At 41.8% G+C, this 144,179-nt stretch overlaps 2 long non-coding RNA genes across 2 annotated transcripts; one reads left to right on the top strand and one right to left on the bottom strand.

Moving 5' to 3' along the window:
* Positions 1–54,929: 54,929 nt before the first annotated feature.
* LOC117368657 lies at positions 54,930–70,446 on the bottom strand. The gene is made up of 4 exons (XR_004540973.1): positions 70,360–70,446; positions 58,320–58,402; positions 56,080–56,164; positions 54,930–55,225 (listed from the first exon to the last, which is right to left on the bottom strand). It is a non-coding gene; the product is annotated as an uncharacterized LOC117368657 (long non-coding RNA).
* Positions 70,447–70,551: 105 nt separating this feature from the next.
* Positions 70,552–114,228, top strand: LOC117355181. Its single transcript, XR_004538321.1, has 4 exons — positions 70,552–70,677; positions 99,764–99,916; positions 105,148–105,207; positions 112,641–114,228. It is a non-coding gene; the product is annotated as an uncharacterized LOC117355181 (long non-coding RNA).
* Positions 114,229–144,179: the final 29,951 nt, after the last annotated feature.

Raw genomic sequence — 144,179 nt, 5'->3', positions numbered from 1 at the left:
GTAATTGTTTCAGATCATTACCCCATAATACTGCTTGATAAGAGAAAAGATGTTGGTGATGTCTTTTAAATTTACATCCTCTAAGTGGAGGAGAAACAAAATTCATATTTGAGCTTCTCTTATATCTATTGGTTGAAAAAGAGAAAAGGTCGGTTATGTATTTGGGGGCTAGGCCGATTAGTACCTTAAAGCAAAAGCATCCAAACGTAAACTTCACATGTGCTTCCATCGGCAACTGTAGCCATCTTGATAGCTATACCCCTAAATCTACTATCTATTGATTTTCAGTCATATATAGATATTTGGATAATGTAAGTGCAAAGATAGGGCATCAAAAGGGTAGAAATCATAAATTACCTATTTAATGGCAATAGTTAGGCATTATATCAGGGGCATCTAACCTTGGTTTTCGCCAGGTTGGGTTTTCAGGATTTTCCAAATGAATATGCATGAGATCTATTTGCATACAATGTGGGTGCAATGCAAATAGATCTCATGCAAATTCACTAGGGAAATCCTGACAACCCAACTAGATTGTGGTCCTCAAGAACCAACAATGAACAACCCTGCACTATATGAATAGTTTACATGTTTATTTGAGGGCCACAGAAAACTACACTAAAACTCATAGGCTATCTGTATAGTGGTAGCACATTGCTGTGCTACCTCTAATTCTGTTCCCTCTAATTTTGATTTTGTAAGCTGAAGTAGCTGAAAACATTTCCCTGTTTTAGATTTTGTTTTGTAATCAGTTTTCAAGTTGTTCACTGCTTTCTTGCAGGCCGTGGCAATCGTCATTAACAGCAAGGATGAAGAGGATCCATTTATGTTCAGCTCTGAGAGAAATTATCAGCATCCAGACCAGGCCTTCCACAGGAGGTGGGTGGGAGGCAAAATATGATACAGGTGTATACAAGTGGAACTACAAACCCAGGCCTAGCAATTAAGGCCATCTTACTATTAAAGAGGAAACATCTGGTACTTCATCCAAGTACATTGCACAGAGCTAAGAGGTACAAAGGCAATGTTGTCCTTGCCTAGTGTTTATAAGCTACATCCTTATAACTTATCCACGGCTGCCATATGGGAGGCATTTATTTAATCTCCCCATCCACAAAACCCTCCCCCCACTTACCTACAACATAGAAGTCCCTTCTCCAAAATGTAGGATGTGAAAGCAATCAGGTCATATGGTGCTTTAATGATTAGGAAGCTGCAGGAGAGGCCTTTAGCAAACCAGCAAATGGCTCCTCAACTTCCTTCTCAGAATTAATTTGCATCAGAGCACATCTGATTAATTCTTGCTGGATTCCAACCCGATTGTCCTGGCTAATATTTAAAAAAAACAAAATTTCAATTAATGAAATAAAAGTAACGCACCATTTATGTACTATATTTATGCATCCATATTTTGGCACACTACGGTTAGAAATTGCAAAAAGAAAAAAGAAAAGGTATTTACCATATACAAATGAGTATTGTATATCAAGCTGTCATCTGCCTTTCACAGATGCTCTAAAAATCCTGGATACATGTGACACCATAGATATGTACATTGGTTTTGAATTATGTGCAAAGACTAGATCAGCTCCTTGCACCATTAGTAACCTTTATCAAAGATAAAGCAGTGTGTGCTTCCATAAAATATAGCATGCTGCAGCATTTATTCTGATTAATTTGGCACGGTGGCACTTTCTGATGGCTGGGGAATGGTGAACTATATCCTCAGCCGTGAAAAAATAAGAATAGCCACACTGGGTCATCTAGCTCAGTATCCTGCTTCCATCAGTGGCCAACCCAGGTCATAGGTAGCTGGCAGAATCCCAAATTGTAGCAAGATTCCATGCTATTAATCCTAGGACAAGCCGTTGTTTCCCCATGTCTATCTCACTATTTCTCAACTCCACTAACAACATGTGGTTGTTATGGGGGAAAAACTACCAGTATAAAAGGAGATGACTGTCCTGGAAGTGTGCTTAGATAGATATTTGACAATGGAAAACCAAATATTAAAAGTAATCAGAGTAGGATACATGCAACTTCAAATGCTTTATAGATTGAAACCAATATTAGCAGCATTTGATTTCCATACTGTGGTTCAGACACTGATCCTGAGTAGGGTTATGTCCCTCGAGGCAACTAGTCTTTCACCAGAGGAGTGGGAAACGCCGGCGTAACCACTCCCCCAGTCGATGTCTTTTGGCTGGAAAGCATTTTGCAGAGTACCCCAGGGTTCTCCCCTATCCCCAATATTGTTCAACCTATTCACGAGCTCTCTCGGTAATATTGCATTTGTCAACAATGAATGTCTGCTATCCTATGTGGACGACATCCTCCTCCTCATTCTCATTATTTATTTTATTTATTTTTAAAATTTCTATACTGGTTTTATCCAAAACGGTTTACAAGAAGTTATATACATAAAAAGTTAAGAATCAATACAAAATCAATTGCCCAGAAAATTGCATCAATACCATCAAAACAGACGTATTTAGTCTAACATAAAGTCAGTTGCTCAGAAAAATGCTTCAAAGAATAGTTAAGTCTTCAATATTTTCCTAAAGGAATTCCTTTCTCCACATTGTCTAATCTGGCCAACAAGGCCATTCCATAACTTGACTCCTTCTTACATAAAAGTCATGGCACGTGTATCTACATGTTTAGGATTGGCCTTTGTTTTCAACAATGCTGCACCTACAGAACGTAAGGATCTTTGTGGCTGATAACGAGACATCATGTTCTTAAAAATTTCAGACATCGTACCATATAGAAATTGATGACATAACATGATTGCTTTGTACTAAATTCGAAACACAACTGGCAGCTAATGCAGTTGTCAAAGATAAGGAATAACATGCTCATATCTTGATGTTCCAGTTATCAATCTGGCCGTGACATTCTGGACCACCTGCAATGCCCTACACCTAGCCTTAGTTATTCCCAGGTACAGGAGATTACAGATGACTAACTAGATGCACCAAAAAGAATTGCCAATAACATTGACAAGATACAATAATAGGCCAAACTGAATGCAACCAAAACCAAAATTCTCTGGTTCCACCTCCCTACCCCCAAACAGCTCCCAATAGCATTGTCTTGCCATCCGGAGTTAAATAATAATAATAATAACTTTATTCCTTTATATTGCCATAACCAAAAGTTCTAGGCGATTTACACTAAAAAGAGCTAGACAGTACTTTTTTGATGGCTGATCCGGATACTAGGGTCTCTATCTCCTCTTTCCATCGTCAGATTATGACTCTTCGCCCACCTAGGGTTTTTCCTGATATTTTGGAGGCCTGGCAGCGGGACTTGGGCAGGGACTTGGGGGATCACTTTTTGTTGAAAATCCTGAAACGTACTTCGGGTTTAGTGCATAGTGCTGAATTACGTGAATGTCACTTTCGCACTGTCCTGCGGGCCTATGCTTCCCAAAGCCAGGCTTACCATATGGGATGTATTGGTACTCAATTGTGTACCCGCTGTTCGGTGGAGGTTAATTCTTACTTTCATGGAATTTGGAGCTGCCAGGGGATTCAGGCCTTTTGGAAGGCATTGGCCTCCTTTTTACAGGGCTTGTTACAAACCTCTGTGCCAGTCTTGGTGCTACCTATGTTGTTTGCTCAATTTTCCTTCCTTTCTATGTATACTTCTTTTGAAAAATTATTCCTTAGTAAATGTTTTATTATGGGGAAGAAATGTATTTTATGTTGCTGGCTTTCTCCTGAGCCCCCCTCCTTTTGGCTGTGGAGGAATCGACTACACGAACTTATGGGCTGGGAGGCCCGCTTAGCTTGTTTTTCCCGTCGCCAGAGCAGAGACTTTGTTCACACATGGACTCCGTATTTGAACATTTTAACCCCTGAAAGTCGCAGCCGCATATTGAATAGACTCCATCTATGAGTCAGTGCCTTTCTTTCTCAATGCTGTTCCCTGCCTGAGAGTTGTATGTTCATTGGGGGTGGGTGGGTGGGGTGGGGGGGGCGTTCTCTCTGTGGGGTGGGGGTGGGGTTCGATCGTGGGGGACATCAGAGTCCAGTCCTCCGCGGATATGGTTGGGTGACATTATATAACATGTTTTTTTCCTGCTGTTGTACTTCCTGTTGTTATTGCATAATAAAACAGATTTGAACATAATAATACAGTAAAAAATACAAATATTTGTAAAATAGAATTTCAATAATAAAACTCACTAAGTAACAAACTTATCGAACAAAGTGGTCTTAATTAATTTCTGAAAACTGCAATAGGATAACATAGTTTGCTGAATACATTTACCTAACCAACATTGTTGCCTACCATCTTGAAATTCTAGGGTCCTATCTAAGAAGGTCTTATATTTACACCCATTAATTTTTGGATAAGCAAATAAGTAGAAGTTTCTAGTTTCTCTTGATGGTCTATGCAACACAAAATGAGGAAAAGGGTAAGCTGGAGACAATCCCGATATCAGCTTAAAGCAGATAAAGAAAAATTTGAATAATACTCTTGCCTCCAAAGGCAGCCAATGAAGTAAACGATAATATGGACTAATATGGTCGTTCTTTTTTAAACCAAAAATCAGTCGAACATCTGGGTGTTATACTGGACTCTACACTATCTCTCAAACCACAGATCTCTAACTTCTGGAAAAAAAAACCCTGCTTCTCCATGAGACAGTTGAGATACATAAAACCCTACTTCCATGAACATCACTTTGCCATAATAGTACAGATGTTAATTTTGTCACAGCTTGATTACTGCAATGCCCTCTACACAGGCATCAATACAACATTGATCCGTAAATTGCAACTAATCCAAAACACAGCAATAAGATTCATTTTCAAGTTAAAAAAATACAAACCAATCTCCACATATCTCAAACAGTTACATTGGCTACTGTCACTACTCAAATAAACTTCAAAAACCTACATAATCTTCCACAACTATCCCACAACAAAAGGCCTCAAATACAAATGTATTTTCAATATTATGTTTACGTACATTGGAACAAAGACATGGAACAACCTTCCAGCAGCTATTGTTTCTTTACTTTTCAACATTGTAGTTCTCACCTATACCCTAATGTTTAAGTTTGATTTTTTGGGATGTTTTTTTGTCTTGTCTAGTGTCCTTAAATGTAATGGTTATTGTAAACTTACCCTAATTTTTAGATGTAAACCGCCTAGAAACCATGTACAGGCGTTTTAAAAATTTTAAATAAACTTGAATATTTCTACTCCCAAATATGCATTTCAGAGCAGGACTATCCCCCTCTTTTACAAAGGCGTGTTAGCCATTTTAGCGTGCGCTAAATATTAGTATGTGCTAAATGCTAACACGTCCATAGACATAGAATGGGCGTGTTAGCGTTTAGCACATGCGTATATTTAGCGCGTGCTAAAACGCATAGCACACCTTAGTAAAAGGAGCCCTAAGTCATTCTAACCTACCATTTGCCAATGTAGCTCCTATTACTGTATATTGTAATGGAGAAAACTGCATTTTTAAATTTTCTCTTCCTTGCATGGACAACCACAACAGCTGGCTTGTGCCACACGGTCCTTTTAATCTGTCCAAATCTATTGAAAGAGAGTTAAAACAAGACTCAGGGAAAAATAAACAATGCAAGATCCATTTTCAGTCAGTTCTCAACATTTCTAAAGAGGCAGCAACCTGATGTTCACTGAATGTTGCATACTATTAGTCTGAAAGGACCAGCTGGAGAAAAGAGTGTGGGTACTTGGCACAAGTGAGATACATCTCATGCTTGAGTCTTACAATTAACAAAAGCCTGCATAAATGGGATACAGACTGGGTGATGTTTTTTTATTTCTGCTTGATCAAAGACAGACAAGTATTTGAGATACACATGGGGCCTTAAGACAGGGGTCCTCAACCCAGTCTTCCGGACACACCAAGCTAGTCAGATTTCCAAATACCCACAATAAATATATACTGTATACATGAGATAGATTTGTAGGGAATGAAGATAGCACATGCAAATTTATCTCATGCATATTTATTGTGGTGATTTTGAAAACCTGACTGGCTAGATATGTCCCAAGGACTGGGTTGAGAGCTCCTGGTTAGGGTTACCAGATTTCTACATAAAAAAGAGGATGCTTGGCCACACCCTGGTCCACCCATAGCCCCTCCCCATTCCACCCACAGCCCCACCCTGTTCTCCTCCCCAACCCCAGCCCTGCACAAACCTTTTCTCTTCAGGGCTGCGTCTGGATGGCATCTGCACATCCATGGATGCGACAAAATGATGACCCGCGCATGCGTGCGATGCCGCCATTTTGCACATGCGCAGATGCCCTCCAGACACGGCTCCAAGCTCCCATCGGTTTTCAAACTCCAAAGTGCTGAGCTTTGAAAACCCATCTATAAAGAGGACATGTCTGGAAAAATCGGGACATCTGGTAACCCTACCCCTGGTCCATGAGTACCTCTGTTCTACTCTGCATATTGCCGGAGAAACTGAGTTTTCCATGGCAGAATATTTTGTCCTAGAGCCGATTTGGAGGAGCTGCCCAAAAATTAGAGTTCTTGAGTGGATTCAGGCTGATCAAAGTTCCAGATATGCCTAGTCACATGCATTTGGCGTATGACACATGCAGTTGGGCCCCTATTCCTGCTCACACATTTAAATGGCCCAAACCTACTCACTGGCTCTCTCCCTACACCATTGGCAATCTGAGTCTTTTCAGTTTTCTTCCCCTAGTACTCCCACAGCTGGCATCTCACTTTCTATGCTCCCTGCCCTCATGGCCTTCCAAACTTGTTTGTGACGGTAGTGCTGCAGAAACAAGGCTTCCAGCCAGCATGGGGCCTTTCTTCTTCTGCATTCCACTTCCTTTGACACTACTGCCAGTTTCTGGGGTGGGGCGCTGCATAGGGAAAACTCCAGGTCTGCTGAAAGCTATTACTGGCCACAAAGTTGCAGGATCATTGGGGCAGGGGCAGTGGAGAAAATAAGAGATGCCAGACTGCAAGAGTAGGGGAGGAAAAGTGTGTATGTCTGTGTGTGGGGGAGGGAGGGGGGCATAAATGCCAAGATGGTGGGGATAGGGAGAAGAAGAGATACTAGAATGGTGGAGAAGGGAGAGGAAAAGTCATCAGTACTTGCAGGGAAAAAAGGATGAAGGAGAGGTACTGGACTTGCAAGGAGTGAGGGAATAGAGAGGAATACTTGCTGGACACCTGGAGGGGAAGGAAGAGAGGGAGAGATACTGACCTGGGAAGGGAAGGGAAGACAGGAAGAGAGAGAGAAGGGAAAGATGCTGGCACATGGGGAGGGAGCATAAGAACACATAAGTGTGATAGACAGAGCAAGAAATGGGACACAGGAATGATGCCGGGTAGGATAAATAAGGATGGAAAGAGAAGATGGATGTTGGACATGGAAAGGGAAAAGTGCCAAATGAGCAAAGAGACTCTGGTAAGACTGTTAAGAGAAGAAAGAGGAAAGCAGAAACCAGAGTCTGGGACCAACACAGAATTAAAATAAAATGACCAAATGTCAAAGGTAGAAAAAAAAAGAATTTTATTTTCTATTTATTGATTAAAACGGGTCAGTTTTTGGAATGTACATCTGCCAGAACTGGTTTTAGACGCAAGAAAAAAACATTTCTTGGCCTTCAATCTCCAGAATTGTGATGGGAATCTCTAGCTTTGGAATGGACCACCCTTGGCATCACATTTTCCAGCTCTTTAATAATTTGCATGGACATACTTATTTATCAGTTTATAACTTGCTTTTATGAATATTATCCAAGCCATATCAAATAACAATAAGCAAACAGTGACATAGAGATATGAGGCAATTTTGTAAAGTAGACACTAACATTTATAGATTGAATACACACATAAATAAATAGAATACTATTAAGTGTTTGTGTGAACATATGTTCATAAATATCATCATTCTACACACTAATCTATAAAATGTGTCTAAATGCAATAACGTATAAAAGGAAGATGGGTGTACGCTTGAGCAGTGTGTGTGGACAAAGCATAGTTGGAGACACATTAGTTTCCATTTACTAAGCTGCAGAAAGAATGAATGCATGCTTACCATAGGTTAAAATTCACCACTGTGTAGTACACTCAGGTGGTATATTTTTCAATGTGTGCACAGTACCCACATGCTAAAAAATAGATTTTTAGTTAGTTAGTTAGCCAATTAGTTAGTGCAGCCACATTGTCACACACTAACCGATTAGCGTGTGGTTAGTGCATGAGGCCTTACTGCCTACAAAATAGGTGTTGGTAAATGTCCATGCAGTAATGGTCACTCGTTAATGCAAAAATTAGTGTATAGCCATTATTGTAGAAATAAAAAAAAAATCAGCCATTTCCTGGCAGCTCTAAATGTGGCTGATGATGTGGCTGAGGACTGAGTGGTCTTATGTGCTGGCGGTTTACTATTGGGGTGTTATCCTTGATAAAGCTATTTACAGCGAAACATGTCAGTATGACAATCCCCTTGCCAGAGACCACATGAAAAAGCTAAGTAACAGCTTTTAAATATTATTTAAGTTTGAACTAAAAATTATAAAAAATGCAAGAGTGAAGAATATGATTGAGTATTAAATAATATAATTGGACCCGATGACGAGTAGACACGTAAAGCTTGGAGCAATGAAATGGTATTGAGCTCCAAGTGGTGCCGTTGAGGATCCTTGAAACTGGTTATAAGTTTCTAGTGCATAAGGGTATTCTAATGGTGGTTAAGTTGTGCTACCATTTGAGTTACAGTATTGATGATAGCTTGGGCCACTTTTTAACACTACTTAGTTAAAGAGCCCCATAGTTATGCACATACATTATACTGTACAATGCTATAATTTATGTATGTATTTTCATAATTTAGACTTAAATTATATACATGTATCTAACCTGTATGATATTATCCTATAAAGGAAAGTAGGTTTCTGTTTCTCTTTACAAAATAGATGCCTTCAAGACATCTAAATAAAGGCTGGCTTCTCCAGATTCTATATAAGTCGCTCAATGTTAGGTGTACGAATTTGGGCACCGATTCCCAAATGAACTATTACGTTAATCAATCATTGGTGTTAATTGGCATTCATTTGGAGTTATGCACAAATCTGCCCTGCACCATATTTTATCACGTGAAGCTAAATTTTATGGTGCACAACTCAGAAGGGGGTGTGGTTGTAGGAGGGGCATGGGCAGGTCAAGAATTCTCCCAGAATTTAAACGTGATGTTATAAAATAGTGTCATTTGCACATCCAGAATTCCCCCCCAAAATGGGCAATAAATATAGAAAAGGCCATGGACCCTCACTATGGTCTATGGATGGTTAGCGTTTAGCGTGCGCTAAAATGGCAAGCGCACCTTAGTGAAAGGACCCCTATATAAGCCAAAATGGGGAGAGTACTGAAAAGTTTAATGACTACAATGAAATAAAACAATAAACAATAAGCAAAGAGAGAGACTTCAGTACTGGGGAACTGCAATAGATCAAATCCCTAGCAGTGTACCCCCGGGCAGACAACTTATATTTAACTTGAAGGCTATAACCTAAATGAGTTTGTCCCGTGCATCATAATGTCTCCTTTATGGTGAAAAAATAGTGCTAAATTAAGTGAAAAATAATAGTGTGAAAAACTTTCTGGTGAGCAAATTTGTGCTCCTGCTATAGATATGAAAAAATGGATGCCGATAGTTTGGGGCACGGCAATTTATTTAAATTGGTTTGGGGCCCGTTGACATCATATATTACTTCAATATAGTAGGTCTTTGTTATGAGTCAGTTTTTGTTTATGTTCATACACATCCAGGGAAGGGGGAGGGGATATTTCTGTCCTAATCTTGGCCTTTGAGTATTTACATTTAGGGGTGGGTGGGAGGATAGTATTAATTGAAATAGGGTAAGGTTATGGGGAAAAAAATATATATATATACAGTATATGTTTCCGTGTTGTATTGAATAATCATTGGGTGGGTGGGTGGGAAAAAATTGTTTGGTTATGAGTATTTGTAAGTTGAATGTGCTTTTGTTGACTAAATGTATGTAATTTATATATATATTGCATTATTGTAGTTTGGAAAATCATTAAAGAAATTAAAAAAAAAATAATAATGTGAAAAACTTTATAATGTACTCTCCTCATCTGGCAAATGCTATCTTCAATTTTCTTTCGCTGCTCTAGTCAATATAAAAAAAAAAGCGAATGCTCCCTTTCCAGGACTGATGGCACTGTTTGCCCTGTACTTGTATAACCTTGTCTTATGATTTTTGTTTTTTGTTATGGCTTTTGCTGCATTATCAATAAAAATTAATTCCAAAAAAAAAAAAGAAAATAAATCTTATCTGAATCCAAAGGAAATTAGTCACTGCCACATTTTCCCCTCTTTATTTATACATACACCCCCCCACACACACACACACAAGATTCTATGTACTGTGCTCAATGTTGTACGCGCAAATCCATGCACATTGCCAATTTGCACATGCAGCTTAATTGTTTAACATACCAATAAGTACTGATAATTGTCAATTATTGGCACTAATTAGAAGTTACACGCATAAGTTTCTAAAGTGGTGTGTGTAAATTCTAGTGCACAGATCTCAAAAGGGGGTATGACCAGGGGAGGAGTATGGGCACACTGTGGGCATTCCTAAAAGTTATAACACACTATTTTAGAATATGCCCAGCCCATATGCAACTTAGGCACAGACATTTAGGTCTGATTATCATTGGAATAAATGCCTGCATCTAAATGTTAGATGTGCAAACGGGTGCTATGTGTGATTCTATAAACCACACCTAGCTATGGAGGTGATTTAGAGAATAGTGCTAAGTGCTGATTTTTTAGACAAAATACTCTATATAGAATTCACTCCACAGACCATAATCTTCAGTGAACAATGCTGACAACTTTCATGAGGAATGTTAAGATATAGAGTTAGTTCATTGCTTGCAATATGTACACTTGATGTTGTGAAGCATAGAAAGGAATAAACGCTTGAGCTGCTATTGTCGAAATGCTGTGCTTTTATTTCCCCCCCTCCCCCCCAATAACTTGCAAACTCATGGTAAATCTCAGATGTCTTGAAATGCAGTGAAATAAAGCCAGCTTGAAAGGTAATGTGAATGTTAATCTCTGGGTGCCAGATTTCATTAGGACATCCCAATCTGCAAGGTTACCTTTTCCCGACAAGAGTGCCCTGGGCCGCAGTACTAATCCACAACATCAACTGTTTCTGGGATCATTGCTTGAGGCAGGTAATGATTGCCAATAATGCAGTGTTTAATTATCCATGTACAGTGCAATATCTGCAAATGCATGAGAAAGTATTAGAATAAGATACAAAGAGAAGTAAGGAGGCTTGACCGATATTCTCTTTCAAATGATGTTCTAGCTGTTCCCTGTAGATTGGGAAGGGGTGAAGTTGCACCCGTAGGGAAATTAGGTCACAAAACCATGAACATTTTTAACAGAAACATTATGGCGCTCAAACACTTATAAATTAAATGCAAATCCTTAAGCAAAAGACAGGTTCCCCGAGGCTGTGTGATCCAGTGATTAGATGTACACTGTTGGTTAGAATATAGACCAATAAGTTGGGAAAACACCAGGGATATGATGCCGACTGAGATTTTATTAGTGAGTCACTTAGGAGCCTGTTTTAATAAAATATGTAAAGGTTTTGCCCTTACTTCACTTGAAAAGCAAATGTTAAAGGGTTGTAAGTACAAAGTCTGTGAAGTAAATGTAGGGGATGTGGCAAGGATTTGCTCTGCATTTACCACACAGAGAAGATATTTACCACATGGATCCACATTACATGACTTTGCTTCTACACTATCTGTAGAGGCATGTAACATGGGCCTTTGTGCAAACAATAATAATACAGGTCACATGGTGGTACAATGTGACCACCTGGACACCATACACACACACACAAACACTCTATGCTCCCCAGTGGAAGGCATCTCAATCCCCAACCTTTCTTTCATCCCTTTGATCCCCCCACCTAGAGCTTACCTGGGGATCTTCCTGATATTATAGTGGATAGCGTAGCTGGTTTTAAGAAAGGTTTGGACAATTTCCTGGAGGAAAAGTCCATAGTCTGTTATTCCATGCTTGCCCTGAATCGGTTGCATGGAATATTACTACTACTTGGGTTTTGGCCAGGTACTAGTGACCTGGATTGGCTACCATGAAAATGGGCTACTGGGCTTGATGGACCATTGGTCTGACCCAGAAAGGCTATTCTTTTGTTCTTAGGGTAGGATTAACCTTTGCCATGCAAGGAGTGATTGCCATTATATGACAAGTTGATCCCTAACAGTAGTACTGCAAGACAACTACTAAGGTGATAGCTACTCTTTTAAACCCCAGCAGTTACAGAGTAGGATCAAAGGTAATTGAGACCTGGGCTGGCCACTGTTAGAAACAGAATACTGGGCTTGATGGACTTTCAGTCTGTCCCAGTATGGCAGTTCTTATGTTTATATGTTCTTAAAGGGAGACCACTATTTTCCTGTTTACTGGACTAACAAGTAGCTCCTTGAGTAAATCCTAGGAGTTGGTGATAGCTGCTGTGGAGAGCTACTACTCAAGACAGACTTTTAGTTGGAGGAGTCCTTGAGGATGGCTTGCTTGTGAGGGGTCTTTTGAGGGGGATACTTGTTAGGGGATGCTATTTGGGAGGTAACAGGGGATGAAGGTGTTCTGGGGATTTACCTGAATTGGCATGAAGTCTAGACAGCTAGCATGAGGTAAATGCCTAGGCAGTAGGGCTGGCCATGCTCCATCTCCTTCCATGCCCAGATTCTGCTCCTACTGATGCTAAACAGCATGGGTTTTTATTCACACTTGCTGGTTTTAGCATGCAGTTGCCCTTAGTATAAATCCTCAGGGCCGGATTAAAGGGTAGGCCCAGGAGGCAGATGCCTAGGGCCCGGAATTGTCAGGGGGCCCCCAGGGCCGGCATTAGGGGGGAGAAAACAGGGCAGCTGCCTTGGGCCCAACAGATCCAGGGGACCCCGTGGTCTGAACTTCTTTGTTAAACTCCTAAATTGTCCTTTTCAGAGGGGCTCCGATATGGCAGCTGTTCTCACAAGCTGCCGGCAGCTGCCCCGAAGCTTTACCTCTGCTGCGATCTGCCCTGTCGGAAACGGGAAGTTGCAGCAGAGGGAAAACTTTGGGGCAGCCGCTGCAACTTGTGAGAACAGCTGCCATTTAGGGGCCCCTCTGAAAAGAACAATTTTGGCTTTGGGGAACAAGCGATCTCTTGCCTTGCCTCCTCCCCCATACTCTTCAGCTTTCCCTCCCCTGCTGGCTGGAACTCCTCATCTTTTACCCTTCTCGGCTGTATTAGCAGGCAGGGCCAACATTTGGGGGTAGCAAGGAGAGTAGCTGCCCAGGGCCCTTGCCTTCTGTTTTGGGCCGCGATGGTTGATTGCTTTCTCCCTGCTTCCCCGACGCGGCGGCCCACAAACCTTCCTCCTCCTCACCCCCCCCATGTCAATTCTGACGTCGGAGAGGAAATTCTAGGCCAGCCCAAGAACTTCCTCTCTGATGTCAGAATTGACGTCAGGCGGGAAGGCTTGTGGGCTTGTCGCATCGGGGAAGCAGGGAGAAATCATGGTGATGGCTTGACAAAATCAGCAGCAGTGGTGGTGGCCATGGGGGGGGGGCGGGGCGGAGAGAGAGAAAGAAAGGGGAGGGGGCAGGAAGAAAGAAAGAAAGGGGGCAGGGAGAGAAAAAAGAAAGAAAGGGAGGGGGCAGGGAGAGAGAAAAAGAAAGGAAAGGGGGCAGGGAGAGAGGAAGAAAAAGTTTAAAGTTGGAGAAGGGGATTGAGTATGTTGGTTGGCAGGGGGCAGGCAGGGAGAGAGGAAGAAAAAGTTGGACTCATGGAGGGGCAAAAAAAGAGATGTTGATTGGGATGAGGTCTGGAGGAGAGGAAGCATGCAGGAGGAAGAAAGAAAGGATGCACAGTCAGAAGGAAGTGCAACCAGAGCCTCATGAAATCACCAGATAACAAAGATAGGAAAAATTATTTTATTTTCAATAGTGATCAAAATGTGTCAGTTTCTTCAAATTTACATCTGCAATATTTATATTTTGCAGCGTATTAGGAGGTTATGTGACATTGTTTCTGTGGTGTTTCACTATATGCAGTTTGGCTTCTAGGCAGTTCAATTTAACATTTATCTACATATTTCTATTTTTAGTTTGTGATTACTTATTCCATACTGGGTGAGGGTGTATCTGTGTTCCATGTGTATGAAAGACATGGTTTTCTGTTAGCGTTGACTAGCCTTGTTTGGCGAAATGCATTAGGTACGGTTCTTGGGAGCACCTTGAATAAACCTGATTTGAATCTCCTTATTGTCTGCCGATCTTTTGTTTCATGTTGGATTCTTTGGTGGACTGCTTGCCTTGTTTCGTTACAAGTTAACATATGTGGAGTGGAACGTACTAGAGGATTTACAGATTTGATTGTTTATACATACATATATGGGTTATAGTTGGTCGACATAGAATGAGGCAGTTGAGAGGCGTTATAAACTTAATTACCGGTATTAATATATTTCAGATAGTATTACTGCTTTACAATATATTTGAACACTTTTATATACGTATGGAAAGGGTTCAGAGTTAAAGTCCTGGGTAGTTGGGAAGGGAAGGAAGGGGAATTTGTTTAGAGATGTTTGGGGGTGGCATAGAAGAAAAACTGTGCACTGGTATGCTAATTTTTGTTTGTTTTGAATTAAAAAAAAAAAAAAGAAATACAAGTGGAAATAAAGAAGTAAATAAGAAAACAGATAAATGGGGCGGGGCAAGGCCAGGGGGGCCAGTGTACTTGTGTGCCTAGGGGCCCTCGAAGAATTAATCATGCCCTGTAGATCCTGGCTAATTACTTACACATGCTAACACTCATGCTAACTGTTTGGCAGAGTTTAATAAATAGGCTAACATATTTCATGAATAATAATATTTGGATTTGCTCAGACCCTTTTTAGCAGTAGCTCAACTTCTCTCAGGCTAATAGATTTTGTAAGTGAGACAATGGAGGGTTTAGTGACATGTTCAAGATCATAAGAAGTTGTGGTGGAATTTGAACCTACCCCTGAATATCATGCCTACTGCTTTAACCATGAAGTGACTCCTCCATTCCACTCTAAAGTACAAAATATTTAGCTCTGCTCTGAGGTGCAATGCATTTTGCACCTCAGAACAGGACAAAACATATGGCACCTTGTAACAGGATAAAACATTTTACATCTTGGAACTGAGTAGAAGATTTGCTCAGCTGGAGGCTATCCTGGAATTTCTGGTTCAAAGCTTCCTCAGAGCAGTACAAGAAATTTAGCAGTGGGCTTTATTTTTTTTTTTTAATTCTTAACCTTTATTTACTCAGCACTGCGCAGAAATGGAACAAGGTGCATACACCATTAACAAACACAATAGAAAGGGCATCAAATCACTAAAAGCAATTTACTTTACCCAGCTTTTATATTTCACCTACACCACATAGTAGGCTCGAGGCAGATTACAATAAGTAAGAAAACAGGACCAGCTCATCCCGAAACATAATAAGCACAGTCAGTTCAGTAAAAAACAGTAATAGTAATAGTGATAGTCGCATTATAAATAATTCATCCTAAAATCTAACAAACTCAATCAATTCAGTCTAAAAATTAACAACCATATAGTAGTCGTATTGTAGGCAAGTTGAATTGGGAACAAGATGTTTTGGGAATAAAATAGTCTTAACTGCTTTTCAAAATTGAATGTAGTTATGTATTTCTATTATTGAAATAGGAAGAAGATTCCATAGTTTGGCAGTACGATAAGAAAAAGACATGGAAAAACTTTCTTTAATCTAATATCCTAAGAAGAGGGGAGTATTAGTGTTTTGGTTTTTTTGTATTGTTTTTTTTTTTTATTAAGAAAAACAGCGTAGACAGAAGCATATAAGATACCAATACAAACAGCCAGTACAGATACTACAAGCAAAAGATGAAAAGTTAGATTGGCAACTCTATAGTTTTAATTGATTACATGTCCCAAATTTAAGTTCCTTTCAAAAAGCTGTGATAGGGACTGCTGCTGTGGTAATCGCTCTGATACCCATAAGGATTTAATGACCTTTGGAGCATTTGCTGTGTGGCAGCCATGACCACGCCTTTGTAAAAGAAGAGATAGAGTGAAAAAAAATCCACAAACCAGAACAGGTAAGTTGGAATCAAACCACGGAGAATTTTAAATATGTATAAAATAAAGTTTAAAATGAATCCTGGCCACCATTGGAAGCTAATGAAGTTGCTCACACCAAGGTATAATTCTCTCAAATTTTTTTAGTGAACAAATCAGTCGAAGACCTGTATTTTGGACAGTTTACAATTTCCTTAATAGATGTTCAGAACAGCATAATGATAATGTTGCAGTAATATCAATGCTTGTACTATCTATCAGCCTGAATCATTCTTGGCTAAGATATTTATGGATTTTTCTAAGATTGCATATTGTCTAAGAACAGCTTTTTATAAGATTAACTGTAGTTCTAAATTATAAGAAATATTATTTATTACTAGCGAACCCTCATAGCTTTGGTCAATAGAGGCATCAACATAAAAAAATTTGTTTCATCTTTGATCGGTTTCAATTGAAATTTTAGCCATCCATGATACCATCAAAGTAACAAACTTTTCAATTTTTGATCTAATAGATAATGTAGGAAAAATAGGAATTAATACTATATCATCTGTGCATATAAACAACTGAAATAATTCCTATTCTAATTCAACATCAAGTAATGACATAAGGACATTGAACAGAACTGGGGAAAGTGGTGATCCCAGTGGGACTCCAGTTAGTGCTGACCATTTAGCTGAAAAGCTACCATTCATCTTGACTGTGCTAGTTCTTTAAAAAAAATATATATATATTTATTTATTATTTTTCAATAACATATCAAGTATCTACTTGTACAGAAAGGTAAAGTTAAGCAGGAAATAAAATACAATTCAAATTATAATCTACTAACCCAATGTATCTTAACTTTAACTCAAGTCCTCAATATGAGTCCAAGATGTAGAATCAGTGAGAATATAACAAAGAGATAAAAATAAAAACTAACAATAATGTTAGCTGAGACAGGAGATCAAACAATCTAAGAGTATTTCATATTCCTCCTCCTATTTTCAGTCGAGCCGCTGACAAGAAGGTTGTCAGTTGGCTAGGATCAAAGAAAATATATTTTTTGCATTTGATACACTATCACATATTTACATGGGTGGCAAAGAAAATAAGTCACCCCAAGAGCAATAACACCTGGCTTTAACAACATAAATTTTCGTCGATGTTTTTGTGTGTCTCATGACAGATCTGGATACATTTGTATTTTATACTCTAGAAATTCTTTCTGTCTATTTTTAAAGAAAAATCTTAATAGCCAGTTCTTATCTGGTGCTAAGGCAACTGTAAGAAGAAGTGTTGCCGGCTTTGCAACTTCCCTGTCTGAAAGTTTCAGCATTGTAGAAATATTAAGCAATGGTTGATCATCTTCCTTTAAGTTTTCTTCCCTTTTAATAGGTAAAAAATACACTTGGGTGAATGGCAGTAACAATTCTTCAGTAATTTCCAACGACTGTGCTGGTTCTTGTAGTAAGAAAACCTTTAAACCAATTTAAGACATTGCCTACTATACCAAACTCATTTAATCTCAACAATAATTTGTGATTAATTATATCAAAAACACTAGAAAGGAAGGATTGCAAAAAAAGAGCTTTCTTGCCCTGACTCAACAACAAATATACTTAGACTTCAAAGAGTACAGAATGTCGCAGTTCCGGAACTTGGAGGCTTAGTGGATGGCTGCCTAGCAGTTGAGCTCCCTCCTATGAACATCAATTATTAGACTTAAAGGTTTCACTAGTGGCCAGATCGGGAGCCCTTTCCAGCAGGGCACCTAACATCATCTACACTCCTCCCCGTTCCAGCAGGGGAGAGAACTACATGAGGAGCAGTGCTGACGGTGCTCGGTACCAACTGCCAGTTTCACTAGTGGTCAGATCGGGAGCCCTTTCCGGCAGGGCACCTAGCATCATCTTCACCCCTCCCCCGTTCCAGCAGGGGAGAGAATTACAAGAGGAGCAGCGCTGACGGTGCTCGGCACCAACTGCCAGTTTCACTAGTGGCCAGATCAGGAGCCCTTTCCAGCAGGGCACCTAGCATCATCTTCACCCCTCCCCCGTTCCAGCAGGGGAGAGAATTACAAGAGGAGCAGCGCTGACGGTGCTCGGCACCAACTGCCAGTTTCACTAGTGGCTAGATTGGGAACCCTTTCCAGCAGGGCACCTAGCATCATCTACACCCATCCCCCGTTCCAGCAGGGGAGAGCCGACAGTTAAGAGCTGCAGTCTGACGCTCAAACCAATGGGGCTCCTTTCTGACTAACTCACCGCCCTCCCCCTCCTTGGCTTATCGAGATCCACTAGGGGCCAAATTTGATTACTGTCTATATTCTTGTTTTAGCTCTATATTTTTTATTATTGTCCATGCTCTTGTTTTACTTGCCTAAGTTTATTACTGTCTGTGCTTTTGTTTAGTGCCAAATTGTATTACTGCCAAAGGTTTCGCCTTTCTTCCCTACTCTTGATTATGCACTCAGCTAGCCTAATTAAGTCCCCTGCCCCTTCCTTAGCTAACACTAATCCCCCCCCCTGCTGCAGACTTTCACACACCAATCATCCGGCCCTAACCCCGCCATGAATCCTTTCTTCTGGTTCCTTCTCCTATTATGCTCACCTCTCTACTCTTCCCTCTGTCTGATACCCCCCTCCCCCAACCTACTCGACCCACCAAACACCAATAATATTTGCCCTGGCCTCAGAATCCCCACGCTGATACGCACCAGAATTCCCCCTTTCAAGAAAAATCTCCGAAAAGTCAACCTAAACTCACTAAAGCCCCTACCCCCAGCCAATCTTCCCAATGCTGTCTCTGACTCTCTCACCCCAGTCCCGACTCTTTATTACAATGCCAGATCAGCATGCAATGAGACCCAAATCTCGAAGGACCTTCTAGATGAGTTCGACCCTGGATTCCTGTGCATCACGGAATCATGGATCGCCAAAGATGATCTTTTTACACAAAACGAACTCCTCCCCCATGGTTATCAAGGTCTCTTCTCCCCCAGATCCAACCGAAAAGGAGGCGGACTGGCACTGCTCTACAAATCTTTCTTTGACGTCCAGCTCCTCGAGAAGGGCACTCACGCCTCTCTAGAATATATGCTTGTCTCTGTCAATGATGAACTCCGCACTCACCCATTGAGCATCTTATTACTATACCGCCCACCCACCCCTTGGAACAACTCCTCCAATCTCATCTTTGAGGCTATAACAAACGCCTTTCTTAAATTTCAAAGACTACTGATTGTTGGTGATATTAATCTCCACCTTGATGACACCAACAACAAGGACACGATCGAATTTAACAACTTCCTTACCTCTCTAGGTTTTCCCTCACCTACCTCTTCTCCAACCCACGAAAAGGACATACACTAGACTTCACCACTTTCCTCGACCTTACTGCCTTCAAAACTTCAACCGATGACACCCGTTGGGAACAAGTCCCTTGGTCTGACCACTTCTTAGGGGCTACTTGCCTCCCCATTTTCATGTCACACCTTGAATCCCCATCCCATTCCTCCCATTCAATAACCTTCCACAAGAAAATTTTGAGTAATCTTTTCTGGTCCAAATTTCTCAACCAACTCTCTTCCAATCCTAAGCCTACAGACTCTGAATCCTGCTGGTGCAATTGGATCTCCCTCTCCGAATCCATCTATCACTCCCTCGCTCCAATATCCACAAAAAACATCTCCTACCCCCGAAAGGCCCCTTGGTATCTACCGCTCCATAGAGAGCTGAAACAGAAATGTCGCACTTTGGAGCGCAAATGGAAAAAATCTAAATCCCCCTCAGATAGACAGACCTGGAGGGTCAATATTAAACTTTACAATTCATTACTAAAAAAAGCAGGAAGAATTTCTTCGGAGATAAAATCTCCAGATCCAACAACCAGATCAGTGCGTTGTTTAACATTTGGCGCTCCTTAACTACAAAAAAGGACCCATCCTTGCTCCCCTCGTCTCTATCAGCAGATGCCCTTGCAAAATTCTTCAATGAAAAGGTTACCACCCTAAGATGCTCCTTCCCGCCTACAGTCTCCTACAACTCCCTAATCTCTACTGACCTCAACCCTTCCCTACCTGTCTCCAGTCCCATTCCAGACGACAGATCCTGGACCATTTTTGAGCTTGTTTCCGAATTGCAAGTCTCCAAACTCTGCCTCAAACTAAAAACTTGCAAATGTACCTTGGATCCTTTCCCCTCCTACCTATTCGAGAATATCTCTACACAGGCCATCGCTTCCCTCACCAAACTTATAAACGATGCTCTAACATCGGGCCTTTTCTCCTCTGAAATGGGACATATTGCACTAACCCCTCTACTGAAAAAGACCGACCTTGACCCCTCTATTCCCTCCAATTACCGTCCAATAGCAAATATCCCTCTCCTAACCAAGATGTTAGAATCCATCATATCCACTCAACTCTCATCCTACCTAGAAAGATTCTCTATTCTCCTACCCCACCAATTCGGCTTCAGACCCAACTTCAGCACCGAATCCCTATTAGCCTCACTAATCTCTAGGGTACAACAACTTCATTCTCGCAACAAATTTGCTGTACTTCTACAATTTGACCTCTCTGCAGCTTTCGACGTCATCCATCATGATATCCTGATCTTCTAACTCTCTCAAATAGGCATAAGTTCCACAGTCCTAGACTGGTCCTCGAAATTCCTACGCTTACACTCCTACACCATTAACATAAACGGTACTTCATCCCCTCCCTGGAAGCCGATATGTGGAGTCCCGCAAGGCTCACCCCTCTCTCGTATCCTTTTCAATATTTACATGTCCTCTTTGAAACTCCTTCATCTATCCCCCCTGGAAACTCTCTACACCTATGCTGATGATATCCTCATCCTCCTTGAGACTGACTTGAACCTCACTAACCTCGCTGAGAACATATCCGCAAGTATAATGAACCTTCAATCCTGGGCACATTCTGTACAAATGAAATTGAACGAGTCCAAAACAAAACTATTTTGGCTCGGACCATTATTAGGTCATTTACCCATCTCCATCCCATTATCTTCCGGCTCCACTCTTCAGCTTGAGTTTTCAAGCAAAGTCCTTGGCATCATCATAGACTCCTCTCTCTCCTTCAATGACCACCTCAACTTCTTGGTAAAAAAATGCTTCTTTAGTCTTCATATGCTGAGGAAAGTGAGATCGTACTTTCATCATTCTCACTTTGTCGTCCTTGTTCAATCCACCATCCTCTCTAGACTGGATTATTGCAACTCCATCTATTTAAGCCTAACTAAAAAAAAAACTCCATAGACTTCAGCTAATCCAGAACGCTGTGGCCAAGCTTATTTTCGCTAAAGGCAAGTTCGACCACGTCTCCCCACTCCTGTCCAAACTTTACTGGCTCCCAGTTCACTCCAGAGTCCTCTTTAAATGTGCCTGTTTAGCTTTCAAGATCCTACATGGCATCCTCCCTCCTGTTATCCCACTCTTCTGGAACTCCTCTAACCCTAATTCCACTAGATCCTCCCAAAAACTGAAACTATCATTCCCCTCTGCAAAAGGTATATCCCGCGTAGGAAAACTAGGAACATCCCTCCCCTTTAGAACCACAGAACTCTGGAACAATCTCACATCCCTGCTCAGAATTTCAAGCTCCCTCCAATCCTTCCGCAAACACCTGAAAACTTGGCTCTTTTCAAAAATCTAACACCTCCCGCTCTTTGGTACCCTGTCCCTCTTTATCTTCCTAGCTCCTTTCCTATAACCCTTCATTGTAGGTCCTTTTCAACCTAACCCTGTAAACCGTGCCGAGCTCTACGCTTGTGGAGATGGTGTGGTATTCAAACCTAAGGTTTAGTTTAGTTTAGTTTAGTCGCAGTGTGTCTGATTTTTGATTTAAAAAAAAAAAAAACAGATCATATTGGCTCAATTGGCTTCCATTTGAAGCCCACGTAAGGTTTAAATTGGGAATACTTTCTTATAAAGTTCTGCATGGTCAAGCGTCCGAGTATCTATTAGAATTATTTTCTTTATTTACATCGAATCGGTCACTACATAAGACTGCTTTATTTGTTTCTCCCCCAGTCTGAGGTTGTATTTATAAAAAGTTCCTGCAACACTTGCTTGCTTTTCAGGCGGCTAGCTAGGACAGGGAGTTACGATCTTTATTCGGAAGGCCTTGTTCTTACACACATTTCAGAAAATTATTGAAATCAACCTTGTTTGTAAAATTTTTAGAGAATTGAGGTGATTGACGATTACTCTGTGGTTTACTGGAAATGTCCAGTTTTTTGTCTTTTGTGAACCGCATCAATCCGTGAGGTTTTGCAGTCTATAAATGTGATGTAATGTAATGTAAAGAGTATGAGAAAAGAAAGGACTAGGGTATATCTTATGCCCTAAAAATTTGGAGTATCTAGAAGGAGGAGATTAGGGCTGCAAAGAAAACTGAAAGTGAAAAGGCATTTACCAAGGAGCAGAAAGGGTTCAAAGCCCCATCCAACAGTGAAAAGGCATAGGATAGGCAAGAGGATAAAGGACAGAGTATGACACAAAGGAAACTATGGGGCCTTTTTGATTTCTAATGAGCTGAAGAGCCATTCAAATATCTTCCCATGTGGGGTCATGACACTGCTGACCAGTGTGTGTCAATGACCTCCATCTCCACCAGTTCACCTTCAAACTCCATTGGGGGTTTCTTCAAAGTTGTGAGCATTTCCAAATGCATTTTCTTTTTTTTTCTATTGAGAAATGCCTTGTCCTTCAAGCATAGATCTTCCCCTATCTACTTTCTCCTTTCTGTTCTGAGCTGGGTAGAAAGGCGGGATAGCAGAAAAAGAAAAGGCAGAAAGACAGCGGGGGCCGCCCCAGAGGTCTCCGAGGGACACCATTGGCCCCCGGGCCTTGCATTGAAGAACACTGCTTTAGGCTGTCACTTTCCTTTGATTTTATGGATGTATATGTCTTATTGTTTTCATAGCTCTACTTTTGTATTATTTTTGTGCAATAAATGGTATTTTTATTCTAATCCTTCTCCTTTGGTTCTACAAGCCTCCTTTGGTTATTTTTCCAGTGTGGGATTTTTGTGTCTGTCCAGAGACAATGCATTGGTTATGCAACCAGCTATAAGCGTTTCTTTATACTTGCTTAGTATGCTTGGGGAAAGGAGCTGGAGACTTTGATTTTATAGCTAAAATGCACACCTGTCCTGGGTCACCCTTAGCCCCAATGCAGGCTCTATAATTTTCCAGCATTCTCAGGTAAGTAATATATTAATGATAGATAATGACTTCTTTATAAAGGGCACCTTCATAGTAGACAAAAACTTTTAGTCCTTTAATTGACACAGCGATAAAACAGAGAGATTTTTTTTTTTAAATAAATAAATCTGATCATTATGAAAATGTTTAGTAACTCAGGAGCTATTCACATTTTTTATACCCACTGGAGTCATAAAATCAGTCTATTTTACAAGCAGAATAGCAGACATTTCTGGAAGATACCAGTGTGTTTTATGGAAACCCATAAAGCAATGGCAGATTTAACAAGAGTGGAGCAGAATAATGATGATACTAATCTGGATTGCAACTCTGTGAAGAGCTTTTACAGGGGTATAAAATATGGAGATTTTTACTGCCAATTTCTGCATAAAATTGAAAGTCGTGAGTCTGTAAGTCGGTCAGATGAAACGAATTGGAAAGTGCACACAGAGGGGTACTTTTCTGAAGCATGTTCTGTGTGTGAAGTGGTTTTACATGTGGAAACTAACTCTTGGAAAATTGTTCAGAGGAGTTCCAGAGATATAGCCAGGTTTTGATGTCACGGGGAGCAGACTTTTGTATAATAGGCTCCAACTTATATTGGCTAGGCAGTGGTGCTGGTATTGTCATTCTGGTGCGATAGTTGCTGCAGGCAGTGATTAATACAGGCTGCCTTTGCTGCATCTTACCTATGAGGAAGCAGGAAGTTTCATGAGGAGGCAGGATGCAGCAGAGGTTCCAGGACTAGCTGGATCAGGCAACCTGTGCTCTTAACTATAAGTAAAAATATTCAAATTGTGACCATCGCCTCAGGAACAGCATACACATTCCTTCCACCTCTAGACACTTTGTTTAAATCGGATGGACTTTTGTTCGAACTGCATGCAAAGGCAGATAGGGAGCCAGTGAAGTGATTTAAGGAGAGGGGTGACATGAGTGTACTGAGGTTGGTAGAAGATGAGTCGTGCAGCAGAATTTTGCACAGATTGCAGGGGGGGAGGCAGCGCTGCAGGAGACCAGTTAGAAGTAGATTGCAGTAATCTAAGCGTGAGGTTCCGAGAGTGCGGACAAGGGTCCAGGTACTGTGCTCAGAGAAGAAGGGGCAAATTTTGGTGATTTAGAGATAGACGCAACAGGCCTTAGCAGTTTGTTTCTGACAGTCGGGCAGGCTCAGCTGACTTGTATGTCCTCCCGCACAGTGCGAGTTGACGTCATCATACTCCCTTTTTAAATCCAAGTTGGCGTTTTAAGCCGTTACACCAAAGAAGAAGCAGAGAGGTTTTGCATTCAACTATTTTCATATATGACAAGTACCTTCTCTTTGTGTTGCTGTCACAATTGTTAGTAATGAAATAAATTTTTGCATCGAGATTGTTTGTAATTTATTGTTTGAACTTTGTGTTTTTATCAACAGAGCAGCATAATATCACTTGACCCAACTTCACTTTTACCAATCTGGCATTTAAGCCGCTTAATTCTTACTTTGGGTTCCTTGAAAAAGAAATTTGAAACATGGTCCATGTCGGGACCTGCAGGAAACCCTAAAAGCTAAGGGGTTCATAATAAAAAAAAAAAACGTCTAAAAAGTGGCCTAAATGGCTACTTGGACGATCAAAAAGCCTGATCGTCCAAGTACCCATAATCAAAGCTGGTTTTAGACGTATCTAAAACCAGCTTAGGCCTTTCCCCTGCCTCTAAACGCACAGAGAGAAAAGAAGCGATTTTAGAGGAGGGGAAAGGGCGGGCGGAGGGCGGGAGGTGGGCCGACCTAGACCTAGGCGTGCAGCAGGTATAACCAAAACTTTAGGCAGGTCGCCTAGTCGTCACTTATACGTTTTGACTTAGACAAAGTCAAAACAGGTCTAAGTGCCGAAAAAGGGGCCGCTGAGCTGATCGTGGTTGCTATGATCAGCTCAGCGGCTCCAGCAACCTGCCTACCCCCTACAGCAATGATTGCGGCAGGAGAGATGCCTCATCTTCCCTACCGCGATGCCATCACTCCTCTACCCAAACTGCCGCGATCTGCGGCAGGAGAGATGCCCTATCTTTCCTGCTGCGGGTTGTGGCAGTTTGGGTAGAGGAGTGATGGCATTGTGGTAGGGGAGATGAGGCATCTCTCCTGCCGCAATACATCACCCCCCCCCCCGACAACATCGGGGCAAGAGGGAGCCCAAGCCCTCCTGCCCCGCGATCCCCAACCCCCCCCAGTCCGATCTGGCCAGGAGAGAGCACAAGCCCTCCTGGCATCTCACCCCCCCTACAAGATCAGGCAGGAGGGAGCCCAATCCCTCCTGCCCAGGTGGACCCCCTACCCCCCATCCCCCATTACAATACAGGCAGGAGGGATCCCAGGCCCTCCTGCCCTCGACACAACCCCCCCCAATGACCTCCCCCCGAACCCCTGATCGCCCCCCCCGACCCAGACCCGACTACCAGGCCTATTCTGGTTGGCTCAGGCACCTTAGGCCCCACCTGTAAGCGGGGTTTAAGCAGCCTGGGCCAATCCGGTCCCATTCCGGAGCCAGCTGGCCTGCCGGACGGGCGGGCTTGGCACCCGTCCGCCGGCAAACATTTAACAGGTATGGGGGGTGGGATTGGGGGTAGGGGGGTCGTGGGGTCGGCGGGGGGGTCTTCATAATAGCTGGATACAATAACCCATATTTGGCTTCCAGCTGTTTGAGTGATGGAAGTAGCAGTAAGAATTGTTTCCTCCATGAAGCAGTAAGTTTAGCAAAGTCAGGTACGATGACAGTTTTATTTATAGAGATGGAGAATGGAGGGAGAGGAATGGCGGGTTTAGGAGGAAAGAAGAGCTTGGACATGTTTAGTTTCAGATGGTGGCTGGACATCAGGGCAGCAATATCAGACAAATAGGCAGAGAGTTTTTCTTGGATTTTTGGTGAAATCTCAGATGTGGAGAGCTAGATCTGGGAATCATCAGCATATAGGTGATACTGGAAGCCATGGGAAGAAATCAGGGCACTAAGGGAAGAGGTGTAGAGAGTGAAGTGAAGAGGTCCTAGGACAGAACCCTGGGATAAACCAACTGCTATCAGGATAGCAGACAAGGATCCACCATCTCATACACTAAAGGTGTGATGGGAGAGATAGGAGGCAAACCAGGAAAGGACAGATGCATGGAATTCAAGCAAAGACTGTGTATCAAGGAGTAGGCATAGATTAACAGTATCAAAAGCAGCAGACAAGTCAAGAATGATGCGGATTGAGTAAAGACCCTTGGATCTGGCCAGGATCAGGTCATTGCAGACTTTGCTAAGTGCAGTCTTTGTAGAGTGTAGGAGTGAAAGCCAAATTGTAGATGATCAAGAGTTGGTAAAGATGAGACCAAAGTCAAGGCAGCAATGGAGAACAGTATGCATGAGTAGCTTGGATAGGAATGGAAGAAGGGATAGAGGGCAATAGTTGGAGGGGCAATGAGGGGTGTCCAAGAAGGGTTTCTTGAGAAGCATCTTAACCATCGCATGTTTGAAGGCTTCGGGAATAGTTGCAATGGAATGGATAGGTTGGGGATATGACAGATAGCAGGGATAACAGTATGTGAAATGGAGTTAAGTAGAGGGGTGGGAATGGGGTCAGAGGAGCATGTAGTGGGCTTGGCTGAGGACAGAAGTTTTCAGTTTCTTCCTCTGTGATTCAGAGAAGGAAGAAAAGTTGGCTGGAGTTGAAGGAAGGTCAAGAGGGTGGGGCCAAGTAAGGGGAGATGGATCCAGAAGGGGAGGATGTGCGGGTTCCTCCTAGGTTGTTTGGGTGAAGGAAGAAGTGATGGAGGGAGCTGGAAGGTCAGGAGATTGGATGGGAGAAAAGGGAGAAAGATGTGACTTTGCAGCAAATTCAAGGGCGATATTGTGAACCTTGTTATGGAAGTATTCAGCCATAGTCTAGGGATAGATGGAAGGAGGGGGCACTTTAAAGAGGGAGTTCAATATGGGAAAGAGATGGTGGGGTTAGAAAAAAGAGAATTAGTTAACTGGGTCTTGCTTAGCCAGTATAAGAGTAGAATTTAAGGAGGTCAGCATAAGTTTAAAGTGTAGGAAGTTGGCATAAGTGCGAGATTTAAGCCAAAGGAGGTAAACAAAATCTACCTCTTGAACCTCTGTATAGGATTACCATATGACTCCAGGAAAAAAGAGGAGAGATTGAGATATCCAGGTTTTATTTCCATTGAAAGCCATGGAAGTAAAACCCATATGTCTCAATCTGCCCTCCTTTCTCTAGAACCATATAATAACCCTACCACTGTAACCTTAGGAATTACAATCACTCAGTTCCCTGCTATAATTCATATTTGCATTGTGCAGTAAACTACTTCAAAGCAGATTACAAAATTTAAGTATAGAAAAACATCAAAATATTAATATAAATACAATAAATGGGTTCCAATTACCCAAGCTTTTAGGCCTGCTGGTGAAACCTAAAGTCCAATCAGATCTGGTGACCATTTTTCCAAAGTACTTGGAATGATAGTTTATATGAAAGGTGCAGCATAAGTACCAGCTCTTTTCTGTTACCAGGAGCTGGTGAGAATAGTTTGTCTCCCAGCCTTAGCAGTGTTTTTATGGCTCCTCACAATAAATTTTCTGATTGGCATTTTTACTCAAAGCGAAATACTCCAGAGAGAATGGCATTGTCCATTTCATGAAGCATTTTGCTTCCAAATAGTTTTGAGGTATTATCAATCATTGTGTACTCATCATTCCATACAAATAAGTCTTCATGATGTTATACAACAGGAATATGCTGCAATGATAAATTACAAACGAATGCACAGAAATTGCAATTATGTGTTTTCTTTCATTCAAAATGACTAGTTGCTAAGTTACTGTTTCTCAGAATAAAGGCTAAAAAATAAGAGAGAGAACATGTCTAGCAACAAACTGGGGAATAAAAGACTGAAATCTGAAATTGCTCTCTTTACGACCAAAAACAATGGGGGGAGTAAGGGGGAGGGGGCATGCCTTTATAAATCCAGTGGTCATCTGCCATGCACTATTATTGCAGAAAAATATCCAGATCATAAGTTCACCCTAATGCCGTCTAAAACATGCCCCCAATAGACCCCCTTGAGATTTAGCTGCACTGTATACAAACAGCATAGAAGACCTAAGACTCATCTACTCATTGAAAAAATATGACCACATCACAGAAGCCTACCACGACTCTCAGTGCCTCCCAATACAAGCAAGAGTACACTTCAAATTCTACTGCCTACTATTCAAAGCTATTAACGGAGAAAGCCCATCCTACTGGAATAACCGACTAACCCAATCCACCTTAACCAGGCACAGGAGAACCCACTCACTATTCACACACCCACCAACCCAAAATGTTAAACGAGGAAAATTATATGACAACCTAATAGCCACCAAAGCAGCTAAACTGGACAGACAAATCACCATTCTGTTGTCATCGACCACAGACTACAAAACCTTCAAGAAAGATACTAAAACCCTACTCTTCAAAAAATACATAAAACCTATCTAACACGACCAGTTCCTACCCAAATCCCACCTACCCACTCTATATCCTTAATATATTCTAATATGCCCCCAACTACCCAACTAATGCTAAATGCCTCTATTTACCCAACACTTACCACCTTAAGATCTCGACAACTCTCTGGTAATTCTTATTACCCAAACATTTATCACCTTAAGATCTCAACAACTCTTTGGTAATTCATATGTAACTCTTACGACATTTCTTATGCTATTCTTTTAAACTTTTATGTAATCCGCCTTGAACCGCAAGGTATTGGCAGAATAGAAATCACTAATGTAATGTAACTATCTAAAAACATGTTTCAAAAATAGTAATTTGGATGTTTTAGCAAACAATCCCCCTCTTCTATGAGTGCATAGCGCGTGCTTTAGCGCCAGCAGCAGCTGTAATTGCTCCGATGCTCATAGGAATTCTACTGCCACAACTGGTGCTAAAACCCTTATGCGTTCATAAAAGAAGAGGAATATGTCCAACTGCTACTTTATAAATGAACCTCATGTCCTCAAACAAGTGGTGAAATTAAAACAAAGAAAACAAGGAGAAAAGACCTCAAATGGTCTGGTATCGATGAACTTGACATTTCAAGTGTGTCTCTAAATATTCTCATCAGTCAGAAAAAACCCACCTCATTTCATTGTCAAACTTTTTTTAAATAAACACAATTGCTCAATAGCAGAACGAAATGTCCAATATCAGCAGCCTGATAAAAATGTGGAAGAAGCACTTAACTTGCTCCCGATGGAGGCCTGACCGTTTCATTCCATAGGCTTCATCATGGGTGTGCTCCAAAATGAATGGAACTTCATGTATCAAGCAATGGATTGGTTTGGTATAGGATCTGGATTTATTCAAATAATTCAAACCTTGTATAGTTCCCCAGATTATAGTATAGTTCAAACCTTGTATAGTTCTGCCAGATTATATATTAATGATACTTTTTCAGAACATTTTAGTCTGGAGAGGGGAGTTAGACAAGGATGTCCATTATCACCTTTGCTTTTTGACATTATTCTGGAACCCTTGTTGTTGGCTATTCAATAGGCAAAGGAGATACAATGTATTCCTTATGCAGGTCAGGAATATAAGGTCTCTGCTTATGCAGATGATATCTTATTTCATTTGAAGAATCCTAAATCTACCATTCCGCATTTATTAGATTTGATTGATCAATTTGGAAAATTTTCTAGATATAAAATAAATTGGAGCAAATCAGAGATTCTTCCGCTAAATGTACATAGTGTAAAAGAACTATTTGATTCATTCCCTTTCCTTTGGAAGGAACAGGGTATAAAATATTTAGGTATTATGATTCAAAACATGCTGGAAGATACAATGAGAGTAAATGAAAAATCTTTATTGCTGAAGGTCAAAGAAATGTGTGAGCACTAGAACCCATTACATCTTTCTTGGTGGGGGAGAGTCCAAACTCAAGATGATGATTTTGCCAGTAGTTTGTTACCAAATGAGTATGTTGCCAATTTATTTTCAAGGGTCCTTTTATAAAAAATTGAATGGGATTCTTACCAATTTTATTTGGCTGGGGAAAACAGCTAGAATAGTCTTAGTATCTTTGCAAAAACTAATTTTGGTGGGGTGGGGTAAATTTTCCAAATTTCTATAGATACCATCAAGCTTTTATACTTCGTCAAAGTATGTATTGGATCCTTCCTGAGCTCATGGAATATCTCCTGGATTGGTTAATATTAGAATGGCAACTCCTGTCCCCATTGCGATTGTGTCATATTTTAAGTATCAAATTACCTAGGATTTATAAGGACAATAGAATTTTATTCTCCACATGGCAAACATTAAAATTTATTAATAACCTAATACCTATTCCGATTCATCAATCCACTTGTCAGTCCTTATAAGAACATAAGAATTGCCACTGCTGGGTCAGACCTGTGGTCCATCATGCCCAGCAGTTCGCTCACACGGCGGCCCCCTGGTTAATGACCAGCGCCCTAACTGAGACTAGCCCTACCTGCGTATGTTCTGGTTAAGCAGGAACTTGTCTAACTTGTATCCCTAAAGAGTGTTTTCGTCAACTTATTTATAATAGTTTCATTCATTCAAAAGCAATGAAGTAAGTCAATTATGATTATTTTGAGTGCAAGAAATGTTTGATTGACTGAGCTGCAAACTTTTCTTGGTCATTTGCATTTTCTTCCCACTAAATGCACAGTTTTATTAAGGTTTGTTCCTTTTGAATTGCATGCATAACCAAAGATAAATGCCCCAATAGTCACAATTGTTGCACAACTTGGTCAGTTCCAAGAGTGTTTGCTTTGCTCAATTTAAAAAATAGAGTGCTTTATTATAGGTAATATGACTGATTGTAGGCAAATAATCTTACATAATAAGGAACTTGGCAAAGTCTACAATATGATATTACAAAAATATTACCTATTTTTATTTAATTACAAGTGCCATTTGCATTATAGCTAGAAGTAATTATAAACAGCAAATGCTGAAAGTTTGATTACTTTAGACATTAGGAAAAAAATCTACTTTAGATTGAATGTATGATTGTAAGTCATCAATGTAAAAAACATTAAAGGCTTCTGTAATTTGCAGAGTTCATTTCTGATAAGATCAATACACTCTAATGACATATCAGAAATCTATCAAAATCCCCATTTTCCTTTGACCTTTTCTTATCTCTTAAAATGTCTGAGGAAATAAAGCCTTTCTTGTTCCTCAGATAAAATCGCATTAACACAAATTCAGTTAAATTACTTCAAGATGAGCTGATCAGCGCTTGAATTGATCCAGTGTTTTCTGTTGTGGCTTGGATAGGGTTGAGTTTTTTCATGAACATTCCTGAAAGGGAAATTGAAGATGTCTTACAGCAGCCTTTCATCACAACTAGCTCTGGATAGAGGGACTTAGAATTGAAATGAAAGTGGAGAGACTCAGAAGTAATCTAATGAAATACTTCTTTAAAGAAAGGATGATGGATGTGTAGAATGCCTTCTTAGTGAAAGTGGTGGAGACAACGGCTATATCTGAATTTTAAAAAACCATGGGACACACAGATCTCTAAAGGACAGGAAAGGATAGTACTGTATATGTAATATATGGGAAGACTGGATATGCAGTGGCATAGTAAGGAAGAGTGGCCACCCCTGGTGCCATCTTTGTGTGGGGTGCTGATGCCGGTACCTCTCTTCTCTGCTCCCCTGCATACCACTTTAAATGTTCATGACACAAGCATCATCTTACACTTGATGCCCTGCATCGAGAGAGGAGCGTGGGAGCCCTGCTCCGCCCCCCTCCCAACACAGGAAAACAAACTTTTTGAAGAAACCTCTTCGGAGGTGCCTGTTTCTCCTCCGGCCCCTGCATCGAGAGAGGAGCGTGGGAGCCCTGCTCCGCCCCCCTCCCGACACAGGAAAACAAACCTTTTGAAAAAACCTCTTCGGAGGTGCCTGTTCTCCGGCCCCTGCATCGAGAGAGGAGCGTGGGAGCCCTGCTCCGCCCCCCTCCCGACACAGGAAAACAAACCTTTTGAAGAAACCTCTTCGGAGGTGCCTGTTCTCCGGCCCCTGCATCGAGAGAGGAGCGTGGGAGCCCTGCTCCGCCCCCCTCCCGACACAGGAAAACAAACTTTTTGAAGAAACCTCTTCGGAGGTGCCTGTTTCTCCTCCAGCCCCTGCATCGAGAGAGGAGCGTGGGAGCCCTGCTCCGCCCCCCTCCCGACACAGGAAAACAAACCTTTTGAAGAAACCTCTTCGGAGGTGCCTGTTCTCCGGCCCCTGCATCGAGAGAGGAGCGTGGGAGCCCTGCTCCGCCCCCCTCCCGACACAGGAAAACAAACTTTTTGAAGAAACCTCTTCGGAGGTGCCTGTTTCTCCTCCAGCCCCTGCATCGAGAGAGGAGCGTGGGAGCCCTGCTCCGCCCCCTCCCGACACAGGAAAACAAACCTTTTGAAGAAACCTCTTCGGAGGTGCCTGTTCTCCGGCCCCTGCATCGAGAGAGGAGCGTGGGAGCCCTGCTCCGCCCTCCTCCCGACACAGGAAAGCAGACTTTTATTGTTTACTTAAATACCACTTGTCATATCTCATGCAAATTGTGTGCTCTCTAACTAACATAACTGCATACTCAACTACAACTTTTATTACTAGCAACAGTAAATTATTCAATCCTCCCCAACTTAACTATTTACTCTCTGGTTCCTTCCTTTTCTGTCTCCTAGCTTCTCCTTCTCTAATCGATCCCAGTTGCCCCAACAACAACAATTCAACTCCAAGCTCCTGACTTAGCTCTATCATAATTGACCACCTTAGACTTCAACTCAACAGTAGGACCAAACCGGGACTTGATAGTGAGTCTCCCCTTAATTCCTCCGGCCCATCGCCTCAAACCCCCTCCCCGCCATGCTTCCAACTCTTCAAGCCACCACCTTCCCCGCCCCCCCCACCCACCACTATACAAACCACCCTTCCGCCCACTCCCACTCCCACCACTTCCCCTACACTCCTTACAACACTATACTTCACCATCCCCATTATTACAAGTCAAGGCAGATACGGCGATCTCTCACCCCAACCTAAAAAAAGCCGTTCCAGAAACCCTGCCAACCTCATCCCCATTCTCCTCTCCCCACAAGCCCCCTCCCACAATACACTCAAACTGGCACTCATCAACGCAAGATCAGTTAACAATAAATCCTTCCTCCTACACGACCTCATCTGTGACAAAACTTGGGACGCCCTCATGATCACTGAAACATGGCTCCAAGACAATGATGGGATTACACTAGGCGAACTATGTCCTTCAGGCTACCAGGCCCTAGCCTGCTCACGTACCTCTGGAAAAGGAGGTGGCGTGGCCACCATTGTCAAGACCTCCGCCACACCAAAACTGATAAACTCCATTAATATTCCCTCCCTAGAAGCAATTGCATTCACCATAGGCCACAAACAAAAAATCGCCCTATTACTCCTCTATAGAACCCCTAACTCCCCAGCAGATACCCTAGAGACCCTCCTCGAATTCATCACCGAACTATCCATTTCACACAAGCACGTGACTATCCTGGGAGACTTCAATTTCCCAGACTACCCCGACACTTCAGGACAAACTGACAATTTCCTCTCCTCCCTCTCTGACCTAGGATTCCACCAAGCGATAACAACCCCCACGCACTCAGCAGGCAACATCTTAGACTTGCTCTTCACCCTCAATGACCCAACTACAGAGCCCCAACAAACTTATACCTCCACACCTGTCCCATGGTCTGACCACCACCTCATTGAATTCGAACTCCCACTCGATACCACCTTAACCCCACATAAAGATCCTACCCCTCCTACCCTACGTCAAATCCCTAATTCAGTCAACCCTCAAGCTATGGCCGCAGGTATTCGCACCCTTAATGAAACCTATACCCAACACCCCCATTCAATTGACCTGGCAGCCTCCACTTGGCACTCCAACATCCAATCCCTCTATAATAACCTTGTCCAGACAAAAACAACCCAAATAATCACCAACAAAGCACCTGCTCCCTGGTACACTAATGACCTCCGTTCCATAAAACGATCACTAAGAAAAGCAGAAAAGATCTGGGTCAAACATCCGTGCACAGAAACCAAAACCCACTGGAACAACATATCCATCACCTACAAAACAGCCATCGTAGAAGCAAAAAAGACCTACTACTCTCGCCTCCTACAACAAGCCCCATCTAGATCTAAACAACTGTTCACCCTCACTAACCAACTCTTCACTAACACCCAAAGAAAAAGTCACAGCAACCGAACAGAACTCGATAGCGAAACCCTCTCGAACTTCTTCCAAGCCAAAATACAAACCATCCGAGATAATCTTGACGCCAACACCAAACCCACTCCTACTCAGCCCCAGCCGATTCAAAATACCCCCTCTTCCGCCGCTCTCTCCCAATTTCATATGGCCACTCATACGGAGGTTCTTGAAACCCTAAGAGAACTCAAACCCTCAAACACCACCCTCGACCCCTGCCCGTCTACCCTCCTACTGTCCACAGAAGACGCCATGGCAGAATCCATCCTCCCCATCATTAACACCTCTCTAACCACGGGGACTGTTCCCCTCAGCTGGAAGTCAGCTATTATCAAACCCACCCTTAAAAAACCCACCCTTGATCCAAACGAACCTGGCAACTATCGCCCAGTCTCCAACCTCCCATTTGTCTCTAAACTCCTTGAACGAATCGTGCTCCACCGACTACACCCTTTCATTGAAGAACAAGCTGCTCTATCCCCAGCCCAGTCCGGCTTCCGAAAAGGCCACAGCACAGAATCAGTACTCCTTGATATCATGGATGACAGCTGGTCAATTCTCGACAAAGGCAGTGATGCCTTACTAGTACTACTTGACCTCAGTGCTGCCTTTGACACAGTCGACCACCACCTCCTCACATCTAGACTCTACGACCTCGGAATCAAAGACACAGCCCTCCAATGGATCACCTCCTTCCTCCATCAAAGAACCCAGACTGTCCTTCTAGGGACACATAAATCTAGCCCCAAGCCTATCAAATATGGTGTTCCTCAAGGAGCCCTTCTATCCCCCCTCCTGTTCAACCTCTACATCAGGCCCGTCATCGATATAGCGCAGAAATATAACATTAAAATCCACTCTTACGCAGATGACATCCAGCTGCTCCTCCCTCTAGGCGAGAACCGGCAATCCCAAATTGCTAACCTCCAACACTGCCTCACTGACATGAAAACTTGGATGTCGAACAACAAACTTCAACTTAACGCCTCTAAAACCGAACTCTTATGGATCAGAAAAAAAAACACCAAATACCCACGTCCTACACTAGCATGGGACTCCACTCTACTAACAGCAACAGATCAGGTTCGCAGCCTAGGAGTAACCCTAGACGGACACCTATCCCTATCTGCCCACATATCCCAAGTAATCTCCACCTCCTTCTACTACCTTCGCCAGCTGAAAAGGATCAAACCCTACATCTCCAAACCTGACCTCACCCAACTCCTCTACGCATATGTCCTCTCCAGAATGGATTATTGTAACTCCCTATTTAATGGACTAACCAAAAATAATCTCAAACGCCTCCAACGGGTCCAAAATGCAGCCATCCGCCTCCTACACAACCTTAACTACCACGATCCCATCTCCCCAGCACTCCGTGCTGAACACTGGCTCCCAATTAGCCAGCGATGTGCTTTCAAGGCCCTGGCAATCGCCCACAAGAGAATTCATTCCATCACCCCCTCCTACATAAAATCCAAGCTTCCCATCTACACCCCCACTCGCACCCTCCGTTCAAAATCGGAGATACGTCTATGCACCCCCCCCGGAAGGTCCCTCCTCACAGAAACAGCCCGCAAACGATCCTACAGTCACTTCATTCCACACCTCTGGAACCAACTCCCTCCCCAACTCAGACAACAGAACTCATTATTAACATTCCGCAAATTGGTAAAGACCCTCCTCTTCAACTAAAGATCCTCTATCTCTCCCCCCCCTTAAGCACCCCCTCTCCTCTCTCCTACCTTCCCCCTAAATTCCTGTACAGTCATCTCTTAGTCTATCCTCTGACAAACTGTACCTAATCTCACTTAACTGTACTTAAACTACACAACTACCTAATCTCACATAACTGTACTTAACTAACTACTTATACTTGAACTCTACTCTTAAATTGCTGTATTGCCTGTACTTAAACTCTCATCACAGTCTTGTAAGTCCAATCATCCAAACCTGTTGCTCTTCTTATATGTCTAATTACCCTCAATTGTGTATGTTCACTTGTAGACCGTTCTGAGCTACTGGGAGGACGGGATAAAAATCTAAATAAATAAATAAATAAATAAATAAATCAACCTTGGCTCTCTTCTGACATCACTTCCTGGTTGCGGGACCAGGACATTACATCAGAAGGGAAATGAGGCCAGTGCGAGGAGTAGGGGGAAGATGCTGCTCACACTGGCGAATGCTTCAAGAGGTACACATGGAGCGGGAAGGGAGAGCGCTCAAGCGGCGGGGAAGGGGGAGCATATGGTGCAGCAATGCTGAGTACCACTGCCCCAGGTGCCAACCTCCCTCGCTAGGCCACTGGCCTTATGGTCTTTATCTTAGTCATAGAAACAGGCTGGCAGATAAAGGCTAACATGTCCTACAGATTAGGACATCCAAGTGCCGATTTATGCTGTTTTTTTTGTATGGCTTAGTGTTTTGAAAATGCCCCTAATAATGCACGAATGTAAGGGAGCCTATATTAGAGAGAGAGCTAACACAGCCGTGTTTCAGCTAAATCCTTTGTCAGAGATTCTCACAGTCTCCTGTCAACAATTTCTTTCTGTCTCCATTCTTGCTTTTCTGATCCTTTCAAAGCTAATTCTTGTACTGTTCCATGTAGATGATTCTGATGCTGAGAATCCATTCATCTGTTGTTTTAGGAGTCTTTTTTTTTTTTTTTGCTGTATCATTTGGAGACATCCATTCTACAGGAAACAATATATGATGACTGATACAGTAATCCCAGTGTCAAACCTAAGGTTATTACATTTATAGAATAAAAAAATGTTTGTCCCTCTAGGCCAGGGGTGTCCAATGTCGGTCCTCGAGGGCCGCAATCCAGTCGGGTTTTCAGGATTTCCCCAATGAATATGCATTGAAAGCAGTGCATGCACATAGATCTCATGCATATTCATTGGGGAAATCCTGAAAACCCGACTGGATTGCGGCCCTCGAGGACCAACATTGGACACCCCTGCTCTAGGCTAACAAATCTGGTGCCATAGAGTGACATTTAAAAAACCGCCAGCAAAGTCCATCTTGGACATTTCCAAAGTTGGAGATACAAAAATGGCCATTTTTGAATGGCAAACTGCAAGATGTCCAAATATAATTTTTTTTTTTTTTTTAATTGTCTACTTAGATGTATTGGTCATTGGGACATATAGGCTGCCAGAACGTCTAACTTTATATTCCATTTTCAATCAGAAAAACATCCAGGTTGAAAACGTCCTAATCCTGACCATTTGGACATGGATGGGGCCAGCATAATAATGTACTGGCCACATAGACATCCCGACAGAGCATGGGGACACCTTAGAGGGCATTGCTGTGAACTTCACATAAAGGGTGCCAGCTGTATATCTCATCATAACCCCCTTATAATTTAGGGTAAGCCCCCCAAAACCTACTATATCCTCCTATGTACCACCCCAATAGCACTTATAGCTGCAGGTGGCACATATATAGTATAGTAAGTCTTGGTTGGACTCACACATTCCACCATAAATGTAGTAGTTAGAGTGGCTTATGGGCCTGGGTCCTCCTCTCTATGATTCATTAGCCCACCCATCAGGCTAGTTAAGACACCTGTATGCAGCTCTACTAGTCTTCCCCATACCAGATGCTGCTGTTTTAGAGACAGGTCTGTACCATTTTGTTCTCATTTTTGTGTGGTGGAAGGGGGTCAGTGAGCAATAGGGGAATGTGTGTGTGTGTGTGGGGGGGTGTCTTACCTTGATGCAGTGGTCATCTGGTCTGTTTGAGCACCTTTGTGACACTTAGACCCTTCTAAAACAAATCTAGTTCCAAACATTTAAGTTCTGTCCAGGATGACTTGCAAAATGTTTATCGTTGCAAGAGGTCCATGTCTAACTCATCTTTGAGACCACCCAAAGCCTGCCCAAAACATGCATCCACTATACCCATCTCATGTTCTGGCTGTAGAGAGGCTAGAACACCTCACTAGCCGTAGAGAAAGAAAGTTTTGAATATTAGAACGTCCAAGTGCCAATTTAGGATGCTTTTTGGAAATCTATGTTTTTTTGTTATGAGCCTGATAATTATCTCCCGCCTTTCCTCCAAAGTATACAGATTGGAAACACACACACCACCTTTAATCTTAATACCTTTAATCTTAGGCAATTAATTTTATCAGTCACAGCCAGGTGAAGTTTGGGAGTTTTATTTGATGTGAAGTTATCAATAAATACATAAGTTTCATCTCTTGCAAAAAAAAAAAAAAAAAAAATTATATATATATATATATATATATATATATTCACAGTATATACACACACTTCTTCTTTAAGTGATGATTCACTGAGTCTTTTTTTATATCAAACTAATGTAGATATTTTAATCAAAGCTTTGATTAAAGACTTTATTTGCAATATGTTTTATCTTGGCTTCCCAAAAAGCAATCAGTAAATTGCAGCTTATTCAAGATCAGCAGTCTACTTAAAGGACCATATTACACTTGTTTTAAAAACAGCAACATTTAGTTACCACTTTGGTTCAGGGTGACCTTGAAAATATTGGTTCTGACCCTTAAATCCTTTTCTAACGTGTCCAGCTTACCTGGAAAAATATTTATTAAGGTATGCTTCCCTGCTTGTGTTACGCCAGCTCAGTTCATGCTTTTCTTGGTTTCTACTGCTAGGCAAGGAAACTGGCCATACCTAGACAGAGGCCATTTTCATGTGCCAGTATTTGGAACACATTGCCAAGAGTTAGGCCTGCTTGCAGATTATTTGGTTGTTTATGCAAATATTATTGAATTATTACTAAAGTGTGGTATTTGTACATACCATGTGTTAGGTGTAAAAGCTAGTACACAAGTAAGACACATAGGGCACCATGCTACATGGCTATATGCCTGCACAGGCCCTCTCCCCATCAATGGCTCAATTTCCCCAATTCAACCATCTAAAAGACTTCCTGCCACCAGATCTGATGTTGGACCCCCCCCCCCCCATCCATATTCAATCCTTTGCTGAAGCCCCAGCCCGTGTGTAAATCCTCATTCCATTCCTCCATTCTCTTTACCTGACCTCCCAATCTCCCCCTAGTATGGAAGGCTGACCCCCTACAGGTAAGGGTCATTGATACCATTTGACACCTGGAACCTGATAGAATGGGAGCACCCCTTTAGATGAGAAGATATTACTCCAGGTAAGTCCCAAGGGTGCTCAAGGGGGAAATATTAGGATGGGCCGAGGCATAGTAGAGGGTCAGATTAGAATAAGAGGAGCGGTGCATGGTACTTTTGAGGTTTAAAGTATTACATTACTTTAGTGATTTCTATTCCGCCATTACCTTGCGGTTCAAGGCAGATTACATTATTATAGTTTACAGTATTACATATTACATATGAGGTAATAGGTCAATTGGAGATACATAAGAAGTAGTCTGGAAATTTACTAAGATGATAAGGATCAGGGAGTATTGCAGGTGGTGCGTATTTGGTTGTATTAGTTTAGTTTAATGTATTTTTTGAATAGTAGGGGTTTTGTTTCTTTTTTTAAGGTTTTGAAGTCTGTGGTCATGATTAGTAGGTTGGAGAGTTGGTGGTCCAGTTTTGCATCTCTAGTAGCTAGGAGGTTGTCATATAGTTTCTTTCGTTTGACGGTTTTTGTCGGTGGGTACGTGAATGGTGTGTGGGTTCTCCTGAGTCTGGTTGAGGAGGATTGATTTAGTAGATTATTCCAGTATTCTGGGATGACTCCGTTTATGGCTTTAAATAGTAGGCAGTAGAATTTGAAGAGCACTCTTGCTTGAACTGGAAGCCAGTGTGTTTCGAGGTAAGCCTATGTTAAGCCTATGTTAAGGCTGAAAGACCTCAAGTATTCACAGCTTTCTAGGTCCAGAAATGATCCTGCCCAGATTGCCCAATGTGAACTATCACTGGCGTTATTTGCCTTTATTTTATTTGAATCACTCTTTTTTTCATTTTTTAATTAATATAATACCATTAATGGTAGAAATCTATCAGCTAACTCTCTGAGCAGTACCGCTAGATGTATTGTGCAGGTTTATTATTGAAACTCATGGTAATTAGCTTATAAGGCGCTGCTGAAAATTTGATGCTGATGATTTTTTTACTTGTATTGGAAAGTGACAGATAGTCTTGTGTTCATGCTCTACGGAGCATCTCCGTTTCACTCAATTAAGAGCTTCATCAGGAGATAGATTGTAACAGATGTCTTTTTATTCTTTCCTTTTAGTAACCAAAGCGGCAGGCAGTTGGCTTCTCATAAAGAGAATTCTCTAAAAAGAGACGCTGCTTCTGGCGAGATTCAAAATGGAGAGACCCGCTTTTTAGTGTTCGTCTCCACATATGCGTGCTAACGCAATAACGCAATAATTTTTAACAGGGCACAGATACAGTATAAAAAGGTCAACAAAAGTAACGTGGAAGGGCATTTTCGAAAGAACAGTCAGGTTAGAATTGGGGATGTCCTGCTCACAATATCCCCAAAGAATAACTGTGCATCTCAGTAGCACTAGCGCTCCATAACAGAGTTGCAACTCTGCTTCTGTACAATACTAGCTTAGTGCCCAGTTTTTGGGGGGGCATCTAACTTTTAGCACCATTGTTAGAATTTATCCCTAACCAAGTTAGGGGCAGAGCCCACCCTTTGGTTAGCTAACAGTTAAGTGAGCGAATAAAATTAGGACAGCTAAAAGACAGTCCTAACTTTATCCACGGTGTTAACTGGGCACCAATCTCAACATTGGCTGGTGCCCAGTTAACTTCTGGGTTGCTGCACTAATCCAGATGCTCAGTGCTTGAGTCTGGACATATCCCAGCATTGACTGCTCAAGATTAACTCAGCTCATGACTGTGATCAACTTACAAGCTGCCCTCAAGTATATAGTTATTGCATCTCCCTAGACACCTGAAACTCACTAGCAGTGTCAAAATACAGAACACTCCCTTATTTTTAGTCAATTTCCATTGCTACCAAGAGGTTTGTTTCTCAGTTGAAACGATAGTACAAGCCAGGTGTAGCAGTGCCCATGCACTTTGCTTCTATATGGCTTATTGAAATTATCTCCATGAGACTTTGTTTAATATATACTTGGATTTACAGTCATAAGCGTGCTTTGTGATGGTAATAGAAGACATAGTAGTTGGGTGATTTCAATAAATAATGGAAACTAAAAAGCAAAGCTGTGAATTGAGATGCTGTTCGCCTGACCTGCATTTAAACAAACAATGTTTTGGAAAATGGATTTTATTCCCCCTCTGTTGTTCAGTAGGTGAATGCAAATGCAAGCATCAGGGGAGCCAACACATGTGCAATTACAATCAATTGAAAAACTTGAGCCTTTTCAATGGTATGTTCAGCACTAGCTGGATGTTGAGGATGCAATGCACTTTTTCCATTCTTTTGTCAGTATGCTGGGTGGCAAGTCAGTATAAAATTTGTCCTACATGACTCAGTTTCCTTTGCTCTTTAAAGTTCATCAAAATTATTTTAGTCAGTGGCTAAGGAATATCTTTTTGCTTGGGAGGGCCAAATAAGCTAAGCTCTGACCCTGCCTCATACTTCCCTGCTGCTAATGCTCTGTGCCCCCACCCTGTTCCTGCCTAGGATCTTAGAGCCAAATTCTATAAATGGTGTCCCAATTGTAGGCGGCGGCAGGCATTCTACCACTGTCTAACCAGCCAATCGGGAAACATGATTTTTTTTTTTTAACACCCCGAGGCAGGCCGCCTATAACGTAAGTGTCTGTTGCCGTTGAAGGCGATGCATAGGGATGCTTAATCTTGCCCAAGGCTAGGAGGGGTGTGGTTTCACCCAGAAGTGGCTTTAGGCGAGCTGAGGCAGCCCTAGGCATCTCCCTAGGTCTGCGATAGGCACCTGAAATGTAGGCCAGCAAAATACTGGTCTACATTTCAAATAGACATGGCTGCTAAGCCAATCGTGGCATGGGAATCTTGTTGCCGCAATCAGTTTAGTGGCCACAGCAGGAAAGCCGTCCCTACCACCAAGTCGGCCGGCAGGAGAGATGCCCACTCCCTCCTGCTGGAATTTCTGATGCCCCCCCTCCCCAACTGTCCACAGCAGGAGGAGTTCCCAATTCCTCCTGCCACAATGGCAAACCCTCCCAACAGTCCAAGGCAGGAGGAATGCCAACTCCCTCCTGCTGCTACCCCCCAAGTCATCCCCCAGCAGGAGAATGCACTGGAAAGGAGGACTAATACTCCGGTTGGCTCAGGTGCCTAAGGCCGCTCCTATAAAAGGGGCCTTAGGCATATGAGCCAATCAGGGCCTTAAGTACCTCCTTGATGCATCCCAGAATGCACCAGGAAGGGAAAGGTCCACACTTTTGCAGTAGCGAGCCTGCCGACAGGAGGGAGTGAGCATTCAGCGCACTGGCCTGCGCTAAAAAATGCTATTGTGGTTTTATAAAAGGGGGGGGTTGATTAGTAAGCCAGTTAATAATGAGTGTGGTTAGCTTTTAGTGTATACTTACATGATTAGCGTGCACAAATGTGTCACAGTAGTGTACTACATAGCAAAATAATATTGTAAACAAGGACAGAAACTCCAATGTAAATAGGAAAGCCATATTCATACCTCATTTAGGGAAACATACATTACACGCTGGATGCCCGGCGACTCATTAGAAGCTCTTTTTGCCACCAGTACAATAGCATACAATACAATAAAGCTTCTTTTGCTATACTCCAGACAACCAAAAAAAGTGTTTTACAAAATTAGAATAAGCCCTCAAATTACAATTATGTTGAGACTCTATCTTACTCCTCAAATACCTATAAATTAAATCAAAGAGAATCCTAATACTGTTAGCAAGAATGTTCTAAGGTAAACCACTGCATTCTATCAAAGTCAAGCAGTATATCAAGTTTTAATAAACAAACATTTGAGCGTTGCCATCCTTTATAAATCATCATCACAAGCAATCATATTTTTAACAGACCGAGGTAGAAGATCCATTTAGTTCAAATTGCCAGTCATTGATCTCAGTGGGTTATCTATTACTTATTGTATAGAGACACTATACTTTTAACATCTCCTGCTATGCTTATATCTGTGGGAGTCCTGTGAGTATATACTTTCTGTGTTGACTGCACACTAAGCAGCACAAACCTACATTATTTGCCAAGATTGGGATAGGTGCTCATCAGTTATATCTGTCCATCGTTTGAAGTATCTCTCTCTTGCTCTTTTTTTTTTTTCTTTTTGTTAAAAATGCAACGCCCATGTTCAAAAGTGTCAAAGGAAGCTTCTAGTGTAACAACAAAAACACAGCACCTGCCATCCTGTAAGAAAGTGCAATATTCTCTGTAGATGTGATTTAGTCATTCTGACTCATGAGAAGTTACATCTAATAATAATAATTTTAATAATTTAATAATAATTTTATTCTTATATACCACCAAAGCCATGAAGTTCGAGGCAGTTTACAAGAAGCGCTAGATAATCAGCGAAGAGGTCACAATTCAGAGTCATCAATACAATCTTACATAATGAAAGAAGTGGAAAGCTATATAGTTCTTAAGGTTACTGGTTGGAATAGCAGAGCTATAAAAATTCTTAGTTTACAAATCGATTGAACAAACTTGTTTTGACCAATTTTCTGAAATTGAAGTAGGTTGAAGAGAGCGTGATAACGTTACTCAGCCAATCGTTCCATTTGCCTGCCTGGAAGGCAAGGGTTCTGGCCAGGAATCTTTTGTAGTGGCAGGTCTTTATTGTCGAATAGGTGAATAGATGTATTCTTCGTGTGGGCCTAATAGAACTTGCCAGATTAAATTGGGAAACTAGATAAATGGGGGCCAGACCAAATATTGATTTATAACACAGACAAAAGAACTTAAGCAGAATTCATGCCTCCAGGGGAAGCCAATGGAGTTTTTGATTATAGGGGCTTTTGTGTTCCAATTTCTTCAGCCCAAAAATCAATCGAACTGCCAAATTTTGAATGACTGAGTCTTAGAATGGTTTTTTTGAAGGATCCCAAGTAAATGATGTTGCAATAATCGAGCAAGCTTAAGATGGAAGATTGAACCAGTAAGCGGAAAGATGCTGCATCAAAGTATTTTCTGATGGTTCTGAGTTTCCATAATAATTTTCATAAGCATTTTTTAACCAATAAATCTGTGTGAGCATTTAGGGTAAGGAGACGGTCCAGAGTTACTCCTAGAATTTTTATGGAGTGGTCAATAGGGAAGACCTGACCATTCAAGGAGATCGATGAGTCTTTGATTTTGTCATTAGGACTTGCCAGGAAAAATTTAGTTTTATCTGTGTTGAGCTTCAGTTTGAATTCGGCCATCCATAGTTCGATTTGCTTTAGAATGGATGATAGATGAATCTTTGTCTCAGAAGTCAGAGTAGTAAGGGAATAACTATGGTGATATCATCAGCATAGATATAAAATTTAAATTTTAAGCTATGTAGTAAATTCCCCAAATGAGGCCAGGTAAATGTTGAACAATGTAGGGGATAGAGGAGAGCCCTGCGGGACTCCGCAAGAGTTTACCAACTACAGGATTTTTTATTGTCACTATAGACTTGATATGACCATTTACTCAAGAAACCCTGAAACCATTCTAACATGTTACCTGAAAGACCAATTGACTCCAAACAGTCAATCAGAATGGCATGGTCAACCAGAACGAAGGCACTGCTTAGGTCTAGTTGCAGAATTAGAGCACTGGTACCCTTACTGAATAAGGTATGAAGGAAATCCAGCAGTGATTCAATGACAGTTTCAGTGCTGACCCCAGAAAGAAAATCTGACTGATTGTCTTGCAGTATGCTAAATTTGTCCAAATACATTACTAGTTTCTGGTTGACCAAGCCTTCCATCAGCTTAACAAGCAAGGGAGTGCTCGCAATTGGTTTGTAATTAGATGTCAATTTGGTAGAGTCTCTAGGATTTTTGACAATCGGGGTGATCAGAATCTGGCCTAAATCCTCAGGAAAAGTACCAGTTAGTAAAAGAGAGGAGATCCAGTTGTATAACTTGGCTTTAAATTAGACTGGAGCAACTTTCATTATATTTGGGGGCAGCAGTCTAATCTACAGTAGGAAGCCCACTCCCTGCTGCCAGGAAAGACCTTCCCCCTACCCTCCACCCTCCTGAAGAAACAGTCAGGAGGGATGCTCACTCCCTTCTGCCATGAAGGCTCCCGCCTGCCCATTCCTTCCTCCCCCCCTGAATAAAACGGCAGGAAGGATGTCCTCTCCCTCCTGCCATTAAGGCTCCCACCCACCTGATCCCCCATAAAAAGTAACAGGAGAGATGCCCACTCCCTCCTGCCACCGCAGTGCCCCTCCCCCTCCCGGTCCACCTCCCGGCCCCAGTGCCTGTACCTCAAAATTGGGAGCAGGAGGTACTGAAACACTTCCTGCTCTTTCTCTGGTTGCTACACCACTGGGCCTCAGACCCTTCCTCAGTGCATCATATGATGCATGGGATGGGGCCTAAGGTCTAAGGCATCTGAGCCAATCAGAGACTTCCTTAGAAAGGAACCTAAGGAAATCCCTGATTGAGGCCTGATTGGACACTTAGAGACTTCCTTAGGCTCCTTCCTAAGGAAGTCCCTGATTGATTCAGATGCCTCAGGCCCCTCCCAAGGGGGGGTCACGGTTCACCAGGGCAGGGGGGCTTGGCCTCCCTCCTGCCCTGATCGTGTTGGGAGGGGTGGGGAGTTGCTGGGCAGGAGGGCATGGGCTCCCTCATGCCTGATCCGATCAGGGTGGGGGGTTGGTGGATCATGGCAGGAAAGATTGGCTATCTCTCCTGCTGCGATAGTGATCCCAAGTGCCGCAGTTGGTAGCACACAGGATCGTTATCGCGGCAGGGGAGTGAGCCATCTCTCCTGCCGCAATGGTTGTGGTGGAGGGTGGGCAGGTTGCTGGGGCTGCTGAGCTCATCAGGGCATCCGCGATCAGCTCAGCGGCCCCTTTTTCAGCACTTATACCTGTTTTGAATTGGTCTAAATCAAAATGTATAAGTGCCTAGGCAACCTGTCAAATGTTTTGGTTATATCTGCTGTATGACTATGTATAGGTCAGCCTACCTTCTGTCCACCTCCTGCCCTTTCCCCTCCTCTAAAAATGCCTCTTTTCACTCTATGCATTTAGAGGCAGGAGAAAGGCCTAAGCTGGTTTTAGATACGTCTAAAACCAGCTTTGGTTATGGGTACTTGGAGGATCAGGCTTTTTGATCGTCCAAGTACCCATTTAGGCCACTTGGTAGACTTTTTTATTATTATGAGCCCCATAGCCTTTAGTATGAATAAGTGAATCGGTCCCATTCTAAAATTCAATGATTGTAAAAACTGCATACAATTTTAAAAAAACTTACGTTGCCTGGCTCATCTAAATGTAAATTTAAATCTCTCAATATAATCAAATTAGACAAAAAATTTGTTGAATAATATAAAATACTACCATATAATTTTTGGAAAATAGCTGACCAAATTCCTGGGAGTCTATAAATCAAAATCAATCTCAAATTATTAGAAAATTCTGTATATTAAATTGGCATATCATAATTTCCAACTTTGGTTCCATATTACATACAAAGATGTGATTTCCATAGTTTCCAGAATACTTATGGGAGGAATAATAACATTTTAAGAATTTGTACCAAGACCTATGTTGTTTAATGTATTCATAAATGATCTGGAGATAGGAGTGATGAGTGAGGTGATCAAATTTGTAGATGACACAAATGTATTGAAAGTTGATAAAATGTCAGAGGAAAGATTTACAGAAGGATCTTGTGAGAATAAGAGACTAGGCATTTAAATGTCAAATGAAAATTAATGTGGGCAAATGCAAAGTGATGCACATAGAGAAAAATATTCCCGACTACTGGTAAAAAGTGTTAGGTTCTCAGAAATCACCAGTCAAGAAAAGTCACGGTGGATTATACATTGAAATTTTCAGCTCACTCTGCCATGGGTATTGATGGCATACTCTCAATCTTTCCTCATGGGAAATAATTTTTTACTTTATTTTTTATTTTTTCTCTCTCTCTCTCTTGCCTTTTCTTAACAATTTAATAATTCTAAAAGTTTCTGGATGAGCAAAACTAGAACCTGGAGATTTTTATAGCCAACGAGCAGAAGCAATAGGGCAGCAAAAGTAAATATTTTGACTACAAGCTATGTGGCACAGGTTGTCCGAAACACGGACCGTGCTGGGTCTCTTGGTTGGTAAAAAGGATTTTATATTACTGCATTTTAACTTTGGAATAATACATTTTTACCTGCATCGTGTACATTGTCTGCAGTTTTGGTTTGTTTTTCCTGCTTCGGTATTTCTCCTGCAGTTTTGGTTGGATTTATTTTTGTTGCTCACAGGTTTAAAACTGCATTTGTGCAGGATTGCAAACCTTTCAGGTTTTCACACTACCCTTAATGAATATTTATGAGGGATATTTGCATACACTGCCTCCATTGTATACAAATATATATCATGTATATTTATTTGGGATATCTCATAAACCAGACTGTTTTTGGCACTCCAAGACTGTAGTTATTTTACAGAGAGAATTTTTTTAAAAAATCCTTTGGCTATGTATGATTTATATCAATCATTTGCTGTACACTTGCACTGGCTTATAGTTATTTGTTATAGCAGTATGGAAAAAAAATGCAAACTTGTGAACATTTGCCAAACACCATCCATTGCAGGGGATCATCAATTCATTTTCAAAATCTTTTTTAAAACTTTTGTGTAAGAGGGTTTGATTTCCTCAGGATCTGTTTGATGATACTATGTATCATCCTTGTACTAAATATGATACTGAATTGCCATTAGGCCTCAAATCCCCACATGAGATTTTAATTGATTGGCTTTGCTGTGCTGAAGTCGATGATAGAGGACAGTGTTGTAGCAGCTTTGGGAGTTCCTTGGAACATTGCATGATCTTCACAATGCTGAAAACAGAAACCATTTTGAAAATATCCCCTGGAGCCTTAGAAGAAGGATAGCAGAAATGTACATAAATTTCCTGTTGAATAATGTTACATATAACTCAAAGAAAGGATGCTTGCCTGTATTGTACTGTATGATGTCTTTCAACATCCCCCATGAGGCTGTCTAAAATACAAGCCTCACTCATCGGACTTGCTCTTTATTTGTATTCATCTTTCATCCCTGGATACACATGTCTTTTAGGGTCTCCAATGGTGTTGTAAGGTGTGTCTTCTTGCTTGTTTCTGAGCCTTCCTCTTTTTGGACTTGGAGGCAGTTGGTCGCCCTCGTCAGAGGCGTAGTTTCCTGCTTGTTTTGGGGAGCCTATTTGACTTCCTTATCCCCTAGAGATTGTAGTCTTCTTTTGAATCCTCTTGCCTAGCTCTGATGGTGTGCAACATGCTCGCTCCCAGGATCGGTCACTGCAGACCCCTTTTTATTTTTTTGGGGGGGAGATCATTTCTGAGATTACCCAAGAGCCACAAGAGTATGGGGCTTTGGAATATTTGAGACCTATTGGTCATCTTCTGTATACTTTTTTGGAGGGGGGTGGGTTGTATTAGGGGATCTTGGTGGATGGGTAGGGATGGTATGGTGGGGGGATAGGTTTCCTACTTTTGCTATACCAAAAAAAATTTGTATTGTTGGATATTGGTTCCCTTGACCTTGCTATATTCCTTGTTATTTGTTATTTTTGCATTCACAATAAAAAAGATTTGAACATAAATTCACAGTTTTGTTCTCCATATACTGTAGATAGCTGATTACTTCACCCTAATCTCCAGTATTCCTATATAGGCAGCAGCTTCTTCATTAAAATGTGTTTGCTGGAGTGCTATATTTAGTATAGCTTTATTAAAAAATAGATTTTGTTAATTATTTGCATATATTTTAAAGAGAATATTCCTTTTCTCTCACTTCTTGAAATGTATAGAAACATAGAAACATGAAGAGCTAATTCAGAGTTTATGTCTCTGAATAGCCAGGATTTACACTGTGGCGGGTATGTAGCCCTGTCCCTTTAAGGTTGAGTATTGTTAGAAGCATGGGAAAGAAGTCTGCCCTGCATTGTGTAATGCCTAAGCCTGTTTTCCCACCCTGGCTTAGGAGGCATGGCTTAGAGCTCCTAAAAAGCCAGCTCAGATTGCAGAGAAGGGCGAGACAAGAACATGAGAGCTACCAAAGCTGCAGACCAGGAAGGAAGCTGGGGGCAGGGCAAGGAGAAATGGTATGAGCACAGACAGTCCAGGAGCCCAGCTGAAATCCAGCATGAGTCTCCTTCCAGAGATTTCCCTTCTGACTGGGACAAGCAAGAGGCAGGAGAATCTCTTCTCTATACAGGTTCAGAGTCTCTCCCATAGGCTGAAGCTATGTACAGGCAAACTAGAGTTTCAGGTACCAGCTGAAGCCATGCAAATCAGGTAAAACTGTAAGTTTAGATTTATTCTTAATTTTCCTGTTTGCTGCTATGTAATTCTGGTTCACTGTGTGTGAAGGCACAATACTTTTGAAGAGGGATGCTGAGAAGAGAAAGAGTTTTGAATTTTGCTTTACATTGAAGGCAGTTTCTCTTTCCCATGTTGGTGCTGATTAGTGTGCTGCGTGCAGCTGGGTTGTCTTTGTGAGGTTGCTATGGCGACTGAGAGTAGAGCCAGAGCTGCAAGCTGTGTAAACTGTTCCCTGCTACAGACTGCTGCTAAAGCATACCTGTTTCTCTGCCATAAGAATTTCTCTGTGTCTCAAAAAAACTGTTTAAAACTGTATATCATCAGAACACTACTGCTGAATGTGTTTTATGAACAAAGCTGGTACTACCTGCCTTTTCTAAACCAGGGTTAAATCAGCATAATCAAGAATTCATTGGGGTTGGGTTTTTTTGTGAAGTGTTTATCCTGGACTTTGATACTTTTTGTTTTCATTTTTAACTGCTCCAGTACAGTGAACTGGAGTCTGTTGGTCAATGTGTTTTTCCTATGCAAGGACTATGCAAGGACTATTTGCTGGATGTTTTTCATATCTGTGCTATGTGCAAGAAACATAACACATGATTTGAAACTTACCTGGCCAGTGGCCTAAATAAATCTTTATTTTGTTTTGGAAGCCATTCTGACTTTGTGTCTGTTGAATGAAAATCACTTTACTTACCTGAACTTACACTGTTAGGCAGTTGCCTAATTGGATGAAAGACCTGAGGGGGACCCTCAAGCTATAGAGGGCACGCTGGGGAGAATATTGTCATGGCCCAAGTGCTCTAACCAAGCTGGTTAGGTGCCTAGGGGTTACAAGGCAGATAAAGACCAAATAGCCCATCTAGTATGCCCTTCTGAAGTAACTGTTATCTCTTTCTCTCTCCTGAGAGATCCCACGTGCCTATCCCATGCCTTCTTGAATTCAGACACAGTCTCTGTCTCCACCACTTCTTCCGGGAGACTGTTCCACGCATCTACACCTTTTCTATAAAAAAAGTATTTCCTTTGATTACTCCGGATCCTATCACCTCTTAACTTCATCCCATGCCCTCTCATTCCAGAGCTTCCTTGCAATTGAAAGAGACTCAACTCATGTGCATTCACACTATGTAGGTATTTAAACATCTCTATCATATCTCCCCTGACCTGCCTTTCCTCTAAAGTATACATATCGAGATTTTTAAGTCTGTCCCTATACGTCTTATGATGAAGACCACTTGCCATTTTAGTAGCCTTCTTCTGGACCAACTCCCATCCTTTTTATGTCTTTTTGAAGATGCGGTCTCCAGATTTGTACTCAATATTTTAAATGAGGTCTCACCAGAGTCTTATGCAGGTGCAACAATACCTTCCTTTTCCTACTGGCCATACCTCTTCCTATGCACCCTAGTATTCTTCTAGCTTTGGCCCTCACCTTTTCAACCTATTTGGCCACTTCAAAATCATCACATCCAAGTCCAGCTCTTCTGTCATGCACAAAAGTTCTTCATCCCCTAAACTGGTCCTTCAGGTTTTTGAAGCCCAAATGCATGACCTTGCATTTCTTAGCATTAAATTTTAGCTGCCAAATTTCAGACCATTCTTCAAGCTTCACTAGGTTTTTCTTCAGGTCATTCACACCATCCGGGGTGTCAACTCTATTGCAGATTTTGGTATCATCCGTAAAGAGGCAAATCTTACCTGACAGCCCTACAGCAATATCACTTATAAAAATGTTAAAAAGAACAGGCCCAAGAACTGAACCTTGAGGTACATCACTGGTAACATCCCTTCCCTCAGAGTAATCTCCTATCCCAAGAGCACTCGGTTTATTTATTTCACGACTGTGTGGCACACTGTCAAAGGCTTTGCTAAAATCTAAATACACCACATCTAGCACAATCCCTCTATCTGGTCATCCAGTCAAAGAAATTGATCAGATTTGTCTGACAAGACCTACCTCTAGTGAATCCATGATGCCTCTGGTCCTTTAATCCACTGGATTCCAGATGCTTCACCATTCTCTGTTTTAAAAGTGTTTCCATTAATTTGCTTATCACAGAAGTCAGACTTTTTGGACTATAATTCCCTACTTCTTCCTTACTTCTACTTTTGTGTAGAGGGAACATATCCATCCTTCTCCAGTCCTCTGGTACCATTCCTGACTCTAGAGAAGCATTGAAAAGGTCAGTCAGTGGAGCCACCAGAACTTCCCTAAGTTCCTTCAGCACCCTCGGATATATACCATCTGGCCCCACCACTTTGTCTATCTTTAATTTATCTAGCTCCTCAAGAACACAACCCTCTGAAAATCGATTGGAGTCTTCCATTGTTAAGCAATTCAGCCTTTTCTTTATCAGATTCTACATATTCCTTCCCTTCACATTTGAGTCTCACAATGCCACTTTTGTACTTCTTCCTATCACTGATATATCTAAAAAATGTTTTGTCTCCCCATTTTATGTCAGCTATTTTTTCTGACTATACAACCAGCCTTTCTTAACTTTTCCAGATATATGTCTTCCTCTTTCTGCAATCTTTTGTAGTTTATGAAAGCTAACCTCTTATTCCTTACCTTCTCAGCTACTACTTTTGAGAACCAAAGTGGCCTTCTTTACCTCTTACTTTTACTCACTTGCCTCACAAAAAGATTTGTCGCTCTTACAATAACTCCTTTCAGTTTTGCCCATTGCATTTCTACTCTTTCCCAACGTTCCCATCCATACAGTTCCTTGACATAATCCCCCATCCAAAAAGTTAGTTTTTTAAAAGTCTAGAATCCACATCAAGACGAATGATGTCAGCAGGAGAGACTACAGAAGAAGCACACTGATAGAACAGTTCAAGATTCTGGGAAGGAAGCTGAAGATGAGGACCCAGAAGAGAGCATTCTCAGAGATCCTAACGGTACCAAGGGCAGATGTGAAAAGGCAGGAGGAACTACAATCAATAAATGCGTGGATGAGGAAATGGTGTGAGGAACTGGACAACGTTCTGGGGCAAGAGCAAGCTCTACAGGAGAGATGGACTGCACCTGAGCATGGCGGGAACTAGACTTCTAGTAAACAACGTCAAGAGAGGAATAGAACAGGCTTTAAACTAAGAGGATGGGGAAAGCCGACAGTCGACTTAGCGTCGATGATTCAGAAGAAGGTATCCCGTGAAGATACTAAGGGGAAACAATGCTGGGAAGAAACAAGGGACAAATTACAGGAGTCAACTAACCCAGAAGAGGAGGTTAGAAAGATTGTAGCAAGAGAGAAGACACTAAAGACCGAAGCACAGGGAAAAGAAATGAAGACAACAAAATGCCAGGATCTAAATTGCATATATACTAATGCAAGGATCCTAAAAAACAAAATGGGGGAACTAGAAGCCATGGCCAATGCAGAGGATATAGACATCAATGGAATCTCTGAAACATGGTGGAATGAGGAAAGCAAATGGGATACAGCACTGCCGGGGTACAAGCTCTATCGCCTGGATAGGTCAGAACAGAAAGGAGGTGGAATAGCCTTATACATAAAAGAAAGCATACAATCGACAAGGATGGACACAGCAGAGACAACCGTCAAGCTGGAATCGCTATGGGTTAAAATACCGGGTAGGAAAGGACATGAAATAAAGATGGGCCTATACTATCATCCACCCGGGCAAACCGGAGATATCGATGAAGAAATGGAAGCCGAGATGAAGCAAAAATGCAAAAGCGGTAACACGGTTATTATGGGAGACTTCAACTATCCTGGGTTACACTGGAGTCTTGGAAGCTCAAGATGCGCTAGGGAGACAGAATTCCTGGAGGCTACACAAGATTGCTTCATGGAGCAGCTTGTTAGAGAACTGACGAGAGGAAATGCCACTCTGGATCTAATCCTAAATGGGTTAGGGGGACCTGCAAAGGAAGTGGAAGTAGTGGGACCGTTGGGAAACAGCGATCATAATATGATCAAGTTCAAGGTTGAGGTAGGAAAACCGAAAGGGAAGAGAACCATAGCGACAACTTTTAATTTCAGGAAAGGCAACTACGAAACAATGAGGGAAATGGTAAGGAAGAAACTTAGGAACACTTCCAAAAAATGTCAAACAGTAGAACATGCCTGGTTTTTTTTCAAGGACACAGTGAGCGAGGTGCAAAATCTGTAAGAATCTCAATTTAAAAACATTTTTTGCATTCAGTTCACAAAAAGTGTTTATTTGTACCGGTTCTTGTATTAACATTGTAGTACTTTTGTAAATTGCTTATGTGTGATAATTTTCCTTGGATGCTTTGACTCCTGTTCTAGGTGATCTTTGCTGAAATATAGTTACATGTAGAGTTAACAGTATGAGGTAAATCTAGGAGCTCATCCAAGTACCACTTTTTTATTTTTTTTAGCATTCTTGTTTGGACTTTTATTATTACCTCTTTTTTTTGTATGGTAATAAATACTTTTTATCCTTTGTTTCTGGAGTCCTTGTTTTGGAAGACCATTGGCCCACCCTCTCCTTTTTTGTGCACTGCTTACCTATTATGTAAAGGTTTTTCTGTCACTTTTTTCTTTTAGAGGCCTGTAGGTTCAGCATACCCACATCCCATAATCCCTGTGTGCAGTCTCAAAATTGCCTAATGAATAAATAAAGCAAATTTTATTAAATCAACAGCATGTTCTTGCGTCTCTGCCTGAAGAGACTTGAAATAAAACAATATATGAGAGCTAGGAAAATGTTGTGTGTTTTATTATATTAATATTCTGCTCATAAGTTTTTTGTTTTCTAGTCACAAGGGAGTTGTACTAGTAAACTACTGAAAGAAAATGACTCATCATAAAACCAAGCTGAATTTAAAATATGTTGCCTCACAATATTTAATCATTCCCGTGCATATAGAACATGTAAGATCAATGTCTCATCGAATGCAGTGATATAATGGTGTTGATGGTTTTGTATGTGTATTTTGTAATAGTCAAACTATTTTTTAAATTATGCTAGGCAGCTAGCTCTGAAGATATTTGAACAAATCAGCAAATTTACTCAGAGGCAAAATCTTCTGTACTTGCTTCACCTATAGTGGAACAAATTATGCCACGCTGAATCTATCCTGTTCCTCTTCAGAGAACTGAGCATTATTTTAAAGAGAATTTCCTGAAAAAAAAAAAAAAAAGCATGTCAATTTGAGAGCAAAATTAACTAAGGAGTATTATATTTGCTAAGCTGCATTAGATGTTTAGCTGCACTTTAGCACATAGGTCAGACCGTTAGCATGCATTATTTCTCATATTAAACACCTAACACAGAATATTTTCTCTGCAAGAGTAAGTAATGCTTTTTTGCATATCTTTTGCATATCTAAGCTCTTGTTTCTTTTGGGATAATTTCTACAAAAATAATTATTGATTGCAGGTTTATACAACGGCATTTGGCCCTGAAGAAGTGCATTACCGGGTACCCTCCAGACGTGGCCCCACGATTAGTGTGCCATGGCTTAAAAGGTTTGTGACACACTGCTTTAGACCATTCTTTTAATTTGGAAAATCTCTTTTTATAAAAGCAAACTTTTCTTTATAGCTCTTCAGCAATGCCACTCACAAATTTGAGGTTGGTTTGAAAAGTTTGGTAAAAAAATAAGTTGAACTACGCTGTCTCCATTGAGAGCCATACACTTAGTCCAGCGAGTTTCCAGTTTTTTCATATCATAGGAAAAATAGCTTATGAAAAAACTGGAAACTCTCTGAACTACTACTACTACTATTATTATTTCTATAGTGCTATCAGACACACGCAGCACTGCACAGAGTCACAAAGAAGAAGAAAACAATCCCTGCTCGAAAGAGCTTACAATCTAAACAGCCAAGACAGACAAACAGGATATCATGGATACAGTTCAGGTGAACGGTTAATCAGCTAAGTATAAAGCCCTCGATGGAAACATTTAACTTGCTTTTATACCAAACTTTTCAAACTACCCTCATATATAGAACTGGCTTCAGTACCAGTACCTGATGCACTCCGCTATTCATCTTTCCTCCAAGTGGATTCCATACACCATAACCCTCAGTCATCTGTTAGTCAGCCTGTCTTGCCCTGTTAATACATTGAATGATAATCAAGCAGTTTAACTGTTTGGGCTTGTAGCCTAAATATTATTAAGCCTGGTCTCCGTACTCCTTAAACAGGTCTTTTTTTAATATCAGTTTAGAACAAACATGAACACTTACAGTTTGTAGATCTTAGGGTACTTCTTCACAGTCCATACACTCTACTGTCATATCCTTTACTTACATAGTCCCTATGCAGAGGTAACATGTACTTTAGCTTCTCTCACAAGCTGAATGTCTACTAACAGACTCAAGTTAGGAGGCTAGAAAAGCCAAAGTTAGGAGGCCAGCAAACCCAACCCAAAGTGAAAAACAGATTGGAGAGACTAACTCTCTCTATAGCATGTGGTATGGTTAAGGAGTCAGCTTTCTTCCAGAGCTGAAGAAGAAGGCAGGCTCCAGCAAGTTGCAGCCAATACCTCAGGGAGCTGCTAAGCACTCTGGGAATTTGAGTCCACAAAACACACACTGTTTACACATCTTAGAACAGACAATCTATATGCTTGCTTTATACATGAAACTGAGAAACTGCCCCCATGAAATGGGGGGTGAACACAGCCAGTTTCCAATGCAGTTCACCACTTTGGTTACTAACTTCACCCTGCTCAGCTTATTCATGAATTTCTTGTGAGGAGCCTTATCAAAGGCTTTACTGAAATCCAAGTAGATTCTGCCTAACATATGTCCTTTATCTAGTTCTCGGGTCACCCAATCACAGAAATCAAACATATATTTGACTGGATTTTCCTATGACAAACCCATGTTGCCTCAGATCTTTAACAATGGAAATAAGTTTTAATTGTAAGTACAAGCTTTTGATTTTGTCAAGTTTGGATCTTAAGAGAAAATAATATTTTTTTTTTGTCTGTCAATTTTGTAGGAGACATCCTTGATACGGCTGAAAGGTGAATTAAAAAGTAATTTAAAATATAGATGTATGATTGAATAAAACAGCAGAAGCAGGGGCGGGAAATTTCATGGCGACACCAGGAAATATTTCTTCACTGAGAGAGTGGTTGATCCTTGGAACAAGCTCCTGGTGCAGGTGATCGAGGCAAACAGCGTGCAAGAATTTAAGAGCAAATGGGATGCCCATGTGGGATCCCTTAGAGGGTTAAGCCAAGGGAACCTGTCACCAGGAGTGGGATCCCTAGGATAGTAGACTTGGGAGTGGGTCAGTAGAGTGGGCAGACCTGATGGGCTATTGCCCTTATCTGCCGTCATCTTCTATGTTTCTAATGATTTTGGTGTAAAAACACCTATGGAAAAATATAATCCACAGGAAGCACCTCTGAAGATCCAGCTTCTATATCATGAGTTATATGAATAAGAAGAAGATAGGCTATTGCTGACCTACAAGTGTGTTTATTCTGCTGCCCCTCAATATCTCTCCTCACTTCTCTCTTCTTATACACCTCCCAGAGAACTCCGTTCCTCAGATAAGTCACTCTTAACGTTACCCTTCTCCTTCACTGCAAATTCCAGACTTCGTTCCTTGCATCTATCTGCCCCCTATGCCTGGAATAAATTACCTTTGTCCATCAAGTACCCTTCCCTTGTTTAAAAGTAGACTGAAAACCTACCTTTTTTATATAGCCTTCAATCCTTAACCCTTCTCCTCTGCCCTCCAACCCAGCCAGCTGATTAACCATTCCCCGTAACTGTATCCATGACATCTTGGTTGTCTGTCTTGCCTGTTTAGAATATAAGCTCTTTCAGGCAGAGACTGTTTTCTTCTTCTTTGTGACTCTGTGCAGTGCTGCGTGCGTCTGGTAGCGCTATAGAAATAATTAATAGTAGTAGTAGTAGGTGCACAATTATATTAGAGAGTAGTAATTTAGAATTGTGGTGCAGGAGAAATTGATGCCGGCATAATTAACAATTCTAGAATCAGAGAATGAAAATGGCACATTTAATTAGGCATTCACATTATTGTTTATTGGAAGTTTCTATATCACTACTAATGTCTGGAGAGTCAATTCTGAGCGGTTTGAATGAGCTTCAGTAGTGGTGTTACAATATATGAGCTTCAGTAGTGGTGTTACAATACATGAGCTAAATATATTTGCATCTTACTGGCTAGACTGATTACCAGGATATCAAAATACGAACACATTACTCCGGTGTTAAAAAATACTTACATTGGTTGCTGATTGAAGCTTGAATCGAGTCCAAAGTTTTAACTGTAGTACACCATGTGCTTTATGGTGTGGCACCAGGGTACCTGATTCAAATTTTAAGAAGATATATCCCAAATCAAAATTTACAGTCGGATTCAACTATGAGTTTAATTGAGGAAAAGAATCTGGAAGTACATTATAAAAAACAAACAGTGGCGGGCCCGAGACTTTGGAACTCAATGAAAGGGTCACTAAGGGCACCTTTTACTAAGCTGCACTAGCGTTTTTAGCCACGCGCTAACTCCCGTGCTATACTTAAAAACTAACATCAGCTCAATTGTGGTGTTATTATCTAGCATGCGTGGCAATTTAGTGAGCGCTAAGCACACGCTAAAACCACTAGTGCAGCTTAGTAAAAGGAGCCCTAAGAGTATGTACAGATGTTAAATCTTTCAAGAAATTGTTAAAGACCTCCCCATTTGTGAGATTTTTCCTTACTTGATTGTTTGGATACTAGTAGCTAACAGAGCACTCCTGTGTGATTTGAAGATAATATGGTGGTTTTAATAAGTGTTTGATAATGTATTAATGGATATGTAATGTTTGTTCCTTTTGTGTATGTACTGATTGATACCCGCTTAGTTGATAAGAGGGATATAAATTTTGTAACTAAATTTATACATCTATATACATATACTATAATTATTGTTTCTGTATTGTCATATACTCGTCTTTCTTTGTATTATTTGTGAGTTCACCCTTTCGTATTCCAAATGGGCGGGGTAGCTTGCTGTTTCCTCCATGTCGCTATTCTCCCTAAATGTTTCTTTCTTTGCTAAAGTGTTCTGTGAAGAATATTGTCTTTATTCCTTTCTCAAATAAGGGAATTAAGAGATATGCATTCATTTGAAATGTCAACATTTCCCATGTTGTTTCATGGCGTCAGCAAATAAAAACAAGCAGGAAAAAATACAAAAATGTCATGTTTTTCTTGTACTATCAGCAGTGCTCCCTCTTTCAGAAGAGCATATTCTCTTTTGAAAGAGCAATATTCTTCTTGAAGAATAAGCACCATTCATTAAAAGTGTACACATTTTATTCAGCAGCTCTAAACTGGGCAGTGCCACTGAATAGTGTCACTGATCACTCATGTAGAAAGTAGGCAGGTCAGGGGCAGTACAGAGGGTGGAGCCAGGGGAGGAGCTAGGGATTATGCAAATGCTGGCAATATTCAGTGCCAGGACCCACATAGCTAACCCAACCAAATTAGGATAGTTCAAAAGCATAAATAGGCCAATTAGCTATGCGGGTCCTGGCACTGAATGTCAGCTGGGATTAGGGTGACCAGGTTGTCCATTCCAGAAGAGAGACCATTTTGGCCCCTCCTGGTTTTAAAATTGCATCCCAAAGCAGTGTGTAGTATTTGTAGTCCGTGAATCTTATCTATTGACTTCAGTGCTGCAGGTCCTATAATGTACCAGGATGAGGTTGGCAGAAATCCAGGACAGGCCAAAAAGTCTCCCTTCTGGATTGGGTAACCTGGTCACCCTAGCCAGGACCCACATAACTTTCAAATGCCTTGTTTTACCATATGGGGCCCCTACCACAAGTTGCAGTGAGAGGTCATGGTAGCATTTTATGAAGCAGCCACATAAGTCAGGAGAAAGTGGATCCACCTCCATCACACTATCTGAATTACCATGGATTGGAGGTAGACCTTGGGGGATCTTATCAAGACTGGGGGGGGGGGGTAGGAGCTACATTCCAGGAAGGAGGGTTTTAATGTTGTGGGCTGGGGGAAGGGTAAACAGGAGGTGAGGGAAGGGGAGTCTCAGAGGGATAAAACTAGGAATTTGAAAATTAGTAAAAACGTGACCATTTATTTTTTTTCATCAAAACGGGACATCTATTAATTGTCAGTCCCACCCCCAATCTCACCCTAGTACCGCCCCTAATCCCACCCCTTATTTCTTCCATTCATTTTTCATGTACACAAAATATCTTATTAATTCAAAATGGTAACCATAAAATTTAAAAAAACTACAAAGCTCTCTATACACAGAGAAAATGTTAACCATCATTTATATTTGGAGGATTTCAAAGATGTCAAGGCAGATAACTTTCAAATATGCAATGTCACCTCAGTAACTATAGAAAAATAGACAAATATAGTGCAAAATATAGACAGCAGATATAAATTCTCAAAACTAACACATTTTGAACACTAAATTGAAAATAAAATCATTTTTCCTACCTTTGCTGTCTGGTGATTTCATGAGTCTCTGGTTGCATTTCCTTCTGATTGTGCATCCTTTCTTTCATTTCGTTCTTTCTTTCTTTCTGCACTCAGGCACAATAATTGTCCCTTTCTATTCCCTTCCTCCTTCCTTCCTATGTCCTTAGTGCCTCCAGTGCCTCCTTCCTATGTCCTTAGTGCCCCTTCCTATGTTCTTTGTGCCCCCAATGCCTCCTTCCCATGTCCTTAATGCCCCCAGTGCTCCTTCCTATGTCCCCCTCACTGCCTTCCAGCCTTTGTTCCACCCCCTCCCCCGAAGCTAGTCAGCCTACCTCCCTCCCTGCTGCGTTAAAGCCAAACAGCCTGCTTGCCTCCCTCCAGAACTGAAGCCTGCCCCACCCTGGACCGTCCCCACTGCTGCTGCATACCGCCACTTTAAACCCCCCTGGTCTGCTGCCGCTGCCAACCGCCAACCGCCGCAACTAAAGCAAAGTAAGGTCCAGGCGCTGGCCCACAAACCTTCTTCCTGACGTCAATTCTGATGTTGGTGAGGAAGTTCTGGGCCAGCCAGGATTGGCAGGCCCGGAACTTCTCCGATGTCAGAATTGACGTTGGGAAGATTTGTGGGCCGGCGCCTGGACCTTACTGCTTTAGTTACAGTGGTCGGCAGTTGTCAGGGGCGGTGGACCGGGAGGGGGGGGTGTTTGAAGCAGCGGTAGGCAGCAGCAGTGGGGGCTGGTCCGGGGGGGCAGGCTTCGGCTTCGGCGCTGGAGGGAGGGGAAGCGATCGCCTGTCCCGTTGTTCCTACGGACAGCTTCGGGATGCTGTACCTGAAAACAGGACATTTCGGCGTCCTGAAGCTGTGCATGGGGACAACGGGACAGGGGATCTAAAAAGGGGACAGTCTTGTTCAAAACGGATGTATGGTCACCTTAGTTATGCATGTCTCACCCAATATTCACACAATTACAAAAACCCAAAGGGGAATATCTCAGATAGCAACGATCAAAAATCCCCAGATAAAAATCAATTGAAGTAGGTAGCATTGCAATGTACTAGAAGTTATCAAACCATGAAAATTTAATAATAATATTATTTTATATATGTAGCCTCAGTGCAATAATTAAAGCTAACGGTGCTCTGGCAAACTAGTGCTCCAGGCGTAACCTGTTGTAGCCAGGCTATATTTCAAGCCCCGCTGTGCACCATCACAGGCCTACATAAGTGTACAAATCATAATGTGATATAAAATCTGTGAAGTTTTCACAAAGTGCAAGTAAAACTGCACTGCTATCTAGTTATCTAGATTAAGGCTCAAAAAACAGCGAATAACTCGGAACTTATCTTTGGTTAATGCCTGAAGAATTTTATCCAGTGTTGTTCAAAATGTTCCCTTAATTTCCAAGCGAGGCATAATATAAAGCCAAGTTCTCAGCTCAAACAGCCCAGTTTCAGGTTCTGTACTCTTTATCAGGAGCTATATAGAGGATAACTTTTAAAGCTGTTACAGCACTAGCCGAGAATCAAGTAGACACCGCCAATATTCAGCTGAAACCCAAATAGCTGTCTTCTGCAGGCCCAAGTGAATATCAGTCAGGACCTGCATAAGCTCCAGAAGCCACTGCTTCCATAATCAACCCCGAATATTCAGTACCAGTGCCCACACAAGGCCTAGCATTGTATATTTGAGGCTAATTTAGCTGCCAACTCAATATTGGCTGGATTACAGATAGTAAACACTCTTTCCGTGGAAAGCATGCTTTTTTCACCTGTATGAACTCTGAATGAGCTAGACCCATGCTTAAGGGAGAAGCAAACACAAACGGGCCAAGGACGTACATGCAGGGAAGAATGTTGGGGGAGGGAAGGAAGGAGAAGAAAAAAGCATTCATCTCTTACAAACAATCAGGGAAACAGGACTCTAGGGAAGTCTATCTGGCCAAGTCAAAAGCCGTCAAAACAGCAGTTAGGGAAGCCAAATTCCGCATGGAGGAGTCTCTAGCGAAGAACATCCAGAAAGGAGATAAATCCTTCTTCAGGTATATCAGTGACAGAAATAAGAACTCAGGCGGGATAGTACGTCTTAGGAAACCAGTCAGAGACTATGTAGAAGCGGACTCGGAAAAAGCCCAACGGTTAAATGAATACTTCTGCTCAGTCTTCACCCGTGAGGTGCAAGGACTCGGCCCTCAGCTACAGACAAGGGTTGACGCAGATGACCCGTTTAGTAATTTCGAGTTTACACCCAGTGGTGTCTACTGCGAGCTGTCAAAGCTTAAGGTTAACAAGGCAATGGGGCCTGACAACTTACACCCCAGGGTGCTCAGGGAGTTGTGTGATGTCTTGGCGGAACCGCTATCCGCGCTCTTCAATCTCTCCCTTAGTACGGGTAACGTCCCGTTGGACTGGAAGATGGCTAATGTCATTCCACTCCACAAGAAAGTCTCCAAGATGGAGACAGCAAACTACAGACCGGTGAGTCTCACATCAATAGTGTGCAAACTAATGGAAACTCTAATCAAACGCCAATTGGATACGATCCTGAACGAGGAGAATCTACGGGATCCCCGTCAACATGAATTTACTAAGAGAAGATCCTGCCAATCCAACCTGATTAGCTTCTTTGACTGGGTGACGAGGAAGCTGGATGTTGGGGAGTCCCTGGACATCGTATACCTGGACTTCAGTAAAGCATTCGATAGCGTACCACACCGCAGGTTGCTGAGCAAGATGAGTTCTATAGGATTGGGCGACACATTGACGAAATGGGTTGAGAACTGGCTTGGAGGTAGGCTTCAGAGGGTAGTGGTGAACAGCACTCCCTCCAAAATGACAGAGGTAATCAGTGGAGTGCCGCAGGGCTCGGTCCTGGGCCCAATCCTATTCAACATCTTTATAAGGGACTTGGCAGAAAGGCTGCGAGGTAAAATAACATTATTCGCCGATGACGCCAAACTAAGCAATGCAGTGGGCAAAAGCACAACAGACATAAATTCAATGTCCAACTCCTACTCCTACTGGAGCGCTGGTCTAGGTCCTGGCAACTCAGCTTCAATGCCAAAAAATGCAAAGTCATGCACATGGGCAGCCAAAATCTATGCAAGACTTACACCCTTAATGGTGAGATCCTAACAAGAACTGAAGCAGAACGAGACTTAGGGGTGATCGTCAGTGAGAACATGAAGACTGCCAATCAAGTGGAGCAAGCTTCATCCAAGGCAAGGCAAATCATAGGTTGCATACGTAGGAGTTTCGTCAGCCGTAAGCCTGAAGTCATTATACCATTGTATAGATCCATGATGAGACCCCACCTGGAATACTGTGTGCAATTCTGGAGGCCGCATTACCGTAAGATGTGCTGAGACTGGAGTCGGTCCAGAGAATGGCCACCTGGATGGTCTTGGGACTCAAGGATCTCCCATATGAGGAACGGCTGGATAAGTTGCAGCTGTACTCACTCGAGGAACGCAGAGAGAGGGGTGACATGATCGAGACATTCAAGTATCTCACGGGCCGCATCGAGGTGGAAGAAGATATCTTCTTTTTCAAGGGTCCTGCGGCAACAAGGGGGCATTCGTGGAAAATCAGGGGCGGGAAACTGCACGGGGACATCAGGAAATTCTTTTTCACTGAAAGGGTGGTTGATCGCTGGAATAGTCTTCCACTTCAGGTGATTGAGGCCATCAGCTTGCCTGATTTTAAGGCCAAATGGGATAGACACATGGCCCTTATCTGCCGTCTATTTCTATGTTTCTATGTTTCTATGAGCAGGGAGGAGCTAGGCCAATCAGGGGAGACGTTATCGGAGGGTCATGGAGTGGGAGGCCTTTGATGAGCAAGTGAGAGTCAGTAGCAGCAGTCTGATACTGGCAGGCTAGAGCATCAAGGCTTTTGCAGGCTGGAGCAGCATTCGAACAGTGATGGAGCCCTGGCAAGATTAGGGGGACCATTTTTTCCTCCAGCGGGTCCACCATGATTACAGTAGCGGCACTATAGCATTTTGTGGCAATGTGGCGGAGTTTTGGACAATGGTCCAGAGGTCCTGTGCCGGTGAAAAAAGTTCATCATGTAGAAGATGAGAGCCTGGCAGTGCCTGTGAGATCAGGCAGCAAGGGTCCAGACGAAAGAGGAGTTGCCGAGGCAAAATAACGGCACAAATAATCCCGAATGCATTGGGAACTAGAACAGTGAGTGTGTGTGTTTGGAGGAGGGGGAGGTGTGAAGAGTATGCACAGTTGTACAAAAAAAATACTCAAAAAACGAAAAAGGGGACATGGCACTACATATAAGGGTGTTTGATAGGTATGATTTAGTGGAAAAACATATGGTTGATGATGCCATTTGCATGAGTTAAGGGCATGGGTGATTGTTTGCATTGGAAAGGAGTTGTAGCTATGTGGAGACACTGGGGGCAGCCATGTTGGTGAGGTATAGGTTGATCTTGCTTGAGGCAGCCATGATGGTGAGGGACGGACAGTGTTGCCAGGCCACTGAAATAGTGGCCATCTTTGGGTGGCCAATTTTGGGGAGGGCAGTTTGACCTGTACTTCGATGGTCATAGCAGCCATACTACAATCACGAGGAGGCTATTCTGGCAGCAGCAAGAAGAAAAATAAACAAACTTGGGAGGGATAAGTGTATCATGTACATATTGCTTAAGGGATTAATGGAGGCTGGTATGTGCTAACAGGGGTTGATTAATGGCATGGGTCAAGGAGGATATCAAGTCAAAAGTGATCATGGGGGTTGTAGTCACCCAAAAAAGGGTGGGGGAGAAGAAACCCTTTAGCAGTAACTGATTTTTGGGCATAGGCAAAAGGAAGTGAACAGTTGAACAATGCTAGGAATTGTGGCAATGGACTAGATTCAGAGAAGTTAGGGGATAGGTTTTTAAGCTAGAGAGGCTTTAGTATTTGGGTGTGCCCATTACGAGTGCGAGAGTTACCACTACAGGGATACCATGTCAGTGAAGCAAAGCACCTAAACGGCCATGAGAGGCGGATAAGACGCTGCTGGCAAAGAAGCAGAGTCAAAAGAGACCTGGGAAAGGGGCAGCAGCTAAGAGCAACCAGCATATGCAACTGCAGCAGCAGGGCATAGTGGACCTGATGGTCGAGCTCTGGAAACAGGTGAAGCGGAGGCAGTGGCTTTGCGGCGCACAGCATGAGTCCATGGGAGGGGTGACACAGTTACCACAGACCTCAGGCAACGTTGTCACAATGATCCCTGTGATACCAGAAAATTCACTGGGTAAGGCCTCCTCCAGGGCTTTGGAGAATCGCACTGTAAACCCTTGTAATGGAATGCCGATATCCACCCTCCTGCCAGCGATCGGACAGGCGGACAGGGAGATTACTTGCCGCGATAAGTGTAGCGGCTGCGTCTACTCTAACCCGATTCTGTAACCGGCATCTGTAACATGAACGCCGGTTAAAGAATCGGGGCTAGTGTAGGCCCAATTCTGTATAGGACGCCCCTCCTGGGTGTCCTATACAGAATCCGGGCTTAAATGTTTCAACGCTGCTTTGACACTCATAGAATTCCCATGAGAGTCGTAGCATTTAGCGCTCTGGGCCGCATAGTAAATGAGGACCTAAGTGCTGAAAATCACACATGACCAGTTAAGTGCCAACTCCACCCATGGAATGCTCCCTAAACGGCACTATCTGTTTGAGGAGCCTCTTCTGGCAGTTTAGATCATTTTCAATATCAGGCCCTATGTAATCTGTGAGGCAAAAAGCATGAGTAAGCTGACAACTCTTTGCTGATAAACTGTAAATGTCAACAACTGAGAGTAATATGAATTCTATTTTTTTTAAAAAAAAAAGCAGAACTGTTAAAAATACTCAACGAACTAAGTAAAAACAATCAAACAATTGTTTCCTAGATGACTAGTAGCACTTACCTACTGAGTAATTACCCTTTTCAACCAATAATGAAATGGCAGATGTCTTCTGGGAGTGAGAGGAAGTTTGATTGCTTGTTTCCTTGCTATTTCAGGTGTAATAATTCAATTTCCTTGCCTTAAGGACTGCAATCACATTTCAGAATGTCTCGTCCTTTCAGTTTACTTTGATAGCTACTCTATCTTGTTGAGTAAAATATTTTTCAATCAATGGTTTCCTCTCTATGCACTTTGAGTTTCCTATACGTGCTTTTACATTGAGCTTCAATAGGTTACCCAGTCAAAACACAGCAATCATAAGAATGAAAACAGGACAGCGGAAGAGGTAATGTTCTGACACTGTGCGTACCATGAACGTGAAAAATAGATTGCTTGCTTCATCTGGAAATGGAAATATTGAAATTTCAAATTTTCTTCCAAAGGAGGGGAAATTTAAAAAATAGCATAGTTCTAGTATCATTAAAGAAGGAAAAAAATGAGGAATATGTGAGATGAAGAACCTGCAGTACACATCACAGCACTGCAACCATATGTTTATGTTTCTGTTTATCAAAAACTTTCTATACCACATAGCAGCCTATAAAAGGATCCAAGCGGTGTACGATATATAATACATATTCATCAAGAAAGAAACTCCATTTAAAAATAGGATAGAAAAGAGTAAAAGCGCAAGTTAAATTTTTTTTCTTCTAAAATGCTAAACAATCAACAACTCCATCACAATAATTCTACTAACAATTCCAATAAAAGCAGTCAAATCTTAATAAACCATAATTAAAACATACAATTTAAAAATTTGTTTTTCCATATCAAAAATTAACCATTATATTAATCCAAATTACAAACTCAATTAATCAATTTGAAAAAGCCAGTTGAAAAAAAATGTGCTTTTAGGTGTCTTTTAAAGTTTATATAAGATTCTTCTTTTCTCAAATCTATGCGCAAATTATTCCATAACCATGGAACTAAATAAAAGAATGCACAATCTCTAGTTGCCTTTCTCTTTAAGAGTGGGGGAGTTTCCTTAATTTGTTGAACCGTTCTTCACAACTCCCTATAGTATATCAGGTTCTAGGATTGAAGTTATAAATACCCTTAATGAGAAGGAACATTTTAAGGTGGCTCCAGATTCACCCAAAAGAGTTGATCCAGATCCAAGTTTACTCCGTTGCACGAGGGATTTGCCTTGCTTTTCTAAGGAATGCAAACGGAAAATTAGAATGCCAAGTCCCTGAAACGATAGAGCAAATCCAGGACCAAATTGACTTTGTTGGACCAATCTGGTATCAGATGTCAATGCTAGAACAGTTATGATCAAATTAGGAAGCAGATTTTTGTGTGACATAGAGCATCCATAATATCACCAGATATGACCACAAGAAATGTTTTACACTATTTAAAAAGCAGACTCCTTTGCTTCCAACCACATAAATTCATTCCCATTTCATGTTTAGGTACAGAAAAATATCTAAAAACCAGCTACCACCTGCCTGTCCTCTAGAAGTTGGTCTTCACCTAAACCTGGGATAGATCACTATACAGTAGTTGTTCTTGTAACGAAGACCTATTTGAATTGCTTGCCTGAATCTTGTACAAAATGTTATTTAAATACTGCAAGCTTAGGCAGGCTGGCACCATTTTGTTTGGTTGGCTGGACATATTTACAACTGCAGCACTGAGAGGACAGGAAAAATTTGGGATCCCTTCTTCTAACCTACTGAAGAACATTTTAAACTAGGATCACTAGGGATCCATGAATAGAGCCCATAGTTTAACTAAAGCCCTCAGATAAGTATAATATTAAAAGAGTAAAATAGTGACCTCTGGAAAGCTGTAAATAGGAATGCCAAGAGCATTGGAAATAAGGTTCTGGATCTAGAGGCTGTAATGGAAGAGGCTGATTTGGATGTAATGGCAGTCACAGAAATATGGTTCCATTACTGAGAGATATGGTTATATTGGTTTAAAATCTATAGTAGGAAAAGGCATGGTGTTTTAAAATTAAAGATAATATTAAAAGAACAGAATTGCAGAGTAAGGAGAATTGCACAGTGGGTTAATCTCAAAAGGGAATAGAACATCTATATACATTGGTATAGCACAGTGTTTCCCAAATTGTGTACAGTGGCAAACTCACTGGGATACTTTAAAGGAAGATGCAAACTTCCTGCCAGTCTGGCACCCCACCTCCCTTCCCCTAGGGGGGAACCTATCTCCCTTCCCCGCACTGCAGCTTATAATATTTGGGCTGCTGGTAGCTTAAACTCACTGCCTTTGATGACCCAGAAGCTTTCCCTCTGTTGCAGCGTCCTGCCTTTCTGGGGACAGGAAGCTGAAGAAAGGACAGCTTCTGGAGGCCATTAAAGGCAGTGTGTTTAAGCTGCCAGGGGCCCAAAAATCACAGAAGAAGTGGAACATGAGCATGCTCAGTACCCGGATTTAATAAACCTCACCTGTTTGTCCTGAAAGTTCTACAATTTCCCCCAAGTCGCTGCCATTCTAGACAAAATGAGAACATAAGAATAGCCTTACTGGGTCAGACCAATGGTCCATCAAGCCCAGTAGACCGTTCTCATGGTGGCCAATCCAGGTCACTAGTACCCAAACCCAAGGAGTAGCAATATTCCATGCTACCGATCCAGGGCAAGCAGTGACTTCCCCCATGTTTTTCTCAATAACAGCCTATGCACGTTTCCTACTGGGTCAGACCAATGGTCCATCAGGGTCAGACCAATGAAATCCTTACAGAAAATATCTTGGCAAGGCTAATCTATATGCATTACAGCTGATTTTACTACAAATACCGCTGAGAAGTGGCCATGATTTCTAGTGCTACAACCATGTTTGAGAGTGCTAGAAGCGAGGTATGGTCTCCTATCTCTGGCCCGCTTTAAAATAACTTTTCACTATAACACCAAAAGTTATACTGAGCCAGAGGCAGTAGAACAATTTCTTCAAGAACAAGAAGCTGTTAACTGTTATATTATGTTAATCAGGTTTTTCTATTTTGTCTTTACCTATTCAGTTTAAGATTGGATTACATTACAAGAGTTTGGATTAGTTACCAAGGAAGTTACAATGAACAGATTGACAAGGACATTCAATAGGGTTGCTGGTACAGATATATCAGTATAACTATTAATACAGTTAGGTCATAGTTTCAAATGCATAGTTAAATCTAAACATACAAGTGCCACTCCGATTCTGAAAGAATTACACTGGCTCCCTATTGAAAGTAGAGTGAAGTTCAAGATCATGTTGTTGACACACAAAGTCATTCATCTTCCAGAACTGCATCATTTAGCAACCAGACAGCACGCACACTTCGCTCATGTCAAGAATACTTATTGGAAATACCATCATTCAAAGACATTAAATACAACAGTGTCAAGCAAAGAATGTTATCGGTGATGGTCCCAATGTGGTGGAACTCCCAACCTGTGTGTGTGTGTTTGTGTGTGTGTGTGTTAATATAGTTTATACATGATACCGGGCAGAGCTTTGAATTTTTGCCCAGAAATAGCTAAGAAGAAGGAAAAAAACCCAACAAATTTTTAGATTGAATCAGGTTGGGCAGACTAGATGGACCATTCAGGCCTTTATCTGCCGTCATCTACTATGTTACTATGCTAGGATTAAGCAGGATATACAAAGGAAGTTTAAATGATGATACATTTAAAAGACAACTAAAAAGGTTTAATATGTATATTTCTTCCAGTGTGAATCCTGTCACACTGGAAGAAACCCTGCAGTGCTCTATAAATCTATCCCTAAACCTACCCCTAGAAGTAGGCAGATTAGGGAAACTGCCCTACAGAATTTATCCCCAGTGAAAGGCAACCCATAAGTGACCCAATTATACTTGCCTAGTTCTAGTGTAGGAAATGCTAAGGCAAAGAACTACAAGTACCAGCACGTACCAGGCAGGTGATAGCAAAGCCCACAAAGGGATTAGCTCCTGCAATCAGCTGTGCTGAGGGCAGGGTTAGTGAGCAGGGAAGCAATCCAGGCTCATTAGCAAAGCACCAGAGAACTACAGGTGTTTTGAGAGGCAATCAGCCCCATGCTAGGGAAAAGGGTGTGTCCCTAGGCCAAGGAGACAGCCACTAGCAGCATTGCTGAATCCTTGAGGAGAAGCAGACCTGTGCAAGCCTGGATTCAGAAGGCAGACACCAGCACTTCCCAGAACAAGCAGGTGGAAAACCTCAGAGCTAAAGCCCCCAATCTTTCTTCTGAAGGTACTGAATATGAGATGGAAATGCCAGAAGAAATGTCAGTAGAGGATATTGAAATAGAGCCTAAGGAATTAGGCATGTTTGAGGGTATGGTCACAGCGTGAAGTCTTAGGGAAGTAAAAGCTGTTTCTGATAATGTGGTGTTGCCTCACAAACAAAGTAACAGAGAAACTAAGAACGACTGCTTCTGATTAACTAAGGATAACAGAAGAGTTAAGAAGCCCATGCTTAGGGTGAGAGGGCTAATTACAGCCTGAGAATTGCTCCAAAGGCAAGCTGTTTGAAGTTGCCATATTTTTTTCTTGAACTGTAAAGTGAATAAGCATGGTGGGCTAACAGGTTGTTTAGCCACCAATGAGAGGTTTTTTTGTTTGTATGTTTTGAATGGCACTATAGTATAAAGCCAGAAAATAAAGTCATCTTAAAATTCACACTAAACACTTATACTGGACCTTTTTTTTTTTTTATTTGATGCAGACATCCCTCTACCCTCCATGCCTCATTCAACCGCTTGGCTGAGGCTTGGATGATCCAGGTCAGGGCTCGGGCTACTCCAGTCCAGGTCTTACCCGGTCACAATATTTATTGAGGTTAATGATATAAATAAGTATAATTATTGGATATAGGGTTATTGTATTCTTAATTGTTGAGTCAATCAAAGGATAGATTAAGGTAAATGACTTGTAACACCATTTTTAAGCTCTTTTGTCATAATTCCAGCAGTGCTGAGTTACTCCTTGTCAATAGTTCATATATTGTAATTCATGTACTGTACCATCATTACTGAAGTTAATGTTCATATGTCCATCAAAGCTGCTCATGTAAACCACTCTGAATTGACTTCATAGTCATTAGTTAGCAGTATAAAAGCTTTAAATAAACAATAACTAATTACAGGTAGGCCATTGTTGGCTATTTTATCCCAGAAGTTGCATTAAACAGTATAGAAATGGTGTTTTACAGTTCCCATTTCAGTTACTTCAGGGTTGACTCCATGTCTTGGTTCAGAAACGTTTTTAAAAATTTCCTGAAACTGAGATAGTGATCACAGGATTTTAGTGTAAATGGTAGTTGGTTCCAACATTTTGCTAATTGATATTGGATGGATAAGGTAATTTGCCCGGCGTACTTTATGTTATTGCATGCCAGCACTTAAAAAATCGAAGCCAGAATCATGCCACTTTATTTGTTTATTTGATTTTATACCCCGTCCTCCCGGAAGAGCTTAGAATAGGTTACAATTTTACATATATAATAAAGCGCATTTATACAAAGTGATGACAAACATGGTATGGCAGAACATTGTCTGACACAGATGGCAAAATATAATTAACAAAGAATGGTAAAACATAATATGACAAAACATGGTATGGTGAGCAAATAAAGTGTGGAAGATATGCTGTATACTATAATATAGTAAAGTGTGAGAGAAAAGTAGCAAAACATTTTATGACAAAACATGGCATAGTTAGAAATTTGTGTTGGAGCATTCTCATAGAGGGACAGGGGAAGAAGTGAGCTTTTATTGCCTTTCTGAAGTTCAGTAGACCTTCTAATGATCTTATGTGGGTAGATAGTTTGTTCTAGAGGCATGGTAGGTAGTGTAAGAGCTTTTCCGGGCGGTCTCAAGGTAGAAAGCACATCCTGAGGGTATGTGTAATCGGTTTTCTTCTTGCAAGGGCATAGGGAAGATGTTTGGAGGCCTTATAGGCTGGTACCATGTCATAGAAGAGTTTGTAGGCCATTAATAGGTCTCTGTATATACACCAGTTGTCGATTGGCAGCCAGTGGGCAACATGCAGTGCTGGAGTAATCGAGTCTCATATGTGAAGATTCCTTAGGCCGCCTAATGCCACTGTAGGTGTGAATAATGCTGGAAGTAGAGGCATGATTCTGTGTCTGGTACCATCGCATGATTGACAGGCGATTGGCAGCCACTTTTAAGGTGGCCATCAACAATGGTACTGGTTACAGAATCCCAGCCACAGTCTAGGAACAAAAATCGTGCGACGTGGAGGAGCATAATTAAAAAAAAAAAACCATGTAAGTCCAATTTGCACATAGGGCACTAGTCACTCAAAGTCAGCAGTAGCAAAATGTCCATTCTCAAAGTATGTCCCAAATGGATTAAAAAAAATCATCTACCTGTAAATCCAGGCGTTTAATCACCCAGACCGCCACTGTCTATCTCTATACCTCATTCATGACCAAAATTTTGTTCAAGTCTCAAATGACCAGAACAAGACCTTTTTAGATGTGGGATGCCCAGTCCCTCCTGCCAGAAGCTCCGAAGCTGGCATCCCTACCCCCAAATGTCCATGGCAGGAGGAGTGTCCAATTCCTCCTGCTGCCACCTCACCAAGACATCCATCAGCAGGAGGGATGCCCAGTCCCTCCTGCCGGAAACCCTCCCCCCCTAAGATCATCAACAGGAGGGATGACCAGTCTCTCCTGCCGGTACCTCCCACCCCCACCAAAGGGCATGCTTCTTGACCTCCCCCCTCCCCTCACCAAGCCCACCTGGACCCCACAGTACCTTTTTTAAGTTGGCCAGCCGGAGGGATGCTTTCTCTGAATGGCAGGTCTGCCCCTTTCTGGTGCATAGGAGGGGCCTTAGGCACCTGGGTCAATCTTAAGCCTCTCTTCCAGTGCATTCTGGGATGCGCTGGGAATGGCCTAAGACTCCGATTGGACAGATCTCTTAGGCCTTCCTCTATGAGGTGTGGTGTGAGTGGGACTAAACATAGAAACATAGAAATAGATGGCAGATAAGGGCCACGGCCCATCTAGTCTGCCCACCCCGATGACCCTCCCCTACCTTTCTCTGTGAAGAGATCCCACGTGTCTATCCCATTTGGCCTTAAAATCAGACACGCTGCTGGCCTCAATAACCTGAAGTGGAAGACTATTCCAGCGATCAACCACCCTTTCTGTGAAAAATAATTTCCTGGTGTCCCCGTGCAGTTTCCCGCCCCTGATTTTCCACGGATGCCCCCTTGTTGCCGCGGGACCCTTGAAAAAGAAGATATCTTCTTCCACCTCGATGCGGCCCGTGAGATACTTGAATGTCTCGATCATGTCACCCCTCTCTCTGCGTTCCTCGAGTGAGTACAGCTGCAACTTATCCAGCCGTTCCTCATACGGGAGATCCTTGAGTCCCGAGACCATCCGGGTGGCCATTCTCTGGACCAACCCCAGTCTCAGCACATCCTTACGGTAATGAGGCCTCCAGAATTGCACACAGTACTCCAGGTGGGGCCTCACCATGGATCTATACAATGGCATAATGACTTCAGGCTTACGGCTGACGAAACTCCTGCGGGCTTGTGACTTGGACATTTTACTGCTATAATTGAACATTTAAAAATATGTCCAAGGCACATGTTAGATGTTAGGGGGTAGACCTGTATTAATAATATGTCAAAAAGGGCACCCAAACTGACCAGATGATCATTGAAGGGATATAAACACCCCACACACTTCCCCAGTGGTCACTTACCCCTCCCACCCCTTAAAGAAATGAATGAAACAGTACATACCTATCTATATGACAGCTTCAGATGCTATGACTAGTCCTAGTAGAGCAGGAAGCAGGTTTCTGGAGTAGCCTAGTGGGTGGTGTAGTCTACCATAGAGATGGAGACTCAGGCCCATAGTCTACTCTAGCCACTACACTTATAGTGGCATCTGTCAGCCTTGAAAAATACACCCAAATCCCACTGTACCTACATATGAGGTGACAACCGCAGAGGTTTTGGGTGGATTTTGAATGGTTCGCCATACCCCATAAGAAAGTTATGGTGAGATGTGTAAATGGGACCTTATATGTAAAGTTTACTACAGTACCCCCCTCCACCCCCCCAGGGTGCCCCACTGCTTTGCTGGGATGTCTGTGTGGCCAATATAATACAAATAATGACCCTTTTTACATCCCAGTGGCTAGTTCTGTGCATTTTTCATTTGGACGTGTTTTTGTTCAAAAGTGGTTCAAAAAGTTAGATGCCCAGTGGATAGATGTATAAAACACATTTTCAAAAAACCCAAGATAGACGTTTTGCAGTTTTGAAAATGGGCATGCTTGCTACTGGATTTTTGTGCATCTTCTGCAAAATGTCCAAAATCAGATTTGGACGTTATATTGAAAATGTCCCTCCATATCAGGTGGTCAGCACTGAAATTAATGCATTTACAGGATCTGAAGAGCATTTCAGCAGACTCTTTGAGGGTTGCGAAAGAGGACTTTGGGACTGTACTTTGAATATCACTGTGTTATGGTGTGTGCCCTGGAAATTTTCATTTTGTTTCATTTGTCATGGCATTTCCTTTTTTTCTCATCTGTTTTGTTATAACAAATAAGAACATAAGAAGTTGCCACCACTGGGTCAGACCATTGGTCCATCGCGCCCAGCGGTCCGCTCCTGTGGCGGCCCGTCAGGTTTATGACCTGTAATGTGGTTCCTGTCCATTTCTGAAACCTACCTCTTCTTTTATCTGTAACCCTCAATCCCCCTATCTTTTAGGAACTTATCTAAACCTTCCTTGAAACCCTGCAATGTGTTTTGGGCTATCACAACCTCCGGAAGCGCGTTCCATGTGTCCACCACCCTCTGGGTAAAAAAGAACCTCCTAGCATTTGTTCTAAACCTGTCCCCTCTCAATTTCTCCGAGTGACCCCTTGTGTTAGTGGTTCCCCACAGTCTGAAAAATCTGTCCCTGTCCACTTTCTCTATGCCCCTTAGGATTTTGAAGGTTTCTATCATGTCTCCTCTAAGTCTCTGCTTTTCCAGGGAGAAGAGTCCTAGCATCTTCAATCTGTCAGCATATGAAAAGTTTTCCATACCTTTTATCATTTTATGACGTTTTTCATTTCGGGTTGTCGCATTGTTTCATCAACGGTGCATATTATATTTCTTCAATACTGTGTGTTGTTGATGACCACAAAAACTTGCCATTTTGGGTATGTTCAGTTGTTTCATTTTTAAAATGAAGCATAGGAAATTTGAACACTTCCTATACCCTGTCAGATGAATGCACATCCCTAATGTCTGAATGGTGAAAATTCTAAACACTGTTCAAACTTTGTATAATGGATTTTGTTAATAAAGCAGCCAAGTTGGAACTGGAACTGCCTGGTCTGCATTTCTAGAAGAGAACAACAGAATGGAATACAATTTTGCCCTGAGGATTATATAATTTATGCTTTGGGTTTTTTTTTGTTTTTGCCACCTGTGGTCTGCTACACCAGCTGCTTCACCAAATGTACTATGAGCTCACATAGCTGTTTCAGGACTCTGAAAAACACAGGCCACAAGCATAATGTAATTATTATATTCACTAAAACTGGTGAATAGCTGTTGGCAGTACATTTTTCTACACCTTGGATTGGGATGATTTGAACACTATTGCAAATAAAAAAAACTCCATTAAGACCACATAGTTTGAAAGATGATTGAGACCTGTCTCCTCTTACATAGCACAAACTGAGCTCTATTACTTTATTGCTCCAGTGCATTAGCTTTTTCCAAATAAAGCCAACTGAGTTTCTAGAACTTTTTAACTGACTGCAAAAGCAAATATGGTAGCTCATAATTTCACTCATATAAATCATTGTGGTAGTTGAACCATAAAATATTTGTTTCTAAAGAAACTTAATTATGAATGATAGCTGTCATTTGATGCTGAATAACAATTGCTTCCCTACTGTACAAATCTCCTAGCTTGGCTACTGAAATAGCACTCTTTGTGCCCTCACTGTCTCCCTATTTCACTCTGTAAAAGACAATGAATTTCACTATTCACAGATTTGCTTTTACTGCTTTATTGGACATACAATATTAGCCCCACTTTCTAAAGCATGTGATTTTGTCCTGTCCATGCACTTCATCGTAATGTAATAAATGTCAAAAGAAAAAGGCCATTTGTTCTGCCCAATCTGCCCTGTTGCTCCTTCATAAACAACTGTAGTTTAGCATATCTTCAAGCTTTCAGCCTTACAATCCTGACTGATTTCACTGTAATCAACATCCTTCAGTTCAGTGGGCACAATACCCTTTGCTAAGCATATGTCCTAGGCGTTGGTCATAAAGGGGTCCTTTTATTAAAGCTGTGGCAACGGTGGCCTTAGTGTACAGGAAAGACCCACTTAAGTGGTGCACTAAGGCCATTTGTGCTGTGGAAAGAAAATGGCCTATTTTCCCATTTCCCAAATTAATGGCCCTGTGCTAATTTTGTATCCGACAATACAAAGGAAAAAACACAACCTTGAGGGTGAAATTATCAACCACAAAAAGAAATGGGGAAGGGACACAATCAATCAACTTCTGGGACAATCACTTTGCAGCGACATCTTGCAGTTTGCAGTGTTCTTTTAAATCGTGTTTTTAAGATATTGTGTCAGGCAGCAGGCTCCCAACTGGACATCGAGAGTAATCCTTTTGGTTTAATTATTTGCATTCTGGCGCCATCTACTGGGCCACATTCATACACCCCTGAAGAAGGCTATCTTAGCCGAAACACGGACCGTGTTGGGGTCCAGTATGAAAAAGGATTGAAAGATTCCTTGTTATGCCTGCTTTGTTTTATGTATATGTTATATATGTATCATTGATTTACAATGTTCCAATAAATTGATTGTCCCAGAAGTTGATTGATTGTGTCATTACCCCACTTCTTTTTTTGGTTCATGTGCTAATTTTTCCATTAGTATGCGGCCTTTTAAAAAAGTTAATGCATGAGCCCCTACCAACAACTATTTGTTGGCGACACACTTTCCCCCATGTTAATCATTTAGTATGACAATGCCTCATGCACTAATTGATTACTACTACTACTTATCATTTCTATAGCATTGCTAGACGTATGCAGCACTGTATATTAAAATCATTCAAGAGACAGTCCCTGCTCACTAGTGCCTACATAGGATAAGTTGGTGGAGGGGTAGTGTATGGTATCTTGATGTTGTGACTGGCAAAGTATGTGAATTATATATATCTGCAAGTAGGGTATCTACAGAGAGAGAATGTATGTACGTATCTGTAGGGGTGTCTTGCAAATATATTGTGAGATGCTCTGGAGAGCTGTGTGAAGTAGGATGATGTGGAACACTGATGGGAGGAATATGCTGTGGGAGTGCACATGCATGAGGGCACTGCTGTCAGAGGAATAATATGTGGTAGATATCTGGTTATGTGTCTATGGATGATCTCACTCGTCTTCCCCTCCCCCACTGCCCATGGGAAGACGAGTGAGATCATCAATAGACACATAACCAGATATCTACCACATATTATTCCTCTGACAGCAGTGCCCTCATGCACGAGCACTCCCACAGCATATTCCTCCCATCAGTGTTCCACATCATCCTACTTCACACAGCTCTCCAGAGCATCTCACAATATATTTGCAAGACACCCCTACAGATACGTACATACATTCTCTCTCTGTAGATACACTACTTGCAGATATATACAATTCACATACTTTGCCAGTTACAACATCAAGATACCATACATTACCCCTCCACCAACCTATCCTATGTAGGAACCCCTCAGAATGCATGTACAAGAGCTGCAAATCATCCTTCAGACTCTGACAAAGGCAGTGCCTTTGATGACGACCTCAACCTCAACCTTCTCCTGGATCTTATTGTGGTTTCTCTGGTGTCTAATGCTGTTCAGTTGTCACTCTTGCCACATCCAGTGCCATATTCAAAATGGCAACAGTAGTTGGAGTCAATGTCTGCCATTTTGAACTAAATACTGAAAGAGGCAGGAGTAATTGGGGATTGCTCCTAACCTATACTAGACTGCAGGGAAATCTCTGGTAAGACCCAGGATGCTATCTTGGGGTTCTGGGGAGGAGTGAAATTTATACAATTCTGTTGGGGGAAGGGTTTCCGTTGGCCTGTATATTTTCCCATTCGGGCGAAAATGATTTGTACGTAGAGCCAACTGACAAAGGTTAAAAGCTGCTGTTTACACATTGAGATGCTTTTAAAATAACATCCTTTCTGTGTATTGTAACAATTAATAACCTTCAGGATATTACCCTTTATTTTTCTGCCAGGATGGATTGGTCTCAAACCATTGACTCTTAAGTTTGGTAGTCACCTGCCTTCCAGGAAGACTACCATCCAATAACTGATACTAGTTGTCTTCCTGACATTCTCCACCCTGCACTGGTTTTGTACACTGCTTTGTTCTTTATAAAGCCTCTCGCACTGCCTCTCCACTATATACATATCTCTGCTGTATATGTACTGTCTCCTGTATGGTAAATCTACACTGTTTCTTTGCTGTATAAATTACCTTTACTGAATATGTACAGTTCGCATTGTATCTTCGCTGTAAATGTACAGTCTCTTACACTGTAAACCGCTCTGAACTGTTTGTGGTACTGCGGTATATAAAAATAAAGTTATTATTATTATTATTATTCTACTTCCTGGTGATCTGTCTCCAGGCAGCTCATTCATTGTGGTACCTAATAATTCTGTTCTTGTTTCTGTTTCCTGATTATCCAGCAAAGACTGACTCAGGGCGAGCTTAGGTATTTCTGTCCTAAATCTAGACTTGTCCTCTGCTGGATCATCATTCTTCCAGTCCTGTTACTGACTGGTTTCCTGAGGTTCTGTACTTGGAAAGGGTTTGCTTCTGTTCCTTTGTTTGAGTTTGGGTCCCTGTTCCTTCTCAAGCCTAGCTTAGTTTCTCTCTTCCTTGGACGCACTTATGTCAGATGCACTTCTGAAGTACAGTGACATCAAAATTACCTTAAAAGAATTACTGCTTCATGTCCAGCTTCTGTCTGCATGTAAATCTTAGGTATCCCTTTTGGGCAGCCAATTACCTCTCTGTCAGGGAATGCCATTAGAGTTTAAATAAGAACATAAGAAATGCCTGCACCGGATCAGACCTGGGGTCCATCCAGTCTGGTGATCCGCACATGCAGAGGCTCAGCCAGGCGTACCCCGGCGAATACCTTAGTCACTCGTATCCCTCAATGTGTCCTGCAAGAAGATGTGCGTCCAATTTTTCCTTAAATTCTAGAATGGTGGTTTCCTCCACCACCTCTTCTGGGAGGGAGTTCCAGGCGTTCACCACTCACTGTGCGAAGCAGAATTTTCTGATATTTGTCCTGGCCGTGTCCCCTCTCGGCTTCAGTCCATGACCTCTTGTCCGAGTCTGAGTCACATTAAACAATGTGAATAACGTTGTTTCTTGCTCACCATCCTTTCCCCCTGCTGGTGAGTGAGCTTGCTCCATTTTGTCGATTCCTTTTAGTATTTTAAAAGTCTCTATCAGTCTTCTCTTCTCAAGGGTGAATAATCCCAGTTTTCTGAGGCGATCTTTGTAGCTCAAGTTTTCCATACCTTTTACTAGCTTCGTCACTTGCCTCTGCACCCTCTCCAACAGAGTTATATCCTTCAGGTATGGAGACCAGTGTTGGACACAGTATTCCAAGTGTGGTCTGACCATTGCTCTATAAAGCGGCATTATGACCTCCTTCAATCTACTCGTGATTCCCTTCTTTATCATGCCTAACATCCTGTTTGCTTTCTTTGCTGCCACTGCGCATTGAGCCGACGGCTTCAGGTTCCTGTCTATCAGTACCCCCAGGTCCTTTTCTTGTTCGCTCTTCCCCAATGTTATACCTAACAGCTTATACTCATGCTCCTTGTCTTCCCCTCTCTCCCAGTCCTTCTATCACTGTCTGTGTAGGTCATCATCTTCTACCACTGCAGTAGTTGTATCTTTTCCTGTATTTCTAGAATATTATCCTTTTTAGCCCTCAGAGATTATATAGCAATTCAGGTAAGGAACACTGTGTATAATTTCTGTCAATACTGTATTGTACACTGCATTGACCTAAAATAGCTTTTGTGCTGTTGTATAACTGCTCAGTGCTACAGTACATTAAAAAAATAAATGTATAAGTTATTAAAATCATTCATAAATCTCACTTTCTTTTTTTTTCATTTTGGACTTGTTCAGGGTTTTACTGACTAGTTCAGAGAGATCACTGATTATGTTTAGCAAATTCAGCAGAACCCAAATATCTAATTATAAAGAATAACAAATTACAGTTGTGCTTTTCTAGCAGTATGTCTTTTCAGACACAAGAGTTCAAATCCAGCGCTTGGCATATGCAAAGAAATATGGGGGCAATAATAACACTCATGCCAATATAGTGAAAAAAATGCTCCTTTACCTGGCATATATATTATAAAATGTCACTGAATTTGCTGAATTTCTTTTGCACAGTTGGATATATCCAATTCCACATAATAATGGAGTCAAGAAGCAATAACAATCAAAGCAATGACTCTTAAGTCAAACCTTGCTATTTACAAGTACTAAAATACCGTACCAAAGAATGGAAAATGTATTACTGCATCTCACTTCAACCAAGCCATACATTTATTTTCCCTCTTTCAGAAAGATAAATATGTCTGTAGATAATTTTCAGCCTGCGAAGGCAAGAGGCAATAATAACAGGCTCATTCCAAGATCACCTTTAAGTAGAAATAACACTTTTCCTGTGAATTTTCCTTATGCAAAAAAAAAGTTCTTTTAGCTATCAAATTAATTCAAGTATTATAGGAAACTAGACTTCACATTGAAACACTTTTATATTGTGTGCAAGTACAGTAGCTTTGTTTCGTTTATAGCTAGTATGCATGAATACATTATTTGTAGGTTTTCTATTTCATACAAAACCCATTTAGGTACGTAAGAGAAAAATTTCTGAAATGAAACGTACTGTACCTGTACACAGTGGCACATTTACTTGCGTTTCCCCCTCTTCTATTACACTGCGCTAGCAGTTTTAACGCAGAGAGCCACGCTGAATGGCCCGTGCTGCTCCCGACGCTCATAGGAAATCTGTGAGTATCGGGAGCAGCACAGGCCATTCAGCATGGCTCCCCACACTAGAAACTGCTAGCACAGTTTAATAGAAGAGGCCCTTTGTCTATTTCCTTACTTTATTCTACATAAAAATCAGGATTTTTTTTTTTTTCCTTTGCTGATTTTATTATTATTTTGCATTTTTCTTTCTTGGGTTTTTTTTTCTTCCTAATCCTTGCCTGCTAATCAGCGGAAGTTTAATGGGCACACCCACTTCTCAAAGAAATGCCACTACCTAGTGCAGGGTCACTCTGGAACATGCATGAAACACCCTTGAAATAGGATGTCCCTACCTAAGAAATGCTAGTCTGTAGCCTTAGCAGCTGCAGACAAACTTGTGCTTTCAGATGCACTTTGTTCCCCAGGCTCCATCATTGCTAATGCTTATTTTTCCTTCAAAGATGGTTGTATCTGTTTTATCAAATACATGCTAGACTGCAATCTGAATAATTCAAATGTGAAAAAGCAGTAGCCTTTGATAATACAAATACATCCATGCTACATTGTTAAAGGGATAAGCCCTATGGACACATGTCAGGGATCAATGCAAGGCATTTTAGGCTCCATTTCTAATGTGTATTGATGGGACTCAAATATGTTTAATGGTTGTTCCAAATCACATCACTTGTCTTTTAACCTGGAGAAGTAATATCCACTAATAGCTGTGCCCTATTTCAGAGAAACCAAAAAGACGCACTTGGAAACACTCCTAGTTCATACCACCCACACCAACAGCATCCTTTCAGAAAACCATTATATTTTGTCAGACAGTGTTACGCAGCCCATTCTGAAACAGCCAACAAAGCATCAAAGAAGCCTAGGTAGTACCCCTGTATGAACCTGGAGAGCACAAATAGAAAGAGATTGTAGGCAGGTGCAGGAAGGACAGGGCGGAAGTCTAGAATGATTCACCTATCTACTGGAAACAATATTATCAAAGTAAGGACATAATCTCTTTCTTTTTTCCCGTGCAATAGGTGAGTCATTCTAGATATGCAAGACATACCAAAGCAGTCCCAGAAATCTAGGCAGGCTGACTACACCGGCCCTCAAAACCAAGGACCCAAACGTATAGTCCTATCAGGCCACCATTTCCATACTGTGAAACAGAAAAATGTATGGAGACTGAACCAGGTAGCCTCTCTGCAAATCTCCTCTGGGGATACTGCCCTAGCTTCAGCCCAAGAAGAGGCCACGCTACTGGCAGAATGTGCCTTGATAGAAATAGGAGACTGTTTCCCTGAAAGAATGTATGGCTGACAAAATGGCTTTACGGATCCATCTGGAAATCATGGCCTTGGAAGCAGGAATGTCCCAATTGGAGGAATAAGTCGGAACATACAAATGATCTGAGAGTCCAAACTCATTGGTAACTTCCAAATAACGAAGGCGCACTCTGTGCACATCCAACTTCTTCAAAACACGGTCTTGAGACTTAGACCCTGTGAGTTGAAATACAGGCAAGTGCACTTCCTGATTAGCATGAAAAGTCAAAATCACCTTCAGCAGAAAATAAGGAACACTGCGTAGGGATATCTTGGACTTCGAGATCTTCAGAAAGGGCTTTCTACAAGTCAGAGCCTGAAGTTTTGAAACACATTTCACCGAAGTGATTGTGACTAGGAAGACTGCCTTAAGCATCAAGTCTAAAAGAGATACATTTTTGAGAGGCTCAAATGGAACTTTACAGAGGTTGGACAGAACCACATTAAGGTCCCATGAAGAGAAAGGTGGTTAGATCGGTGGCTAAATCCAAAGAGTCCCCTTCAGAAATCTAGTGAGGTCTGGGGTGTGACAACAGTGAAGGCGTATGATCCTGGGCTCTGAAACAAGAGTCCAGCGACCTGAACCTGAAGGGAAGCTATGGTGAGGCCCTTGTCAAATACGTTTCTACACTTTTATGGTCACGCCAATTTTGGAAAGCTGACACCACAGTCAACTTTTTGGACTTGAGAAGAGTAGCAATGACCACATCTAAGAACATAAGCATCGCCTCTGCCGAGTCAGACCATAGGTCCATCATGCACAGCAGTCCTCTCCCACGGTGGCCCCCCAGGTCAGTGACCTGTAAGTGATCTATTACTCTAAAGCATTTTGTATTGTATAGTAACCCTCTAATTGTACCCTTCAATCCTCTTTTTTTAGGAACTTGTCCAAGCCCATTTTGAAGCCCAAAATTGTACTCTGCTCTACCACCTCCTCTGGAAGCGCATTCCAGTTGTCCACCACCCTCTGAATGAAGAAGAACTTCCTAGCATTTGTTCTGAATCTGTCTCCCTTCAATTTTTCCGAGTACCCTCTAGTCTTTGTTGCCCCTGCCAGTCTGAAGAATCTGTCCCTCTCTATCTTCTCTATACCCTTCATGATCTTGTAAGTTTCTATCATATCTCCTCTAAGTCTCTGCTTCTCCAGGGAAAAGAGCCCCAGCTTGTCCAGTCTTTCAGCATACGAAAGGTTTTCCATGCCCTGTATCATTTTTGTTGCTCTTCTCTGGACCCTCTCAAGTATCGCCATATCCTTCTTAAGGTACAGCGACCAGTATTAAACGCAGTATTCCAGATGCGGTTGCACCATCGCACCATCTGAAAAGCCTTTTCATTCTAGTGCTTCACACTCAATAGCCATGTCATAAGAGCAAAGTGAACCAGATCCTCTAGACTATGCCGCAAGACAGAAGGTCCAGATGGACCTGAAACTAGAGGCCATGCCCTTCGCAAAGCCACATCAGATCTGCATACGACAGCCTGCAAGGCCAATCCAGAGCCACCAGAATGACTCTGCCCTGATGAGCCGCGATCCATCAAATGACTCGGCCTATCATGGGCCAGGGAGGGAAAGCATACAACAGAACTCTCTGAGGCCATGGCTGGACTAGAGCATTGAGACCCTCGCTTCTAGACTTTACTCTTCGACTGAAGAATTTGTTGGCTTTCCTGTTCCTGGCCGTCACCATGAGGTTGAAGTGAGGATGACCCCAGTGCTGAACTATGGCTTGAAACGCCTTTGAGGACAGCATCCACTTGCCTGGATTCAAGGTCTGTATGCTGAGAAAGTCTGCTTGAACATTGTTGACTGCTTGAACATTGTTGACTCCCACTACATGTGCTGCTGAGAACACCTGAAGATGACGCTCTACCCAGTAGAAGAGCATATGGGCTTACAGAGCCAGAGATGCACTCCTGGCTCCTCCTTGGCAATTGACATATGCCACCGCTGTCGCATTGTCAGAGAAGACCCTGACTGCCTGGCCATCCAGTGTCATTTCTAGATTCACCAGAGCCAAATGAATGACACACAGTTCTAGTCTGAGATGGCATCCATCGCCTCTGAATTAGGCACCAATTCCAATGGGCTCCCCAGCCTTGGATATCCACAATGAAATAAGCATGAGATAAATCTGCATATATTACCTTCATTATATGCAAATTAATTTCATGCATAATAGATTTTTAAAAATGCAGCTATATTTTAGGCAAGATCTTACACAAGCCAGACAGCTGATACAAATGCTTCAGTCTAGGCTGTTAGATAATAACATAGGAGTCCTTTTACTAAAAGGACCCCATAGTAAATGATAGCAAATAAAGACCTGAACTATCCATTCAGTCTGCCCAGTACTCACACTCATTAATTCATGATTAAATTATTTGTCTTTGGCATTTCTAGAACATAGACCATAGAAGTCATTAGGTTCCAACTACTGGAGTTGCTGTCGAAGCCCATTCCAGCCTATCGAAACCATCTTGTTATTTCAGGACATAGACTGTAAGTCTGATTGGCATTGTCCTCACGTTCCAGATTACTGGAGTTTTTATTGAAATCTTCTCCAGCCCAGCCTAAACCAAATTGCCATATATGGGACAAAGACCATGCAAATCTGCCTAGTACTAGCCAGAGTTGCCATCTAAGCACCACCGACACATCAAACACCCATGCAATCATTAATTTTTTTTTTATATACCATTGGTTTTCTAATTAGAGATCCTCTATGTTCATCCCATGCTTTTTTTTTTAATTCTGCCTCTGTTTTCTCCCTCGAGAAGCTATTCTAGGCATTGTCCATCTTCTCGGTGAAAAATAATTTCCTGATATTATTCCTAAGTCTACCACCCTGCAACCTCAATTCATGACCTCTAATTTTGTTATTTCCTTTTTCTAGAAAAGATTTGTTTCTATATTAATACCATTCAAGTATTTAAACATCTGTCTTTGTTCCTCCTCTCCTCTAGAGTATACATATTCAGGTCTTCCAGTCTCTTCTCATACTTCTTTTGGTGCAAGCCCCATCCCATTTTGTTGCCTTCCTCTGGACCACTTCAAGAATATGCTTACATTACTTTATAATATGCATGTGTAAATATGCATCATGCCCACACTCCATCCAGACTTTACCTGTGTAAAAGCCCATCTCCAAAGTACATGCCATCCCATCTTGGCACATACTTGCAGAATGGAACATAGGTGGGAACTGGTCAGTTCCATGCGTAAGTGTCAATGTACACATACACATGACTTGAATGATGGCATTTGTCTGTTCTTGCCCCTAAACCCCAATACCATGTGCAAATTGGTTGTATGCACATTAATTCATTAATTAATAAATGCACATCCCTATTTATCACAAGTGTGCATCTTCCCTAAGAAGTGGAAATTGGATGAGTGATAGATTAAGGTCACAGTAAGAAAAGAAAAGCATAAATAGAAAATTAACTTCAGTCTCTCGTTGTCAAAGTACTGTTCCATAATAACCTTTTCTGCATACTCCAGAAATACTTAAGCAAAAAAAAAAAATCCCACAATGGAGCAAACCAGACACCCTACTATTTAATTAAGGAATAAAACTCAGGGAGTAAATTAAATAACAATCCACAGCATCATTGTCTATTCATGTGATGATTTAGAACTATTCAGTTCATTTACATACTTTATTAAATGCCACAAGCAAATGATTTTACATTAGCTATACAGTTATTACACATTGCAAGGTGTCAGCATCCCTGCTTTGTGTGTGAGGGTAGATTGCATTCCCCTGACATTCAGAAAGCAATAGAAGCAAAGTTCTATGCTTTTAATTTTTTATTACGCATGGAATGGATTGAGAATAAAGCTTTGGCAGCTCATCTATTCAGAACATCTGCCAAGGAGCACACCAGAAAACTGTAAAATTATAAGCAATAAAAGATATAAAATATTACCTTAGACTAGCCCAGCCTGACTAGAAAATGGATCTGCAATTGATCTGGGGATTACAGATATAATTGCTAAAGAATTCTAAATTTTTCTCTTAGAGAAGTTAATATTCTAAATCTAGGCTTAAAACACCATCTTTTAGAAATAGAGGTCACCCAAAGGAAAACAATTACTTCAGTTACTTATGGAATGCTTACACAACTAAAGCATTTACGATCTATTATCTCCTTTCCTATGTTAATTCACTTAGAAGTAATGTACTATCATAGGTGGAATGGGGATTAGTCTATTCATGTCATAATAACCTAGAAAAATCAACAGTTGCTTCATCTCAATAGTGGAACAATTTGATTAACATAGTAACATAGTAAATGTCGGCAGATAAAGACTTGAACGGTCCATCCAATACAATACAATTTTTATTTGTATACCGCCAATACCTCTTCAAAGTTCACAGTGGTTCACAAACAATAAAATATCTAATATTAGGTGCTTGGAAAAACATCCTTAATTGTCCACTAAGCCTCACAATCTGACTAAAGCACATGTATAAACAATTGCTTACATACTAAGGAATATAAAAAGAAGGCCATCAAATTCAAAATAAAAACAAGATAATTAAAGTTAAATAAAAAAGACCCTATTCTATTAGACTACCCACATTTCGAATAGATCAAATTCTGATGTCATTAAATAAGCCAATTCCAGACAGCACAGCAAGTGCACCCATGTCTGCCTCCTCCAAGATCTGTCTCAATGTGTGTCAATGAAGGATACTGTAAAATGTTTGTCAAAGTAAATCATCTAAATTAAATAATAGTATCATATCAATATTAAAATGTTATTAATTAAACTAAATATTAAATTAATAATTAAAAAGATTACTAAAAAGAAAACCAAAAGAAAAAATATTAAATAAAGCATACAAAATATTACTAAGGCATCCTATAAAAGCAGAACAAAAACTAAAAGAAAATGCAAAATAAATTAACAAAAAATAAACAGTCCATGTCCACACCGAGCAGGTTCCAGTGGCCTGTTCCAAGAAAGGGAGATAATAAAAAGTCTGCCCATAAGTTATACCCATTAAAAAATACATGATTAAATTAACTTTTTTCTTCTTTGATATTTCTGGGCCATAGACTGTAAAGTCTAGTATTGTCCTAGGTTCCAAATGCTGAAATTGCCGTCCAAGCTCACTCCAGCCTATCCAACCAACCTATTGTTTACAGGATATCTATTGTAAAGTCTGGGGCCAGTAACATCCTCGTGTTCCAATTTAGTGGAGTTCCCATTTATGCCCTCCCCAGCCCATCCTACAAATCCTACCGAATCAACAAATATGGGACACAGTCCTTGCAAGTCTGTCCAATACCTGCCTTAGTTCTTTAATTTACATCCTTCATTTTCACAATTTAGTTACTAATGTATCAACTACACGTGTTGCAACAAACACTTCTGAGCTGGAACAAAATAGACAACACAACATACAAGCACTGCAAAATGCAAGCAGTGATATATAATATGGGTGTGAACAGATGTGGGTTTCAAATAAAAGGTACCAGATCAGGGTTGAAAGGGTTATGGTTGTCCAATCTTGTTTTCTCAAATAGAGTGGGGACTGAAGATTTTTTATGAAATATTATCCAATTTCTCTTTCTTCCCACATACAGAACATATGAATACATTTGATAGGCATGTTGCCATCATGCATAACCCAGACCTGCACAGTAATGGTGTGCATACAAGTGTTATTTCAATATATACTCTATACTGTATATATTGATGGCAAAAAATATTAAGCGTCTCCAACATGTACAAAATGCAGCAATCAGATTATTGAAGAACCTTCATGTCTGTGATTCAATATCCCAAGTGCTAGTGTCAGCCAAATGGCTACCCATAGCCAAACGTTGCCTCTTCAAAGGCTTAGTACTTGTGTTCAAGTTCTTACACGACATGATGCCCAACTACATATTAGTCAAACTCCTGCATTATGTCCCAAACAAACCCCTCTGCTCTCAGGAGGAAATGTTTCTTCAAATACCCCCTGGTCAGAGCCTATAACTAGAAAGTGCCAGATGAAGATCATACTCTCACTTCTTACCGAAGTACTGGAATTGGCTACCTCCTAACAACATCAAATCCTTTGATGGACTTTGAGCTTTAGGAAAGCCATAAAATCCTACCTCTTCACCTGACTCCTCAGACCGTTACTCCCAAACTTAGTTTGTGCAGGGAGCTGGTTCCATAGTCAAGGGATGAAGTGACTGTATGATCGTTTGCATGCAGTTTTCATTTGGAGGGATCTCTCTAGGGGGATGCTGAGACGTCTCTCCTCTTCAGAGCAGAGGGTGAGGCTGGGGTGTATGGTCATAGTTCTATTTCTTTCTTTTTTTTTTTTTTTTTTTGCTTCAGGATAAAGTAGTATATTAGTTGTGTTGATAAAAATTTATAAACAAAGCCCTGCCAGCTGAACATCTCTTTCTCCAGTTCAGCAGCCAGACCTTTGATTTATAAGAAGGAATAAGCTAAATATTGCAGTACTGAAGCTTGTATGGATGCTGCGGGGACGGTGACGGGGCAGTAAAGGGAATGGCGGTGACAGAGCGGTGAAGAGGACGGTGCAGTGACGGGGACATATTTTTTCCTTGTGTCATTCTCTAGTGCTCATGTCACAATCTTCCCTCTAACTCAGCTTCCTGGTCCATTTTTTTGAGCACCGCGTTGCCATCTGAAGTTCTGTTGTTGCCGGGGGTAGAAGGAGGCCCCTTGCCAATCTTAAGTGTCATCGCGGGGAGGGGAGGGGCGGAGGTATTGCCGATCTTGTTGCCAAAATTGGAAAGGTAAGGAAGGGAGAAAGATGGGCCTGTGGTGGATGGAGAGAGTGAGAGAATGAGGCAGATGATGGAAGTGGGGAGAAAGGGGAAAGAGAAGAGGGCAGATGATGGAAGTAGGGAGAAGGGGCAGATGATGGAAGTGGAGAGAAGGGGGAGGGAGAAAGGGCAGATGATGGAAGTGAGGAGAGAGAAGAGGGCAGATGATGGAAGTGGGGGGAAAGAGAGAGAAGGGGCAGATGGAAGTGGGGGGAAAGAGAGAGAAGGGGCAGGTGATGGAAATGGAGAGAAGGGGGAAAGAGAAGAGGGCAGATGATGGAAGTGGGGAGAAAGGAGAGCAAATGCTGAATGGAAGTGGAGAAAGAACACATACTGGATGGAAGGAGGGATCAAGAAAAAGGACATATGCTGGATGGGGGAAGAAGATAGAGTTAGTGAGATAGTGGAGGGGTGAAGGAAAGGGGTGGCATGCTGTGGGTAGACATAGTGAAAAGAGGGAAACTGAGGACTGCATAGTATGAAAGAATTTAATTTAGACGGAGGCAGAAAATAAAGGAAGACCAGAGAAGGGAAGAGAGAGAGAGGAGAGAGAGAGATGCCAGAGAACGGGGAAGGATACAGAAATATCAGATCTGAACAGAGGAAATGAGAAGAGAGAGATGCTAAAAACCACAGGGGGGAGGGAAAGAGATGAAAGGAGAAAGATGCCAAACCATGAGGGAACAGAGGGAAGATGATGGATGCCAGACCAAAGGGGGGGGGGGTCTAGAGGAGAGATGGCAGGGGTAGACAGACAGTGGATGGAACGGGCAGATGTTGGACTGAAGAGATAGGGCAGACGCAGGAAGGAAAGAGTGAAAAGAAGATAAAAGTAGAAACCAGAGACAACAAAAGGTAGAAAAAAATCATTTTATTTCTATTTTGCCATTAAAATATATCAGATTTGAAATATATATCCTGCTAGAGACATAATTGGGGACTGTAAAGCCCAGGCAGTGCTTCTTACTTCTAGCTGGCTTAGGGCTCTCTTGGACCAGGGGGCAGTTGCCCTAGTTACACTCCCCTAACACTATTCCTGTCATGTGTGACTGCAGTATTCTGTTAGCATGATATTTCTGTGTAGCATTCTATAATAATTTGGCTTGTTCAGTTTTCTTGATAGTAAAGGGGATATATGTGAAGGGGAGGGGAGACAGGGTTTTTGTTGGTCCTTGCTCTGTATATTTATATTTATAAAATGACAATTGTACAGAATATTGTTTCTTTTTATACTTTAATAAAATATGTTCAATATAAAATCATAACTGAGACTTGTGTGGATGGGATCAGATGGTTTGCGGGGACTGAGCTTGCGGAGACAGGGCGGAAATGTGTTTTTTAAGTTTCAGTCTTAGTAGTTTGCCGGTCCACAAAATAATTATTTTATTTCTGCCGGTCCACGGGGGTAAAAAGGTTGAAAAACACTGCTCTAGAGCAGAGTCGGCAGCTGCGCTGAGGTGCAGAAAGGTCCCCCGATGATTTGTCTGCCGGCTTTGCTCTGGATGAAGTAAGTTATGTTGGAGGGGGTGAACCTGGCAGACGCAGTCATCGTGGGTCCTTGCCGCAACTCCCTGCATCTGCCGAGTCAACCCCCTCTGATGTAACTTACTTCTTCCGGAGCAAAGCCTGGAGTCATCGCGGGACCTTCCAGCACATGGCTGCCGACTCTGCTCCAGAGCTAGTACATTGATGTACAGGGAAAGGAGAGAGAGACATAAGGGGGAAGTTATACTGGATGGAATTGGATCGGAGGGAAAGAAAGGGGGCAGCTGCTGATTGAAGAGAGGTGGATGGAGAGAGAAAGGGCAGACATTGGATGATAGTGTGGCGGGAAGAGGGGGAGCCTATGCTAGATGGAAGTACACATGGGAGAGATAAGGGAGCAAATGCAGGAAGGAAATGGGAGGAGAGAAAGAGGGGAGCAGACGATGGAAGTAGACAGAGAGAGGAGAAGGTACTAGATGGAAGGGGTAGAGAAAGAGGGCACATGATGGAAGGAGGGGTTAAATAAAAGGAGGGCACATGATGGGGGAAAAGGATTGAGTTGGGGAAATACTGGAGGGGGTGAGGGAAAGAGGTGGTGAGCTGTAGGTAGACAGTAAAAAGGAAATTGATGAGAGGGTAGTAAGAATGTAATCTAGATGCAGAAAATAAATTGAAAAGAAAAATGAGGGAAGAAAGGGATTGCAGAAGAGGGAAGGAGAGGAGAGAGATGCTAGACCAATGGGGGTGAAAGGAGAGATGGAAGGGGGAGGCATACAGTTTCTGGAAGGGGCATAGAAGGAGAGAAGATGCCATATAGGGGCAGAGAGATGGCAGACAGTGGATGGAAAGAAGAGAGTAACAAGTAGATGAGGAAAGCAGAAACCAGAGAAGACAAAGGTAGAACAAAAATTTTCTATTTATTGCTTTAGGAGACATGTGTCACTGTTTCTGTGGTGTTGCATTGTATGCAGAGTCCAGCTTCTTGCTGGTTCAATTTAACCTTTGTCTATGTATTTCTATATTACCCCCCGTTTTACAAAACTGTGGAGCGTTTTTTAGCGCCAGCCATGGTGGTAGCAACTCTGATGCTCAGAATTCTATGAGTGTCAGAGCTGTTACCACCGTGGCTAAAATCCAGACTACAGTTTTGTAAAAGGGGGAGGGGTTAGTTTGTGATAACATATTCCATACTAAGCAAAGGTGTTTTTTGTGTTCTGTGTGTTCGAAAGACATGGTTTTCTGTTAGGATTGACGGTGTAGGATTGATCTGTACTAGTCTGGCTTGTTTAGTTTTACAATGGGTGTATTGCTGTTGTACTGCTCACTGCAGTATGTAAGATGCTGCCTTTTCCTAAGTACTCATGTGTGACATGTGGCTTGTTACTAAAAATCATGTTTTTCATACAGATGGGGGGGGGTGCCAAAAAATGATGGGCTCCGGATGTCACATATGCTAGGTACACCACTGCTCTTTGGGTTGATGTTTCCTTGGGTCTTACTTGTCTGACAGCTATTAGGCTTCCTTGGATATTGTGTGAACATTTCCTTGTTAACTAGGGAGAGAAGTTTCAAGTTTATTCTGACTTGATACACTGCTTTTATACACCAAAGTGTTTTACATTTTTACAGTATTAAAAATTAATTAAAAACTGGGGCATAGACAAACAAACTATTAGTGACTATTAAGACAAAAAGGATTGAAACAAAAGGTACAATATAAAAAATAAAAAAAAAGGTATAGGAAAAAAACAAAAGGAAAGAAGGGTTGTCTGGAACTGGCATCTTCACTTCTCCCCCCCCCCCCAATTTATCAATCATAGATTGCATAAGTGTCTTTGAAAAGAAAAGTTTTAAGATTCATTTTAAAGTTGTTTAAACTAGTTTCTTGCCATAGTGTTAGGGGAAGAGCATTCCAAAGTGTAGGCGCAACTACTGAATAAATGGTTTTTTGCGTTGTATCATAGAAGAGCTGTCTGATTGAGGGAATAGTCAGAAGATGTTGCTGAGAAGATCTCAGTGACTTTGAGGATTTGTAAGGGATTAAGAGCCTGTCGGTGAACATGGGGGAGTGATTGAGTTGAACTTTGAATGCTAGTAAGAGTTTTGAATGAGATTCTGTGAGTGATGGGTAACGAATTAGCTTTTTTAAAAAGAGAGGAAACGTGGTCAAATTTTTTAGCCTTAAAAATAATTTTAATAGCTGTATTTTGAATTATCTATAGTTGCCTTATCTGTTTTTGAGTGATTCCCTGATAGAGGGAATTACAGTAGTCTAAGCTGGGAATGATCAAAGAATGAATTAGAATATTGAGAGATTTTGGCCCAGATTCTGCAAAATGTGTCCCTATTTTAGGCAGCTGTAGGCGTTCTGCACCTGTCTAAACAGCCAATAGGGATGCACATTTAAAAAAAAAAAAAAATGCTCCCCAGGCAGGCTGCCTATATTGAAGGCGCCTCCAGGAGCCTAGAGAGGACCGCAAGACCACCTATGCTCACCTAAAGCTAGGCAGAACCCTTGGTGAACCTAGGCGGGCCTACACTCCTCCCTAGTAGAGCAGAAGACGCTTACAATGCAGGCCAGCAAAATGCTAGCCTATATTTGTAAGTAGAAATGGCCACTATACTTATCGCGGCAAGGGATCTCCTTGCCGCGATAGGTATAGTGGCTGCGGCCGCCTGCCCCCCCAAATATTGCCGGCAGGAGGGTGCCCCCGACACCCCGATCACCAGCAGGAGTTTGCCCAATCCCTCCTGTCGGAAGGCCGACCAGCCCCCTGATTGCCGGCAGGAGGGTGCCCAACCCCTCCTGCCAGATGCCCCACCTCCATATCTCCCCATGCTAACACCCCCCACACTAACACCCCCCCCCTCCAGTCCTTTACCCCCACTAACTTTTAATCATTGGTTGGCCGGACGGGTCTTCCTACAGCCCATTTGGCCCAGGCTTCTAGAACCTGGGCCCATCAGGTCTTAGGCTTAAAGGGGATGGGACAGAAAGGGGTGGGCCTGCCTCATTTGGACGAGGCAGGCCTGCTAGATGGACAGTAGGAAGACCCGGCCGGCCAACGATTAAAGGTTAATAGGGGGGCAGGTATGGAAGGGAGGGTGTTAGCATGGGAAGGTCCGAAGGGGAGGTATCCTCCAGTAGGAGGGGTTGGGCACCCTCCTGCCAGTGATTAAGGGGTTGGTCGGCCTTCCGGCAGGAGGGATTGGGCATCCTCCTGCCGGCGTTCATCGGGGGAGGGGGAGGGGGGACAGGCCGCTATACCTACCATGGCAGAGAGATCCCTTGCCTCGATAAGTTTAGCGGCCACGTCTACACTTACCCGATTCTGTAACTGGCATCTGTAACTTGGACATCAGAATCGGGTTTATTTAGGCCTGATTCTGTATAGGACACCCCTCCCAGGCGTCCTATACAGAAAACGGCCTTTGTGTCTAGAAGAAACTAAATAGAGTGAATCATCCTTAGTTTGAAGAAATATTTTTGCACTATGGAGTTAATTTGAGCTTTAAAAGAGAGTGTACCAGTTGGATCGAGGTAGAAGAGATGCATAATTGAGATTTTAATGTTTCATTTTCTTTAGTTGAAAAAAGCATAGCCTTTGTTTTGGCAATAAAAAGGGCAAGTAGATTTTGAGATAACCAGTTACTAATGAGGTTAGGTTTGTGGCTGATTTCCTGAATTTGCGCGGAGTTGTCTGATTGAATGGGATGAATGAGTTGAATATCATCTGTGGAATAGTAAAAAGAGGAGCAAGAAAGAGATTGAATAACATTGGTGATAGAATGGAGCCTTGAGGTACCCCTGAATCTTGCTTGTAGGATTCTGATGAGGATGTTGGAAGGCAAACCCGATTCAAAGAAACATGATTGGAACTATTTCAGGGCGGTTCCGACGACACCTATCTCTGTTTTTTTAATGCAACTGCTTGTTGTAATTTTATATGTTTCATTGTACACCACACAGAATTGTGGGATGCTGCGGATTATACATATTTAAATAAATACCTATCCACCTGGAGGGTGAAGCTCCTGTCCACCCTGCTTTCCGGGACTCTACTCCCAGGACTCCATTGGCTATAGAATTCTCCCTGACTGCCACAAAAGGTAATCCTCTGTTTTAATTCTGTTCTGGGGATTCTCACCTGCATCTTATTCCTGGCCCAGCAGTTTCATTTTCCCCCTTCCTATTTCAATGGTAAAGCCTCCTTCTGAGGTGGTGGGCCCACATCGCATGATAATTACAATAAGCACACACTTTTAAAGTGCATATTAAAATGTTAATGAGTTGCACTGTAATAATTTTTTGTTTTAATTCTAACTTGTAGTGCATAGTTCCCTATGTGTGAGGGGCTTTGTGTGATGTGGCAGACTTTAAGCGCAACACAGTTTGAAGTCTTTTAGATTACCAGGTTTACCGGTATTTGTTCACTACTAGTAATTTTCTATTCACTGCTGTAATTTAAAGTACTTATCACGTCACCTATAGTTTATGGCTCTTAGTTTATGTTTATTTACAGCTGTTTTTTTTTTCTTGAGTGCTGGTGGTTGATTACCTGTAATTTAATAGCTAAATGTTACTGTAGGAAATCAGACTACTCAAAAGCCTGTTAACTCTTACAGTCCTGCAATAGCAGTTCTATGCTAAACATTTCCCTTCAATACTCAGCATCAATTAACTGGCCAGGAATGGCTCCTGACAGGTTAAATAGCGCATAGCTGGATAAGCACTAATATTCAGCGTGAGATAGTCATTTATTTCCGTTAAATATTAGTGCTTAGTGTCTAGCTGCTAACTGGCTATGTCACTCAACTTAGCTGGTTAAGTGTGAATATTCAGCGCTAACTAGCTAAGTTTAGTGGTTAAAATAGGCTGCCTAAATAACAAACCTATCTTTGACCATTAAGCATTCAGCCGGTTTAGTTCTGAACATCAGCTTAGTTGCCTAAGTTGTCACGGCCAAAAGTGAAACTGGATATTCAATTTTGGTCACAGAACATGGTCGCACACTGAATATATGGACTTAGCACCGACCGCGGGACTTAGGCAGGCTTTCTCCAGGAGTCTGAATATTGCCCCTTTTAAAGTTATAGGACCCATGTACTAAAACTACCACTTCAAAGGTTATACCTTATATAACCCTAGTCTTACTCACACACAGTCTGTGAGCACCAGCCAGCTCTTGGGTCGAGCACCCACAACCAGGGTGTACAAAAATAAATTTATTTGTTGTTGTTTGTTTAGTCTATGAGCTGGTTGTATGCTGGGGTTCAATCACCACACTCAGGGCTAGATTCTCAAGACTTTGCGTTAAAAACCGATGGACCACTGTTGCAGCTGTTGTAGTAATTTCAAAAAGGCAAGTCATTCTCCCCAAAACACGCATGCAAATGAGGTTGGTGTAGAGTAGCGAAGGTTTGCTAAATTTGAATGTGCCCATCGCTGGTGCTAATGATTGGCACATGCGCAGAATAAACACACAGAATAAATAATATTCTCTTATCAAAGGAATCAAGCTGTAAGATCAAGGTGAAATTGATAACTGGAACTTTACTTGAACTTTGATTGCAGAGTCAATGCACAAAGCATTTACAATTTCTTCTGGTGTGAACAACTGAAACTGTTTTACAAGCTGCTCATGATTAAGTCACTTTAAGAACACTTCAATTATTACATTACATTTATTGACTTCTATTCTGCCTTAACCTTTCAGCTCTAGGCAGATTACAATAACAGGTATCTGGACATTTCCAGGGAATGTCAAAGAAAAAAGGAACAAACTCATCATAGAAACAGCCAAAGAAACACAAAAAGTGGAGTTCCAACAGTACTCCAACCACAGAAGTCAGGAGTACTGAGAATAGTCAACACTGCATTAATAAAGTCTTTATTGGCATAAAACAAGCTGACTCTTGGTACAAATCTAGTTAATTTGACAAGGTCTATATTTTGGCTCACAGAGCCTGCTGCAGGGGTCTTATTGTCAGCAATACTAAAAACAATGTTTATATGTTATTTATAATTACTGCATATACTTGAATAAAAGACAATCTGAAGATAAGTTGAGGTACCCTTTTTTCCCCCAAAAGGAGGAAAAAAGGTTGACTTGAAAATAAGCTGGGGGAGGTTAACATTCATGTGCCCTACCCTGCCAGGATCTGCACCCAGCCCCACTTCACTCCCTGCCAGGCTCTCCACCCTGTCCCCCCCCCTCCCTCCATCTTTGCCAGGCTATGCACCCTATCCTACCTCCCTGCCCTGTCCCCTGTCCCCCCTCCCTCCCGATGTCTTGCAGGCCTTTACTAAGCCTGCCATATGACCTGGTGATCCAGTGGTAGGCCAGGACAGGAGGGATCCCTCCCGTCTCCTGTCCTGGCCAACACTGACAATTTTTTTTACCTCCCTCCCCCTTCCTCAGGTACATTTGTGAATCCCTGGTGGTCCAGCAGTGTACCAGGCTGGAGCGAGTTTTCTGCTCTCTTGCCCCACACTTAGCCCCTCCCTGAATGGCTGCCCCGGGTTCTTGTGGCCTAGCAGTGTACCAGGCATGAGCGAACTTTTTGTGCTCCTGCCCAGCCCTGATCTTCTCCCTCAATGGCTGCCGTCGGTTCTCACGGAGCATTTATGTCGCTGGCCCATGGTAAAAACCTCTACTGCAGCTTTGTAAAAGCCAGTGTATGATTCCCTTTTAATATGTATCGCTCTCATTTGAATTTTAGTGCTGCTAAAAAATATATTTTTGAAACTGCTTCATGAGAGTTCTATTAAATTTTAATTTACTGATTTTAACTTTGCCTCATTCATTATATTTATGCACATCTTGTATTTGGTATTTTTACGACTGATATGCTTTTAACAAAAATAGTTATGAGAAGCAAAATGATAGATATGTTCTTTTAGGCTTCCATGGCTGGTATCATATTACAATTAGGGCCAAACATATTTTTCCTGTGTTTCCATATCTTGGGTAAGCATTTTCAGTTTCAAGAACTGCCCTTTGGTCTTGCCACAGGACCTTTCCAAGGTTATGGTGGTGATAGCTGTGTGTCTTCCCAGGCAGGGAATTCAGTTCATCTGTATTTATTTGGATGAGTGGCTGATTCGAGGGAAAACTGCAGACTTTACATAGTTCACACATATAACTTCACCAACTGTGAGCTAACTAAATACATGGCACTCGGTGCAAAAGAATGGATAGTCCCCATCTTGCTGCTGGACTGCTGCCTGCATCTTATTATTGAGGACTTCTTAAGTTATTTTAAGAGTATGTTGTAGGACTATGCAAAGTAAAGTCCCCTAAGATTGCTAGTTATTTGCTAAGCTATGCTAATGTTTATTATTATTAGTGTGTAAGGGTTGCATAACTTTTAGCACATCTGTTATGGAATTTCCCCATATGCATGCACTAATCTTAATTAATGGATATTATTCCCTATATAGGAAATGCTATTCCTACTTTCTATACTATAGAGTGCACTAAAAATGAAGAGAATACTCAAAACAAAACAATAAAAATCCCCCCCCCCCAAAAAAAAAGATACAAGATAAGGAAAATATTTCCTGTGCAAACCCTTACTACTTTGTATGCTGGAGGTCAAGTTAAGATAATATATAATGACTGTTTTCAGAGTTCAATGGTTATTTTTTCTTACAGTATATCTTAATAGCTTGCTGGACATGCTTCTAAGAATTCAAAAATTGAAAGAGTTGTTTATTCTGCACGTTCTACGGCTATTCATCTCTGGTTGTTCTACATATCAAGTTTCAAGTTTATTTCACTTTTGATGAATCGCCTATTTCAAATTACTAGGCGATGTACATAATATAGTAAAGAAACTTTAACAAAATAACAATAAAATCTAATAATAACTAACATGAGAGATAGGTAAGGGGATAAAGTTACAATGAGGGTATAGGAAAAAAAGGGAAGAACAAAAGGTAGGGTAAAAATTTGCAAGGCATACTTCATAAATATTAATTAAAACAGAATAGAATTTCAGGCCCTTATGCATGTCATAAGGGCCTGAAATACTAAAGAGATTATTCTCATTTGATGTCTATGGAAAGAAAGCTTACTAAACAATATACAGTAGACCCTGTTGTCTAATTTCAATACAGATAGTCTTGGAAAACCTTCATAGCTATTATAAAATATTTTATTCAAGTCTGTGGTTTCTGCTCAAGCAGAATGGCAGGCCAGAAAGCTACAAGACAGCTAACAATGACACAATGACAACTTTACATTGCAGTATTCAGGGGAAGGGGGGGAGGGGGAACACCCTTCATAGTTATTTCTGTAAGTCTGGTTACAGGAGAACAATAAAAGATCCTTCCACTTGTTTGTCTCCTTGGATAGCTCCTGTTAATAGATGACTTCTTCTACCTCCACTTTAGTTCATATCAACTCTTTAGTGGCTTATCCCCAATGTTTAACAGCAACGAATGCAAAACCTGGGTTCTTGACTGGAGCTAAAGGAAATAGATTTTATATAATTCAGCAGTGCTAGCAGTTTCTGCACAAATATGTTTTGGCCATTAGGCAGACTAGGTCAATTTTTGGGAAAACATCTAGAGACTAATTGGAAGTGTCTAATTTATTCCAGTACCCCCCCCCCCCTTTTTTTTTTTAGATGCAGTGGTGCTGCCCAGTGGCATACAGTAAATAACACTGGGCTTTACTAAACCTCAGAAGAACTTCTAATGCAGGCCAACGAAGTATACTGTATGCTCCAGTGCTCATAAGAATTGAATGAGTGTCGGATCATTTACCTTGTCAATCCACGGTAAGAAGCTCTTCTGCAGTTTAGTAAAAGGAGCCTTAAGTAAATGTAACTAGTTACTGTAATTAGGTAAAAGTTTTTTGTTACTTTTACTTGTAAAGAAGTACGGAATAATGTGTTACTTTTTCTGAAGTAATAATTTCACCAATTTTTATTACTTTTACCTAGTTTACCAGGTACATTAGATAGATTATGAGCCCAGGGAAAATGCTTGAATACATTACATTACATTACATTAGGGATTTCTATTCCGCCATTACCTTGCAGTTCAAGGCGGATTACAAAAGAATTATCCAAGATGTATTACAACAAGAACTTACAAAAAAAAAAAAAAATTGGTCATTTTCAAAAAGAGTGAGAAATGGGTAAGGTTATTTGTTTGGGGTAGTTGGCTTTAGTGAGAGGTGGAGTTTGAGACTGATTGTAAACCACTTAGATAACCTTGATTGGCGGTATATAAATACCTAACAAGAAAGAAAGAAAGATCTGATGCTTGCAGTTAAAAGTAAAAGTGGAAGTGAGATGGAAATGGCGAATCTTCAGTAAACCAAACGAACCAGCAAAACTGGAGACAGGATTTTGCTATTGCAAACTTCACCAGGCAAACAGTGGATCATCTCATCTTAAATTTTGCTGTCCAGTAAATAGGAAGGGCCGCTGAAAAGTTCTCGGCCCAATCCACAAAGTTGGGGTAGTCTCCATTGAGGCCTTTGCACTGAGGGTCTGATTCTGTATAGGACGCCCATTCTCAGCAGCCACCTAAGTAGCTTTTGAGAATTGCACACGGGTGTCCTATACAGAATCGCATCTGTCCTAACAGACAGACGCTTAACCGCGCCTAACCACCATGATTCTCTAATTGGTGTCCATGTTGCTGAAACCGTGGATTGAAGAGAAAGTTTTATTTTATTTTTCTTTCCAGCTTATGATTTATCTTTAATCTTATCTATTATTTTGCCTTTTGTCTTTGTTTTGTTCTATTTCTATCATTTAAATTTCTCCAGAATTCTACTGTTCAACGGCTCCCCCTTCTGCTTCTATTCCTTTCTCTCCTCTCTTCTACCTTCCAAAGTATTTAGATCAATGCTGTCTTGTTAAAATGTTTATTTTATTTTTATTTTTCCTCTAACTCTACTTTTCACTTCTCTATTACCCTCCAGGTACTTTAGTTAGATTGTGAGCCTTCGGGACAGTAAGAGAATTTTTCAAGTACCTTTCTTATTTCTAATCTTAATGTATATTTTCTGTAAACCGCTTAGAACCTAACGGATGTAGCGGTATATAAGAAATAAATTACATTACATTACAATCTCGTTGTCGCTGTGCTGATCGCAGCAAGTGAATCTCCCTACAGCAATCAGCTGAGTGGAGCGGCAGGGAACCATCCGAACACCCCCCCTGCAAGATGGCCGGCAGGATGGATGCACACTCCCTCCTGCAAAAAACCCCGACCCCCCCCCCTTGACTGACCTGAGCAGAAGAAGTGCCCAATTTCTCCTGCTGCTACACCCCCCCCCCCCCCCCAAAGCATTCTCTTTCCCAAAGCATCCCTCGGCAGTAGCAGTGTTCAATTCCTCCTGCTGCTTACCCCCCCTGAAGCATCAACCCCCCTTGGATACCCGGGGACAACCCCCTTCCATGCCCCCCACCCACCCATCTGGAGATCCCACCCGGCATCTCCGCTAACAGGAATATTACTTCCAACTCCCCCTGTACATTTTAAAATGAAGATCTGACCGAAGGAAGGCATACACCCTCCAGCCGGCAGGCCCACCACTGCAAAATGCTGAGCCTTCCCCTTCCCAGTGAATTTTGGGATGCACAGGGGAGGAGCCTAAAGCCCAGATTGGCTCAGATGCCTAAGGCCCCTCTCATGGGGGGAGGGGGCTTAGGCATCTCGGCCAACAGGAGTCTTAGGCCTCCTTCCCAGTGCATCACTGGCTCAGCTGATCAGGAGGAAAATACCACTGCTGCAATTAGCTGAGCCAGCTGTGGCAGAGAACCCCTCACACCACCCCTAAAATCAGCAGGAGGGATACCCATTACCTCCTGCCTAACACCACCCTACACCCCCCTCCCCCATCAGTGATTGGCAGAAGGGATGCCCACTCTCTCCTGCCTAAGACTCTTGATCCCCTCACCACAGATGTTAATGCACATTGAACAGAAGTATTGATGCCTACATTTCTTCAGCACTACAGCACCCCAAAATTTGACAAAAATACAGTATATTGGTGACTCCATTGAAAGCAGTGGAATTTCCTGAATATATTTAAAGATTTCTTAAAGAAAGCTCACCTTTATGTGTGTTTGTATGCCTGTGTGCATTGAAAACCTATCAGTAAAAACTAGCTGACAAATCATAAAACTTGATCTAGCCGTATTTCTAGGACTTATGAAAAGAAAAGGTATTGTTTTAATGTAGATTTATCTTCAAAACCACGATTCACTCAAAATGACTCCTGCTAGCACAGGGTAACCCTGTCGCATTTGTTCATTTTTGTTGCCTTTAAGCTACAGAACACATCTATCTTCAAAACTCTTCCTTGATACCTTCACTTACGGTTTGACACTCATAGATTTTATATCTTGAACAGCGTAACTAAAATCATTTTTTACAAAATGAACAAACTCCATAAACTGCATAATAAATTTATTATAGACCACATTAATGAGTATTGGCCTTAACGTTTTTAATTAACTTTGGGCTCCTTTGAATCCGGAACTTGGCTGCAACAGGAATGGCTGTGTGGCTGCTGAGCTCCTCCCTTGGGCACACAAACAGAATATTTATTACATTTGTTCATTTGCATTATATTAAATGTTTTTATACTTTTAGGAAGGATCGGTGGGGATGGGGTTATGTATTTATTGTATCATTAGAAGGAATTGAGTGCTGTCTATTGAGTTTATTGATTGAAAATATGTTGCACTTTATGCTGGTTTTAAAATGAATAAAGATTTTTTATTTTTTTTTTAAACAACAACTTTGGGCTCCTTTTATCAAACTGTGGTAGATCTTTTTAGCACAGGCCAGCGAGGTAAATGCTCCGATACTTATTCAATTCCTATGAGCGTTGGAGCATTTACCATGCTGGCACGTGGTAAAAAGCCCTATTGAAGTTTGATAAAAGGAGACCTTTATTTCTACTCTGAATATTTAGTGGCTCTTATCTAGTTATAGTATTGCTGAATGTGCTCAGCTAAAGATAACTGGATAAAACTATTAGGATAATTTTAGGACAGCCTATACTAGACCAAAGATTTGGGTTAAAAGGGATGTGCATGCAAAATTTTTTTTTTTTGTTTTGGTTAACGTTTCATTCATTTCATTCATTTAATCATTTTCTGATTCCAAATTAATTGTGTTATTTGGATCATTCAGCTCCATTAATATCAAAGGGACAGATAATTTTGCAATCGGTATTCAATCAAACTTGCTTAAAACCTGTTAGAATGCATCCGTCACAGAGGCAACAGCATTTCGAGACATCAACGGGATAATTCTATACAGTACACCAAAAGTTAGGCGGTTAACGTTTGGCACTGAAACAGTTAATGGCAGTTAATTGACAAAATGGGGAGGGGGTGAGAAGAAGATAAAATGGTATTTAGGAGCCTCATGTGCATGTAGATTATTTTCTATACTTGGACACCTAAGTGTTATAGCTGCAAAGGGGAAATTTACAAGGGAGAGTCATAAACAGGAATTAGGTGTTTCGAATATTTCAGCAAGTGCTTTGTTAAATACTGTTGGGTACCAAACTGCTGCATTTAGGCGATCACATTTATACTTGCTATAAAGCAGGCATAAGTGGTAATTCCTAATTGTACCTTATACTTGTATTCTATAATGCATTAGGTGCACAAATTTGCTGTTATAGAATATTAGCTTAACCCCTAGATTTTGGGTGCCTAAATTTAGCACCCTTTATAGACCTCATAGCACCAAGACAAGGGAAAAGGTAACAAGCAATAGTATGATGAACTCAAGGCACCAAGAGAAAAGAAATGTGACAGAAGCAAATTAAGAGCCCAAGGCATCAAGAATGGGGCAAAGCAAAACCAACATTGAGAAGACCATCTAAAACATTATGGAATTAAGGTAAGGAAGCACTAAGAGGGTTAGGTCAGGGTTCAAGCTTTGTTAGTATCTATTAGACAAGTTTTCCCAGGAGAATCTGTCAGCAAACACCTACTTTCTGTCATACTACATGGAAGAATTTGGGCTTTCTTTTTTTGAAAGGAAGATTAGAAGAAGCCTAAAGGTCATCTATATTGTCCCAGGCCAGTCAGCTTTTGGGTCAATAGAAATGTAACGTGAAATCAATAAAGGAAGATACATTGGAATGAAGGAATGCCAACATTCCATGAACCACAAGAAAGGGGTAAAGTAACATCAGCATTCCATGGACATCCCAAGAGGGATAAATTGGTGCCATCATTGACAGGAAGACCTCAAGGCACTACAAGAGGGATCAAGGAAGTCTGCAATGCAAAGAGGATAAAAATTGTGAGCATTGGTGTTCATTGAACTGCAAGGTATAGGCGGAATAGAAGTCCCTAATGTAATGTAATGTAATATAATTAGGTGTGTGAGGGGGAAGGAAGGTGAAACGACCAGGTCCCAATTTGTAGTAGCCTCGTTCTGATGTCCTGACTACAGATGCATCCGGGGACAGAAAACACACACACATGCAAATAGCCAAAGAGATGTGTTTTTTTTATTCAGAACAAGTACACATATTTATAGTCCCCCCTTTTGTACATGCGCAGTCACAAGCTAATAATGGGTGTAGCTTATAAGGAAAGATAAGTTTCGTTTCTCATGAAAACAGGGAGGGGGGTGGGAAATTCCACAGCCAGTAGTCATAGTTACAGATAAAAAAAAGAGACAATGTTTTTGTGATTTCTGCATAGCAAAATAAACTTATAAAGAATATACCCTTACAGAAGGTGTTAATCTTTAAAGGATTGACCATTGGGGTCCAATGGGCTTCAATTCTGAAGGTCTTCTAAGGTACAGTGCAAGAAATTAGTTAACTTGGAAAACACTCCCAGAGGGCTCACATTGGTCATAATGGTGCTGTGTTTGTTTTGTCTGTGGTATCATGAAGTCTTGCTAGTATGAGGGGATTTTACATTCTGTTACGTAAGTCTTGTGAGCCACATTGGTCTAATGCTGCATATAAGTATTGAAAATAAATAAATAACCATTTCTCTTTCATGTGAAGGGAAGAAGATTGCAAAGGAATAAAACAGTAAAGAAGCACGACAAACTGAAGCAGATAAAGGTAGATGAGGAAAAGGTTTTCTCTTTTTTAATGTAATGTAATGTAATTTGTAATGTAATTTATTTCTTATATACCGCTAAACTCCGTTAGGATTCTAAGCGGTTTACAGAAAAAATAGACAATAGGGTGCATTAAAATTATAAGTAAAATAGGTACTTAGATATTCCCTTACTGTCCCGAAGGCTCACAATCTAACTAAAGTACCTAGAAAAATGACAATTAGTAGAGTAATGAAAAAATAAAATAGAGATAGATGAGAAAAAAAAATAAGAAAATAAACATTCTAATAAGACTACAATGGTCTAAAGGACTTTGAAAGGTTGAAAAAGAGGGGAGATAGGAAATAGAAGCAGAAGGGAGAACCTTTTAAACTATAGAATTCTTGGGAAATTTAAATGAAATTTAAATAATAAAGTAGGAAACAAAAACCAAGTGGCAATACAACGAATGAGATTTAAAAATAAAATATCATAAACTAAAAAAGAAAGTGAAAAAATAAAAACAAACATTATTACATTATTCTCAGTGACATTATTACATTATTCTCAGTGACATTATTACATTATTCTCAGTGACATAGGTCCGTAGGTCCTTAGTGACATCTGTAGTGTTTTGTATTTCTTAAGTTCACACTATATCTTTTAGTGGATTTGGATTAGGTCATATTTTTCTTAGTAATGGTTTAAGGCAAGTTACATTCAAGTACAGTAGGTAATTTTCATGTCACAGGAGGGCTCATAATTTTAAAGTTTTGCATCTGAGGCAATGGAAGATTAAAGGGCAAATTCTAAAAGAAGCGCCTAGTTTAGGCACTGTTCAGCGCGATTCAAATAAAATTGGGTGCTGTTTAATGAATCGCGCTGAGCGGAACCTATTTGGAGGCGCCCAAGAAATAGGACAGCTCTAGGCACAACTAAAAGTTAGGCTCCTAGCTAAGCACTTAAGCACGCTTAAGAGCAGCGATTCTGCAACAAGGTGCCTAACATGGAGCCAGGCCCACGCCTAACATGCATAGCGCCTAATTTTTTGAAAGGCCACCTAAATATTTAGAGGCGCCTTGTTGCAGAATCGCTCTTTCTTGATAGGCGCCTAAGTTTCAATTATTGCTGATTAAAAAGCTTAATTGAGCTTGTTACTCGATTTAGATAGGCGCCTATCTAGATGGGCTCCTCTGAAATAGGCGCCGGTTACAGAATTTGGGCCTAAGTGACTTGTTCAAGGGCTCAAGCAACCTTGGGAGGATTTGAGCCCTGGCTTTTCTAGTTCTCAGTTGGGTGCTCTAGCCAATCCCCCCCCCCCTCCACACCTCTTTTATAAAGCCGCACTAGTGGCAGCCGCATGGCAAAAGCCTCAAATCTCTTTAAATCCCTATGGGCTTCGGGGCAGTTACTGCTTGCATGGCTTTGTGAAAAGGGGGAGAATGCCAGGGTTTTCTTGGTCTAAATGAGTACACCTAAGCCCACTGTAAGCGCCAACATGGATAGCCATGCTTACCTTCAGATAGGCGCCTACAATTTTGAGGAACCTATCTTGAAATTGTAGGTGCCTACCAAGGTAGCAGTGGCATAATGAGGGTGAAAGGTGCCCGGGGTGGTGATACTCCTTGCCGACCTTCATCTATGCCCCCTCTCTCCTTCCTTGACCCCCTTGCAATGCACACTCCCTTTCCCTTCCCCCATGCCTCTAGTTGTTCACCGCCACGACCAACAACTTCAATGTGCTCCTCGCGACTGTATCCTCTCCCTCTGTCATCACTTCCTGTGCGTGGCACCCAGAAGTGATGTCAGCAGGAACTGACAAGGTTGCAAGGAGCACGTTGTAGTTGTTACTCATGGTGGGGGAAGAGAAGGTGGCTTTGTGTGCAGTTGAGGGATAAGTTAGAAGAAACGGGGCAGCGGAGAGGAAAAGAGGTGCTTGTGACCCAACCATGATAGTGCCTGGGGTGGATCGCCTCCCACCCCCCCACCCCCCTTACTACACCAGTGGAAGGTAGGCACCTACCAGCCAATTACATGCAGTTACATTCCTTTTAAACAATTAAGGCAGACACCTAGAACAATTAGGCTCACCTATCTAAGTACATCAAACCTCGGTTTGCGAGTAACACGGTTTGCGAGTGTTTTGCAAGACGAGCAAAACACTCAGCAAACTTTTGTCTTGCAAACCGGGCACTGCCCTGATAAATGAGCACTTACAGCTGCAGGCAGCGCCGCTTCAGGGAGATGCCTCTTCCGTCCTCCAGCCAGCCTTCCATGTTGGAGAGCCTCTGAGCCCACGCAGCTGAGCGCCATTCCACATGAACATTGCATATGATCACGCATAACGTCAATCATCGATGTTGTACATGTTTATACATGGCGCGCATGTGGGATGGCGCTCGGCTGCGTGGGCTCAGGAGTTCTCCAGCATGGTGCGGAGGGCTGGCTGGCGGACGGAGGAGGCATCTCCTTGAGGCGGCACTGCCTGCAGCTGTACAAGGACCCCTATGGTTGCATGCGGCTGGCTACCTACAAACTGTAGCACCCGACACCCGACAGGCACAGACCCCTGGGCCACCCCTCGCCACTTCCTCCCAGGTCCTTGGCACCTTTTGGGTTGTGGAACGAATTGTCAGCTTTGCAGTTATGGCCTATGGGGAAAGTTGCTTTGATATACGAGTACTATGGATTACGAGCATGGTTCTGGAATGAATTATGCTCGTAAACCAAGGTACCACTGTACCTACATTTTAGACATCTTTTATAGAATCTGCCAGTTTGACCATTCACAGTGACAGCAAAATTCAGACATTATTAATTGTATCATTGATGTTAGCTTATTGTGTTATAGCTTGAACATTTTTAACATGCAAAAATCGCTAGGCAGTAATGCTAAAATGTCAGTAATAGCAATATAGCTTAAGATAATTAACCCCCTCTTCTACGAAACCACGCTAGCGGTTTTTAGCACAGAGAGCTGCGCTGAATGGCCTGTGCTGCTCCCGATGCTCATTGAATTCCTATAAGTGTCAGGAGGAGCGTAGGCCATTCAGCGTGGCTCCCCGCGCAATAAACTGCTAGTACAGTTTTGTAGAAGAGGGGGTAAATGTTATTTAATAGCGATATGTAAGTATGATAAGAGGTCTTTTACTAAAGTGTGCTAACTAGCTAAATGCTATCGCACCCATTATATTCTATGGACGTGTTAGCATTTAGCGTGCTACATCGGCTAGTGCACCTTAGTAAAAGACCCCTAAAATAAGTATGTAAAATTTCTCTGATATTCAATGTGTTTGCTGAGAAAATGGCAAACAAAAACCAAAACATTGAGCTGGCGTTATTCTAGAAGCGTACCGCGCGGTTTAGCACCAGAGCTGCTCTTTGAGTCGATCTTTAAAGTTTTCACGCTGAGGGTGCTCCTTATCTTAAAAATTTAGATTTGAGGTTTATATATTTTTGATGGAGTCTAGGGAGTTAACTTTCCTGCAATGTCCTAGGGCACGCCCAACTTATATTTTGGTGTCTTGATAGTATAAAAAGACATAGAACTTCTTTAATACAGTAGTTGCTGTCTTTTCAGACAAAAAAAATATATATTTGTGAACAGCTATACAATAATTTAAGTGCACTATATATCTGTAAGAGAATACACCAAGGGAATCACATATAATGGAGGTGTTATTTGCCTTATCAAAATTATAGGGCACTGAGGACTCTTAAACTAATGAGACTGACACACTAATGGGCTATATACTCCCACTCTCCTTCATCTTTACCAGTTATCAGTCTCATTCACAAGAACTGTAATAGAACAATTTCATCCTATGAGAGAGAGAAAAAATGCTTCACAAACTATTTTTAGAACTTTCACTACTGGGATCTTATCATTCACTTAGAAATTTGAAATTTGTTGGTACTTTGTAAATGAGCAACTGCTATGAACCATATTTCCCATGTTACTGTACATTATCATTTCATAATCCTCCAACCTAAGCAATGCAAGGTGACAGTTCTGGCACTACAAAAGCACCTATTGACTTGGAACTGGTGCAAATTTCAACACAACAAAAATGGAAAGGATGTTGCGTTCATGGAACAGCCTCTTGGTGGAGGTGGGAGAGATAGAAACTATCTGAATTCAAGAAGGCTTGAGACAAGTACAGTAAAACCTTGGTTTGTGAGCATAATTAGTTCCAGAAGCATGCTTGTAATCCAAAGCACTGGTATATCAAAGCGAATTTCCCCATAGGAAATAACAGAAACTCAAGATGATTCGTTCCACAACCCAAAAACTTTAATACAAAAAACTATGGGGCTCATAATCGAAAGAGAAAAACGTCCAAAATCTGGCCTAACTTGGCACTTCAACGATCATCAGTCAAAAACATCCAAGTACCGTTAACAAAACTGGGTTTTGGACGTATTTCAAAATGACTTAGGCCTTCACAGTGCCGCTGGACAACTATAGCTAAATGGGGTATATCAGGAGGAGTGTCTAGGGTGGGATTTGGGTGGAACGGGGGCAGGCTTAGACTTAGTCGTACTTTATATATAGTTGAAAATTATACAGCACAGCATAGACTGAACTTGGATGTTGTGACTTAGACCATTTAAAACATGGTCTAAGTCACAAAACCCTACCTAAAGTCACCAGATAAGCATTGAAAACACATAATACAGACACCCACATACTACCCCCTTGATCACTGACCCCCTCCCCCATAAAAATATTAATCACAACTTGAAAATTGTGCCTCCAGAACATCATCACCTGGCAGCCTGGCATAGGAAAGCCTAATCGTGCTGCACAGAGGTGTCTTAAGACATCTTGGGGGTGGGTTAGGGACCCATGGAGAGCAGAACCCATGCCCATAAGCTTCTGTAATCACTGCATTGATATTGAAACATGTGCACTCCCCTATATACCCCCAAAACCCTTTTGTACTGGCATATAAGTAGCTCCTGCAGCCACAAGGGCTATTGGGGTGGTAGATAAGTGGGTCTAGGGGATTCTGGAGGTGGTTTGGGGGGCTCACCATGACCTATAAGAGAGCTGTAGTGAGATGATGACATGGCACCCTTTTTGTGAAGTTCACAGCAGTGCCCTGTAAGGTACCCCACTATTTAGGTGCCATGTCTAAGTGTTCAGTCCATCACTTTGCAGACCGCTCTCACGTCCAACAGGGCTTGTTCTAGGCACTTTTGACTTGGATGAAAAGTTTGACGAAAATGTGGTATAAAGATGGACGATTTAGCAGCTTGGACGATCAGATCAGCAGGACGTATAGTTGGACGATTTTTGAAACGAAAAAAAATGTGGACGTATTTTTTGAAAATGTGTCCTAAGCTATTTTATACTTTGGACGACATGCGACTTGGACAAAAACGGACTTAGACATTCTTTTCGATTATGCCCCTCTATATGTACTTGTATTGCAAGACCTCACTCATTTAGAACAGTCACTACACTCCTGCAGCGTCAGAAAGAAAAGAACCATCAGCTCAGTTGTGATGAAGTGATGTGTGTATACTGTATGTACTTGTATTGCAAGACATTGCTTGTACATCAAGTCAAAATTTAATAAAATGTTTTGCTTGTCTTGCAAAACAGTTGCAAACCAAGTTACTTGCAATCTAAGGTTTTACTGTACATAGAATCTCTAAGGGAGAGGGAAGGATAGCAGATGGCATGGATGGGCAAACTGGATAGGTCATATTGCCATTATCTGACTTTCAAGTTTCAAGTTTAATAAAAATTTGATTAATCGCTTTATCTGGATTCAAAGCGATATACATCTTGATAAAATTACATTATTAAAATTATTACTACAATAAATAAAACAAACTCAACTTAAGACAAATGCGACAAACTGGAAACATTTTTCTGTTTCAGTAAGTAGAAATTTAGGGCTCCTTTTACTAAGGTGCGTTAGGGCCTTAACATGCAGAATAGCGCGCACTAAATTGCCGCACGTGCTAGACTTTTAACGCCAGCATTAAGCTGGCATTATTCTATAAGCGTACTGCGCGGTTTAGCATTTGGTAATTTCATGCATGTGCTAAAAATATTAGCATACCTTAATAAAAGGAGCCCTTAGATTTTTAAAATATTGTAAAACCTGTTTTTACTATTATTTGACTGTATTTTTTATTATTATTATTATTATTATTATTTATTTATTTATAATTTTACATTAAACTTCAGAAGAGTAAATCTTGTACCATTAAACACAGGGAGAAAAATCAAATCACGGCATTGAAAATCAAACTTACAATTTCAATCAATCATAATCCCCTTCTTAGACCACAATAATGGGGAGAGTGGTCAAACTATACGAGAGGTGAAAAAAAAGGAAATTGGTTAAAATTAAAAAGCTTAATGTATCTAAACAACTGCTTTACAAATTTCCAAAACCCCTCTAAAGTCATTCCTTGACGATCTTCTCAACATCTATAAATTCCTTCAGGTCGTCTGAAGAAAAAAAAGGTATACTTGACTCCTAAGTACCTAATCAGGCACTTGCAGGGGTATGCCAAAAGAAACATAGCACCTAATTTAGTTGTTTCTTGGCGCAAAGAAAGAAATTATTTCCTCCGTTCTTGAGTAGTCTTAGCAACATCAGGGTATATTCGTTTCAAGTCCAGTTACTCTTGATTTTTTCCCATCCCACTGTTCTTTCCTTTGCTGTATCTTTTCTTAATAAATATTGTAGTTCTCCCCCCCTTTTCCTATTGTGTCCTTGTAAATTAATAACAAAAAAAACAAACAAACCCCGAAGTATGTTAAAATTGTTAGTCTCTGTGTACTTTTGTTAATGTTTTAATTATTATTGTACAACGCTTGGTATTTTAGATAGGCATTTAATCAAATAAACTTGAAACTTGATCCATATTTTCTGTTCCCCAAATAGTTTTTGAGAATTTTTAAAGTATAATTTCAAGATCATATTAACATCCTGCTCAAATACGAATGACACAAAGAGCGTAACTCTATCAGTGTCAGCTGTTATTGTTTGTTCAAGAAGAGCAGTTACATTACCAAAATCTATCTCATTGTTCTTTTTCCTTTTCCCTTTTCCTTTTTCTTCTTTTTCTCTTCCGGGAATCTTTATATTAGGCAAATAATAGATCTTATTTATTGGAGGAATACAATTTGAGGAAATTCTTAGATATTCAATCAGATTCCTTTCTAGTAAATCCAGGGGTAACACACCCGGAATTAGTGGAAAGATTAGGAAATGATGATTTAAACGTCTATTAAAATTCTCAAATTGTTCCAATTTCCTATGTATGAGGTATTATCCTTAATTGATGTTATCTTAAACTGCTGCAAATTATGTATTTCATCCTGCATTTGCTTGGCTTGGCCTGTAAAATCCATTTTCATTAATTCAACAGTTTTAGTTAAGGAGTCAAGTTTATCTGTTATTTTGGTTACCTCTTCCGATTATTTAGTTATTTAGTTCTCCATACGCTGAAGGAGAAGGTGGGATGTTATTCAAGGACGCCTCCATGGGAGAGGATGAAAACTCCTCTCTCTTGCTTGCAACCATCAGCTATTCTGCCATGGACGTCGTGCCCTCGCTGGGATCTCCACTTCCGGGATCGAGTGTCTCCTGCCTCAGCGCCCTGGTAGTTGCTGGACACGGAGGACTAAGGGAACCCAGAGGAGAAAGCGATGTTTCCATGCCCAAAAGGGCAAAATATTCTCTCTCATCTCCGCCCAACTCTGGGCTCTCCACTCCGGACTGCACAGTTGCTGGGAGAGCCGAGAAGAAGCGATCCATTGTCTGCTGGATCGGGTTGGACGCCAGGGCCGTCGAGGAAATGGCCCTAATTACCCCTTTCCTCTTCGTATGGGGCATTGAGTAAAAACAAGATAAGATATGTGTAATGAGGAAAGCAGAGGCAGTTAGATCTTTACTGCATCTCACTCGGCTCCTTACACCGCCGCCATCTTGCCACTCCCCCCTCCCTTGACTGTGGGCTCCTTTTATGAAGGTGCGCTAGGGCTTTAACACGCGGAATAGCGCGCGCTAGACCTTAACACCAGCACTGAGCTGGCGTTAGTTCTAGAAGCGTAGCGCGCTGTAATTTCCTGCATGCGCTAAAAACGCTTGCGCACCTTAGTAAAAGGAGCCCTGTATCTTAACTAAGGTTTCTACTGCTGCCCAGAGTGCTAAATGCTCCAATGCTGCTCTGATGCTCATAGAATTCCTGTGAGTGTCTGAGCAACATCAGAGCATTGAGTGCCTAAGGCCACAGTAGAAACCTCTACCGTGGCTTAGTAAGAGAGGGCCTTCGGGCTCATAATAATAAAAAATAGACACCAAAAGCATCCTAAATCAGCACTTGGACATCCTAATTGCCAGGATGTCCAAGTGCAGATAATCAAAACCATATTTCTGTAAATCTAGCGAGGTGTCCCAACCTCTGTGTCCAGAGCACAAGATGGGCATGGTGGAGGCGTGCTATGGGCGGGTTTTGGGCGTTCCCAAGGGCGGGCTAGAAATGGACATCTTGCATCAATAATCATACATTTTGCAAGACATCCTGAACGGAACTTGTATGTTTGGAACGAGACCTGTTTTAGAAGGGCCACAAGATGACCACTGCATGCATCAAGGTAAGACACCCCCACACTCCACTACTGCTCACTGACCCCATTCCACACACAAATGAGAACAAAAAGGTACATACCTGTTTCTAAAACAGCAGCATCTGGTATGGGAAAACCTAGTAGAGCTACACATAGATGGGTGGGCTAGTGAAACATAGAGAGGACTACCTAGGCCTATAAGCTACTCTAACCATTACATTTATGGTAGAATGTGTGAGCCCACCCAATACTTACTATACTGCTATATAGATGCCACCTGCAGCCATAAGCGGTATTGAAGTGGTACACAGGAGGGTATAATAGGTTTTTTTAGGGGGGATGGGGAGCTCACATTAAATTATAATGGGGTTATGATGAGATATACATCTGGCACCATTTATGTGAAGTTCACAGCAATGCCCTCTAAGGTGTTCCATTGCTCTGTTGGGATGTCTCTGTGGCCAGTCCATTACTATGCTGGCCCCACACACGTCCAAATGGTCAGGATTAGGAGGTCTTCAGAATGGATGTTTTTCTGATCAAAAATGGTGTATAAAGTTAGATGTCCTAGTGGCCAACACGTTTAAGCAGTTTGCCATTTGAAAATGGCCATTTTTGTTCCTCCAACTTTGAACATTCAGCTGGAAATGTCCAAGTTGGACTTAGGCGGGGTTTTTATTTTCAAAAATGCACCTCTGTTTGCCATGTGTTTGCAATTGAAGTACTCCTTGAAAGTTTTTTATGCCTATGATGCTGGACTGGTAGAGTGATTTTTCCTCACCATTAAACTGAGACTTTTACCTGAAAACAGTTTTGGTTGCCAGTTACTTAGTAGTTAATTGGGAGTTTTGATTTTTCAGTTATTTAATTCACCTCCATTCCTCTTTTAGCTTTTTCTTTGGCACTTACCACCACCCATTTTGAAGGCAGTAAGTCCCAGGTGTTATTCCTGTGCTAGGTAGTTGACACACCATAATGTCACTGCATTAGCAGAGGAACACCCACTCTAGGCCCCCAGACATGTCCCATTAAAAAATTTAAAATAATTTTTTAGCATGTGGTAGGCATGTCCTCCTCCCCGCCTTCTTTCCCCATCCTCTTTGATCTGTCGCCTTGAGCCTGTTTAGGTATATTGCGATTCACAAATAGAAGATTAGATTGGATATGTACCTTTGGTTGTTACTAGGGGAGGTTTGAGCACATCCCTTGGTATGCCAGCTTAAGCTGCATTTGTGTGTGTTAGTGACTAATGCAGCTAAGTAAAAAGCCCCTATATGAAGTGCAGGGCTCTGATGGAGTTTCTCATAAATGCTTCAAATGGATGAGTACAGCAGTCTGTCACAGCATGTGTCCCATCAGTTAATAACAATCTTGAGCCCCAGCTGTGAAGATTTGGCTTACATGAACTGATACAATAGCTTCTTCTACAAAACATGACTTCAAAAGCAAATGGATTGTACACAAGTACATGACAGGCTGTTGATTTTTTTTCACATATGGCCTGGGATTTGCGCAGGCCTAATTTTTGTTTTTCAGATTTTGCTCATATTGTAGGGTGTTGTTTTCATATATTAATTTTAATAAAAACTTTTTAGCATGCTTTGAAACCTTTTTTTAAAAAATGAATACAGATCAAATTTATGTGTGTTAATTCATAGATTAATGTGCATTACAGTAAATAAATTTTACTCATACTAACCCTCTCATATTCAGCCCAATGGAAGTCCATGCTTCTTTTAATATTGGGGGTTGTGGGCAGAAAAATCTAGACATTCGGTGGCAATACCCAGATAATGGTTACTGCTATGTATCCAGATGCTGTGGTGAATGTATCTTACAACTCCTCAAGTCCCGACTCCTCCAGAACCGCCCAAAGGTATAAACTAGCCTTTCCCTCTCTACTCGGCATTCACTATGCAGGTAAACTGGGAAAATCCCTTCTCTTCAAAATCACATGACTTTGGAACGACCTCACCATCCCGCTGTGGAACCTGGGCTCCCTCCAATTATTCCGCAAACAACTGAAAACTTGGCTTTTCACCAAATTGTAATTCTATCCTCCCCCCCTTATTCTTCCCTTCTACATATAAATTCATGTAAACCTTTTCCTTCTCTACCTATATTTTAAGTTCTTGTAAACCGTGTCGAGCTTCATATTCGTGGAGATGATGCGGTATATAAACTTAAGGTTTCGATTAGATTAGATTAGATTAGCAATATTCAGCCACTAGCCAGATCACTGATTCGGATGAACTCAGATGCATTCAGAACATTTTTTTTTCCTTTGTCAGCCAATATGCAGAATGATTTTTTAAAAAGTAGAAGAAACTTCTGCCCGCTTAAATAGCTTGTTTGTGGCTAACTGCTGATATTCAGCAGCACATAACGGATTAGTGCTGCTGGATATTTGCAGCTTGTGCTTACAATGGAGTCGGATAACTTGTGGGTGTTCTGGAGGCATTTTATACAGTTAAGTGCTGATTGTCAACCTTTTATTGCATAAGATAACTGCTTAAATGGACCACACAAGCAGTCCTATCTTTAGGTGATTCAGCTTCTGCAGTCAAGGTTTGAATATTGCACTTAATCAGCAGCCAACCTAAAACTGGGTATTCGTTGCTGGTGCCTGGACGTGGTCTGGCATTGAATATCCATGAATACAGCCGTTGGCAGACATAAAAAATGTTGATCGCTGCCGACTAAATATATCGGCCAGTTTGTGTCTGAAGTTGTCCAGATAGTTGTCTGCGTAGTGGTGCTGAAAGTCTCTGCTTCTTAGATAACTTTGGTCTCCATTCTAACTCTGTCCCTAGACTTGTAATGAGAGATGTGGGAAAAGAAGTATAATAGCTTCATATAATTAGGATTATCAGATGTCCGGATTTCCCCGGACATGTCCTCCTTTTGAAGACATGTCCTGAGGTCCGGACGGGTTTTCAAAACCGGCACTTTGTCCAGGTTTTGAAAAGCTTCCTCTCAATCACGTTGGGCAGAAGGCAATCTGAGCATGCGCGGATTTCCTCCTGCCTGAGCAAAACAGGCAGCAGGGGGCAAAGCTAGGGCGGAACTGGGGCGGAGATGAATTGGCCTGGGGGCGGGTCTAGGGTGTCCGGATTTTACAATCATAAAATTTGGCAAACCTAAATATAATAGCTGACCTACTTAATTTTTCCAGGCCTTCCTAATGTTTTCCCAGTACCATCTCTACTGCAACAATTTTTCTAACCCAGTGGCGGAAGAACTGGGCCAAGATCTGACACCTCCTTGGCTATTGAAGCTGAGATAACTAGGGAAGGGAAAGTGTTGCTTTCAGCAAGATAAAGACTGAGCATTGAACCAAGAGTTTAAGAAATACACAGACCTTGTTCTTTTCTGTTTTTCTTCTCTTTTCTTTGAAGCTTGATCCCGACTCTGCTGCTAATAAATAAAACTACCTTAAACTTTCTGACTTTAACCTCCCGTTCAGTTCTTGGTTTTTGTTTTTTTTTTCCAGATAAAACACTATAAACCAGTGTTACTAGCTGGCAGGATGCTGGGCCCCAATTTGGGCCTCATTCTGCAAGTTTCTTAGCATTTGGTTTCACACCAAGTGGGTTCATGGGCAGGGTAAAACTAGATATCTGGAACATAACATAATAAGCTAGAGATTTTTAGTGCTCAAACTAGGGTTACCATACATTTTGGAAAACCCAGACATGTCTTCTTTTTAAAGGACTGTCCGCGTGCCCGGAGGGATTTCCAAAACCCGTCAGTTTTGGAAATTCTGAGCTCGGAGGCCACATCTGGAAGCTCTTGCACATGTGCAGCAATCACTGTGATGACATGCATATATGTGAGGTCATTGCGTCAACATCTGCACGGACTTGCCCCTAAATATATAACTGACCTTTTCGTCTTCTCAGCCAACAGACACAAGAGAAGCTCACATTCCAACTTCTTTTCCCCCCCAGTGAGAGATTGTAAACTGAAAAAACACCATGAACATCTTCTCTCACACCAAGCAGCATCATGGGGTAAAGACCTAGAACAATTGCTTTCACCCACTACTTATGAGGAATTTAGAAACGTCTGAAAACACACCTGTTCCTAAATATCTAGACAACTGATCCTCTCTTCTCTCTCCCCTCTATAGCGATTAACTTGGTCTATTGACCACTCCCTCCTCAAAAATGGATTTCCTGTCCTATTAACCCTCTTTCTTCCTCCCCTGTTAAAGTCAATCAATTTGTACCTTTGCTTAATCTTTGTAAACCGCATAGAACTTCACGGTATTGCGGTATATAAGTTGTTATTATTATTATTATTATTATCTGCACATGCACGAAGGCTTCCAAATGCAGCCTTTGAACTCGGGGAAGTTTGTGTAGGGGCGTGGCTGGGGAGGAACGATGCAGAGTCGGAGCAGGGTGGGACTGGGGGCGGGGCCAGGTGTCTTCTTTTCTTTAAAAGAGGAAATCTGGCAACCCTAGCCCAAACTCCTCTACTTGCTTGGCACTATAATAAGCCATTACTGTATTAGAAACAGAAATATGATAGCAGATAAAGGCCAAATGGCCCTTCCAGTCTGCCCATTCACAGCACCCACTATATCTTCCTCTCTCTAATAGAAATATAGAAATATTAGCTTGTAAGAGGCCCAGTTTTCTGTTTTGTTTGTGTTCCTTCCTGATGACACATGATTGAAGTGAGGGGCCACCTGGACAATAAGGTGATGTGAATAGCCAAAAGTCAATCATTGCTTTCCAAATAGGAGGTCCAATTTACATTTGTTGACAATGACATAATCCAGTTGAGCAAATGGGATATGAAAAATATAAGAGAAACGTGAAAAAGATTAGGCAAAACAAAGAGAAGGTTTATTAGCTGACCCTGAGGTCATGCAAGCTAATGAATATGCAACACAACATGATAAAGATTGGGCTCTGGGTCCAGCAAATTGGATTCTGCTCCCGTTCTGGTTTCAGGGGGTGTTTTATCCAACCAGGATTGACTCCAAAATGTTCTCCCTGTCTGTTTTTGTTAGTGTCTTTATAGAAGTGTGTGTTATTTTGTGTTAACTTTCCTTAGTGCTTTTTGTGGGAATTTGGGCTATAAGAATATTGTTTTAGTGTGTAACCTTCCTTCTTTCTATGAGTGTATGAGTTTATAACCTGTCCTGAATAAAAAAGATAAAGAGATTCCTTTCTTTCATTTGTAATTTACTGTGGAAAAACTCAGATTTATCACCACTGTTTTAATTGACAGAATTGATAGCTGAACAAAGAAACAATTTGGATTATAACATTCTTCCTTTAATAAAAATTATTTAAACACTGAAAAAACAAAACAAGATAAAAATTTAAAAAAATGAACTCTTGTACGGAGGTATATGAGTGTGAGTATTTTGGATATTGTCAGGATTGTCTGGTAATAGATATTGGACACAAGACAGGTCTTGGAGTCCCCACTGTGACCCCTAGACCTTGCTAGGAGACCAACAGGCTGCTCCAGCACTATTTGAATACATTTCTCCCTCCGAATCCACGGTTTCAGTATCCGCGGATTTGGTTATTCGCTATTTTTGTTTTACAAAAAAAACTACTTTCATTTTTTGGCTATTTTTAAGCTGTCCAAGCCTCCCCAGAACCTTGCCTAGTGGTCTAGCGGTGAAGCGGGGCAGGAGCGATCTTCCTATGCTCCTACCCCGTGCAGAACCATCATCAGAATGGCTGCCCTGAGTTCCCGTTGTAGTCTCGAGACTACAATGGGAGCTCATGGCAGCCATTCTGATGACAGCTCTGGTTTCTGCGTCCTGCTCCTGCGTCCCAGGTAAAGTTCCAGGGACGCAGGAGGGAGGTGGGGGTGGGTCAGAGCCAGCCGAGAAATTATTCACAATTTTTCACACTTTGAAGTCCGACTCTGCACCTAACCCCGCGAATACCAAGGGAGAAGTGTAGTGTCATGGCATGCTGTAAAGGCATTCAGAGGTATTATTCAGGTAATGCCACTGAATATTTTTTCACTGTGGCATTTATTCTGGTAGGTAATGATTTTAAATATTGATCCCTAAATGTTTAATCTGCACTAATATGCAACGTACATGCTAATGAATACATATTTATAATGTGGGAAACTTAAATTGTCCAGAACAACATTGGTCTCAATTCTTTTTAGATGAAAGATGCTCTACTGTACTGACTACTGTATACGAAATGGACAGTGTCTAATTATACTATCCAACTAAAAACCACTGAGTTCCTAATCACCATAATGAAAGATTAAATATGAATGCTTAACTTTTAGAAAATGTTTAGGACAAAATTAACTAACCACTGCTTCTGAAGAGAAGAAAGACTTCATTCTCCCACTACTTTCATGTTGTTTGGGTTTGGTTTACTAAAAAAAAAAAAAAAAAAAATCTAATGTATGCTAATATTGTGTCCTTAGGCATTTGACATTTAGAATCTATACACATGAAACAAATGTCAATGAACAGAGTTCCACTTCACAATTAGCGGTGCCTTTTGTGCTGCAGTAAAATGCAAAGTCAACTTGCTTTTAATAAAATCATCTAGAGAAAGAAAAGCCTATCATCTATCTCTGCATATCCCCAGCAGCACTCGGATTGGTTTAATGGCACTAAAATGAGTGACCATTTTGATTGGTGTCTATTTTACCTGTTAAAGCTCTGTGCCTGCTTCAAAACAACCATATGTTGATGCTTGCCTCTAGTACTTGAGAAGGACAAATAACACATTGTTCCTCTAAATCTAGCTTTGAGACTATTCTTGTCTCTAATGCATTCCGCCCCCGGTCCTTTTTGTTCTCAATAGTCCACCCATTTTAGTGTACCTGTCAACTTTCATTCCTTTTAAAAAATGATCTAAGAGCATATCCCCTTTCTATTTGTCGCCCCCCCTCCCGGAAAAAGGCCTCCGCTGTGAAAATGGTGTGGGAGATTTTTCAGGTAGTCACTGAGCAGTGTTAACAGATACTTTTTTTTATAATCCCGCCCAAGTACCTTGAAAAAGCAGCCCAATGTATGAGGGGGTGCTTAAAAGTTCTCAGCCCAACCAATAAAATTGGGGCAGTCTCCATCGAGAGCTATACATTTAGTCCAGCGAGTTTCCACTCTTTTTGTTCATTACTTTTCCAACGGAATGGAAAAAGTGGAAACTCACTCTGTGGTGTAGTAAGGGGAGCGGGGGGGGGGAGGGGCACTGGCATCCATCCTTCACTCCTTCCCCCTGCCGCATGCACGCCTTCACTTCAACCCCCCCCACCACCACCACTCCCCCCCACACACTCTAGCTCTTTGCTGGCACAAGCAGCAACTCCAATCTGCTGCTCGTGTCGGCTCTCCCTTTGACGTCATTTCTGGGTCCCATGACCAGGAAGTGAAGCAGCAAGTTGGTGATTCTGTTCATGCCAGGAAAGTTAAAGAGGTTTTGGGGAAGGGTAGAGGGCATGTGTGGGCATGCATACGCGCACGCGTGGCAACAGGGGTGGGGAAGGAGCCACTGAACTCAGACTAACTGTATAACCCTCAATGGAGACTGTCTTAACTTTGTTGGAGGGGCTAAGAACACTGACATTATTTCCCCTAGTGGAAAAGGAAGTACTTGGGTCACTTCTCCGCTGTTTAGCATTGCCTTGTGCTCACAAGGAACTAGAGTTGCCGTGACCAACAAGAAAAACCACTCATAGTCCCAAAAAAGAGACTGAAACCAGACAGATCAAGAATCTGCCCAACAGTGAGTCTAAATGGAACTCTGGGGAGGGAATCATTTTTAGACTGGTTGTTTTATTTTTTTCACTTACTTCACTTTTGCGGTTTTCTAGGAGATAGAGCCCAGTTCCCAAAACCTGAACCCAGGAAGCATTCATCTTACAGGAAGGCTGTTGGCAGCAGATAAAAGAAAGACTTAAGCACAATGGTTAAAGACCAGGCTGGGGAAACGTTCAACTTGCCCTGGTGTGGGAGCGGAGCCTATAAAGAGCAAGCCTGAGACTAGGGGGGGAAGGGGGCTTACTGCTTGTGATGACAGCGTTAGAGATAGGGCTCACCCCTGGAGAAGGCTAGGCTCTGATTATGATTGACTGTGGGGAGAGGGCAGGCAAGAGCCATCATCGGTAGGATACTCATCACATGGTCTGCAGCACCCTCCTGCCCATCATGGTTGGGGGGTTGTTTCAGGGGTTCCAGCAGGAGGGAGTGGGCATGACACAGATTCTGGCACTAAGTGCTATTTCATAAACAGTACCCAGCTTGGAGCACCATTTATAAAATACTGCTTAGCGCTCGTATATTTCAGCACCCAAATTTGGATTCCATTTACTAAATCTTCATGGGGTTCATAATCAAAAAAACTAAAATGTTCAAAAAACCGTCTAAGTCGGCACTTGGATGTTCTAGTCACCAGGACATCCAAGTGCTGATAATCAAAACCATTTTCCTGGATGTCTAGTGAAATGTTTCATCTGCTGTGTGTCTAGAGTTCCAGGAGGTATGTTGGGAGGTGTCTTATGGGTGTGCTTAACTTGGACATCTTGCAGTGATAATTGAACCTTTCCCAAGACGTCCTGGACAGAACTTAGACGTTCAAAGCCAGACCTGTTTTAGAAGCATCTAAGTGCCAAAAAAGTACCCAAACTAACCAAGAGACTACTGGATACATTAAAGTAGTGTTTCTCAACCTGCAGTAGGCATACCCTAGGTGGTACGTAGACCGCCTGTTGGCAGTATGCGGGCTGACTGCCGATTCCTCCCTGCCACCCCTGCCGCCCGTCCCACCATTTAATTATCCCCCACCACTGCCACAACTACGGAAAGGGAAGGGCTAGGCGCGTGCAGCGATTGCACGCCTCCGGCCCACAAGCCTTCCCCTCAATGTCAATTCTGACTTTGGAGAGAAGGTCTGGACCAGCTATATAATCTCATAGTAGTCTGAATATGGCCACTAACCAGATAACTTCCAGCTCCAACCAAGCTTCAGCCACAGATTACCCTAGCACTCTAAAGATTTTTAGAAAAGAATATTCAGTAGCATTATCCAGTTAGGTGGTGGCAGCCATTTTGTTGAAGCAGCTGCTAGTGGCAAGAGAGAGTGGGATTCATACCAGCCCCCATTATTCCTGCTGGACCACCAGGGAGTGTGATTAGGCCTAAGGTGACTTTCTGGGGCTTGGGGGAAGGGAGTTAGTTGCTAATTGGGAGGGATGGGTGGGAGGCACCTACAGTCCTACCAGTGGGGGGGTGCTATTTCATTGTCACATTTTCAATAGTGAGGAACAGGCAAGTTCTGCAGGCCTCCAAGGAACCAGTCTGTCCCTAGTGAATGAAAATATCATATTGAAACACCAAGGATTTCAATCAAACCATAGCACAAAGACCTTATTATTAAATTTGATAATAGAATTAAAATTATCTTTGAGTAAAGGAAGAGATACGATGTTGCTTCAGTATGACATTTCCATAGTTTCTAATGCAATAGTTCAGAGCTTAATGATCTATAGATTGAATGAATTAGGTATCTCTGACACGGTCCTCAGATGGTTTACAGAATTTCTGTGTAAAATATCATATAAAATTCAGAATAATGGTGATTTTTTTCAAATTCCTGGCATTCTTGTGGGGTGCTACAGGGTTAGCCATTGTCCCTGCTCCTTCAGACCTTTGGGAGAATATATGAGGTTATTGAAAATATCAGTTTTATCATATGCTGATGATATTTTTTATGTTATGTTCCATGTCAGTTTCTTTTACTTGTACTCTTGAAATGGTATCAAAAACTATCAATACGAGCTGGGCTAAAGATCATTTTCTTAAAATTGCATAAACAGAAGACTAAAGTAGTCTGGTTTGCTAATTATGATAGCATTCCATGTAAGAATTTTATCTTAAATACCAATGAATCTGTTCAGATAGAAAATAAATCAAGAGTTTGGGAGATTATCTTGGATGCTAGGTTATCCATGGATGATCAAATTGCTTCGCTTATTAAGAAAATGTTTTTTTTAATGAGACAACTAAGTGTTCAGCTCTAGATTCCTAAAGCTTTCGGACAAGCTGTTCTATTACCTCTAATGGATTATTGAATTCTTTGTATGAAGGCATATATTCAAGCTCCTGAGAAGACTGCATTTGTTGCTGAATATAACTGCTAGACTGATATGTGGTGCAAAGAAGTTTGACTGGGTCTTTCCTATGTTGAAAGAACTTCACTAGTTGCCTACCCAATGTAGAATTAAATTTAAGATCTATTGTCTACTTTTGCAAAATTATGGCATTGAGAGAATATGTTCTCTCTCCCTACATTAGAAAAGGAAATATTAATAAGTAAGATAGCCCTATCACCAAGACCCTTTGGCAGTCCTTGGGGTTTTCAAAGAAATATTGGGGGAACAAAATACAAACATTAGAAACCAGAAATTGTTCACAAGCGTACATATGTCTGAAGTAATTATATAACCCCAAATTTCAGGCCTGTTCCAGGACAAAGGTTACTAACAGGGTAGATCTAAACACCCTGTACTTCTACCTTGGTCTAGATATCTCCAGACTTCTCCAGAAATACCTTCACTTCTTGGATTGGTTTAGCATGGCACCACCCTCGGTGGATTTAAAAACTAGTAGTAGTTGACTGTGACATCATATGGGAAGCCATCAAGATGTTGGACTGGACTTGACCCTGTAGCAAACTATGAAGCTATTTTTTGTATACTCATCTACCCCTCTGCTGGACCTGCTATCCTTGCCCTGGATACTTGTATCATCAGTATAATCAGAGGCTTCATCAGTCTTGCCATCAAGGACAATTGTAGTTTCAGAAGAAGAGCCTGATTTGTTTCTTTTCTTTTCTACCATCTGTTCTTCTAAATATGCCCTTTTCCAAGTCTCACCTGCTGAGCCCCAAACAGAATCTTTCTTCCTTTTACGCCTCAGCGAACTTTAACAATTCCAAGCCAATGCAGTGACTGTCGGCTTTATGATTACCATTACAGGGAAAATAGAATTGATTAAGGCACTCAGCAGCTACATAAAAGAGGCAGTTCACACCTTCTTCAAAGCATGCATTTTCAATCAGTTATTAAGTATTTGAGTGCTGAATAGCCATCATAATTCTTTTTTTTTTTTTTTTTTTCATCAGGCCACACTTGGAAAACAAAGAATTATGCATAAGCACTCACTATTAGATGTATTTATACTTATAAAGAAGAATGTTTGTTTCTATATTTGTTATGTATTTAGACTTGGTACAAATAAATGCAATGAAACTTTACAGGAACCATCCTCTCATCCAGAAAAAAAGGTTAATGACTACATTTTGCTGAAAAAAAATGTAAGCTTCCTCACTAAAACAGCTCGCTATCTATCTAAGAAGATTGTGGCATTCAATAATATCACAGAAGTAGGAACAAATTCAACCCAACTTTTCAGGGACTATCCTCTCATCCAGGATTAATGAGAGAAAGCTAACCACCAATCTACTGCATTTCTTTGAAGAGGTGAATGAACATTGGGATATGTAGCGTGATTACACTCCGTACACAAAATGGTTTCTCTTTTCCCTCTCCCCCTTTTTTCTTTCTCTTCCTTTCTTTTAAGGTTTAAGTATTTTGTATATAGTTTGTTATAGTAATTGGATCCTGAGTGGAATGTGCTTTTATCTTATATTCCTAATTATTAAATAAACTGAGATTCTGAAAAGTTTGGAGTTCAGCCATGGCCCTAGCCATCTTATCCAGGTGCTGTGCAAAAAAAAGCACCTATTACAAAAGCATGACTGGGTGTGCCAATAAAAGGACAAAAGATATGGCCAGACAGATGCAGCTAAGGCAAATACACAAAAGCATGGATGCACCAGTAAAACCAGTTCTCCTGCCTTCACAGTTTGCAAGACAATCTTATCAGATGACATCACTGATGACAAGACTACCCTGCTCTGTGATACACTGCTCTATGATTGGATGTGAGATAGAGACTGCCCCTGAGTTCTGATGCATCCAGGGACCCCCCCCCCCCACACACACACACATCTATAAAGCCAGAATATCCCAGTGCTTCTGTCTCTTTTTTGCTCTTTTTCCTGGATCACCATGCTGCACATCACTATCCCTATAACTTCACCATTGCTTCCTGCACATGTGCTTAGCTATCCAGCAAGACCATGCAGCCTCCTAAGGACTTAAGAACATAAGAACATAAGAAACGTCTTCACCAGATCAGACCTAGGTCCATCTAGTCCGGCGATCCGCACACGCGGAGGCCCATTTAGGTACTCCTTTTTGGAGACCCGGATTTCCCGTATCCCTCAATATGATTTGCAAGAAGGCGTGCATCCAACTTGCGCTTGAAACCCAGAATAGTAGTCTCCGCCACAACCTCCTCCGGGAGAGCATTCCAAGCGCCCACCACTCGCTGTGTGAAACAGAACTTCCTGACATTTGTTCTGAACCTGCTGCCACTCAGTTTCAGGCTATGACCTCTTGTCCGTGTCACATCTGAAAACATTAGTAATGCTGCTTCCTGGTCTATTTTGTCAAATCCTTCCATCCTTCCAATGCTTCCATCTCCTAGCCTTGGTCGGTGCTGGAGAATTCCCAGTGACAGAGATGGATTCTTAGAATGCTCAAGGTGGTAGAAATTAGAGAATGACACGGAGACAAATTTGGCCCCGTCCCCGCAGGCACTCAGTTTCCCCGTGCCATCCCCAAGAGTTTTGTCCCTGCCCCATTCCTATAAGCTTTGGACTTTTCAATCAGCAATGTGAGTAACTTTAATCATTAACCTTAGAGAAATTTACCCCCTTCTTTTACTAAGGTGGACTAATCAGTTAGTGCACCTTAGTAAAAGAGGGCTTTTATCTAGTGTATTTCTATTATCTCTTCTCAAAAAGATCCTATCTGTAACTGCTTCTCCTGGCTTGATTGTAATTTTATACTGGCTCTAAAAAGAAAATAAACTTTCAGTTTGCTTATAAATGTTTTAAGTCTTAGTACTTGATATTTAATGAACTAAGTTTTAATCAAGTCAGCTAACTTTCTCCAAATTAATAGTTCTTTATAAGTTATATTCCTCTCTTTGAGAGTGATATATCTTATTGGTGGAGTTCCATCCATTTGATAATAATTTTTATAACAGATAAAGGTATGAGCCAGTTGACAGTGGCGTATTAAGGGGGGGGGGCGGTCTGCCCTGGGTGCCACCTTGGTGGAGGCACCAGTATCCATACTCCTCTCCATCCCCTTAACTCCTTCCTGCCTCCTTTTAGCAAACTGTGGCAGGCATAAGAGACCCCCTAGCCCCCCCAACATATACCTAACTTCGGCAGGAAAGATGCCCACTCTCTCCTGCCTAAATGACCCCTGACCCCCCACACACAACCGACATCAGCAGCAGGGATACCTACTTTCTCCTGCCTAAAAAACCCACCCCCGATACTCCCATACAACCCCATTCCTCTATAAGAAGACCAGCATGAGGTATGCCCACTTCCTCCTGCTGGCAGGCCCAACTCTTCACAATGGTGGGCCTCCCCCTTCCTGGTTCATCCTGGTATGCACTGGGAGGAGCCTAATGCCCTGATTAGCCCAGGTGCCTAAGGCCCTTCCCCTGGGCACAAATTTATAGAATTGTTCCATAAGCTCCCTATGACCACTAGTCTTGAGGCCCATTGATCCCAGATTCCTTCTAAAAGTCACATGGTTTACCAAACCTGTGAGCAGACACAGGCTCTTCTTGATCCCCATGTCATTTAATACACTTATAGTGCAGACTTTATCTCTGATTCAAACCACAAGCTACAGCTTAGTAACAGGCCTCTACCTCATGATTCCCCATCAAGTTATAATCAACTCAGTATAGCAAGGATTAGGTGGAGGTGGGGGAAACTATGTAGAATCGGACTCCGACAAAGCCAAACTTTTAAATGAATACTTCTCCTCGGTCTTCATTTGCGAAGCGCCAGGATTTGGCCCTCAGCTGCCGACGAGGGAAAACTCGGAAGACCCATTTTGAAATTTCGAGTTTATGCCCAGCAGTGTCTACGAGGAGCTATCAAGACTCAAGGTGAACAAAGATATGGGACCGGACAAACTACACCCCAGGGTGCTCAGGGAGTTGAGTAATGTCCTGGCGGAACCGTTATCCGCGCTCTTCAATCTTTCTCTAAGTATAGGAAGAGTCCCGTTGGATTGGAAAATGGCTAACTTCATTCCACTCCACAAAAAGGGATGCAGGACGGAGGCTAAGAATTATAGACCGGTGAGTCTCACATCGATAGTGAGTAAACTTATGGAAACACTAATCAAACGCCAATTGGAAACGATCCTGAACGAGGAGAATCTACGAGATCCCCATCAACATGGTTTTACGAAGGGAAAGTCCTGCCAATCAAATCTGATCAGCTTCTTTGACTGGGTAACTAGAAAGCTGGATATAGGGGACGTCGTGTACTTGGACTTTAGCAAAGCATTTGATAGCGTCCCACACCGCAGGTTATTGAGCAAGAAGGGTTCGATGGGACTGGGTGAAACATTAACCGCATGGGTTAAGGACTGGCTTAGAGGTAGACTTCAGAGGGTAATAGTAAACGGTACCCTTTCCGATACGACGGAGGTGATCAGCGGAGTGCCGCAGGGCTCGGTCTTGGGCCCGATCCTATTTAACATCTACGTAAGAGACTTGGCTGAGGGGCTTCGAGGTAAAATTACATTATTCGCTGATGACGCCAAACTATGCAACATGGTAGGCAACCGCACAACTTATGAAAGTACAGTGCCCGACAAAAGCTCAATGCCCGACAGTATGACGCAGGACCTACTCCTGCTGGAGCATTGGTCAAAGACTTGGCAACTAAGTTTCAATGCCAAAAAATGCAAGGTCATGCACCTTGGCAGCAAAAATCCATGCAGGACTTACACCCTAAATGGTAAGATCCTAGCAAGGACTGTAGCAGAACGTGACTGGGGGGTGATCATTAGGGAAGTCTTTTTTATTGGCCAGCATGCCAGATTTTAAGAAAAGATGGGATTGGCATGTGGGATCTCTTCATGGAGGTAGTTAGGGGGTGGGCCATTAGTGTGGGCAGACTAGATGGGCCTTGGCCCTTTTCTGCCGTCATGTTCTATGTTTGTATGTTTCTATCATGGCAGGTGGAATCTATGGTGTCAGTGGAGAAAGGCTATAATCCAGAATGTTCCATTCAACTTTGGGTAGGAGCTGAAACTCAGCAGGTACTTTAGGAGGAATAGGATATAAAGAAATCACAATTGGCCATGAGTTTTTAGAGTCTGAGAGCAGGGATCCAGGGTTCAGCCTATATGTAAGTTAGAAGGTTCAGATGGTGAGAAAGGTAGCTATGATCTATGACTTTGTGGTGGGATGGAAGTCTAGAAGTAGCTTATGCAATTTTAATGGTCAAGTTTTCAAAGATGGTAGGCTTGAAGACCTGAGAGTTGTATTCAGGAGAAAATATTATTCCATGCTAACTGACCATATCACTTTTGGCCTATTAGCATCAAGAAACCTGATATGCAGACATGGCATGTATTACTGTGCTTTTACTAGAGAATGACACGGTGACAAAATTCATCACCATTCCCGTCCCCGCGGATAACCGCAGGAAATAATCCCATGTCATTTTCTAGTGTCTATTTCAACCTCAGTCCTTCTACACCAGCATTCTTCAAAGCAAAGCTTGTGGGTCAGTGGTTGTGGCCATTCATACCCTGATTCTTCCCTCTCTCCTTAAAGAATGACATGAAGATGGTTTCCCGTGGTTATCTGCGGGGACGGGAACGGTGATGAATTTTTTCACCGTGTCATTCTCTACTTTTTACTTTAGATTAGACCAAATTATGTGTCTGTTGCCCCTGCTGGACCCCTCCCTCCCCGGTCCTACCTTGGTGGTCCAATGGTAAATGGGCAGGAGTGATGTCCAATTGCTTTTGCCCACGTCTTAAGCCACTACAAAATGGTTACTGCAAACTCTAAAAAGATAAATAAATAGACGTACATATAATTTTATTTCCAGCAGCAGTTTGTTCTTTTGATTTTATAAAGTATTTTTAGTATGTACAGCGTTTGAATTCCATAGATATCTTTTTATTTGTAAATCTTTATTCATTTTCAAAACTTGTACAAAGCACCAACAAGATATACAATCAGATAATACAAATAACAGCACTTTTCATCAAATATGAAACATAATAATTTACTCCCCCACCCTCCATGGATGTGTGTAGAAATTAATTAAAGGAATTAAAGGTTAAACAATCAATCAATCAGTCTTTTGTTTGACAAATGTTTCTAATGGGCCCCATATTTTTTTAATTTTTTTTATTATTTCCTGATTTTTCTACATTCATTCTTTCGTATCGTATCTATAATAAAAACAGAGTGTTTCCCACAAAAAAGAAAAATTTAGTCTGTCCCAATTCTTCCAATTTCTGGTTACTTCTGCATTTAATGTCTTTGAACGATGGTATTTCCAATAAGTATTCTTGACTTGAGCAAAGTGTGCATGTTGTAGTATGGTTGTGTAGTCTGTAATGACTTTGTGTGTCAACAGCATGATCTTCAACGTCATCCTATTTTCAATAGGGAGCCAGTGTAATATTTTAAGAATTATATTACATTAGTGACATCTATTCCGCCAATACCTTGCATGCAAACTCCCCGACTCAATGTCTCAGTGAGTGAGTCAGGGCAGCCCTGACAGTTGTGACAGGAGAAGCAGCCTCCTGTCACTGCTGTCAGTGGCTTTTTTTCTTTTCATTTTTAAAAAAATGGGCCAGATATTGAGAGAGGGAGGGAAATGGAAAGAAGAAAAAGCATGGAAGCTCTGGAAGAATCCCTCTGGAAGAATCCCTGTAAGTCCTGACATTATTAAACCAGGTGAAGTGGGACAAGGGAAAACCATAAGCTCATAGAAACTGTTCTCTCTACAAAAACCTTTCTCTCCCCCTACAACTAGTATCTTATCTCTGCAGCTGATGGAAACAGTAGATTACCTGTAAAGAGATATTGCATACAATTTACCAGAAAACATGCAAGAATGAAGAAATACCCAGGTTTTAAGAAAAGTTAGCTACTGTGTCAGCGAAACTGGAGAGAAAATAACAGGTCCTGATACTGAGGTCTGGCATCAGGCCCACACAGCCAGATACCATGAAGAGATAAACAGACCATGGTCCGAAGATAGAATTCTCAAGAGATATCATCTACAGTGTCAGAGATATTTACGGTTGGGAGGGGGTCTTGTGCTCGGAAATACTAATATGGGGAGGAAACAGGCATTTCGGGGAACAGGTTAGGTCTTACGGTAAACAGAGTAAACATATAACGTGACGCAGGTCAACCAGCCAATAAAAGAATGTAACTAAGCAGTAATGCATAGGAAAGTAGCCAATGAAGATGTATCATGTGATGTAAACCAACGTGGTGTTGGCCACTAAGAAATGTATAAAAGCCAGGCCTTTAGGAAGCAGAGGGGAAGAACAGACATCAGAGGACCTCTAGGCCTAGAGGTCACCTTCTGAGCCACTTTCTGTTACGCTATATACTAAATGATTTATTCCTGTAAGCTGTTATTGATTAGCTAAATAAATATATACTTATTGAAACCAGTATATAGTGTTCGAGGTCTCATTACCAATGTAGGCCTGACATCTGGCCCACATCAATATTTTCCATGTATTATAAACGCAAAATATCTGGCCAATTAAAAAAAAAAAGAAAAAATCACCCCCCCCAACAAACGTGGCTCCATAGCCTCCCCCCCCCCACCAAAGAAAAAGGCAGGAAGGATACCCACTCCCTCCTGCCATCTGCCCGACTCCCCGACAACAAAATAAAACAAAACAGCAGGAGGGATGCTGATTTCTTCCTGCCACCAACCCCTGACCCCTGCTCCCCAACCCTGTCCCCGTCCTCCTCATCCTTTCCGTACCTCAAAAAATTGGGAGCAGGAGGGGTGCTCAGTCCATCCTGCTCCTTAGGCCTCCTGGACATGTGTGTATCATGTGATGCATGGGGAGGGGCCTAAGGCCCTGATTGGCTCAGGTGCCTCGGGCTCCTCCCTTGGGAGGGGCCTGAGCCACCTGAGTCAATCAGAGACTTCCTTAGGGAGTAGCCTACAGAAGTCTCTGATTGGCCAAAGCAATGACCAATCAGAGACTTCCTTAGGCTTAGCCCAGTCGCGTCCAGGAGGCCTACGGAGCAGAAGGGGCTGAGCATCCCTCCTTTTCCCAACTTTTTGAGGTACGGGGAGGAGGAGGAGGATGGGGTCGAGGTTGGTGAGCAGGGGTCGGCATCCCTCCTGTTTGGCTTCGGAGGTGGGGGGAGGTATTTGCCTGCAGGAGGGAATCAGCATCCCTCTTGCCATTTTGTTTTTTTGTTGAGGAGCCGGGCCGATGGCAGGAGGGAGTGAGCATCCCTCCTGCCTTTTTCTGGTCTTCTCAGAGAGCGAGACCAGAAGGCTTTGAGCATGCACAAATGCTCAAAGCCCAGTCCAGCCCGGCACGAGGAAGAAGGAGGATCTCCCTCGCACCGCCCAGCACAGCCTAGCCCAGCAACAACGAGGGAGGATCTTCGGGCACTGGCACTGGCACGTCCTGTGAATTGGTGCTGGTGCCGGTGCCCAATCGGGTAAGAGATGTTTTGCGGTGCTGGGGGGGATGTAGGATCGTGGGGGAGGGGGGGTGACGTGAGCGGGGGGGGAGGATGCCGGTTCACAGGCCAGAAGAGTAAGCGGGAGTGGGAGGAGGTTATAGCAGCATGCGCGGTATACGTGTGTGCGTGCTATATAAATTTTTTTTACTGAAATGCTTTGGACCTGCGCGCTATACGCGTATGCGTGTTATACACGTATACACGCTATATGGGTGAAAATATGGTAGTCCTGACTTTGTTCCTATATTAATCTTGTAATTGGTTAGGAAAACACTTTTAACGGTGGGAAAAATACTTGAGAAAGGAGGATTTGATATTAGATTGTATTAAGGGATTTTATATGAGCATATATCCAAATTGGATTAATCTGAAGGAGTTCTTCTTTATCTGCTACCATTCATTGTGTTACTATAAAAAGCAATTTGATAAATAAAGCTCTCTAAATAGTAATCCAGGAAAATGTAAGAAAACAATGCAACATATTTGTAGCCGGTTCTATAACATTTGAAAAAATATCCCTGACTTAAAATTTGGTACTTGGCATAGAATTACTGGACTAGCGCTTTTCCCTAGAAAGTAGCTGCTGTGTGGCAACATAACCACTAATATCATTTATTTTCCTTTAAAAATGTGTCCAATTTGCTTCAGAATTAATTTAGCAATGTACTTGTAATTACTTCTGCTGGCAAAATGTTCCATAATTATGCCACTCTTAAAAAAAAAACCTTTTGAAAATGCTGAAATCTATTTTTTCTTGATCTAAGAGTATGTTTCTTTTCTTAGTTTGAAACTGCTTTGAAGATTGCTTGCAATATCCTTCTAAGGTCCTTTGATATATCTGTGCAGGTAATTAGATCTCCTTTTAACTGTCCTCCAAAGTGATAGACAAGTAGTGGTATATTAAGTGTACATCAATGATTAGCAGTAGCAGCAGTAGTTGTAGTAATCAAATCAAATTTAGAACAGACATCATTGCCTGTGTCTTCTTATTTAATTGGCAACCTTTGGAGTTTATAATCAAAAACTAAGGGCAGGATTCACTAAACTTCCAAACCGTGCACGATCCGTTTCCTTTTGCATGCCGGCCAACTGATTCAGTAAAGGCCTGCATGCAAATGGGAATGATCATTAGCATGCCCCCTAACCACGGCCGAGCACTCCTCCTGCTTTCAACTTTCGGTCCATCGGACCCGCAATCTTTTTTTTTTTTTTAGTAGTTTTGAGCCCGTGGTTTTAACCTGCGAGTTTAAAGCGGGTTAAAACCATGGGCTTGCAGGGCGGGGAAGGGCAGTGCAGGGCGGCAGGATTTTGGGGAGATTCGGAGCAGTGCAGGGCGGCAGGACTTCAGGGCAGAGAGCAGCACTCAGGGGCAGTGCAGGGCGGCAGGACTTCGGGGAGATTCGGGGCAGTGCAGGGCGGCAGAACTTCAGGACAGAGAGCAGCACTCTGGGGCAATGCAGGGCGGCAGGACTTCGGGGCAGGAGATTTGTGCTTGAGTTGGGAGGAGAACAGGATATGCAGTTGGAAACCACTGAACAACTGGTCCCCAGCAGTCGCTTCTTCCATTGATTGGCCAGCCCTGTCCGATGTGAAATTTTGTGTAGTGAATCGGGTTGCTGTCCAATTTGCATGCGTTTCTCCTCATTTGCATGCATGGATTCGAAGCGGATCGCAGGAGAGAAATTTGCCGGAGGGAAATTTGCTCGTTAAGGGGGTCGCAAACCGATTGGTATACAATCAGTTTGCTTAGTGAACATAGCCCTAAAAATGTCCCAAATCCGCCTTATGTTGACACATGGACATCCTAATCACTGGGACATCCAAGTGCTGATTTTCAAAGCTGTTTTCTCTGGACATCTAGCAAGGTGTTTTCCCTGCAATGCATCCGGAGTTCCAGGGGCCATGTTGGGAGCCATATTTTGGGCAAGATTTGGGCATGCTTAACTTGGATATCTTGCAGAGCAATTGAACCTTTCTCAAAATGTCCTGGATAGAACGTAGACATTCGGAGCTAGACCTGTTTTAAAAGCGTCTAAGTGTTACAAAGGGACCCAAACTGACAATATGGCCACTGGATACATGAAGGTATGATCCCCCCACACTCCCCCGATGCTCACTGACACCCTTCCACCCCCCCCCCAAAAAAAAAACAAACATCTGAATAAAAGAGTACATAACTGTCTCTAGAACAGCAGCACTTGGTACAGTCTAGAAAAGCATCACACAGGTGTCGTAAGTAACATGGTGGATGGGGTAGTGAGCAGAAACAAAAAACACTGTGGAGATGGTGATGTTCAAGATACAGGTTTTATTAAAAATACAATTTAATAATCCACATAAAACATATCTAGGACCCAAAATATGTGAGCTATGGACCTGACATGGTCCGTGTTTCAACGATGATGTCTTTCTCAGGGGTCCTTAAAGATCCAGATACAAAAGCTTGTGGATTAACAACTAAAAACAAACTAAATCGCCAGGCCCATAACCACTCTAACCATTACATTTATGGTGGAAAGTGTGAGCCATCTGCAGCCATAAGGGCTATGGGAGTAGCAGACAGGTGGGTGTAGTAGTTGGTTGTTTTTTTGTTTTTTTTTTGGGGGGGGGGGTTGAGAGCTCACCATAAATTATAAGGGGGTTATGGTGAGATGTACTTCTTGCACCCTTTATGTGAAGTTCAAAGTAGTGCCCTCTAAGATGTCCCACTGCTCTGTTGGCATATCTGTATGGACAGTCCATCACATTGATGGCCACTCAGAATCGGAACAAAACCCGCCCAAAGTAAACCCAATTCTGTAACCGACGTCCGTGTTACAGAAGCCGGTTATAGAATCAGGTTTGTTTAGATGCGGCCGCTATACTTAATCGCAGCAAGGGATCTCCCTGCCGCCATTAGTATAGCGGCCACAGCTACAGTCGCCAGTCTCCCCTCCCCACCCCACCCCCCGACAATCGTGGCAGGAGGGTTCCCAACCCCTCCTGCCGACATAAACCCCCCCGAAGGTCGCTGGCAGGAGGGTACCCAATCCCTCCTACCGGACCCCCTCAATGACATGTCCCAACCGCCCTCTCCAGACTCCCCCAACGGCCCCCTCGAAGATCGCTGGCAGGAGGGTGCCCAACCCCTCTTGCCGACAGAACCTGCCCCCCCTGAAGATCGCCGGCAGGATACCCAACCCCTCCTGCTTGACCCCCCAACTATGTGCCCCAACCACCTTCCCCAGTCCCCCCAACAGCCTCCCCGAAGATCCCTATAGTGGGAGGGGCCCTAGGATCCTGTGGGTTGGGCAGGGGAGGGGCGGGCTCACCTCATTTGGACAGAGGCAAGCCTACTGGCCGGACGGTGCGAGGACCCATGTGGCTAACTTGCAGGTAAACCCGAGGGGGTTTCCAGGGTGGGGGTTTCATTGGGGGGGTCCAGCAGGAGGGGTTGGGAACCCTCCTGCCAGCGATCTTCGGGTGGGCCATTGGGGAGGCTCCGGGGAGGGCGGTTGGGGCATTTTGTTTGGGGGGGTCCAGCAGGAGGAGTTGGGTACCCTCCTGCCAGCGATCTTCAGGGGTGGAGTGTTCTGTCGACAGGAGGGGTTGGGCACCCTCCTGCCATGAATGTCAGGGGGTTGGGGGAGACTGGCGGCCATAGCCTCAGCCGCTATACTAATTGTGGCAGGGAGATCCCTTGCTGCGATAAAGTATAGCGGTAACATCCACTTACCATGTAGGCCAGCGTTTTGCTAGCCTACATTGTAAGCCTACATTGTCTCCCGCTCTGCTAGAGAGACACGTAGGGCCGCCTAGATTCGCCTAGATTTGCGAGCTTAGGAAGGCTTGCAGGCCTCCCTAGGCTCCCGGGCCCCCTAGGCTCCCGGAGGTGCCTTCAATATAGGTGGCCTGCATGGGCAGCATTTTTTAGAAAACGTGCCTCCCGATTGGCTGATTAGACAGCTGTAGGATGCCTACAGCTGCCTACAATCGGGACACACTTTGCAGAATCAGGGCCTCAGTGGGAAACATCCAAGTCAGCCTTAGATATCCTTTTAAAAAATGGCCCTCTGCCTCTATCTTCTTTTCTAATAAGTTTTTAGCCTTTTTGAGGGTGATTTCCGACCAGAGACTTAGTAAAATGTACAACTTGCACATATCATTGGTAATAATAATGGGCAAGTGATGCGTGTATGCGCACTAGGCTCTATTCAATAAGGAAGCACCTCAGTGCTGTGGAGGGGCATAATTAAAAAAAATGTCTAAGTCCCCTTTTGGCCTAGGCCCTAAACGTTGAAAGTAGAAGCTAGGTTGGCCCCATGTGCCTAAGGCCCCGCCCACTGGCCTTTTGGTCACCCAAGTACCGATTTAGGTAACTTTTTAGACTTTTTAAAAAAATTATTATGAGCCCCATAGTGTATAAAAGCAAGGGGGGGGGGGGGGAGGAATCAACATATGTTTAGAGCATGAGCAGTACAGAATACTCCATTATGGTGCCAAGTTAAAGAATTGTTTCCAATGTAATCTAAAAAGTGCTTTCTTTATTGGAAAGAAGAATCCCTCATTCCTTGCTTCTGCCCTTGTTTAATGCTTGTCAGCTTTCACCCAGCTTTGGCTCTTCAAACACTCTAGTTTTCAGCACTGTGCTGAGCACCTAACTAGGCTATGTTTTAATAATAGTAATCTATCATTGACTGGGGTGGGGGGGAGTGTTATCAACATGGGCTACTGCTAAGACAAGTTATTTTAGTACTGGGTCTCATTCTGGGAAAATAACCCAATTTAACAGTAGCCCATATTGATAACGCCCCCATCCCCTCTGTGTCATCTTTTTTGTAATATATTTTTATTAGAAGAAAGGGTATAACAAGGCAACCGGCCATAGGAAAAACAATGGCTCCGGTACAAAGAAATAAAAACAGTACAATAATACACAAAAAAAGTCAGCCATAACCGCACTGCACCAGCTTTCTTGGTGGGGGGTGTTGATTCCCACTGTTTGCTGTGTCATCTTAATCTAGCCAATGAAGTTGTTGCTGAAATTACACTTAGAAAGTCTGAATGTTTCCAAAATCAGAGTTTGGGTGAATTGACTCCCTAGTGAGAGATGGACAGAGGAAATACATGTGTCTTTTGTATTCTACACACTAATAAAATCCTGGTGCATGTAAATATTAAGTTTGTAATATTCATATAATATATTCCACCATTAGTGTAATGAGTGTGCTCAGTAAAACCTCCCCCCCCCCCCCCTCACACACACATACACCGGTCACGTGAACTAGAGACCAATGATACGGAGAACCATCGTTGCTCCACTCCATTCTCCTAATAACCTTCCTGTTGTTAAACGCAACACTCTATAATTATAGAAGTGACCATTCCCTTCACATATGTTTATGTCACAGCTTAAACACATTCACAAGCATAAATAGATCCATTTATCTATTGCTTCAAGGTTTAATCCACTTTCACTCCTCTTCAAGTTCTCTATTTCTAGTTCCTTGGTGGTGTTTCCAAACCACCCACATGCAATGATATCATACAAAAACCAAATCTTGTTCATAGTCTCAGCGATCCCGCTTTGTGTCTTTTGTGTTCTAACCATTAGACTATGACCAGCTGTTTTATAGCCTATCTATGTTAATTCTGTTTTTACTACTCTGTTCTATTTCCCATTGGTTTCACACTTTTTGGGATTTCCTGACCCTACACCTATATCAGAAAATTGAATCAAGCTAGAAATATACTTTGAATCTTTAGCCTTGCAACTTTGTAAGTTTCTCTTTGTAGTAGTTAAGGAAAAATTTATTGACATTTATTGAAACATTTCTTGACTAGGAGGAGCAGCTTACTTGTAACAGAAGTGGGTTTCTAACTAAGGAATTCAAAATTCAAACCCGCACCCCGAAAACTGCCTAAAGTACAAACAGATATAACTCACCATCAGCTCAGATTTAGAAAAAGTGAGTAAGAAATCTACAATCCGCTAATTCTCTAGTAAGTCTATAATAGTGGTTCTTAACCTTTTTACATTCGGGACACAAGTTTCAAGTTTCAAGTTTATTAGGATTTTATATACCGCCTATCAAGGTTATCTAAGCGGTTTTACAATCAGGTACTCAAGTATTTTCCCTCTCTGTCCCGGTGGGCTCACAATCTAGCTAACGTACCTGGGGCTATGGAGGATTAAGTGACTTGCCCAGGGTCACAAGGAGCAGTGCGGGGTTTGAACCCACAACCCCAGGGTGCTGAGGCTGTAGATCCAACCACTGCGCCACACACTTGGAGGACAATGACACACTGCATATATAATGAATCAAATGCAAATATTCTGGACCAGATTCTATAAATGGTGTCTAAGCATGCTTACATTGTAGGCGCCACTCTGCATGGTTGTCAATCAACCGCTAGGCATCCTTTATATTATCCCACCTAGCGGCACCTAAGCATCCTAGAGGTAAGCGCTGGTACATTAGGCTAGGTTTTACTAAGCCTAATTTACCAGCACCTATCTCAGATGCCTAGCAATGCCCAAGTCAACCACACTTACTATCTACTCCTAACCACAAGGCATTGGAGAGTGCATCAACTTAGGCATTGCTAGGCGCTGTTTTGAGTTCCGTGTGGAACTCTTAGGTTTTTTTTTAAAAAAAACCCTATCAATTAACTGATTAGATTGCTGCCGATGCTGCCTTTTGCAAGGCATATCGGTCTCAAAGTCAACGGCGTTCTAATGGGAGGGAGATATGGAAGGGTCAGCGGGGTTCAACTGTGTGATGGGAGATAGAAAGATGCTGCACTAGATGTACTAGCGGTCTAGACGATCAAATGCCTGGATGTACAGGTAGATGATTTTATTTAAAAAAAAGAATACTTCAGATGTATTTTTCGAGAATGGACTTTTGACGCTGTCAACTTTGGGCAACTAGTACCCTAGGCCCAAAACAGACTTAGATGGTTTTTTTTATTATGCTTCTCCACCTATGTTTCTCCATCTTTGAGTGAAAAAATATTTTCTTCTGTTAGTTTTAAAAGTATTACTCTAACTTCAGTGAGTGTCCCCTACTCTTTGTAAATCATGATGCAGTAAAAATATTGATCCAGTCGTACCCGTTCTACACCACTCAGTATTTTGTAAACTTCGATCATGTCCTCCCTTAGACATCTCTTTTCCAAGCTGAAGAGCCCTAACCTCTATAGTGTTTCCTCATATGAGAGGAGTTTCATTCCCTTTATCATCTTGGTCGCTCTTCTTTGAACCTTTTTTAGTGCTACAGTACTATATCTTTTTTGAGATAAGGAGACCAGAACTGTGAAGTTGTACCATTGAGCGATACAGAGGCATTATTACATTCTTAGTCTTGTTTACCATCCCTTGTCTAATAATTCCTAGCATCTTGTTAGTTTTCTCGGCCACTGTTGCACATTAGATGGAAGATTTCAGCATATTGTCCTTGATGACACTCCAATCTTTTTCTTGAGCGCTGACCCTCTAGGTGGACCCTAGCATCTGGTAGCTATGATACATCCATGATGCACACTTCCCAATGCTAATACATTCCACCTAATCAATTCATAATAAGAATCTCTATCTTAGTTTTCTGGGCATTTTATTTTTCTATGCATGTTGGTCCCAGTTTCTTTTTCTGCTTTCCTCTTTCTTCTGCTCTCTTTCCAGTGGGTGGTCTATTTGCATTATTTCTACTTTCCTCCTATCATCTTCCATTTACTACATCCATTTCTGACATATTGCTCTCTCTCTCTTCTGTCTGCCCACTTAGATTTTACTCTGTCACTCTTCAGTCTTCTGTCTATGTTTCAATTTCCATCTTCTCTTCTCACCCCTAGCTTTCATAGAAACATAGAAAGATGATGGCAGATAAAGGCCAAATGGCCCATCCAGTCTGCCCATCCAGTGTAACCATTATCTCTTCCTCTCTCTAAGAGATTCCACATGCCTATCCCTTGTTTTCTTGAATTCAGACTCAGTCTCTGGAAACTGTTCCATGCATCTACCACCCTTTTTCTAAAACAGTATTTCCTTAGATTACTCCTGAGCTTATCAGCTCTTAACTATCCTATGCCCTCTCATTTCTTTCAAATGAAAGAGACTCGACTCATGCACATTTACGCCACATAGATATTTAAACATTTCTATCATATCTCCCCTCTCCTGCCTTTCCTCCAAAGTATACATATTGAGATCTTTAAGTCTGTCCCCGTACGCCTTATGATGAAGACAACGCACCATTTTAGTAGCCTTCTTCTGGACCAACTTCATCCTTTTTATATCTTTTTGAAAGTGTGATCTCCAGAATTGTATACAATATTCTAAATGAGGTCTCTCCAGAGTCTTATACAGGGGCATCAATACCTTTTTTTCCTACTGGCCATACCTCTGTACACTCTAGCATTCTTCTAGCTTTCATCGTCACTTTTTCAACCTGTTTGACCATACAATCGCACCCAAGTCCCGCTCTTCTGTTATGCACATGTGTTCTTTGCCCCCTAAACTATACCATTCTTTTGGGTTTTTGCAGCCCAAATGCATGACCTTGCACTTCTTAGCAATAAATTTTAGCTGCCAAATTCCAGACCATTCTTCAAGCTTCGCTAGATCTTTCTTCATGTTATTCACATCATCCGGGGTGTCTACTCTATTGCAGATTTTGGTATCATCCACAAAGAGGCAAATCTTACCTGACAGCCCTTCAGCAATATCACTTATAAAAATGTTAAAAAGAACAGGCCCAAGAACAGAATCTTGAAGCACACCACTAGTAACATCTCTTTCCTCAGAGCGATCACCAATGACCACTACCCTCTATCATCTGCCACTTAATCAGTTTTTGACAAAGCCCATCTCTTTTGGGCCCATCCTGAGGACACTCAGTTTATTTATTAGACAGCTGTGTGGAACACTGTCAAAAGCTTTGCTAAAATCTAAATACACCAGATGTAACTCACTCCTTCTATCCAATACTCTATTCACCCAATCAAAGAAATTGATCAAATTTGTCTGACAAGACCTACCTCTAGTGAATCCATGTCTCACTCTTTCCCTTGCCTTTTATTCCCTTTTCTTTTATCCATTTCCTATTACTATACTTCCATCCTCTGTATTCATCATCCTCTTCTTAATTCTTTCCTTGACAAACCCTGTGGTATCTCCCACATGGCTCCTCTTCCATCTTGCATCCTTGTAGCCCAGCACTTCCTCACTCTTTCTCCACACATATTTGTAGTCCAGCATCTCCCTGCCCTCTCTCTCTCTCCTTCTCTTTATCCCTCTCCCTCTCCTCTATGGTCCAGCGTCTCCCTGCCTTCTCTCCCTCTTCTTGATAACCCTAAAGCGCAGCAAGTCCCTGTCCCTTCTACCTTCCATCCAACTCCTATGTTGGAGCAACTCCCTGTCAGCTCTCCCTTTCATCTCTACCCCTACAATACATCAATTCCCTCTCCATCACCCTTCCCCTCAACCCTTATGGTCCAGCAGCTCCTCTCTCTCCCTCTCTTCCCCAAAATATGCAGCTTTAATGTTCAGCACAACAGTGCTCCTAAAGGAGTTTAGCCACAGAAAACCTAGCCTGTTGGAAGGAGAGGAAGTTACACAGAACCCAGAATAGAAGATAGTATCTATGTTTGTATAGTCACATTTTTCTGTAGGTCCAGACATCTCTCCCCTTCTCTTCCCTGAATCTCTCAGTGCAGCAGCTCTTTTTATCTCTCTTACTCAATCTCTCTCTCTCTCTTACTCAATCTCTCCTCATAGTTTTGCATTTTACCCTATCTTTCTGCCCCTCCCCCAAAAGGTCTAACAACTCTCACTCTGTCCCTCCCCCATCCAGAACCTCTTCCCCAACCCCTCTGCACTCTCAGAATTCAGCACCTTTATCTCAGCATCTGCCTCCCCTCAGTCCAGCACCTCTCCCCCTTTGTCTCTCCCCCTCTAGTCTAGTACCTCTCCCTCAGCCAGCCCCTCTCCCCCTTCCTTCTCCCTAGCCCTCCTCTTCTCACCTCCAGCTTTCAAACTTTTCTTCTTGGCCAATATCATTAACTTGCTACCTGGGCCAACCCAGAGCCTTTCCTCATTCAGATCCTACCCCTCTGATGTAACTTTCTGTTTATGTATGGGACCTGGCTGAGGAAAAACTCCAGGTCGGTCCAGGCAGGAAGTCAGTGCTGCTAGCCAAGAAGAAAAATTTGAAAGCTGTATGTGAGAGGAGGGTGGGCTGAGTGAAAAAGGAGGAAGAGTTGCTGGGCTCGTGAGGAATGAGAGCAGTAGCTGCGGTTGCATTGGTGTTTAAAAAACAAAACCAAACTCCCCCCCCCCCCAGTGTCGGGGCCAAAACACACTGGTTGAGAAGTACTTTCTTTCCTTCTCTACTCAATTATCATTCTATTCTTACTTCCCCTACTCATTCCACCCTCCTATTAGTGCCCCCTAGAGATGTAAATTCATTAGCTTGCATTTGGTTCATTAGTGTGCCTGCAATAACTTTAATAACTTAGAGCATGCTGAATCAATTTAATGCATGTTAACCTAGGAATTGATGTGCATTACATTGATTAGCACACATTAAAGCTGTAACAATTATTTTTATTAAAACAAATGTGTTAAACAAACCCAAAAAAGGCAAATATTTGGGGAAAGCCTCCTAGCAAGGCTAACTCATCCCCCACAAACCCCCCTGCAGCAACTTCCTCAGTGTTATCTGTGTTCCTTTAGCCCCTTCTCTCCTCCCTCAGCTTTGATTTTGTAGGTCTCCCTCTCAATCTCAATCTATCTTTTCAGTACCTCATTCTCTTTTTGCAAAAGTATAGATGAACAATGCCTCCTCCATTCTCCATTCTTTTCTTTGTCTTCAGCGGCCCTCAACCCTGCCTTAATTCCCCTCTTATGTATGCATAAGTGTATATTTGTGGATGGAAGGAGTTTTTCAGCAATTTGAAGAAGATCCAAGATAGGGCTTTGGATTGCTGGTCCGAAATGTGGGTGCTTGGCAACTGGTTCAAAAACTAATGGATCACCTCTGCTCATTTCAGAGCATTGGCTGCCAGTAACAGCTGGAATGAAATTCATAATCCTGTTCCTGGTTTTCAAATGTCTTAAACCAATTTGCACTATTTAGGTGATTTAATCTAATCTACAATTTATGAGTCACTCTATGCCTAATTAGGTTCAAGGTGGCGTACAATTCAAGTGATAAACAAAATGCATAGAAGAAGAAAGGAGTAAGAATATAGCATACTAGGAGGATAAGTGGGAGATATAAGGAGTAGAATCTTTTACAAGGGAAATATAGAGTAGACATTCAAAGTACTGTTTACATTAACTGAGGATATGATGTTCACTTAAGTTGATCAAACTAATTATTGTCATTGAAGTATATTGCCTCAAAGAGAAGAGTTTTTAGTTTATTTTGAAATCTGAGATAATAGGGTTCTGCTTTGATGGTTATTGGGAGGCTGTTCCAGGTCTTTGTGCCGATATAGATGATAAGCATTAATTACATTACATTACATTAGTGATTTCTATTCCACCATTATCTTGTGGTTCAAGGCGGATTACATTATTACAGTTTACAGTATTACATATTACATATGAGGTATTAGGTCAATTGGAGATACATAAGAAGTAGTTTGGAAATTTACTAAGATGGTAAGGATCAGGGAGTGTTTCAGGTGGTGCTTGGGTCAAGTCTGGTTGTGTTAGTTTAGTTTAATGTATTTTTTGAATAGTAGGGTTTTTGTT

The sequence above is a fragment of the Geotrypetes seraphini genome, chromosome 1, assembly GCF_902459505.1.
Source record: "Geotrypetes seraphini chromosome 1, aGeoSer1.1, whole genome shotgun sequence".
In the NCBI taxonomy this organism is placed as follows: Eukaryota; Metazoa; Chordata; class Amphibia; order Gymnophiona; family Dermophiidae; genus Geotrypetes; species Geotrypetes seraphini.
The sequence above is the reverse complement of the archived record's forward strand: the minus strand, read 5'-3'. Positions and strand labels throughout refer to the sequence as shown.